The sequence below is a fragment of the Triturus cristatus genome, chromosome 12 (genome assembly GCF_964204655.1).
Source record: "Triturus cristatus chromosome 12, aTriCri1.1, whole genome shotgun sequence".
NCBI classification, from domain to species: domain Eukaryota; kingdom Metazoa; phylum Chordata; class Amphibia; order Caudata; family Salamandridae; genus Triturus; species Triturus cristatus.
The window spans coordinates 738,423,051-738,567,229 of record NC_140595.1 but is presented as its reverse complement, the minus strand read 5'-3'; the positions used below and the strand labels follow the sequence as shown (position 1 = coordinate 738,567,229).

General features: G+C 44.3%; 1 protein-coding gene across 3 annotated transcripts; it reads left to right on the top strand.

The window, feature by feature from the left end:
* Nucleotides 1–29,407: 29,407 nt before the first annotated feature.
* On the top strand, nt 29,408–111,783 carry LOC146782631 (transmembrane protein 272-like). 3 transcript variants are annotated; one of them, XM_085637513.1, is made up of 7 exons: nt 29,528–29,720; nt 43,098–43,216; nt 49,604–49,933; nt 54,963–55,082; nt 98,469–98,519; nt 102,687–102,875; nt 111,231–111,783. In XM_085637513.1, the coding sequence occupies exons 3-7, from the start codon at nt 49,759–49,761 to the stop codon at nt 111,434–111,436; spliced, it is 741 nt and encodes a 246-aa protein (XP_085493639.1). In that variant the 5' UTR covers nt 29,528–29,720; nt 43,098–43,216; nt 49,604–49,758; the 3' UTR covers nt 111,437–111,783. The 3 variants fall into 3 exon arrangements, with proteins under 3 accessions (XP_085493640.1, XP_085493639.1, XP_085493641.1); XM_085637515.1 differs by lacking the exon at nt 49,604–49,933; XM_085637514.1 differs by lacking the exons at nt 43,098–43,216; nt 49,604–49,933 and having other exon boundaries at nt 29,408–29,720.
* Nucleotides 111,784–144,179: the final 32,396 nt, after the last annotated feature.

Sequence of the window (144,179 nt, the reverse complement as noted above, 5' to 3'; positions counted from 1 at the left end):
CTGGGTCTACACCTTTGACCAATCCGATCTCTTCTCTACTAAGATCCCAAACGTCAATTGACACGGAATCTCTCAGATCGAGTGGAAGTTCTTCCACTGTCAATGCTGGATACATTTCTACGCACACACGCTGATTCGCAACCTTAAAGGTCACGTCATCATCCTTCATCTGTACTTTCACTCCCTTTGGGGTACAGTAAATGGTACAGTTCAGCTTGCATAACAGATCTCTACCTAATAGGCAAACTGGACTGGAATCGCACACCACAAACTGGTGTCGGTCTCTGAAATCTCCTATCCTCACCGGAATTGGCTCTGTCAATGGGCTAGTCAGTTTCTTATTTGCTACGCCAACAACTTGGATTGATTGTCCCGAAAGGGGTAAGTCAGGGACTACTGCAGATCGTACAGTAGACCGAGTAGCGCCAGTGTCAACCAAGAAGGTTGTAGGGTGACCATCAATGTCTGCTTCCGCAAATGGTCCCCTCTGATCTACCTCTAAGACTGCTCCAAGCGCGCAGTCCTCTTCCCCTCTCGAGCACGGTCGTGCCAACGGGTCTGAACCGTATTCCTCATTGCCTTCAAACATAGGCATCTGTAGGTAAGTTCGGGCTCCCTGTTGCATATTCTGTATTCTGGGTGGTTGAGGAACCTGCACCTGCGGAACACCCGTCCCCCCTTTGACCATCTTAGGTCGAGTCACTGTAGGGACCATGTCCGTCACAGGAACCTGAACTATCTCTCCTTCCTGCTGTATCTGATTCAATGGGTTCAAAGGACACTCGCGTTTCCAGTGTCCGACCTGGTGACAAAGATGACATGCTGTGGTCTTTTTCAATATTGCCACATCCACCCCTGTCTTGGGATCAATTGACTTTGGTCTTCCCTGACCCTGGGCATTCTGGTTCCCTCCTTGGTTATTTCCCTGTTTTCTTCTTAAGGTCCCTCCATTAGACTGTCCCTGAGCTGTTTGCATCTGAACAAGCATCAATTTGTCTTTCAACTTCCTGTGCTTCGATTCTATCTCATCACTACAGTACCTAGCATACCGTAAAATCTCATCCACCGGCTTATTCTGCCAACAAATCAAATGCTGCTGTATCATGAGACTAACCTCTGGCCTCAATCCCAACACAAACTTCGAAACAAATTATCCCATGTCTTTTGTATCCAACACGTCTAATCCGCTGTACTGTTTAAAAGCCTGCAAAAGTCTCTCATAAAATTCATGCACCGTCTCCTTTGGCTCTTGCACTGTCCTATCTATCTTCACCCAATCAATGTCCTGAGGTGAGATTTTCGACTTCAACCATGTAATCACCTGTTCAAACTTCTTCATCACTATGGGCGACGGACCATTCGAAATCGGGTCCCTGTCAGGCTCTGAGGTTGGCAACTCAACCGCAATTTTACATGCCGACCACAAGTCACTTGGAACCACAATGTCAAACAATGTGTTCAAATCAACCCACAATACTTTCGAGATTTTGACAAACCGATCAACTTGCTTGTACCATTCCACAGGCTTCTCCCTTAGCCGGGGAAAATCATTAGTGAAGGCAGCCAAGTCACCCCTACTCCAAGGCACATGCACATATCCTCCATTCTGTACCTCTCGTAGAGGGTAATTCCCTACCTCCGTCATCCCCCCACCCGGAGGAGGTGTCTCTCCCATTGTCCTCCTAGAGCTTTTCTTTTTGGACCATCTTTCTTCCCACTTATCAAGCATGATCCATGCACGCATTGCTATGATCAAATCTTTGATATGGGCTCTCAATCCCATGACCCTTTTCACTTCCAATTCCTGATCGCTATACTGCAATCTATGACTTCCTTGCAATGATTTCATTTTAGACAAATCCACATCATACTTTTTGGCCAATTCTGACAATTTCTCATGTGCAGTTCATGCTTTGCGGGTCACATCCTTCGCCACAAAGAGTAACTCATCTTGTTCGTACATATAGGTCCTCTCAAGGGGCAAATATCCACTTATTATCTCATCTACCTCTGCCTTTAGCCTCACAACATCTAGCATTTTCCCTTTCAGGGCTCCCTTCAGTACTTCTCTACAAGCTGCTCCATCTCTTTCATCGTACTCACATTCCCGTTCCTGAGATTTACTCTCTTCTGACATGCTCATAGGAAAGGAACGATTCACTATTGTGCCTCATTCACTGTCTGCTGTTCTCACACTCTGATTCTGATTCCTCACTGGCGGTGCCCACATCAGCAAATCTGATCTTGACTCCGCCAAAGACCTTTGTCTCACTGGTCTCGACTCTCCCTGTCCCCTAAAGGAGTCTGCTGTGGCTGGTAATGGCGTACTCCATTCTATAGGCTTTGGAGTTTGCTCCATTCCACTCACTGATCCATTTCCCTTGGCCACACTCCTCGCTCCTACAACTGACTGTACTGAGCTCCCAAACTTCTCTTGATCTGGGTCATAGACAGAAACAATAGGTCCCATGGTGACCGGTACCTTTAGAGCATCTGGTAACCGCACACCTCTCCCGACCTCTGTGCTGGCTACAGGCTGATTTCTAGTACCCTCAGCTCCTGTCGAGATCTTCCCTTCTACTCTCACCTCTGACTGGGTCGGTACTCCACTAGTCCCTTCTGTCTGAGCCGATTTCCCCTCGCAAAGATCAGGATTGTATGGAGGTGGTCTCTCAGATAACAACCTCTCTAGCAGGCTATTATCTGTATCACTGTCATCCTCGTCATCCACACTCTTTGTCTTCGAGCCATCAGTCTTTACCAATAAGGGATACAACCTGTCTCCTTCTATTGTCTGTACTCTCCATCTTTTCTCTTCCGCATCCCATCTCGCATTCTGAAATGCCTTGATTGACTTTTTCAACCTCTCCTGAATTCGATCTCTTTTCCTGTCATGTGCTGCTCTAATCCATGCATGCAATGCTTCAAACTGAGTTGGTCTCGGCAAAGGTCGTAAAGCCGCCATCACAGATTTCAACTGATACAACACTTCCAACCTGAATGAGCCATATCGTGGGAAAGCTAATTCTCCTTCACCCTGAGTCATCTTATGCCAATTTTCAAGCCAAATTATGGTATGCAACCCCACATTTCTTGCCATATAATGTGCCGGGGTATCCTTGGGAGGAGCCGCTTCTCCCCCCCCCCCCCCCCCCCGAGTAACTACATGTTTGTCACCTCTGCACAATTCTCGGAAAACTTTAAAACACTTCATGATGAACAAATTTCGATCGCACACAATATTTTCGTTTACTTCCTGATATCAAACCCTCCAATAGCAGCGTGACTCACACCAACCGACCTATCACAGCGCGACACCTTCTGATGTCACTTTTCCTCCGCTTGCAGCAGTTCCCCTCCTTCACAACTCACTTCTCACCCTTGCACTCGTCCCATTCATACGCTGAAATAACCATTTGTCCCAAACAAGTTACTTCTCTGACTGTCCGTCCACAGTCTCTCGAAGTTGTCGACCACGGTTGGCAACTGTCTGCCCACGTCCGACCAGACAATCACCTCTGATAGGTTACAAGTACTCAAATTCCACTTACAACAACCCACGACCAGCGTCGGTTTCTCTCGCACTCACACATTCGCACCCCCTATCTCGCTCCAGGTGATCGATGACGTCTCACGATCCCCTTTCAGTGGTCAACAAAATCTACCTCGGGTGTCTTCTACACCACAATCACTTAAGCTACTCGTCGAGCCTAAGATTTTCCCGGGCTGCGCGCGCTCACAGCCTGATCTCACAATCACTCAACACTCACTCCAAACTCCGCAAGACATCACACAACAATCAACACCGCAATCTACAAACATCTCACCCTATTCATACTCACTCCTCCTCGAACTGCTGCTTTCCGCCGCACTGCTACTCTCCGTCAATCCTCATCAGCCGCCGTCGTCCGCTGCTCACCATCTGATGAGTCACCTTCACTTGACTTCTATGGGCCTCAAGGATCTCTTATCCTAATCTAGATCTCCCCTCGCTATCGGAAATAACCATCCTACTCTGCTACCAACTGATAGGGCCGGATTCTTGTCTACATGATTATCCACAAGAACCCTGACAGGTCGCCAGGAACTTTTTATCTCCCAGATAGCGTAGAGGGGATGAATACAATTATCAAAATATACCTACCACAATTAGACTTCATTTGGAAAGGACCACTGACTCCGAATCTAAACTTTATAAGATTTTATTACAATCAAAAACATCTGAACGTACAGACACCTCAATACAAGGTGCAAAAGGTAAATGGGCACTAGCACAAATGCAAGCGTACGCAAAATTCTAATTCGGCTTAAAATAAAAAGAATTACAGATTCTAGAAGCATCAAAAAGATAATTGTTATGCTGATGTCAATTTTAGGAATCATTAGTCAAGGAAACATTTCTATCCCTACACTAACTCTAAGGTGATATCCCTACTTAGCATTCCCTCCCAGGCAAGACGATCAAGAAAAAGGTGTCAGAAGTGAAGACCTCCTAAGAAGTTCATTCACTTAGTCAGAGTTCGATCTAAGATGCTCCTTCTAGCTTCCCATCTAAACCTCATCTGCTCAACCCACGGGGCACTGTCCCTAATACAAAACCCCAAAATCGTGGAACACGCCCTTCGGCACACCTCCTCTGACAGGTCTTCCTTCGGTAATTTTCCATCAGGAGTTGTCTGTCGTCCAACGTCCGTTAGCTTGACCTTGGGTCTCAGGTACCTTTCTCGGCATATGTATCTGATTCACATTCCAATACACTCCCCTGTTGGCTTCTCACAGCATCCTAACTCCTAAAACAAAGACCTATTCACACTAACGAGCTAAATGTCCTTGCACCTGCAACAGAAACATGGGAACGAGAGAAGAAACACTTCATATCTCAAGATTTTACATTCGTCTGCAACCCAAGCCTTTACCAAGGGAATCGTTTTCGGCCTACAACATTAGCTAACATAAGAAATGAACAGGCCTTCTCTTCTAACATATATACGATCGGGCCTTTACAAAATTAAACACACTACTAAATCACATTCTAAGCATTAGTTCATTCTTCTCAATTAAGTAAATAAGCAGCCTACGCATTTAATACTAACATGGCACACGTTTAACCTAATACATTGCATTATACGAAAACTAATCATTGTGCTCTTTACTAAATACGTTCATGATAACTTGCAACGTTGATCCTCACAAAAGCGTTATTACTTTACTAATCACCTCTATGTTAAACGATTACAGCAATACATTTTTATGGCACTTCTAAACATACATTGATTAATATGTGGGTGCTGACTAACGGTGGATATGATGCACCCCTACAATTTCAGAATCTTATGACGCTCTATCAACCTCGACACAAAATCTGTGCCTCATCTTATACAATTATTTGTTTAAAATTCTACCACAAAGAAATTGGCATCAAAGAGAAATGTGGCAGTAAATACGTTCTGCCTAATTGGTTCTAAAGTATGAATTTAAAAATATCTTATGGGGTTAAGGTACCTGCTGCAGAGATCAATGTGCACCCAGTAAATCTCAGGTAATAATAATAATGGCAAGATAACTATGGAGAGATCTGTGTTTTGACTAGACCTTGTTTTAAATCAAAGTAGCATAGATGGCTAATGTGCGTCCTGCAAAGCACATTGTGTAAGATGCAGATGACAGATTATTGTATGTAGATAGGTAAATGGGTAACTGCTTTTAACACAAAGATCCTTTGTTACTTGCAGTTCTTAAATTGTAAACAAGCTAATTTAGCACAGTGTGCTATGAAGGAGGACATGCAACTCCCACACCTTGTAACTCTCACTGTCTTATGTAACACATCCAGTCCATTGATTTACACACATAAGATTTATTTTCTTTTTGATTCATTTTTCTTTATTAAGGTTTTGGTGCAAAATGGAAATAACATTGTTCATCAAGCAGTACAAAGCTGGTATATCATGCAGTACAAGGAGTGCAGCAGCCCACCGGGACCAGTGTACACAGGGGCGCAAAAGGGACATATCCAGGGTGCATTTACGCAGCTGCATCACCACCTGGGGTGGTCAGCAACAGATGGGCTAGCTGGGATAGGTCAGGAGAAAAAGGAGAAAAAGGGGGAGAGAGGTAGGGGTGCGACAAACTGCAAACCTGGGAGCGAGGGGCAACAGTGGGAGGAAGAGGTCATAGAAGAGAACAGAGGGCAGGGCTCGAAAAATCATAAACATTTTACTAGACCTGCAGGTCTAGTAACTCGAATAATCTACTCGACCTAACTGTAATGTACTAGCCCCATAACCTGATCTCAAATTGTGTGATCCTAGGCAAATATTTAGTCTTATGGAGTCGCCTTTTTCTTTATTATCACATACGAGAGCACCGTCAAATATGCAAGTTCACTATTTCTGCTGTGTAAAAATGTTTTATTAACTAGACTAAATGTTTGCTCCATGTATAACCAGAATCGAGCCCATATATAGAGTACACATGATTCCCGGCTTGCCTCTTTGGGCCAGATCTACGACCGTTTAATGCGGTCAAAAATTAGAAATTGGCCGGTTTGCGACCTCAAACCACCAAAGGGTGGTGGTATGTACAAATGCTATTTTGAGACTAGGTGACTTGCAAAATAGTGTTTGCGAGTTGCTATAAGGAAGGGGTGTGTGAAGGGTGTCCCTTCCCAATAGGGAGTCAGAATGGTATGTACAATTGTTTTGGTCGCAAAACACTCGAAGTTTGCCTCCTACTTCAAGTAGGTGGTAAGCAAATCGCAAACGGGAAGGGTTTCCAAGGGGACCCCTTACTCTTTGTGAATGGGTACAAAAATGTTTTTAAGACCAGGCAGCGATCCCAGGGACCACTGCTTGCCCTTAAAAATAAAAAGAGAAATTTTCTTTTTTTCTTTTTAAACTCATCCCGTTTTCCTTTAAGAAAACCGGGCTGCATTTGAAAAAATAAAGTTGCTTTATTGAAAAATCCTACAGAGACATGGGGGTCTGGTGTACCCGGCAGGCCACCATCCCTTTATCTGCAGGCCATTCCCAATGGGCCACAAATTGCGACCTGCCTCATGAATATTAACGAGACAGGTCCCTTGCGACCTATTTGAGAATTGCAAACAGTGTCTCAGACACTGTTGTACATTCCATTTTGCGAGTCGCAAAACGTCGCATATTGCAACTCGCAAAATGGAATGGTCGTACATCTGGCTCTATGTTCACTTATAGCACTGTCATCTAGGAAGGAGCAGTAATAATTCTCAGTTCACGTTTAAAAACTCACTTTTCATAAATATATTACTAAAGCATGATGTGGTTGTGCACTGCCATTTACAGATAGCATATTTTCCATTGAAATGGCCACAAAACTTTCCCACTAACATGTAGTTTCACTGATATTAGCGCATAAACAATGTTTGGAAATTGGGTTTCAGCAAAAATATTAAAAATGTGCACATCACCAAGTAAAGTGTTCTGATTTGTTTTGAGCCTATAAAAATAATTTTTTCGCAGCAGAATTACAAAACTGTGTCTTCATAACTAATGAAATATATTTGAACTGTTTTAACAGTTCACTTAGCTATTTCAGTGTTGTATTAGAAAAAAGCCTGACATCTTACAGCCTTTTATTTCACATGTTTTGCACAGTTCAATTGTAACACAATTCACTTTTCAAACTCCTCTAACTTCAGTCACAGAAAAATAAATGTAGAAAGATAAATTGACTTTTGACCTCTGTCTCTGAAAGCCTCCAAATGTGACAAGAAAACAAGATTTAAAGACATCTTTATTGCTCTTTCACTTTGTGAGCAATGAAGATGCCTTTAAATGTTGTTATCTTGTCACATTTGCTCCACTTTCAGAGAAGAAGGTCAAAAGTCAGTTTATCTTACACAGAAGTTAGAGGATTCTCAGCTACCCTGAAAGGGCAAGTAGTCCCTAAAAACAGCTCGCCCTGATTTAATCTTGCTGGACAATTTGAGTGGATTTTTAGAGACCTGAGGGGGATTAAAAAAGGAGAGAGAAAAGGGAGGAAGTGAACCAAAGCAGGGGGGGTAACCATCCGCCGGGGCCAGGGCAAGTCTATAGAGCCAGACCCAGCCTCAGTGAGCCAGTGAGGCTCTGTCCACCATCCCGGAGGAAGGCTGCCCAGGAGAGGAGGAAGGTCATCGCCCTGTCCTGTAGGTTATAGATGACCCATTTGTACAAGGTTGTCTGATAGATAGCCAAGAGGTTTGTATGACGTTACAACGCATGCTATTACAACGCATACCTTTACCCCGACTTGCTGTCGGAGGTGCGCTGGAAGTTGCAATAGTATTATTCCAACTCCAGTGTGTGCAACAGTAGGGAAGGTTTTGGACTTAACTTCAACACCTTCAACCCCCTGCAAGAATCCTTTTGCGTTGTAACGACATGCGTTGTAATGGCATGTGTTGTAATGCTTCAGTTGTAAAGGCTGTTTCCCGCTAAGAGCCACTCCTCAAGGGAGGTGGGGACGAGCGGCAATGACGAAGAATGCAATTTTTCACTGCCGCAAGCACCATGTAGAGTAGGCGTCCCTCAAGTTGGGAGAAGGCTGTGGAATCCGAGAGGTCACGCAGCAGGATCAGGGGTCTGGTTAAAGGCACAGAAACTGACAGAGTCTCACTCAACATGGCACTGACCGCCTCCCAGAAGGGCCAGACAGTGGGTCATATGAACAAAGTCACATCGGTCTCTGTCACAGCACCGGCAGTTGGAGTGGGGCAGCAGCCCCACCACCCGAAGTATCATCAAGGTCCAGTACCAGTCATGCAAGGACTTAAAGAGGCAAAGCTTCAGCCACGCCTCCCTGGAACCACGATTCAGCGACTTTAGAAGTTCCATCCAGTCCTTTGGTTTATATTCCATCTGTAGTCGGGCTTCCCATTTGGTGTGGAGACAATTCAGCAGGGGCACAGAAAATAAATGGTGAGTCAGGAGGCTGTAAAAGCCAACATCACCCCCCGGGAACATGTCACGCTTCAAAATAGGAAATAATGGGGGAGGACTGGAGGGTCCAGGTCTGCAAGCCTAGGTGCTGTGTGAGGCAGTGTTTGAGCTAAAGGTACCACCAGGACTGGTGGGATGGGAGACCAAACTAATCTTGAAGAGCTGCAGAGGGTTTGAGGGCTCCCTAGTCGAGATCATGATGGAGGGTGTAGATACCTGGGGCCATATTATGTATTAGGGTGCACATTCCATGTTATCATCTGGGGCACCATAAAACAGGTGCGCCGGGTGCAACAGAGACAGTGCAAGGCAATCTGCCTGCCGTCCCAGCCGCGTAAGACACTGATTTCTTAAAGACACTGCCCCCTGTAGCACTGCATGACAATCACATTGAGCTAACCTAAAGGTAAATCAAGTGCCCTCCTGACCTAAACTAAAACTATGTTCTCCTCATGAATCCCTCTGTCAGTTTTAGATACTATGACAATTGAGGTGATAAGAAGTTCAAGAGATACACCCGTTTGACGAGGGCGACTGACGTCACTACCTGACATTCGCCATTGCTGGTTCAGAAAGACTTCAATATCCGGTATGTAATGAGCACTTTCAATAAGAAGAGTAAGATACAGTGTAGCATTTAATTAGGAGAAAATATATTTAAAAAATTCAATTGTTTCTGCATTAGGAAATTTGCAGTGTCCTACATGAACTCCTTTTTGCCCTGATGAAGACCTTCAATCAAATTACCTTTTGGTCCGACTATGAAGGTTGAAATTTTCATCTTGTGGCCAAGAGAAACCACATGGAATCATCATATAAAATAATGTACAGTCTGGGCTTGATTGAATAAGTGCAGACATAGAGTTCTAGATTAGTACTCTGACCTCTTTCGGAGCTTGAAAGCACATAGTACCGAGGATTTGAATGTAATAGGTCCCGTTATCGTAAAAGCGGCAGTAGGACAGATAAGTGTTTTTGATTTGTTTATGTATTAGTTCTAACACTGTATCAACTGTTCAGTGTACTATTGATTTGTCTACGTATTAATTTCGTTTCTAAATACTGTATTAATTGTCGGTATGCTATGTAAATATTGTAATGTTCGTCTACACGGTTCGTTGTGAATACCTTGAAATGCCACAGAGGTGTATGTTTTAATTCAAAACATGGGAAAAACCCTATAAATAAGAGAAAGGATACTAATTGATGAATCCCGGAGTTAATAAAAGTAACTTCGGAGGCTGAAAGACTTATGTTTTATCCTTGGTTTGAGAGGCACTTTTTGTATTGCTGACCTGTAGTGCCAGAGGCGCTCCCATATATTGTGACTACATAATGACCTATGACTACCACTATTTTAATTGCCTTTTGGTGTTTTACTTTATCCTAGCTTGAATGTTCGACATCATTTTTCCTGCATGTGCACGTTTCTTTGAAGATTTTTTTGTGTAACTTTGTAGTTTTAGAGTGGGAGAGCTTTCACAGAGTAGAACAGCCATGCCAGGAACAGAACATGTGGGATGTTCATTTGAAGGCATGAGAGAGAGGTGTATAATGTTCCTCTTGGTCTCGGAGTGTAATGTTATAAGCAGTGGTACTCAAATGTGCATTGTGTTGTACATTGGGAGATGAAGTGTGTGATGCTATAGGCAGTGGTTCACAAATGTGCATAGTGTTGTACATTGGGAAATATTATGAAGTTCTTACTATTGGCTTTGACATGCCATCTTGAATTCAGACTCTGTCTAGCTTTAGCTTTTGCTCATACAGGCAGACCCCCAGATTACTCAAGTTGTTTAGGCTATTCACGTTGAAGGTTGTTTTTGGAGATTGTTTTCTGTACTGTTGGAGACTTTCGTAAGCTTCCTTTAGATAAGGTACTGAAACATGTGAGAGCGCAGAAGGATATGTGAGAACTCTTTTGCCTTTGGAATGCTTCATGGAGAGCGGGCAACTCCAGTAAGTTTCCTTGAAGTAGAGGACGCTCTCTCAGAAACTTCTAGTGCTCTGTGATAATAAAACTGCGGCTTATTGACTTGAAAGCAGGATTTGTTTGGAACTGGAATGAACAACGGATGTGTCTCGTTCAGTATAGCAGTTCCCAGTTTGCTGAGTCTATTGACACCGGCTGTGAATCCTCCAGTCTGAAGTGGGCCAAGATGCAGTGTTTGCAGCCAGTGATATTTTTCTTTTGATTATTGGCAGTGCGATGTGTGAGTGTGTCTGTGTGCACATTAAAGTCTCCAGTGGTTATAATTGTCTGAGGGTATGTTTTTAGTTATTGGTATTGTGATGTGTGAGTGTGCACATTCAAGTCTCATTTGATGTATTTAGTGTATATATCTTTCTGATTTCTTGCAGCGGACATCCATATTATTATCTGCTTGTATTTGTTTCAAGTATTTTATTCCATGCATTAAACAGTTGCATTTGCTTGCTTATAAGTGTGTTATTATTGCTTGCACATATATACACAAATTTATATATAAATATAGATAAATATATATGTATATATATTTGAATGTTGTTCATTTGACATCTGGGAAAGCCTTTTTGTTAGAGAGTGTTGTAAAATAAAACCCAATGCCAACAGTCTTTTGATGAGTCTCATTTTATGAGAGTGAACTCCCTTTCCTGGTGGTGTTTTTATTGCTTCGCAGTGTTTATGCCTTTGTGTGGGAGGGCGGTATTTTCTATTATTTGGGAGGGTGAAGCAATACAGCACTCTATTACATAGAATGCTCAATTTTCTAAGCTACTGTTCTCTGATGCGCCTCAGCAAACAAAATAGGTTTTCTGATGGTTCTTATTTCACAAAATAGACTCCCTCTAATAAACGATAATAATAATAGTGTGCATTCTATGATTTGCCTAGACATTCAAAGTATCATTTCCCCTACGATTACGTTTGCACCCAAAACAGATGAATGTATTGAACACTTATGTTATGTTATGATATCAGGGTATTTGTAGAGCGAGCAGCTACTCGGCAGAGTGTCCCGGCGCTAGTTAAGTGTGGCAAGCTGAAGTGAAAATGACAACGCTGAGGCTATTGCTGGAGCAACCAAGTTTTAAGAGAGAAGATCTTGCATCTGTCATAAAGTTGGCGGCATACTGTTCAACAATTTGGCGACTCGCACCTGATAAGATCGACCTCCATTTAGAGAGCGGAGGAACACGGGGGTGCGTGCCAGTGACAGTGCCGTGGATGGTGGAATTGTACTCTTTTTATGAGATAAGGGGCTCCAGTGTCATGAAGTGCCTTGAAGGCCAGAACAAGGGCTTTAAAATAGATCCTCTTTAGGATCGGGAGACAATGGAGAGATTTAAGGTGGAAAGACATCCGCGTCCTCAGGCGAAGTAAAAGTATCGCCCTGGCTGCGGCGTTTTGGACCACCTGCTGGCGGGTATGGAAATATTCCGGTAGTCCGAGATAAAGGATGTTAACATAGTCCAACCTGGATCCGCTCAGTGCCTGGACCACTGTTTTCCTGTGGGGGACCAAAAGAAGTGGTAGAAACTGTTTCAGCTACTGCTTGAATCTGAGCTTTCATATTGAGGGTGTCATCCATTTTCACCCCCAAGTTTTTAACTGACTTAACTGACTTAAAAGCACACTGTACCACATGTAAGGCAGTTCGTTTATCAGAGGGAGTTGATATTGTATATTAAGAACCAACAGAAAACCTATTTCATTTCCTGAAGCACATCAGAGAACAGTAGCTTACAAAAATGTGCATTGTTGTGTGATCATGAACAATATGGCATAACAAATGCATGAAATGTGGTTGAAATCAAAAAAAGTGAACATTTACAGCACATGCAACAGCGTATTTTCGGGAGGAATGTAGTGGTTGACGTTATTTGTAGTCCTTGTGCAGGGACAGGTGGGTGTAATGGGCAGGCGAAGTTACAGAGTAGGTTTGAATGAACGTAGGTGGGAGGGATCACATTGGTGAATATGTAATGGGAAGTGTCACATGGGAATTGATTGTGCACTTGCACGATGGAGGAAAGAAAAGCAACTGAGGCTGTTTCACTACTGAGCACAGGTTGAAGAGTTTGCAGGTACACATTGAGGCGATTGTTTGTCTGTTGTTAGGAACGAGCATAGTCTGAGTGTGTCAATGGGGAATACATTTAGTGGGATGTGGATACACAGGGTGATTTTATTTATGATTCACTGGATGGTGGATTTGGGATAGTTTTCGGGCAACAGCAGTGTTTATGAGAAAGGGTGACGAGTATGGGTGAATTAAGAGTTCATTTTGCAATACATAGAGTGAATTTTTTGCATAAGGGGATGAGAGAAATTGTGTTTGCGTTGCAAGCCTAAATGCAGTAAAATAACAAACAATAGTTTTAATTTTGTAGTTACCCCTGACAAAGGGCCAATGAGCCCAAAATGCGTTGGGTCGAGGAGAAGATGACTATTAAGAATGAACGATGTATCCCTACATGATGGAGAAAAAGGCCTGGATAGGCATGTCTTTAACAGTTGAAGCTATGGGAAAACATGAAGTCTTGCATGTGGATGGAGAAAGTTAAGAATAAACACTTGATAAGAACATGGATTAAAATTGAATAAAATGGACAATCAAATTAAAAATGGAATCTGTTGAGTACTAAAGGATGTTGCTTTGCGACTGGTAATGAGGTGTAATTGTTCTCCAGTCTTCTTGGACACATCCCTATGTGCCATGCCCACACACACTGCCTGTGGCATAGGTAAGTCACCCCTCTAGCAGGCCTAACAGCCCTAAGGCTGCATGAGCAATGTGCCCCTACAGTGTCTAAGTCCATTCTTAGACATTGTGGGTGCAGTGAAGCCATATTGAGTACATGGGCTGGGAGTTTGTCATTCCGAACTCCACAGCACCATGATGGCTTTTCTGGATTCTAAGAAGTTTGGTATAAAACTTCTCAGCACAAAAAAACCACACTGATGCCAGTGCTGGATTTATTTAAAAATGCACTCAGAGGGCACCTTAAAGATAACCCCTGAAAAATGACTAACTCTCTAGTGTACAGCTCCAGCACTGGTCTGCACCAGCCTGCCACACTCAGACATGTTTCTGGCCCCCCTGAGGTAGGAACCCTTTTGCTCTTGTGGGTCATAAACAAAGCCTGCTTGGGATGGAGGTGCTTGGATGTGAACAACATTCATGGCAGTGAGTCTCATAGGCTTCCCGTCCTATGTTATGCTGACCAGGGCATCTCCAGCTAGTGGAAATCCCCGCCCCCCTGACCAAGCCCCACTTTTGACAGCAATGTCAGCGGGAAACTTAGTAAACAGGAGACATGTGTTCCCTCTCTGCCAGAACCAACCCAAAGGTGCCCTGGACTAAGGTGACCCCCTCCTTAGAAAACCCTCCATCTTGAATGGAAGAATTTTAGTCAATTAGGTTAGGCGAGGGGGCATACAAAGTGTGTAGTCCCCCAAAAGGGAAGTAGCTCATTGGCTACCATCTGCCAATACTGGTAACGGCCTTAAATTCAGTATTTAGGGCACCTCTGAACCTTGGAAGCCTGAAGATGACGAATGCCTTAGTCCCAGCCCGACCAGCCTGTCTCCAGCTTCGAAGAGCCTGCTTCAAAAAGGCGACCTGTCTTGCAGCCAACAACCTCTGAAACCCTGGTAGAATTGCTGCCTTCGAAAAAGACTCCAATCTCCAGTGGACAGTGGACCTGCCCCAAAGAAATTAACTCCAAGGGCTCCTGGCCATCTGGAACCAAGAGTCCTGCCCACTCTGGGCCTGACCCCCACAGCCAGAGTCTGAGTGGCCACCTGTCCAGTGAAGACTCCCCAGCGATCCTGACCTCAAATCCAGCATGGGCTGTCCTGTCCTGACCTCCACAACAGTGCCTGCAGGGTGAATCCAAAGGGTCCCCACAACGGCAACCTGCCCGGTAAGAAGAAATCCGATATCTAAAGTCACCCTTGCACCAGCAGCCCCTAAGCTTCGGGGAGCTTGACCAGCAGTGCCCCTGTGACCCCTAAGTTTCCAAACTTTCCTGGGTTTGCCACTTTAGGATCTATTTTGATCACTACATAAATTTGCCTCCTTGCAGTTTGGTCCTAAATTGCATGGTCTATTTTTCACAGTCATCGAGAAGGTGTCTTCTCTGTCTGTCTGATCCAGTCACCAGAGGAGAAGTCTGGCAGCTCGCGTGTGACTCTCTCTTCCCCATGTTTGAAAAAGAAAGATAAAATGTTCATTTTTTCTGGGGTCGAGAGTTGATTAAATCAGAGGCGGTACACAAGTGCAATATCTCCCAGCACGAAGGAACTGTTCCCTTCTATGTATACGCAAATGAGAGGTGACAGTGTTCACAGCTGGAAATGTAGGGAAACATCCTTAACATCGCAGTCAGTACACCGCAATGCTGTTACATCGCGGTTGTTACAACGAATGCGATGTAACCACACTATGCCATTACAACGCAAGTCTTTACATCGACCTGCACTAGATGGCGTGCTAACATTACAAATAGTGTAGTTTACTATCCCAACACCTTCCCTACTGTTAAGTGGACTGGAGTTGGAATAGTAAATTACACTTTTCCATCTAGCGCAAGTCGATGTAAAGACTTGCGTTGTAATGCCATAGCGTGGTAACTTCGCAGTCGTTGTAACGAACGCGATGTAACGGCACGCGTTCTACTGACTCGCGTTGTTACATCATACATCTGGAAATGAAGTGTGCCCTCACTGTTCAGAGGACATGTGCTGAAAATAAAATTAAGGCCAGCAGATGCATCGTTTCCCATCATACCGTGAGCAAATTCTCACTTTGTCCAAAACAAGTTCTTCTTGTAGGGCTGCCCCGCCAGAGGAATGCACTCCCTCTGTTACTCAAAGCAGCTCTTCTGGAAAACATGGCTCCCTTTTGTTCTAGTTAAACTACAAGTTGAACCCGCTTGCCCCTAAATACCTCTGTTTAATAAGAGCGTTTTACTAACCCGACAGTATGTACGTTTTAGAACAAATGTCCTTCTTGAGTGTTCTGTTTACATTCTACAGCTGTGAATAATCAAGCAGCTAGAGTAACCTCTGTATGGCACATTACTAACAAGTGGCATTATGGGTATAAATCTCAACACCTGGACAAGCGTTTGTTCATCTATACAGAATATCTAACGTTCTAAGGTGTGGTAAGGCAGCAGCATGGTTGTGCCAAATTACAAGTAGAAGCCAGCAGAAAAACTGAGAAGTTTAGTGGACTGGAACACTCTAGCGGCAAAATACTATGGGGCATATCAACAACAGCCAGCGATAATTATCGCTAAGCGCACTTAGTGCTAGGATAATTATCGACGGCTAGCGTGGATTTTTATCGCTGCGATAGCGTGCTATTAGCAACGCTTATCTCAAAAGCGATAAAAATCCTAGCGCTAACTGCCTAACGTGAGATTATCGCTGGAAACCCAGCGATAATCTCACGTAATGTGGCGTTAGCTTGTTGATAGGGACTCACAAACTTAGCCATGATATTCACCTTCCATAGGATATCATGGCTAAGTCAGTCCTGAAGCAGGCATAAGGAAAGTAGCGATAACAGGGGTTATCGCTACTTTTCCTGCCGCTGTGCTTCATAGCGTGGGGCTTGATGATAGGAGAAATGTCGCTTAGCGACATTTCTCCTGTCATGTTAGGTCAGGAACGCCCACTTTGCATCTCATTAGAGATGCAAAGCTGGGCGTTAAGATTTTGTGCGCTATAGCAAGGTTTCACGCGTTAGCGTGACCTTGCTAATTAGGCGATAAAATTATCGCCGCTTTTCGGCCGAAAACGGCCGCAAAAGCGGCGATAATTTTCTATCACCTCGTTGTTGATATGCCCCTATTTGAGCTGGAGAGCCAAACATACTTGCACCATTCCTGTGTCTGGCAGAAGTCCCTGAGGTCACAGTCTTGATGGCTCAGTGAGCTGAACATCTCCACTGACAAATGAGTTGATTTGGAGGTCTCAAGTTTGAATTCCGGCAAAGCAGATTCATTCAGCCCTTCATTTTTCCAAAATTGGGTAATAGTAACATCTATAATTTATAGCACTGAAGTTGTTATTGTAACATATGTTTAATAAAATGTATCGATCTAAATTATTGCTTGGAGAGGCAGGTTTAAATGGCTGCCCCTCTAAAACTCAACAAATGCATGCTTCTGCAGCCCCAGAGAGAGCGCTGTTGAATTGAGATGCAGACATTGGTGTCACAGATGTTGAAAGGGAGAACAGAGAGAGCTAAATCTAGTAATTTGAGTTGTTATATAGGGCTTGCACCCCATCATCTGCTCTTTCATTCCACTGTAAATAGGCAGGTTCTGTTCATACCGTACCTCGGAAGGTTAAATGTTTGAGTCGACCCTGTTGGGTTGAGGTTGAATTCTTGAATTGTAAACATTTCTCAGTATGAACCTTTAACTCCCTAGGCTATCTTAACTACATTAAATCGACGCCACATGCTGCATTGTTTACATTTTCAATTTGCCTCGTGTTTCTTGCGAGCCAACCACATTAAGAGACAACTGAATGGTTAACATTTTCATCTCAATGACAAATCTTCAAATACATTCTCCTTGACGTAAGTGCCCAAGATAATCGGCAGGTTGCAGTTATGTGGCACGTAAGCACAATAGGCACATTAGTCCATTGGGCATCTGCTGACTAAGCGTCAGCTTTAACAGGAAAAAACTACAAGCCACAAGTAGGGATGGTTTTGCTCCCCCGTGTAATGCTAGACATTAGAAACGTTTCTGTTGGCAATTCAAGACAAGAGTGACAAAAAGGCAATTTCCCATTGTTCTCCGCAGCATAGGTAAAGCCAAAAAATCAATTCCACTAACAATGCCACGTTAGCACATCAGTACATGTTTATAGAACAGAAAATGTATACAAATAGCTTCCAGTGATTTTTAAAAAAAAACATCCTGGTGCATATGTCAGAAACAGCCTGGTTTCTCTGTTTGTATTGATTTGCAATAAACTTCCTGCTCCAAGTAGCTTGACAAAAATGAAAGGAGGAAAAAGTGTTAGTGTGATAACAGAGTGAAAGTAGAGTGACAGAAGCCACATTAGCAAAAGACATCTTTGAGGAAAATTTAAGGTGCATTAAATAGCATATATGTGATGTTTGTGAACCTCAAAAATGGGGATTCTATCCATTGTGAGAGCATTATCCCCCATTGTGAGGTGCACATGGAGTAATAGGGGGCAAATCGAGTAAACAGTGACTTGACCTATTCAGGAAGAGACCAGGCGGAAAGAAGGCCTGTGAAAATACTTCAGGCAGACACTGGGCATTGGTGATACTTGGGTTAGACTGAAGTAGGCGTGCCCCACAAACCTAGAGGACTTTTTTTATTAACAAAATGATTTAAAGTATGGAGTCTTTTCTTAGGTCGAGCACAGGCAGCGTTTGCGCCTTCTCTTCTCTCCGCCCATTGTCTTTTAATTTGTTACTTCGATTGTCATTTAAAAATGTGTTCTTGCTAGTGATTTAATCCTTCCTCTTTACCCCTTTTTGTGTTGTATTTCCTCGCATGGATCACCGCCCAATTACTGGTATCTTTACGCTTTTTAGGTCTCGCCTGACCCAGCGCATGCGCTGATCTGGCGAGACATTTTGTGAGGGCTACAGTGCTTTGTGAGAGCTACAGTGCATGTGGGCGGGCAAGCGCGCCGCGCTTGACCGAGCTTACTTTCACTTTCGCGGCCACACGGCTGCTTGGCATAGCCAATAGGTCTCGCTTTTGGGACCTTATAAGCATTTAGTTATGCAACTGTTGCATGGCTAAACACTTATAAGGTTCCAAAGGCGAGACCTATTGGCTATGCCAATGCTTGTTTGTTTATGCGTACCTTTTGGGAAACAAGTTTTTTCTCTTTCTTTCCTGCTTGCATTTGCCGTTGCCTACTGCATGTGTGTGTGCGGATTTGTAAATTATTGTATTTTTTACTTATAATCTGTAGAGCAAAGTGATTGCATGTTGGTATAGGGTAAACAAACAACTTTTTTTAAATTATGAGGGCAGTGTGTGTGAATGCATTTTGTGCCAAGTGACTGATTGTTGGTAACGTGTAAACAGACTTTCTTTTTTATTGGCAAGGTAATGTGTGTGCTGTATTACCAGCGATTGGTTCATATGCTTCTAAGTTTTGAAGAGCGATGTATCACAAGCATAAAAAATTTGTATTTAAAACTCGCACACGTGCAATATTTGATTAGAAATAGAACGTGTTTCATGTAGATTCCAGCATTTTGACAGTGGTATTTGAACCAGGCTATCTGCAAACGAAGTAAATAATGTTTACTGTTCACTTGGCGTGCCTCTCACAACCAGCTCTCCCATTCTCCTTTCAAAACTCGCTGTTCTGGGGATGCCGGGCACTCCAGGCCTCACCCCCCAGTGTTGCTTATGCCTTCCGGGTTGTCTTAGCATCCCCCTGCCCTCCTCAGTGTTGCTTCCATGTTCCCCCTCCTCCCTCTTGTTTCCTTTATAGTGAAGCACTCCATAACAGTACGTATTGATCTATCTCTCTTGTGTTCCTCTCTTCCCACCTTCTGCAACGAGTCGCTCTCTCGCACTGTGCACAGTATTGCTGTCTCGCCACCCAATATTGCTTTCTCTTGCCCATGTACTTCTGTCCCTCCACCCTCATTGCTCTCTCTTATTCGTGTGACTCTGCCTGTCTTCAGCCTTGCTCCTTTTTAGGTCTCGCCTGACCCAGCGCATGCGCTGGTCTGGCGAGACATTTAGTAGGTGGGTTTAGAAAGTGCTACCCACATTTTTGTGCTGGCGACAAGCTACAGCGCACGATGGCGTGCACGCGCACAGCTTCTCCCCGCATCCCCCCCTCCCTTCTCGCCCAGCCATCTGCTGCACCAGCCTACAGCACCATACCCCTCCCCCCGCTGCTGCGCGCGCATCCCTAGCGTGCGTCATCGCGATCACTTTACGATTTTAGAGTGATCGCGATCACGATGAGGGATTGTCAGTGTGCTAAAAAATGCTGGTTGCAATCCACTTGTCTTTTGTTGTGTTCTCGGAGAAATACCATGCTATTTGTATTCCTAGGGGCGTTTAATACACATTTGTAAGCCGTCCGATGGCAAAACTTTCCCCCACGCGTTTGTCTTCTTGATGGCAACCGTAAATTACCCCCTTCCTTTCTGGTTGGAGTACCAAGCTCCGTTGCCTTTCAAACGATCAAAGTTTAGTTTCTTTCAAAGCCCAACTAGAAACAACCTATTGTATGTCACGGGCCCTTTTAGCCGCAGTCTAAGGAGCCCATAAATAGATAAAGCAGCCCATTAAACGACAGGGCATCGACTAACCCGTTGCCTCTATTCAGTCACTGAGTGGGGAGAACTGAACTGGAAACAAAGCACCCCCTTAAAGCACAATGCAGCCCATTGTTGTGGCACCAGAGTGTTTGCGTTGTGAGACCATCTAAGGGCCAAGCCGACAAATGTTTGTTTTCTGGGGCAGCAACATCCCGTGGCATATTCCATAAAACAATGTGCACTATGGGGATATTGGAGGAGACGTATTTAAGGCGCAGGCAATGTTTGTCCAAAGAGCACCGAAGAAAGTGAGGCTTGCTGTGTGGAGACTGCAAAGGTTATGAACTTGTCAGTCATCTAAGGAGAAGTGAGCGCTTGTCTGTGCTCTCGCCAACCTCCAAAGCCCACACATGCCGCGTGTGTCAGCAAGCCTAGGATCTCGAAGGCACCATGGGCATGGCCACGGCTGCAGCCCAGCCTGTCTTCTCACATGGCAGCTTGTCACTGCTTTCCCCTCGCTCCTTGAAATCGCTTGTCTCCGCCCTCCTCCATGGTACACAGGCCTGGCTGTGTAGCCGTGGGACGGGGATGGCCCGCCCGGATTAGCCAAGTTCACAGCTTGTTGTCCACACGTGAAGACGGCCACCTCAAAACAAGCCTCTGTCGTGGAGCTCCTCTGCGTTTTCTATTTTATAAAAAAAAAAGTGTAACAGATTTACACATGCTGTTGGCCACTTCAGGCTAAAAGGTATTTTTGGGCAGAAAGAAATTTCCACTTCCCGGAATCATTCACTTTTTATTGTGCTCAAGAATGATGACGGCAGGGCCAACATTATTTTAACAAGCATTGGCACAGCCAATAGGTCTCGCCTCTGGGACCTTATAAGTGTTTAGCCATGCAACAGTTGGTGTTGTTACACCGAGGATATTGTGCTGCATAACTAAATACTTATAAGGTTCCAAAAGCGAGACCTATTGGCTATGCCAATGCTTGTTTTGCCTGAAGCTCTCTAAGAGAGTGCATGTTTCCTCGCTCTAGAGTACAGATTACAGAGGTAAATTAGCAGAAAGCATGTGGCTGCTGATGGTGCACTCCCCTCAGCCTACTCTGGAGCTTAGGGAGACACTGTCACGGATGCATAGCAGTTGGATGTCTGCTGCCGCTTCCTGCCGTCCTTCTCCTCTCAGAGCTCTGATTTCAAAGCACATTCACGGCAACTCTCCAGGGACTGTGAGGCATTTCTTGACTGGCATTCTCACACCTCATCCCAGCCTGCAAACAAAGAGCACCAGAGGTTAAGTCTTAGATGACATCACCGCACCATCCACACAGACCGTGAAGAGGTCTCTAACCATGGGCTCATCTACACCACAATTGAAGCTGAGTCTGTGTCTTACATACAACCTACTTTGGGAATCTTTGGAAGGAAAAAGTACTGCGTTGTCAATTTGGACATTGTTCTAACTTCTTCACTCCTCAGTCGTGCATTATTCCAGTTTAAAGCACTCTTAGCATCTGGTTCCTCTTGTTGCTTTTTGCTATGCGATATTAGTACATGCTCTGTTTTTTGTAACATTTATCAAGGGAATCGCTTCAAGATGGCTGCACACAGAATGTTATAGTGCTGTTGACTTGCATCGAGGCACTTGTCTTTCTATCTGTGTGTTAAAAAGCCTTGGAATGTATCCATACATGTTTCCTGAGGCAAGCAAGTATTCCTGAATCAGACTGCATGACCGAGTGTGTAGTAATATAGCTTTTCAATCCCTGGCGGGACAGCACCCAGGATAATGTGCTGCATGGCAAAACACATATAAGGTCTCAAAGGAGAGACCTATTGGCTATGCCAGTGCTTGTGCTTTTGTAGTGTCCGGCTGGGCATGTTCTAGTGTTCAGGAGTGTGATGTGATACACTTTACACCCATCACAAGCGTCACCAGTCAGGTGACCTTGCTAATAAAGGAGGCCTGGTGCACGTGGCCTGTGCCAGTTATCCAGTACCATACTACAGTGTCAGTGAGTGTTATTTCACAAGCATGTGGGCCTAGTGCCCACTACCTTACAATGGCGAAAAGGTGGGTCAATCCTCGCGTGTACAACAACAGCAGTCTTCCAGTTGGTCGTGGGGGAAATGTAGCCCGTGCCTAGGGCATCCCGGACCTACTGCCGGCGCAACAATGACCAGGACGTGGCACGCTGAGACAAGGCAGACGGAAGGCCTCCCTCTGAAGGGGCCAAACCGCGACCAGACGTAATGCCCTGAAGCCGCCTTGCGCCTCAGTGCTGCATACATGCCAACATTTCAGAAGAGCAAAGTGGGATATTTAGAAAAAAAAAAATCGGGAGAGTGTGGCCTTGAATCGGGTTACTGTCATGTATGGGCTTTGGAAGTGTGCTGCTACAGGATCGGACATTTGAAACGCAAATGCACATTTAACATTTTTTTTTTTTTAAAACCTTTCAGAAGCATGGAGCGCAATGGCAGGCAGAGAGAGGGTGATACAAGGGTTGTGCACTGGCCTGGCAGGTTGCTGGCAGTGCATACCTCCCCCCCTCGTGTGTAGCAGCCCGGGATGAAACAGCTTCCCGGCGCACACACAGCCGCCCGAGTACTTCACAGGTCTTTAAAAGACCATTTGCTTGTTAATGAGGCTTTGGTTCTCACCCCTTCTAGAGCCCCTGCATCGCCACTGACTATTGCTGGAAGAATTAGCACGTTACACAATACCAATCCCCCTCAGCTGCAACCACCGAGGAATCTGGTTTTTGTTTGCAGGAATCGGGAGGCGGGAGACTAGCCTTGAAATTGGTAGTATCCCATCTGAATCGGGAGTGTTGGCATGTCTGAGTGCTGTGCATGAAGAAGCTGTGGCGACCTGGCAAGGGGTGCCATGATCACCCCTGGCAGGAGAGAAAGCCTTGGCTACACCGTCCTCTGCACCCATCTCAACAGCTCGGCCGCCTGTTTAGGAAAGCTGACATGAGATTGCAAGGAGTTACTGCAGTGGCACCTAGTGGCCATTGCAGTTACAGCGCCTGAACACAGCCCACGGCATTCAAACAAACAGCCCTCACAAAGGCCGTTGTAAACCACCATGTGACAGAACTGCGCAAGGAAAAAAAGGAAGAACCAAGGTAATCGGACCAAAGGCAACCAAGCAAACATCATGATAGGCACAAGGAGAACGTGCACACCGCTCACATGCCCCTAGTGGCTGTCTGACGCCACCACAAGGGAGGAAATTGTGCCACACACTCCTGGTGGTGAATGGCCACTATCACAAGACAGAAAACGGGCAAGTTAAGCACCAGAAGAGGGTGCCCACAAAAAGGACTAAGTGCACGAGGTCAAGGGTGTGCAGAAGAGCCTGACAGCACTGGCAAGAGCCCGGGTGAGAGAGACCTCTCCACAGAGGAGAAGCAATGCTGAATGCAGCAGGGAAAGCATCTACATCGCCACTGCTCCAGCAAAGCCCCGCAGTAGGCCAAAGACAGCACAGAGTGTCATCCCTCACGCTGCCTCAAGACGGAGTTGCCAGTGGCCCAAGACAGCCAAGAGGCAAGTCACACACTCCAAGGTTCTAAGTCCACTCTCTCCCCGCAGCTCCTCTGTGCCGTCTCTTGCTTCCTGACCCCGAACTCCTTCTTGGGAGGTTCGAGGCTGCTGCTCGCTCCTGCCGCCCGCTCCATCTGGGATCAGACTGCCTGCAGCCACCGTAAAACTTGTCAGACGTTTTTCTTTTTCTGAATTACCTATTGTGCCACTGTTTATTGCGCCCATGTGTGTTTTGCTTTATTCCACCACTGTTTTCTCCCTCGTGCCTGCCAGTTCCCTTTCGCCGCTGCTGTCCCTATGGCCCCTCCCCCCAGACAACCCCCACTCCCGCCTCCTAGCCTCTCCTCCCTTGCACCTCCCCTACATAATGGCGGCCGCTGCGGAGGAGCGCGAGTAAGACTTCTGACCCTCGGTCTAAGTCCACTCTCTCCACGCAGCTCTGCTGTGCCGTCTCTTGCTTCTTGACCCCGACCTCCTCCATGGGAGGTTCGAGGCTGCTGCTCGCTCCTGCCGTCCGATCCATCTGGGACCAAACTGCCTGCAGCCACCGTAAAACTTGCCAGCCATTTTTATTTCTCAGAATTTTCTATTGTGCCACTGTTTAATGTGCCCATCTGTGTTTTGCTTTATTCCACCACTGTTTTCTCCCTCGTGCCTGCCTGTTGCCTTTCGCCGCGGCTGCCCCTGCGGCCCCTCCCCCGGACAAACATGCTCCTGCCTCCCAGCCTCTCCTCCCTCCCACCTCCCCTACATAATGGCGGCCACTGCGTAGTCACGCACAATGGGCACGCCGCTGGCGTGCTAAAGGCAAACCCGACTGCGCCCATCCGCGACCCGACTGCGGCCAGCGCCAGAAACCCTGGATCTCCGACCACCCATCGCTACGACACCACCACCCTCCTCACACTCAACCCCGGAAGACTTAGGGAATGCCAACAGGCCTTGCTGAACACGACCCACGGCCAGTTCTCCTGCCTCCACTGCAGCCAGACCCTCACCGCCACCCCATCTTCGCGGCAGGAAACATCGTTCAATTCAGCTACACAACACAGCCGCCATGGACCGACCACCACTGTGTACACTTCGCCATCGACAAACCCAAGGCAACCAAACCAGCCCCACGCCCACCACGAAGGAACTGGAGCAAGGCTACCGACGAGCAACTTATCTCCACACTCGCCTGAGACAACCACACCTGGGCATCCGACACAAACGACGCAGCCAGAGAACTCCACACCTGGATCTCCAACTGCGCAGACGAGCTCGCCCCACTACGTAACCCCGACACACAAAGCGACAGGAAAGCTGCCTGGTTCACCACCACTCTCCAAGAAGCCAGGCGCACCTGCAGACGCCTGGAGAAGAACTGGAGAAACACCAAGACAACCGAAAACTACACCATCTACAAGGACGCCATGACGGACTACCACAACCAGGTCAGAGCCAGCAAAAGGAACTTCATCCACAAAATCCTGGCCAACTCCAGCAACTCCAAGGAACTTTTCAGCGTCATTCAAGAAATCACCAACCCACGCAGCGGAGCCACAGACATTACCCCATCCCAAGACCTCTGCGACAAGCTTGGAACCTATTTCCACCTCAAGATCAAAAACCTCTATGACAACTTCATTGACCATCCACCCGGCGCCACTGACGGCCCCCCACCCCCCACCCCCCAGAGACGCTAGCAAGACCACCATCTCCAACTGCACACCGATCACGACCGAAGACACCGCCTCGACTATGAAAGGCATCCACTCAGGGGCCCCCACTGACCCCTGCACATCTACCACAGAGCCGCTGCCGCCATCGCACCCGAACTACAACACACCATCAACACCACCCTCAAAACAGGCACCTTCCCAGACGATTGGAAGCGGGCAGAAGTTAGACCCCTGCTCAAAAAGTCCAAAGCTGACCCCACCGACCTCAAGAACTATCGGCCTATCTCGCTTCTCCCCTTCGCAGCCAAAGTTGCAGAGAAAACAGTCAACAGGGAACTGACACGATTCATCGAAGAGAACGCCGTCCTCGACCCTTCCCAATCCGGATTCCGAAGCAACCACAGCACAGAGACTGCCCTACTCGCCGCCACAGACGATATCCGCACCCTCCTGGACCAAGGCCAATCCGCACCCCTCATCCTACTCAACCTATCAGCAGCCTTCAACACCGTCTCCCACCGCACACTAGTCGCCAGACTACACAATGCAGGCAAAGAAGGAACAGCCCTGAACTGGATCCGATCATTCCTCACTGGAAGAAACCAAAGGATCGGACTGAGACCCTTTCTCTTCGCCCCCACAAAAACAACCTGCGGAGTCCCACAGGGTTCATCATTGAGCCCCACCCTCTTCAACATCTACATGGCTCCCCTCGCAGCCATCGTCTGACACCACGGCCTCAACCTCTTATCCTACGCCGACGACACACAGCTCATCCACTCCCTCACCAAAGACCCCACCACTGCCAAACTAAACTTCCAGAAAGGAATGCAAGACGTCTCAGTCCGGATGACCAACAGTTGCCTGAAGCTCAACGCAGAGAAGACAGAAGTCCTTGTCGTCGGTACCGCCCCTTCAGCATGGGACAGCAACTGGAGGCTGACCGCCCTCGGATGCCCACTTACCCCCTCAGACCACGCCAAGAACCTCGGCATCATACTCGACTCATCTCTCACCATGAACTGACAGGTCAACGCCGTCACCTCCAGCTGCTTCAAAACCGTACGCATCCTCCGCAAGACCTTCAAGTGGATCCCCCCTGGAGAAAAGAGTCACCTTCAAAATCCTCACTCGCCTACAAATGCCTACACAAAAACAGACCCAAATACCTCAACGACAGAATCAACTTCCACGTACCCAAAAGAAACCTCCGATCTGCCAACCTCGCACTGGCCGAAACCCTGCGCATCTACAGAGCCAGAGCAGGCGGAAGATCCTTCTCTCACATCGTGGCCAAGACCTGGAATGAGCTACCGGCAGACATCAGATGCGCCGCCTCCCTGAACACCTTCAGGAAGTCCCTCAAGACCTGGCTCTTCAGCTAACAGATCTGCGCTACCCACCTCCCTCGGCGCCTTGGCCTGCTTACAATTCCCTGATTGATTGATTGATTGATTGATTGAGTGCACCGAAGATATGTGACACGTAGCCGGATGCTACATCGCACTGCAAGTAAGGAGCACATCACATGAAGTGACGGACCCTGCCAAGCATCCCTGAAAGGAAGCAGGAGCAGGCACCATGACGGCGCAAGCTCAAAGCGCAAGCACAACTCCCTCGAGTGAACAAGGTGACCTGCCATCCTGGCAGAGGAGCTTCGCGAAAATACCTGAAGAGGGAATGGGGCCTGCGAAAGATCCACGAGGAGTAGAAGCAAGTCCTACTGACCGACCTGCAGCAGGTCTGCAGCAAAGAAAGGGCACAGTCCTAAGAACCGGCCATGACCAGCGAGATGTCCATGTGGCACAAACATGAGACATGTGGCAGGACACCACATAAGAGTGAGGAATCTGGTCGGAAGTAAGAAGAGCGTAGCACAATGCCACATCGTAAAGGAAAAAAAGAGTGGCACGATGCCACAGGGCGAACAACCACCACAGGAGCGCAAGAGAAAAGGGAGAAGAGCTACAAGACTGAGGACTCGCGCCACTACTGGAGAGGGTATCCGTCAACACAAGCCAGCCACCGGGGCGCTGAGACGTCACTGGAGACAGCTTCACGGGAGGACCAACTGTAAGCTACCAGCAAGAGCGATGTGCATCCACGCCCCATGTTTCACAGTGAGACCGTCTGAATACCTGTCACCGGCTGTTTGTCATTGATGGCATCCCGGATAGCAAATACACCTACCAAAGGTAACCACAAGTAGCCACGAAGTCCCTCCAGTCCTCCTCACTCCAAGATATCGCCTCAAGCACGATATCACCACCTGTCGCCCAAACATAAGAAGGTAATCATCCTCATTACCCAGGTGCATCACCAGAAACTTCTAAGGAGCATTGCACCACCAGAGTGGATCCAAGCGACTGAAATATTCGGAGATCAACCAGACATTCCAGGCACCATGAGAGGCTAGCCACCCAGAATCCTTCTGTGAGCCCTTGTGAACCTGAGGCCTGCCAAAGAGAGCATACCCGACCATTGGACCATCCACCCTTGGGGTTGCACGAGGCTAGGCTGTGGCCACGTTGGGAGACCTCTAGCGACCCTTCAGTGCGGCCTACGAGGTATTCCGCACAGCCCACGCAGTCACATGGAAATCTAGGGGCAAGGGCCTCAAGGGAATTCCGGTGAGAGGGAAATCCAAACACAAGAGATGTGTCTGCAGTGACACCATGACAGGCACTGGGAAACATAGAGGTTGCAGACGGAGACTGGTCCCCCAGCACCATCTGATGAAGGCATGTGCACCTGAGTCCCGATGGCCACAGCACACGGATCCTGAGTCATCACCCTTTGTGACTGCAGGAGCGACTTGGCTGTGGTCCTGTCAGCAGTTCCTCGGCGACGTCTTCGAGCGGCCTACAGGAGGCCCTGCACAGTCCACGCGGTACCCCCAGCAGTCCCGCAGAAAGGGCCTCAAAGAGACTCCTGTGAGAGGGGACCCAAGGCAAGAGAGGCAAGTCTGAAGCTGCTCTACCAGCGGGCACTGGGAAGCATCGCCCCCACGCAAGGCCTAATCCACCAGGGTCATCCTCAGTCTTTGCAGGTTTGCCGTCCACCGGAGCCTGAGCGCCTTCAAAAAGATCTCTGAAGTGGACTCCACCACCGCTCCAGATGCACCGCGAATGAACTGTGTAAATAGTCTCCAGCACCGTGAGACCAGGTCGGTCCGAATGAAGTCGCTGAGGTGGACTAAAACCTCCTGGCCATGCGGTCCAGAGAACCAGCACTGCCCAGCTGATGGCCTGAAGAGACTCAATGGTGCTATGTATTTCTTGGTTGTTTCCATAGGTTGGACTTTTGTTTGGTTCTTTTCCAATAAAGTTTGGGAGGGATATAGTGTCCGGCTGGACATGTTCTAGCGTTCAGGATTGTGATGTAATACACTTTACACCCACCCATCACAGGTGCCACCGGTCAGGTGACCCTGCTCATGAAAGGAGCCGGGGGCACGTGCCCTGGGCCAGTTATCCAGGACCATACTACAATGTGTATGTGGACCTAGCGCCCACTAGTTTACACTTTTAGGGCACGGGGAGATGGGGAGATTCCGTGATTTGCCCAGAAACACAGGATGTTGACCGCACGCCGAGACTCCAGCCTGGTTTCCCAGTTCCAAAGCCGGCATCTCTGGCCATACCCACACATCTGCCCAGATGTGCGCATGGAATAAAATGCTTCAGGAACAGCTGTAAAGGGCCTGGTTCTCCTCCTCACTCCTTCCTGGGGAGGCTTTTAAAAAGCAACACGGTTATAGGAACAAAACACAGATTTCCCTTCTTTCCAGCTTTACTGACTTTGTGTGCCACTGACTTTGGCCCAATGCAAGCGGCCCTATGATGAGCACGTTCTGTAACCTCACGGTGGTGACTGAGCAGCAGACCTCACACATAGACCTGAGCAGCAGGGGCATTAACTCCCAAGACAGTTTGCGGCTCCTTTACTCGTTTGGCAGCATACCACGGGCCTGGGCGGAGTGTCAACACACCAGGGCCTCCGGCTCTGGCAGGAAGCCGCCAGGGCTCCATTACTAGACGGTGTGGAGCACGTGGTGCTCTGGAAGGGGCGCGGCTGCTCCCCGCGCGCCTGCAAAAGCAGGAGGCGGAGAGGGGCTGTGTCAGAGCGCCGGCCTCCCACCGGACATCACCAACCACAGAGGAAGCGCAGCGGCGTCCCCTGGAGACCGTGTCCTGTCGACGAGTTTCGGCGCTGTCTCTCCAGCTTTTAAGTGAGATCTCTGCTGCTACTGACGTAAGTGACTAGCGCCCACCGAGGGACAGGGAGAGAGTCAGGCGCTATAGGGGGCAAGGCCAGCATTTAAGGGACAGAGGCAGCATCGAGGAGTGCTTACTAGCAGGTAGTGGGCACAACCAGCGAGACTCTTCCGCCTGCACACGCCCACCACTCGCCCTCCCTAGCTGCTTTCACTTTTACATCTTACACGACGGTTGTGGCTGTATCACGAAACATTTAGACTGGCGCCGTTCCATGTCCTGGTGGTAAGGCGGTACTTGGTACAACCTCCCCCTACCACCGTGTGATAGTGGTGGTAATGTGTGAGAAGAATGTTTGTGCATGTTGATTACGAAGTGTTTCTGTTGTGGTGGTGAAGTGTTGTTGATTTGTGCGCTGTGTTGTTTTAGTGCTGCGTTATCTCATTGTTTTATTGAAGTTTTGGGATGCATTTTCTTTTAAGTGTGTTATGTTGTGTATTATTTATTGTGTTGTTACGTTGTGCTGTTATTGTGTTACGTTAATTATTTCATAGAGGTCAGGAAACTCATTCCCAGCAGATGCAACACTTTTTCTTTAAAGTTCCCATGGCAAGCAGCCATTCACCACAATCGGAGGTGCCTCACACGCTGCTGCTCTGCCTCTTGCGCTGTTCAAGACCCCAGTGACCCCAAAGTGTGGCCGAGACCTGTCTTGACTCAGCAGCTGCGGTGCGCAATATACGCGCCACCACCATGGGGCGTTAGGAAGTTCAGCACTCTGGTCCATCTCAAAGCATACGGCTGGGGCTCAGTCAGTCACATCTCAGTAGGTTGGTGCAGGCGCAGCTGTCAGTCTTTTAGTCTACATGTCTCTGACATGTCTGTTGTGCCTAACCATGATGGTTGGCTTCCTCTTGCGTGACACGCCGAGGGACGCTTTGCTGGAAACAGAAACGTGGTACCTGTTATGACACACATGTTTGTATCAAAATCCCAAGCAGAGCTTTCAGGGCTGGCTTTAGGGCAGTGCGTCTGGTGCGGCCGCACTGGGCGCCAGGCCCGGCTCCAGGAATTTTTATTTGGGTGGGCCAAGGGTGCATTTGGGTGGGCCACTGTGGGCTCGATTTGTCGCATATATGTCTGGACAGGCCTGCTTCAGGGCCCTCCTTTCTCTCTTCTTAGTCTTACAAGGCCCAGTAAAACTCACTCTTTTCCAAATCTCTTTCTGAATATTATCACTCTCAAAGTGTTTTTTCCATGTAATATTCCTTTGACGGGAAGAGGAGGTTTCTGAGGTGGGAGTATCAGGCAAGTGACACTACTTAGGCTCCCGCTGTGCGAGTCTTCAGGGAGCATCCCTCTTCATTACTACCTCCACCTGACTCTGGACTCTGCAACACACTCCCTTACAGGCTTGATTATTCACTACTCCTCTCCAGTGCACCTTATCTCACATCTGACCTTGGGCCCCAGCCCCATATCAGCCACCATCGGGACCCACTTTCATTTTTCCCGGTAAAAACATTAGTAAAATCACCTTCAAACTTAAAACATTGAATATAGCGGTAAATATAATTAGCACGCACTTTAAAGTATGTTCCACAGTAGCCCTTATGACCCGACTGCTAATTAAATAAACAGAAAGGCCATGACAGGGCCGGCTACAGTGCTGATGCAAAAGTCTTTTTTGGCGCCGCACCAATAACCTCTTTCTCCGTATATAACCTTTACTACCACCTTCCAACAGGGCCCCTCATCCCTCCATGCCCCTCCCATTGACCTCCTCCTCGGATTCCCTCACTGCCACCCTCCACTAGTGCCCCTCATCTCTCTGTAGCCCATCCCCCTCATGACCTCCTCCTCAGACTCCCTCACTGCCACCGTCCAGCAGTGCCCCTCATCTCTCCCTAGCTCCCCCCTCCACCTCATGACCTCTTCCTCGGATTCCCTCACTGCCATCCTCCAACAGTGCCCCTCATCGCTCCATAGCCCCTCCCCCTATTGACCTCCTCCTCGGATTCCCTCACTACCACCCTCCACCAGTGCCCCTCATCTTTATGTAGCCCATTTGTTGTACAGCGCTACTCATATCAGTGTAGTGTGTGTCAGTACTTTACACCATGCACACATTATACAGAGACAATGAATCATACAAGTATGTAAATCAGTCTACAGGGAATGTCACATAAGCCAATGAGGATTACAAGGTGTATGCATCACATGTCATCCATACTGGTGGGCAGTATATTTTAAGAGGGTTTGGTCTTGGGAAACACAACCTTAGGATTTAAAGAGTATTCCATGGGGGTCAGCTTTACTGATAACAATGTATATCTGCCCAAACATATTCATTTTAGCAACATTAGAATAATGAAAGACTGGGAAGGTTCTAACTGTATCACAAAAAAAAAAGTGTAGTTCTAAGTATACCATTCATGTTTGTATGCAGCTCTTTGATGACAGTTCATTGGTCACTGTCCTATGTTAGGATTGTAACTTCTGAACTGAAAGTAGCACAAGGACCTCTGTGACAAAGGCAGTAACCCACTGAGCTTCCAAATAAAATACAGTTCATCTGCATTTAAAAACCACTAACAGACAAATGATTGCTCTCCAGCAGGATCCTTTATCACCAGCGTTATCTGGGCATTTTGTATTGTCTTATTGTTGTCCTGCATCAGCCATGATAATGATAAAAACTGTTTAAATGAAGCACACACGAAGTATGTGTCCTGCTGGGCCTGTGCATATTTTAAAAAGAAAAACAAATAGTAACACATTCTCTTACATACTCCATTAGTCAAACTTTGTGTCACAGCCTGATGTGATAAGCAGCTGCAGGGGTCAGGAAAGGTGAACAGGAATAAACACACTTCTTTTCTCCTGCGCTGCATAGAAAAAGAAATATCCACGCAGCAGAACCTCGTCGCCTTTGCCATGTGGAGATGAAGGGGTGAAAAAATAAACAAAACCTCGTTAACATGTAAATGGTCTTTTAAAGACCTGTGAAGTACTCGGGTGCGGCTGCGATAATCTCTAAAACTGTCTGTGTGTGTGAGCTCCCGGGAAGCTGTCTCGGCCCGGGCAGACACACACGACGTGTGCTTTGCGCGCCTGCCTTCAAGCCATCACTGCGAGGGCCAAGGCTCCTGTTTGGGTGGGCCAGGCTCATGTTTGGGTGGGCCTGGCCCACCCGGCCCACTCGCTAGAACCGGGCCTGCTGGGCGCTGACCTTTGGAGGGGGTGCCGACCTTAGGGGGAGTGCTATGTTTAGCAATAGCTTATGATTGGAGAGATGAGGGACACTTTTTTACTTCAACTAACCCTGTTTACTTTTGCTATAATCGCGGCACGTTAAGCGCGGGTACCTCGATTAAAGTAAAGCAATAGAAAAAAACATCTATTTCTTTACTTTTGCTATAATCGTGGCACCCGCTGCACTTTTAATGTTAAAAGTAAAGCGCAGGTGGCGCAATTATTATAGCAAAAGTAAAGAAATAGATCTTTTGCTATAATTGCGGCATACAAGGAAGATGTGGCGTGGAGCAAAAGTGTTGTGAGGTAAGGGAGAAAAGACATGGACGGGGGCGATGGAAGGAAGACTGACTCCCACGGTCACCGGGAGGGATAGCCAGATCCACAGGAAGAGTGACATCTGAAAAGAAACGGAGACAGGGCGAGGCAAAGCCGGGCACACGTAGGAAGCACTCATGTGGTGATGCATAAGGGTAGACAGTGGATGATAAAAATGGAGATAGATGAAGAAATTGAAGACCAGCTCCTACACCAATGTAGAGTAAGTCTTTAGGCTTTTGTTGTGCCCGTTATTTTTGTTGCGGTCAAACAATGTATGTAGCAAATGTCACACAATTCTCACATAAGCTCAGAAGGAGAAGAAACATTCCTCGAATAAAATGTAAACATCTCTGCTGGTGAACAAACTCCATATTGTAGGATAACAGAAGTGGGTGCAGTTTGCATGGCGACTGCGCAATAGTATGACGTGAGCAGCCGGCCGCGTGCGCAGCAGTGCCAAAAGTGAAAGTCCGTGAGTGAGGAGACAGATGGCAGGTGGTGCGCGCGCAGCAGCGCCAAAAGTGAAAGTCCGTGACGGAGGAAGCAGATGGCGGCTGCGCGCGTGCACGCTCGTGTTAACGCAAGCGCTAGGCCAGCCAGTAGCACTTTCAAAACTCACCTACTAAATGTCTCTCCGAGCAGCGCATGCGCTGGCTCAGCAAGACCTAAAAAGGGGCCCTCCAAAATATGCTTGGCCCAGGACTCCCAAAATCCTTAAGATGTCCCTGAGGGTTTGAGTCTTTTCTTGAAGGATGCGAGAATTGGGAGACTTCTAAGATCCGGCAATCGCGTTCTCCAAAGAGAAAGCAAGTGTGAAGTTGCGTCACTAGAGGAATCTGCATGAGAGCAGCATTTTGTTTGTTGTGTTTTCGTTTCCTGGACGCACACTCTGTGCTGCCCGTTTCTAGGCGCGGCTTTCAAGAGGAGCCCAGAGGTCCGAAGGAAAGCCTGGGGAAGACCAGTGGCGGCGCCAGTGTGCCGTGGGCCCTAGTGCAAGGACGGAACTGAGCCCCCTGCTGCCCGAACTGCAAAATACAGCAATAATCGGGGTTTGGTTGGCCCTTCAGGCCTCTGTGCCTGGGTGCCACTGCTCCAATGGTAGCTACACCCCAGGGGAAGGCAGGGAAAAACAAATCATGAGTGAAGAAGAATGCGGTAGGAGGGGTACAGAGGAATAGAACTCTGAAATGTAAAGGTGTGTTGTCCTCCAGGGTTCCCCTGCCGTCGCTTTCTGCTCACTTTTCTACCAGCCCCTTACCTCAGACCTCTGCCAGCAGCCACGCAGCTCTCTGTCCACCTCGCATGGGGGTATCTCACGTGCATGCATTCACTGGGGTGAAGAGAGGACCCTTACCTTCTGCACTCCTCCTCAACTCCACCCCCCTCCTACAAACACCAGGCTGTTAAAACTGAGGAGCGTTGAGGGCGGTGAGCTTTTTGATCAGTATTTACGCTGTGGGTGGCAGGGCGCTCAGGGGAGCCTACAATATTCTGCAAGGAATCATTTTGGGGTACACGTGCTCTCTAACTTAAATAATCTGTCGACCTGTATACAGCAGTCGATGGAAGCTTAGGGGGTTGGACCAGGGCCGGCTTTAGCGCTGGTGGCGCCCTGTGCCACGATCATTTTTGACCCCCTACACCCCTCGAATTCCCTTACTACCACCGGGCAAAAGTGCCCCTCATCTCTCCAATCATAAGTTATTGGTAAACACTGCGCCTACCTGAGGTCAGCGCCCCCTCCAGGTCAGCGCCCAGTGCGGCTGCACCAGTCACACTGCCCTAAAGCCGGCCCTGGGTCGGACTCCTAAAAATCTCCTGGTTGCCTTAAAGGCAGAAGGTTCTGGGAGATTTGAAACGTCAGGGGTGCTAGGGAGGGACCCCACAACGTGCTGACGCACAGGCTCGGCCATCTGAGAGCTTGGGGGAGCACAGAGGCCTGCAGATGCTGTCTCCAGTCTCTTTAGTCGTGAGCCAGTGCCATGCCATCTGTGCCACCCATAACGTAGGCCTGAGGGGGCATAGAGGCAGGTTGTAACCCTAAACATCTTGGCAAATGCATTTGCCAAGAAGTTTAGAGTTGCAACCTGAATCGATGACTGTGAGAAGTTGGCCTGGTATATGCTGTCCACTAGTTATAGTGGGCACCTTGCACCAGTCCAAACAACCCTCATTGATGATAGGTTTGAAGACAACCTTTATTGACAGCTATCCTAGTAGTAGCTATGGAGTGCAGCCTTCAGGTTAAGTCTTGAAGGAGTGTAAAGCAGCTTGGTTTACCGGATTATAACCTCTTGAATCACTAAATGAAAGGAGAACCACACAAGGTATATATAAATTATCTGCATTTATTTATAAACACTCACTACTAATTTCTTTATGAGATTAGAGTCCAAGATACACAGTAATACCATTCTAAAACGACAGTAAATAGCACAATATACACTGGGCCCCAGGGGGGGACCAAACCATATATTAAGAAAGTGGTATAAGAACCACGACTTTACTAGACACAGTGCCTAGAGCACGTAGAATCGCTGGGACCCCAAGGAACCATCCAAGGTAGTGACACAGGAGACCCACGGGGGACGCGTGCAGTGTGATAACACAGGCGCGAGCCCTGTACTATTCTATGGGAAAGTCGCGGTTGGAATTTTAAAGGTTAAGGACACTTAGAAGAGGACTTTGAACAAACACTTTTAGACTTGGGGGGTTCTAGGGCCAACACCCACGGGAGCACCGTAGTACTCGAGTTACCTCACCCATGAAAGCCGGATGCATAAGTGTCAAATGGTGTTGGTAATCGTCATTGATTTCAAAGGCAATCTGCTGCAAAGTGCTATCCGTTTTTAAATTTGCTGTTCCCCTTTATTACCAGGTCAAGAGCTTTCGTCATTAGAAAAGAGCCTTATGTATAGCTCTGTGAACTGCCATTAACAGCAGTTTTCATAACCCAGTTATGCATTGCTTTGACATGACAGCCTTGGAAAAACAGATTATTTTTACAGATTTGATCATACACTAGTTCCAAAGTAAAATGCTCAACCCAACAATTTGTTTAAAGCAAAGGATAGACCATAAGACGTCCAAGAAAAGGCAGTTTTCCTTTCAAATACATTTTTCACTGGCCATTGACTGTGTGCTTGCTTCCAGCATCTTCCTTCACCCCTGTTGTCAGAATTGCCTCTCAGCCAGCTCCCTCAGTTGTCCATGTTGCCCCTGTTGTATGTGTTACCCCCTCTGTTGTCAGTGTTTCCACAGACATAACAAACAAGCATTGGCATAGCCAATAGGTCTCGCCTTTGGGACCTTATAAGTGTTTAGCTAAGCAACAGTTGCATAACTAAATACTTATAAGGTCCCAAAAGCGAGACCTATTGGCTATGCAAGTGAAAGTGATCGCGATCGTGATCACGATCAAACATCAATGAAAGTAATTGCGGTAAAGCGTGGTGCGCGCGCCCGCGCACATGCACTGTAGCTCTATGCTGGCCTGGTAGCACTTTTTGGAGCCCTCTCAATAAGTCTGGCCAGACCAGCGCATGCGCTGGGTCAGGCGAGACCTAAAAAGTGCTATGATGCAAAAACTGAAGTCCGCATCATAGTGTTTTTCCCCCCCCCCCATCCTTGGTTTTCCATGTTGACCCTCCATCCAACCTCAGTTGCCTCCAACCCTGCAATAAAAACAAGCATTGGCATAGCCAATAGGTCTCGCTTTTGGGACCTTATAAGTACTTAGTTTTGCAGCACAATATCCTTGGTGCAACAACCTCAGCTGTTGCATGGCTAATGCTGGTACCTTATAAGTGTTTAGCCATGCAACAGTTGATGTTGTTGCACCAAGGATATTGTGCTGCCAACTAAATACTTATAAGGTCCTAAAAGCGAGACCTATTGGCTATGCCAATGCTTGTTGGAAGAGCGTTCGATTTATAATCCAGTTACAGCTCTTTCATGCCCAGGTCACTGACAGTGCACAGGCACACTTGTCCAAATTCTTAATGTGTTTACATCTAATATTAGAGATGGTGACGTGTTTTCAATATTGTCACGCAGCAGCAGCTGCCTAATATTTCTGCAAATCTCTGCGACCCACTCCCATTTCTCATATGGGAGGTCCTGTTTTGATCTAAAAAACATTTTTAAAAACTTTTTCATGGATGTTGCATGAAACAAACACATTTGTCAGCAAAATGTCTGTAAATAGATCCTCCCACATCACCCACATTAAAAAATAAATGAAAGGCAAAGGGTATTTACCACCATCTGGTTAAGAAATATTCAAGGACATCAGGGCAAGAATCTCTGTAGGACAGAGCTGGGGCTATCAGTGGCCCCTTGAAAGGCTGGGGCCCTGGGCCAGACTCACTTTGCCTATGCCTGACAACGTCTCTGCAAACCCTGCACCTTCACTGAGGGTTTCACATCTCTCCATGAACCCACTTTGTTGATCAGGGCCGTAGCTGTTAACAGTGCAGCAGGTGCAGTAGCGCCGAGGCCCAGGGGTTTGAGGGCCCTCTTTGCAGCAACTCGTGCTCCTTTGTACTGCCAGACACAGGGATGTCTATGCCTCTGTACTGACGTTTTCAGCCCCTTGCATAGGGGTCGGCAGTAGTAAAGGGCACTGCCAAAGCCAATTAGTCTGGCTTGTTGTTGGGGGACGTGTTTGATAACAGATCAGTGACTGTGTCTTACCACCAGCTGTTGTATGGAGAAAATCTCAATAACCAAGCAACATCCTGGTCCATTTTAAAGGTGGGAGTAGGGGCCCTTAGCAGTCTTTATTATCGGGGTGAAGCTGTATCCTGAAAAAGGAGTGTTACGAAAAGGTGTCGGAAGAGCAAGTTTGCATTCTGAGTGTGAACTTAAAAGGCTTCCACGGCAAAATGTGACAAAGGGTCAGCATTTTCAATCCATCTTTAGAAAGCCTGCGTGCATGCACACTGTTACTGTGTGAGCAAAAAAAGCTGCAAATTCAACATGTTATCTATCATGCACAGGGCAATAAATGAATATCACCGTGAGATTAAAAACAAGCATTTGCATTGCAATAGGTCTCGCATTTACGAGAGTTTGAGCTATTGGCATTGTAAATGGCAATGCCTTTTATTTATGTTTTGGTTTTTAAAACATAAGTTAAAGGCATTGTCATTTACAATGCCAATAGCTCAAACTCTCGTAAATGCGAGACCTATTGTATTGCAAATACATGTTTGGTATTGTACTACTGAATCCAGATCAAGAAAAGTAATCAAATTAAAAGTGACTGCTAACTTTAATAACTGCTCCTGTTCCTGCCACACGGAGCTCTCCGCTGCTCAGGCAAAACACCTCTGAGGGGTGCACAATTTAAGCCCAACGCTGTAGTCTCTCAGATATACGGCAGAACAAATGAGTCAGATGGTTAATACAGATTTATGATGCCTATTCATTTCATCCTAACCTATCACAAAACACTACACTGCAAAAGCCTAAGCCACAACACAGCTGCGTTTCCTTTGTTCGTGATGCCTGTTTCATGTGTGCTGTTGTAGTTTGCAGTTAATGATTATTAACACTAAAGGCAGTGGGTAGTTCGCGGTAATGTTCACATCCGTTTTACCTTTAGAAAGACCATAGAGTCCTCTGACTGACGGCTCTTATTTCGCAATGGTGCCTGGAAACAAACGCCTGAGGCATATTATATGGCAACATTTAACTGTGTAGCATAACCTGGGCTGCATCAGTGAGCTGGCTAGCAATTTAAATTTTAGAACCTGAATTGTTTCGAGGGAAATTCCGAGGAATGATTGATTTTAATTAGGGCTCCCGGTTTTATGGTATTTATTTTTTTGCCATTTCCGTCTGTATTTATCCATATTTATTTTTCCCACAAGTAAAAGACTATGCTGCAGCTAGTATTTTTCCACATTTATTTAAATTGACAATGCACACATGCACTTGTTTGTTATTGGTCAACACAATACATTCATCTGAAAAGTTTGCCATTCGCAGAATGTCCCAAATACGCCTAAAAGTGCTATCAAAAGCAATTTGTCTCAGAGCCTTGCAGTTTCTGTCATCGGCACAGAGTGCCACATCCTCTCCTACACTGTACACCATACTGCCCCACTGAGAGAAACTCACTCTGCCTTCAACTACAACCCAATTGTGCCCCACTATAAACACCTGGAAGCAACTCAATTCAAATTAAGCACTAGACAAGAGTAATATGCTGCCTGAAAAAGCATGTGTTTCTGTGCCCAACACTGCTTTCTAAATTGCATGTTATCATTTTTTAATTGGGAAAAATATTGGGATTTTCCATACCCTAACTGACACAGATTGCACAGTGAGGGTGACTTGCACTTTACTGTTTCCTTGTAATTCTAAAAAAACTAAAAAAAACAAAAATCACCATATATCCTTGTGCATCAAACCCATTCTGCCGCTCATACCTCTCCCATATCTCTCCATATAACTTCAATCTCCCTCCCAAACTCTCATCTTGTCCATTTTCTTATTTTACCAATGACTCTTTCACCCCTCTACTGTACCCCACACTCCAGTCCTTTGATGGAAACCACAACTCCCACAATGCACTACCCAATGTTGTTCTGCTTTCTAGCTATCCTCGTGAATCAAACCCATCCCACCACTCGTTCCCCCCCCTCTTCTCTCTCCAAGTCACTGACATCTGAATACAAATCTCACATCTTACCCTTCTCCTGATAATCCTTAATGAGTTTGCCACCTTCTCAATCCAATCCAAACTGACACGATCGTGCCCCTCTCATCTCTCCCCGTATGCCTCCAATTTGTATGCCGAGCTCCCATCTACCCCATCTATCAGTTCTGTAAAATGAATCACCTCATTGAAATCGCTACCGGCAACATAACTTCCTCGTCTCCATTTCTTCGAGCTATTGACCATCATGCAGCATCACAACCATTCGCACCTGTTTTAAACCACATTCACATCTACATGTGCCCAATCACTCTACGTGCTCCCAACCCCGTGACTCATTACCCCGCTGCTATACCTCGGTTATCCAACCATGTGTCAGAAACCTCAACGCGCGCGATGCTCTCCCCACTAACAGTTCGTATTCTGATCAACTATAACAAAAAATTTGATAAACACGTGCTCGCGAATCCCACTTGCCCCCCTCCCCAGAAACTCACGATGCATCCAAACTACATAATTAGTAAAAACAAAATTACATGAATTATAAAACAACATGAATGCTTGTTTCATTACTCGAAAAGTGAAAACACCTAAAACAAAATATATGACTAAAAATATGACATGACAAAAACATCACAAACAGTTCAACTAGTCTTGTATCAGCCACAGTCTTTAAGATGTCATATGTACACGTGTAACTGCAGAGAGTTCAATCCAACGCTTCACTGTCTCCGTAGTGATATGTTAATCTTGACTGAAATAACACCTGTGAAATTCTTCAACGGGGTGCAACCCTCCTTCGGGACAGAGAAATTGCTAAGCATGAAACATTGTTGAAGATGCATTTCTTTCCTTAAATTAATTCAATAGTCCGGACTGAGACAGCTTCCCGGGTTTTTGTGCTGCCAGCCGCACCCGAGTACTTCACAGGTCTTTAAAAGACAAGTCACTTCTAAACGAGGCTTTGTTTTAAAAACTGATAACGCCAGAGGCGATGCTTACTCTGTGGTGAGCAATCACCATACCATCCTGTTTTGCAACTCTCTGCTGGAGCAGGGCAGCGCCGCAAAATGCGCTAGTATTTTCCCGTTTTTACATATAAATACAGACAAAGGAAAACTTGTTTTCCGTCTGTATTTATATGTAAAAATCCGTTTAAACGGAAAACCGGGAGCCCTTATTTTAATATACAATCGCAGTAGCTGCAGGGCATAATTAGAACTACATCACTATAAAATAGAGTCCATGGTAAACTGTAATAGGTAACGTAATCGGGGCACGGGGATATTCTTGAATGCTTGATGTTTAAAAAAATATTATTTTCAACAAATGCCGTTCCATTCCGTAATACAACGGTATCTATTTAACTGAGATACTCAAACGTTGAAAGTTTTTAATTTTTTTTTAAAGTCCTTCATTATATATTTCATGCCATTTGTTGCCAGATTTATATATTTTGATGGCTCTGCTCGTGCTTTAGCTATGAAAGCCAGGTTAGACCACAGGCTCTCTGTCCCCCCCCTGCCGTGCCCCCCACCCCCCTTCCACAGTGTGAGCTTAGATGGGCCATCAGCGCACGCACTACAGCTGTGGCCTCTTCATCTCATTGGGGGGGTGACGAGGACATTGACAAAAGCCCCAGCCTTGCAGTGAAAGTTGGGTTCTAAATAACTGGTACCTGCTAGTGAGAAACGTTACGGGTTTCCAATTCCCACAACACAAACATAGGCGTCCAAGGTATTTTTTATGAAAGCGGAGGAAGGGCACGACCCAACAGAGCAACGTCAAAGGGAAAACCACTACTTAAAAGAAGCAAGCTAAGACGAAACAGAACTGATAACAAGCTAACGAGAAGGGAGGGGGAGAAGGGAGGTGGGTATTGAGAGCAGACCGCAAGGGGGTGGAGGTGGCTTAATGAGCCATGATAGAAAGGCAGATGGCGGCTGAGGGCGTGCACGCTCTCATGCACTCAAGCTTTAGGCCGCCAAAAGCCTCTGGTGGCACTTTTCAAAGCCACTTACTAAATGTCTCGAAGAGACCGCATGTGCTGTCTCAGGCGAGACCTAAAAAGGTCTAAAAATAGAAATTAAACTGTCATTGTGTCAACAAAGTAAATATATAAAATATTACATGCAAAATATCTGCAGTTTAACAACAGGCACACTGGATGTCAACCCCTATGGGAACACAAATGGGACAAAGTAACTATCTTGGAAATGCCGTGGCTCGCTGGAGAGCTCCACCTAACAATGGTAAACAATGCAAAACACATGAAAACCAGTGGATGAAAGGTGCTGGCTCAAAGAATTGATGGCCTGAGATCTTCAACGCAATGGAAGCTGTCTACAGCCGGCCAGACCTAAAAACTGGCTGTGTCCAGCTAACAGCCCTACGAAGTGGCTCTCTATCTCAAGCTAGCGCTTTACGAAACAACAAAATAAAACTAAAAAAAGAAACCAACTCGGAGCAGGGCCGTGTAATCTGGTTCAGCCAGCTCAGGATGGTCTGGATGATGGTTTTGATTGCTGCATAAAGACCTAACAGCTTCAGGACCCAGATACTGTGGGAATCCATCTCGATCTCTGGTGCAGAGATCTGTACTATCACGTATTGCGAAGAACGTTGTACAACATAACGATGAATGTTGTAAATCGCCACCATGGCTTGGAGTTGTTTTGTAACTCCACATTTGAGCTGCTTCCTTCATGAGGGAGACTGGCAGAATCCGCTGGGCTCCAGAGGGATATTTTTTGACAGGAGGGCTACTACTGTTGCCTATCTAATATAAGGTGATGTACAGCAAGCAAGACAAGTTTAAGAACTGCAAGATCTGACTGCAGCACAGTATAGGTGTAGGAAGCTGGCTCTTAGTGTGATATATTAGAACTCTGAAATGCAGTGAAAAGAGTCCAGGGGTTCCCATATGAGTGGACAGGGGCTTGCTATGCAATCCTAAAGTGCTCTGTTGGGGGTAGTGTGGTCAGGCAGCCTTGGGCTTAAAACAGAGGAGTGCAACACATCTGCAAATCCACACAATGATCAATTAATGGCCCATACGACTCAAGAAGGAGATCCACACCAATTTATAAAATAGCAAGTATCTTTATATATGTTTAGACATCTGAGAAAATCATTCAGATAAGTATGTTTTTAAATATAAATTCTTTTCAGTTCAAAAAGTGGACGAGGTGCAGTTTTTGAGTTCTGCAATGTTATCCTACTGAAGGAAGAACAGGTTCTGCAAACAGATACAGCACAGCGACTTATGGGACCAATCTCCAGGAGTTAAGGTGAGTGGTGGTCAGGGTCCAAGGCAGCACCAGCAGTACACTACTAGTGGCATGGGGCAGCCTGGTGGAGGGTGCTAAAAAGCTTTGAGAGCCCAATATTGGTTTCTATGGAGATTGGTCACCGTGAAAAGAGGCTGAAGGCTCTGGCTGGAAGACCAGTCCGGTTGAACTAACAGAGGGTTGAAGTCTTGCGGGTCTCTGGGACGTAGGGACAAACTGGGTCCTCTTCTCCGCAGCTTCGGGGTGACAGATGCAGAGGTGACTTTAGGTGTCAGGTTTTCCTACCGGGAGCAGTCTCATTTGAAGGGGGGGCTGCGTGCAGAGGCTGCAGGCGGCATCGGGGAGTCCTTGAGGGGTGAAACCATGATTTACTCACGCTCTGGATGGTTGGGGGACTTTTTTGACACCGTTGGTCCACTTCAGCTCTAACCAGGGTCAACTAATGCAGTGGTTGCTTCAGGTGTCAAGTTTTTGACGGTTCCGGAGACCTCGGAGTCTTTGCTGTTGAATTCCTGCAGGGTGCATTAGAGCAGGTCCTTTGTTCACGTAGATCTTGGGTCTTTATCAAAGGCAGGCAGTCCTCCCAGGCTTCTGGAGTCAATAGCTGAAGGACTAGTCAACTTTGTTGCAGATTTTGACGAGGATGCAGACAAGCTGGCAGAGTTGCTACCAGGTCAGCTGCTTCTTCTCTCCTCTGCTTTTGCGGCTCTTCAGTGTCCTCTCTCTTCCTAGGTTGTCAGAATCGGCTTCTCGCCAGGGACTCCCCTAAATACTGAATTTAGGGGCATTAGGGGAGTATTTGGTAGTAGCCAATGGACTACTGACTTTCGGGGTCACCAAGCCCCTATATGACCACTACCTGTGGGAAGTAGGAATAACCCTGTCACAGAATTCCTAAGTATGCCTGCGCAAAGATGGCTACTTATTTACAATTGTGTCCACCTCAGGGTGTAGACAACCTATGGGGTGGTACTAGCCTGGAGGTAGCACACCTCCCTGACTAAATTTGGTGTGAATCTGTTCAGTGGTTCGGGCTGTAGCTGTGTCAAAAAATTGCAAATCCCCATAGACACTGCATGGGGAAAAATTGATTTGGGACCACCCTTTTTCTCGCCCCCGCTTCACGAAGTTAGTGGTAAACTAGTTTGAATGTTTCGTGAGGATTTGTGTAACAGTGCTTGGTCTATGGGAAAGATTGGTTTTAACTAAAACTACCAACTGGCTATCGCCATTAGGATGAAATAAATTTTATATAAATTACCTACTGGCAGTCCCTAGTAGATTGTTATGGTTAGGACCATGTTTCCCTAGGAAAAGCATTTTTGACTTGCCTATATTTTTAGCCCTGTTTGACAAATCTTCCCTAAATTTTCCAAAAATAGTGTGCCGATGATTCTAGTTCTGCATGGTAAGTTTCAGGGCAGTCCGTCAAGCTGAGGCAGAGGAAAAAGGGTAGGTCAAAAAAAGTGCGTTTCCCATGTTAATTCACATTAGGATTTTGAACATGACTACAGCCTGAACCGCTGAATGGAATTACACTATGTTTGGCAGAAAGATAGTTCTTGGTCCAGAAAGGGTTCTTTTTAGGTCTCGGCTAGCGAAGGCTGCGCTTGCGCAGTCTCGCTCGCGAGATTTAATGACTTGGAGTAGTGGGGCTTGACCCGCCCCTCTTCTCTCCTCTTCTCCATTGGCTGTCCTCTTAAATGCTGGGCAGCCATTGGAGAAGAGCTTTGTCTCTCCAAACAAGCCCCGTATTTTTCGGATTCGTGGGCGTGTTTTTTCGATTTCTTTCTCTCCTCTGGATTGTAAACATTCCAGCCAATGGCAAGAGGAGAGAAAGAAAAACACGCCCCGAATCCGAAAATGCCGCTGCTGTTGTATGGGGGTCTTCTGCAGCCATTGCGTCCCCCGGACTATGGAATAAGCACCAAGACTTCAGGCATGATACACATCAAAGGGATACCGGTAAACTTGATGTTATTTCTTTGCTGACATTTGTCTCCGACTTCATGTGTATTTTGGTGACATTCTTATATGAAGATTAGGAGGTAATGCGGCCTCTGCATCGAATATTTATGAACATATGTTTTCGAAAACCTTAGATGTCTGGGTCATCCAATTGGTGATATAGCTTTAAGACACCCTACGTCATCACGTGTGCGTCGGTTAGTTAAACGTTTTCCAGCCGCACAGGAAGTGAAAGCACGCTTCGACCCCACTCTGCGGGAGCCTGAACGACTCTTATCGAGGTGAGACCTGGGAGCGTCTCGGTGTTTATTGGCTCCTTTCCGACCCCGATATCCGTTTGTTGACTTTTTTCAGGCTTTGCGATCGTGCCTTTGTGACTATTTTTAACATAGATCATGCACACAAGGCAGCTTTCTGTCCGGTCAGCTCGTAATAGTGCACGGAGTGTATTTACTCACTTGCTTGAATATATTGGCTTGTCTGAATTTGTCTCTTCATGGGAGAAAAATAAAGAAATTGTTTCTAGTTGCCATCTTGATTTTAATTGGCCTCAGCATATGTATATATTTTCAGTAGTTGAACCGCGATCAGGCGTCTGGTTTAGATTGGAGCCAGATTGGTCTATCATATTTTAATCCTATGTCGACACTTGCCTTTCATAGGCATACGACGCTGCGTTTTTTCGTTATTTGAATTAATTATACCGTTGCATTTGCAGTATGAAAGTTGGCTCACGACCTTCATACATGAAGGGTTGACCCTGAACTTTCATTTGTTTCTCAGGATTTACGGCCTGTCTGGTTATCTGTCTAGGCATAGGCTGGCCTCTTTACTGTTGTATGGGGGTCTTCTGCAGCCATTGCGTCCCCCGGACTATGGAATAAGCACCCGGGTAGCAGCATGAAGGTCAATGTGAGTACATGGTGTAGCATGTTTTATTACCATTTACTTCTGTTGATGTTAATATATATAGCGCCCGTCGCGCTTTCCAATCGCACCCTAGCGCTACACCTTCGATTTTTATTAATATAGTGTGGAATTTAAAGTTACGTATGCTGTGCCAGCTGTTAAGTGCCAAGAAGCAGTTCATTGTTCACTGTTCCACAACAAAGTGCAAGTCAGTGTATATGTTTCTCAGTTGAGTTGCACAAAGGGGAACGCTCTTGCAGCCATCCATTGACGATGTGTGTATTTTTATTTTTAAGTATTATTATTTTATGTTTTCAGTTTAATCAGACTGAATTAGTTTTCCATTTAGGAAGATTCTTCCTACTCTGGCTGAAGCATGCAGTTTCATTCTACCTGGGTTATTTCTGCTTCGACGCAACTTCGTGCATTAATTACAATGTCACCTTTAAAATGCAGGCAAAATGTTCATGGGGAATTTGATGCAACACATTGCACTATGAAAGATTAAGTGCGTCTCGCAATACAGTGGGTTCGCAAAGTGCTAATTTCTCAGACTAACGTTATCAGCACGGACTGATTAAGAGGGATGTGAATTGAACAGGTCTGTTGGCGGCGTCTAGGAGTAGGTATGCTTGTGAAGTAAGGGACAAGCTTTGATTATATGCTATGAAAATGTGTATAGCGCTTCCTTCGCTTGGCGAGGCGCTGCAGCACTTTGCAGAAGGGGCAGTACGTTACTCTGCGTTGTCAAAGGGGCAGTACGTTACTCTGCGTTGTCAGAGCTCCTTCCTCATTTACACTCACAAATGGGGGCTTTGTTTTGTGTTGCCAAGGCTGATACTAAGTTGTGGTGTTTCCCTGCCTTGAAATACAGGATGTTACTACCTCCTGTCAGTTTCAGAATTAATGTCTTTCTTTTCTGGAGTGCTGTAAGAATTCTTAGAAAACATGCTTTTATTTGTATTTCTTTACATCAGCAAAGAGATGAAAAGACGGTACTGAATCTAACAAGACAGGAATCCGATGCAAATAAAGTGCAGTTTAGAACTTCTGTGAAGTTTATGGTGCAGGGATAGCTTAGTGAGTTTAGTGGCACTGCAGAGAGTGTACATGCTATTTGTTTATGTAATCTGCTTGAAAAAGATTCCAATATTACATTTGGGACGGTTAAGGCTCCCCATTAATCTCGTAGTGATGTGGGTGCAATATGGTACCTTGCAAAGCCATTTGAATCATGCAACAGGAAAGGAGCCAATTATGTTGCAGGATTGACTAAATTATGGGGCACTACAAGGCACATTATGCATCATAATGCGGTGCATTTTGTGATGGTATTGCTTAATTAGTTTGTCATTTTTACATATTAACTGCATGGACAAAGGTTTTACACCATTAGTACCAGTTTAACACGCAAGTACAGCCATAAGCAACAAAGAGACCAGTTAACATTTGAACAGGAGGTGAAGTGGGTGCCACTTCTGCTTTGGCTCCCAAGATCAATGTGTATGTGTCTAGATCTATGTGTGTGTGTGTGTGTGTGGCTCTGTGTGTGTGTGTGTGTGTGTGTGTGGTTCTGTATGTGGGTGTGTGGCTGTGTGTGTGGCTCTGTGTGTGTGTGTGGCTCTGTGGGTGGGAGGCTGTGTGTGTGGGTGGCTCAATGTGTGTGTAGGTGGCTCAATGTGTGGGTGTCTGTGGCTCTGTGTGTGTGGCTTTTTTTTGTAGGTGGCTCTGTGTGGTGGCTCTGTCTGTGTGTGGGTAACTGTGTGTGTAGGTGGCTCTGTGGGTGGCTCTATTTGTGTGTGGGTTGCTCTATGTGAGTGGCTCTGTGTGTGTGTGTGGCTTTGTGTGTGTGGCTCTGTGTGTGGGTGCAAATGCAATAGGTCTCGCATTTGAGAGTGATTAAGCTATTGACATTGTAAATAACAATGCAGTTTCTTTAAATGTTTTAAAAACAAAAACATAAACAAAAATAATGTCATGAGCAATGCCAATAGCTCTAACTTTAACAATGCCGAAACCATTGCATTGTAAATGCTTGTTGTTATTTGATGTAAATCCGTTCAGCAGTTCATGCATCCACTCAGAAACCCACTCGGACACTCACGCACCCACGCACAGACCCATACAGCCACTCTCAAAGGTTACAGGTTACAGTTGGGTAATAACATATGAAGAACATTGAAATTCACAAAAAAACAAAGGTTACAGGGAAATTATTGTTAGTAAATCGAATTAAAATTAAAAACGTGGAAATTCACAGAAAAAGCAAAGGTTACAGGGACGATACAGTTATGGTAACATTGCACTCGTACAAAACCATTAAAATTTAGCAGTTAGTTACCTGAGCTAACTAACTTATGCCCGCAGTGCAGTGCTATTGACCTCGCATATTACTTTACTCATGACAGTCATTGACATCACTGATGACATCATCCAATAAGTTAAAGTGTTTTGTAAATGTTTCTGACACTTAAAGATAAATATATATAGTAAGCTACTGTATAAGTAAATTACTATTGTTTCTTTTACTACTAATGAGTGATACTATTTCTAATATATGTCATCCGGATGGCTGTGAGTCTGTCTAACTGTGTGAGTGGCCATATGGGTGTGTGAGTAGGTGTGTGAGAGGGTAAATAAATGTGTGTGTGTGTGTGGGGGGGGTGAGTGAGTGGCTCTGTGTGTGGGTGAGTGAGTGGCTCTATGGGTGGGTGAGTGGGTGTTCGAGTACCTGTACGGGTGAGTGAGTGGCAGTATAAGTGGCTGTATAGGTGTGTGTTTAGCTGTTTGAGAGGGTGTTTGGTTAAGAAAGTTATTGTGTGAGTGGCTTCATTGGAGAGTCAGTGTGTGTGTGTGTGTGGTTGTATGGGTGAGTATGCTGGTATGTAGGTGGTTGTATAGATGTGTGAATAATTATGTAAGTAGTTATATGGGTGGGTATATGAGTAGCTGTAAGGGTGATTGTTCAGCTGTGTTCAGAGGCTGTAAGGGAGAGTGAATGGCAGGTCCTTGGGCCAGCTCCCCCTACAATGGTCCTCCTGTCCAGCTTGCCTGCAGTCTGTAACCTCTGCTGCCTTCTGTTTTGTGCCCACTCTGCTCATTTTTCTTACTAGTTTCTGACCTTTATTCTGCCTCTTTCTGCTAGTGTCTGACCTTTATTCTGCCTCTTGCTGCTAGTTTTGACCTGCATTTGGACTCTTTCTGCCCACCTTCCCCCTCTTCCTGCCGTTTCTTTCCTCCAAGCGCTCGCCCCTGTACCTACGTAATGGAGTGCACGCATGACCCAAATAAGTAAACCTCGGGCCAGGTCCCCCCTGCGACAGTCCTCCTGTCCAGCTTGCCTGCAGTCCACTACTCTTTGCTCCATTCATTTTTTCCTCCCCATCTCATATTTTTCCTTTGCTCCCTCCTGTCCTCTATTTTGGCTGTTTCTGATGATTCTGTCTGCAATCTTGCCTCTTTCTGCTTGTTACTGATCTTTTATTATGACGTCCAATTCACATCATCCAGATACCCATAGAGGTGACAGTGCTGCACTATACAAATGCTGACTGCCCTGATGCAGAGGTCTAGCCCGGGACCAGGGTTCAATTCCCCGCCTCGGCGGGTCTTGGGCTCAAAAATTCCACGGACCTGATAATTCTCGCCTCTGTGCCATTCCAATCATGGAGTCCCACTCTGCAACTCTGGGCAATAGCTTGCTTAATCTCCACAACGGCCCCCACAACACTAAGGATGCCTGGCCTCCACCTTGGGGGTGCCCAGGAGTGGACGCCTCACAGGGAAAGCCAGGATGGGTTCCACAGCGGAATTCGTACAAGCGCCTTGAGACCCTTGCGGGTGAGTAGTGCGCTATACAAGTATCAATTTACATTTTTTTTTATTGATTGACTAAAATGGCCTTGTGAGTGGTTGTATAGTTGAAGTGGGTGTGTGAGTAGCTGTATGGGTGTGTGAGTAGCTGTATGGGTGTGTGAGTAGCTGTATGGGTGTGTGGGTAGCTGTATGGGTGTGTGGGTAGGTGTATGGGTGAGTGGGTAGGTGTATGGGTGAGTGGGTAGGTGTATGGGTGAGTGTGTGACTGTGTGGGCTGTTGTATGGGTGAGTGAGTGGCTCTATGGTTTAGCGAGTGGCTGTGTATCAGTAGTCCTATGGGTCTGTTAATGTATGGGAGGGTGTATTGGGGTGTGAGTAGGTGTTTGAGTAGTTCTGTGGATGATGTTTATGAGTGATGTCACTAACCCTGTCATGAGTTATGTAATATGTGAGGCCCTAAGCAGTGTGGTATGAAGGCGGAAGTTACAGTTGACTCAGTCAACTACAACTGCTGAATTTCATTGGTTTTTTTAGTTAAATGTGATCCTAACTATAACGTCCATGAAACCTTTGTTTTTTCAATGAAAATATATATTTTAAATGCAGCTTGTTTTCCTTAAAGGAAATGGGGCTACATTTTAATAAAAACATTTCAAATGTTTGTTTGAGAGTAGACAGCGGTCCCCTGGATCACATCCTGTTCCACAACAAACATTTTTTAAAATACATTAACAGAGGGGAAGGAGACCAAGGGGATCTTATCACTTTTTTGAAAGGCTTACCACACCATGCTGGGAGCTGGTAAAATATCACTGTTTTGCAAACAGATTTTGGTCACAAACATTGATCCATACCATATCAAATGGCTATTTGGAAGGGAAACCCAAGGCATGCCCCTTTCAAATAGCGGTTAGTTATACCCTTGTAGAGCCATTGTGCGATTCTGTAAACTGTTGCCAAATTTCAAAATGGAGTGATACCAAACTCTGTTGTTTAATCAATCTCAGGTTTTGCGACTGCTAAATGTCCCTATTCCTCTAAACATTTTGACAGAGTAGAACATAGAACCTTAGGTTTCTAGTATGTTCCTTCTCCAAGGAGAGGTAGCGTAGTAGCCTCGTTTCCACCCATGGTTCTGTTAAGAAGTAGTGAATTAATTTTTTAGTTTAGGAGAGACCTATTTATTATGGCGGCTATTGATTTTCCCAGAGCTCCTATCCCTTCATCCTGACAGATGGCCCCTCCTGCCAACACTTATTCCCCCTTTGTCTCACTGTCTTGGAGTAATATACAAAGACCCACTGCCAGCTACACCTAGTCATGTGACCCAGGTGACAGGCTGCTGGCACCAGAAGGTTTGGACAAGAAAATGCCGACTTTCCAGAAGTCGTTTTTTCAGAATTGTGACTTAAAATCCAACTTTACAGTGAGAGGGTTTTAAATTACAATTCTTTAGAGACCAAACTCAACTTTCCGACAAGCTCCCAGTTGAAAGTTAGCATTTTGTATACGCAAATGTAAAAAGGTGATCCAATGTTATCCTATGGGGAAAGTAGGCCTCATAATAGTTAAGTACGAATTTAGGAGTTATCATTACCAGGACATGTTAAACTTTAAAAAGTACATGTACAACCTTTTAAATTCACTGAACCCTGCCCTATGGGCTGTTGAAGGATTACCTCAGGGGTGACTTGTATGTTTTAAAAAGGGAGATTTAACCCTGGCAAAAGGTTTATTTTGCCAATTTGAAATGGCAGTTTAAATCTGCACACACAGTCTGCAACAGCGGGCCACTGAGAGCTTTAAAGGGCTACTTATGTGGGTGGCACAATCCGTGCTGCAGGTCCACTAGTGGCATTTAAATTACAGGCCCTGTTTACATGTAGTTCCACCTCATTAGGGACTTGCAAGTAAATTAAATATGTTAATTGGGTGTTAGCCTATTTCACCATGTTTTAAAGGAGAGGACACAAGCACTTTGTGTATTTTACCACTGCTAACCAGTGGTAGGGTTCTTAAAACAAATTCATCAAAAATAGGAGGAGTAAGGCAAAAGGTCTGGGGGGAAAACCACCCTAATGTTGGCAGGTTTAACAGAGCAATTTGGTCTACTATAAAAGTTGGAATGCAAACAATGGGTGTAAGGCTGGTATCTCATATTCTTATTGTGGGATGCTGGCCAGTACCAGTAACTGGTTTTAACTAGTCTCCTATGATCTCATTACATTTCATGTCTCTCGTCTTGTTAAGGTTTAGTACAGGGATTGCTATGGGCTGTCACTGCTTGAGGGGGTGTGGCGAAATCCTTTCTCGGAAATGAGCCCACAAAACCTGGCCATGGGTATCCGGGTAACCCTAGCTATCAGATGGGGCCCATGGCATGTCTGGCACCATCATCTTGCCCTTTCTTTAAGCTAACAGCATGTTGCAACCTGGGATCTCTAGCTATTTCTTTTTAACTGTAAGTATGGGCTTAAAAATCTAATTAAAGTGAAGCTGCCTAAAAATCCTGGACTGTTGGACAATGTCACACAATACATGAGACTACATGCTAGTTACAGGGTTAGTTTGACATGTTACACCCTTTCCTAGTAAGGTGTGCCTGTAAATGGCATGGTCAGCATAAAGAATTACCAGTCATGCATTTAGGGAGTTGTAATCTCCATATGCTGTAACAGAACAAATGCCTGGAATAGTGTGTCATGGTGACATGGATACAACACAAGGACAACTCGTTGTTTGCCCACAAGAACAAGGGTAGATCTAATAAAGCCAAATAATTATCTAGCGGGACTCATTCATCAACACTTGTGCATCTGCTTTAGAGGTGTGGAAATTCAATAACATATATCATACTAAATATATTCAAGAAGGATACAGGGCAAAAAATTTTGTATGATAAAAATTCTTATGTTTGTGATATAGCAACAATATACCCTTCTTACATTCCAAAAATAGTGCAGACGAAGCAGTGCTCAGTCATTGAACAAATATATATATATAAAGCAAAATAGAACAAGACACTGAATAGTTGCCCGGTTTGCATATCATTTCATGACATAAATGGAGATCTTATCCGTACATATATAGTATCACTTAGCAAAACCTGAAAAGGTAGCAAGCAACTTGGGTAGAGGGTGGCGTTGTTTCGACCTGTAGTTATTATTCAGATCTCATCCGGTCATGTCATCTGACCTAGAAAACCTAAATTTTGGACTCTTCAATAAATTCTTCTTTTAGCAATGCGCAGAAAAAAACTCTCAAAATGAATCCACAATATACTTTGGGCTGTATTTTCTCTTGACCGTCCCGTCAAGGTTAGCAATTTAATCATGGTAGATACACCATTCCTACTCTGTCATGCTGTCTACATGTTTGCAAAAATCGGAGATTCAGAGCAGTCTAGAACCACACATCCCATCTGGTGTAGTGGGTCTAGCCCCTATTTAATGTACTGGATTCAGTGGGTCCAACTGACGACCAAGTTTTACTGTATCCAATAACCTCAACTCCCCACTGAGATGCACTCCAATAGCTTCTACTCCCCATTGAGATGCACTAGCTTCAACTCCCCATTGCGATACATTAGCTTCAACTCCCCATTGCGATGCATTAGCTTCAACTCCCCATTGCGATGCATTAGCTTCAACTCCCCATTGCGATGCATTAGCTTCAACTCCCCATTGCGATGCATTAGCTTCAACTCCCCATTGCGATGCATTAGCTTCAACTCCCCATTGCGATGCATTAGCTTCAACTCCCCATTGCGATGCATTAGCTTCAACTCCCCATTGCGATGCATTAGCTTCAACTCCCCATTGCGATGCATTAGCTTCAACTCCCCATTGCGATGCATTAGCTTCAACTCCCCATTGCGATGCATTAGCTTCAACTCCCCATTGCGATGCATTAGCTTCAACTCCCCATTGCGATGCATTAGCTTCAACTCCCCATTGCGATGCATTAGCTTCAACTCCCCATTGCGATGCATTAGCTTCAACTCCCCATTGCGATGCATTAGCTTCAACTCCCCATTGCGATGCATTAGCTTCAACTCATCATTGCGATGCATTAGCTTCAACTCCCCATTGCGATGCACTAGCTTCAACTCCCCATTGCGATGCACTAGCTTCAACTCCCCATTGCGATGCACTAGCTTCAACTCCCCATTGCGATGCACTAGCTTCAACTCCCCATTGCGATGCACTAGCTTCATCTTCCCAATTCACCGCTGTGTTGCACGAGATCTAATAGCTTTGACTCCCTAAGACGTTGCACTAGATCTAATAACTTTGACTCCCAAATAATTTGCACTAGATCTAATAGCTTTGACTCCCTAAGACGTTGCACTAGATCTAATAACTTTGACTCCCAAATAATTTGCACTAGATCTAATAGCTTTGACTCCCCATTGAGATGAACCAGATCCAAAACTTCAGCTCTGGATCGAAATGCTCTAAATCCAATAGCTCAGCTCCTCTTTGAGCTGCACCCATTGCCGCAGGTCCAACTCCCAACTGAAGTACTCTGGGTGTTTGTGAAAGAGAAGCATCAATAGCAAAGTATGGTCAATGGTACATCTCAACTTATGGACTGTGCATTCCAAAGGGGACAGCTTAGAGGTGCGAGTGGAGTGACTCCCAGAAAGTGAGATTTCTAAAGAATAGATCACTGCCAACACCGCAAGCCTGTCAAGAAGGAATCCATATCGAAAGTTTCTCAGCTACTGAACAAGCATGAGTGAGACTCTGGAAAGTGAGTGGTGAGTGAGGCTCAGGTGAATCGTGTGAAGCCATTGATGAGAAATGAGTGCAGCTTAGAGGAAGCTTGAGCACCTGGTAATGGGGAAAGAGCTCAAGATCCTATGAAGTGTTTGCAGCCTGTGATGGGCACTGACTGAGACTCCCATGAAGCGTCTGCAGCCAGCGGTGAGTGACTTCTTTGAATTGTATGAATCCAGGAGGATGGTCATTACTCTTGTAATGTGAGACCAGTTGTGTGTCTGGTCATGTTCAAAATGGATTTGATTTTACCTACTGACCTCTCTCCACAGCTCCATCTCTGCGTCAAGGCGGCGGACGGAGCAGAAATATGGCGGAACCATCAAATGACAGTTCCTTCCCCCCTCTCCTCAGTAACCTCAAGGAAAAGAAGGTGCCCCAAGGGATTTCAGGTAATATGAAGGAGAGGAGGGGAGGGGGACTTTGCAATGTATACAGCTACTGCGTGAGATCAGTGATACACTGGTACAGGAATTGTCATATCAGTGATGCACCAGTAACGAGCCATATAATTGTTGCATAGGTGACAGAGCTGTGAGGGAGTTAGGCAGACATCAGCGGTACTCCGGTACAGAAGGTGCAAAGGTACCTGGAGATCATATCGGACTTGCACAAGATCAAAAGATATCCGCTCCTGTTGGGGTGCATGTCATTGACAAGTACAAAAGAAGTAAAGTCCCCGGGAGTGATGTCTGCAACGTGCAGGAGCAGTGAGGGTTGTAGAGAGATATTGGTGATCGCAGGTAAAGATGTGCCGTGACAGCGGTGTATCTAAGTGGCTGGTTCTCTAACCGTGATGCACAGTTAACAATGTTGTCGCAGCCACCGCGGGCGACGTCAGTGACACACAAGTGCAAAAGGTATGATGATTGGTGATCTCCGTAATGGTATAAGAGTAAGGGCCAAATGTACCCCCTTCCACAGAAATCGCTATTTAGGAAATGCAAACTGGTATGTACAAAAGTTGTGATTTCCTAATAACGATTCTTACAAAGTAAATCACAAATAAAAAAATGCTATTGCATTCCCACCTATGGGCCAAATAGGAAATGGATTGAATTTCCTAAATTGCGATTTCCTAATTGGAAATTGCAATTTAGGACTTCCAAACCCAAGGGTGCCTCTGGGCTGAAGGCCCCCCTGGAGGCATTCCGAAATTCGTAAATTCTCATATGACGTAGGGGCATATGTGCGCTTCATGTCACAATAAAAAATTCATTTTTTAAATTTTGCACATGGTTACCATCGACTTTGAGTCGATGGTAAATGCATTTCCAAATTGCCCAATTCCCATTTAGGAAATGCTTTCTACATGTGCTTTAGGACTTACAAATGGGTAATCCTTATTTGTGTTTCCTAAACTGCAATTTGCGATTTCTACTGGGTAGAATTTGCAAATTGTGACTGTTTTTTGGCGTTTCTACATATGAAAAAGCTGTTTTACATTTCTTAATGGACAAATTGCGATTAGTCCTGTTATGAAATGCAAAAAACTTTCATTCATCTGGCCCTAAATGTACCAGAGATTGGCATCAGTGGTTCATTAAGGCTGATAATTTGAGGGCCCTTGTGGATGATATAGTGATGTGTAGGCGGTATTTGTGAGTCACTTCTACTGACAATCTGAGGGTCACTGCGAGCAATATATGAAGCAGAGGTACAGTGATTTCATGACCTGACCAAATGCAGGCTCATCACATTCCATACTCGGCCCAGCCCAGTCCGCGTGGGCTGCAGCACAAATAGAGCTGAAGCAGCTAATCTCCATTTGGCACTAACTTGTTATGCTAAATATTCTTGTTCTCCCTGGGCTCCTAGCAACTTTAGAGACAGTCAACCAACCAATTTTAAGTTCCAGACAGAAGAACATGAAAATGTAGATGTTTGTCCACTTATGAGTCCTACCATTCCTCACAACACGAGGCGCCTTTCTCCTTTGATGCGGGCAAACTCCCATGTGGAGTGGCCAAGTGTTAAACACACTCGCTCTTCTTCAGGTCACACATGAGTCTCTTGGTCTTGTAATGCAAGTGTTTGGCCTGACCTCCTCCCCATATGCAGACAACAGTCAACGCATAGTAAATGGGGGAATCGCAATGCAATATGTGCTCCCACTAGGTATCGCTCAGCCACCTATGATATTACGCCAGTGGACATTATCCTATACAGCATCCTAACAATATGTCGATGCAAGGGATAAAGTTGAAAGAGAACCAATTAGTATTTTGAACCATGATATAGGGAACCTCCAAAATTGGGCTTTTGAGAGGACATATTTCAGGGAAAAGTAGAATAAGAAACATAGAAAGAATCCCAATTTTGAGGGTGGTACTTAAAAAAACTGGCTATTGTAGTGTCTCAAGAGCAGCCTTGAATTTTTTGTGTTAATGTACTGTGATCAAAAAGAGGACCCTTAGGATCAAAAGAGGTTTCGTGCGATCCTTTAAATCATAAATCACTGAGATTCTAATGAAGATAACAATGGGATCCCTACATTAACATGAAGTTTATATTTTTGGTGCCTTCTTGTTTCTTTGCTCTATTTCTATCATCACTCCCATTATCTTCAGACCAAACCACATGCAACCCCCTGTGACCTACAGCCTAAACTGTCCGCATGTGCTCAGCTTCTTGAGAATTAGGATTCACCTGAAAATTAAACCCAGGAAAACTGCAATTGTCATGTATGGCAACTCAGCAGCCCTTATTATGGCCCTCGAGTCCAGACCCAAGCCCTCTGCAGCCATTGTTGTGTAAAATATAGGAGTCATCCATTGCACCCTCTCTCTGGAGTCACCGGGAACTGTACAGACCAAGCTTCTTTCATCCACTTCCATGCCCTTCATATATACTCCCAAGTCTTGCTTTCCTACAGTGCATACAGGCTGAGATTTCTTTAGTTCTTTTACTCCTGAATTGTGCCAAGGATTAATGCTTGGGCCTCCTAGCCTCTCTCCTCACTGCTGCCACACCTGGGGTCCAGGGAGTAAATGTTGAATGCGAAAAGCCATTGTTCCATCACTAACCCTTCAATTTTCAAAATCATAGGCTTTGCAAGCACAACGTTGTTGTTTTTATGGTTATTAAACCCATTTTACGAGTTGAAAAACTCTTTGCTATGAACGGAGGGAGTTTATCGCAATGAGTAGTTGACATGATATGTATCAATGATTTCCAACCGCATTTGGTTTTCTGTTAGCAACAACTCAAAGGAGGTAGTAAGTGGTATTCTAAGGGGAGGGGGTCCACTTCCCTTTGTGAATGAAGTCAGGAGTTTTCAGAGACAGTAGGCAGATTATTCTGTAGTGGAAACCTTCTTTTTAAAGCGCCACCGGTTCCTTCAGGGAAAACTTGCTGCTTTAGACCATGTTTCCTGTTTGGCAATGTAAGGAGGTGGGGCATGAAAACACACATCAGTGACAATAGAACAAAAACACGCAGCCATGGACAACAGAGCATAGTGGTACAAGTGCTCGGATGTGGAACCTGAATTACTGACACCCGGGCCTATTTTACAACAAGCATTTGCAATGCAATAGGTCTCGCATTTGCGAGAGTTTGAGCTATTGCCATTCTAAATGTTATTGCCTTTTATTTATGTGTTTTGAAAACCTGCAAGCAGAGTGTTATCACACTCTTTGTACTTATAGTCGTTACTTACGAGAAGCAAGGCTGGCAGTAACTGCGCCCCTTTTACTGCCAGCCTTGCTTCTCATAAGCAAGGACTATAAGTACAAAGTGTATGGTTACACACTGCTTGCAGGTTTTCAAAACACATAAATAAAAGGCATTGACATTTACAATGCCAATAGCTCAAACTCTCGCAAAAGCAAGACCTATTGCATGGCAAATGCTTGTTTATGTGTGGACTGTGTTGTGCCTTACTTTCATGGCGTTCTCTATGTCTCTGCACCGCTTTGAAGGAATCGGCCTCGCCTGCTAAAAGGTTTCTTTTCTTTATGGGGCCATGTGTTTGGCCCCATAAAGATAAGAAACCTTTTGCAGCAGAAGGAAGGCAGGCGAGGCCGTCCAAATGGGACGGCTCAAAAAGCCAAGCGAAAACGTCACCAGCACCTCTTTCCCAATGGCTGGCCGCCGTTTACCATAAACACTGACACCGGCCAATGGGAAAGAGGAGTGGGGCTTAATGCCCCTTACTGAAAATACCCTGTTAACACTAAATCTCGCCAGCGAGACTGCGCATGCGCGCAGCCTTACGCTAGCGAGACCTAAAAAGGGCTCCTTTCCCTGGCCTGCGCTGCTGTGCATCTTTACCCGGGTGCCCATGGCTCCGCTGGGCAGTCCACCCTATTACAGTAAATGTGTTGTCCCCAGTACAGCTGCAAACTAGCAGTTCCCTTGGGGGCAGTACATTAGTGGAAGCTGTTGATCCACCTTTCACTGTGGAAGTGGCAACCCGGGCCTGACTTGGAAAGGGGAGCGGCGATTCTCCTGTTGGCAGGTGCAGTGAGTGAAAACACCCCTCCACCATGAGGAGAATGGGAGTTCCTGAATGACCTACTTTCCTCCCATAAAAGGAAGACCTCCGGGAGTGCACTGACTGTGCACCACCTCTATGTGGCTAACAGTCGAGGCTTTTTCTGACCGCTCTTTTGCCTCTACACACACATCTGTAATATGGCGCTAAGGCGTGGTCCTTCTTCATTTGCTTGGGGACAACCCCCATGCAAATAGGGAACATCCCCTTGTGATGGTGCCACTGTGAACTGTAGGAAAGAAAGGGCTGTACAAGCATCTGCTGCCCCTTCTATAATACCAAAATGCTCTGGTGGTGCAAGAAGCGGGTGCTAATACCTGTTGCACCTCTGGGTCACCTAGTATAATTTGACCCCTGGTCTGGCAAATTCATTTGCTCGCAGCTGAAAAAAAGAACACTGACATGTGGGGAGGAAGCCACAAACACTGTCTGCAAGAACTCGCACATAGTTTCACCTGCAGTGAGACAGGCAATCCTAAACTATGACATAAATGCACTGTAAAGAAGAGACAAACAAAAGTACAAAGGGATCACAAAAACTCCCAGTGAGACACAGGGAAGCCAACACTGGGTCAGGGAGAGATACATACACACTTGAAGACACAGTGGCATAAACCACACCAGGGAGTCCTAGGCCTGGGAAAAGAGTACCAGGTCATTGAGATACTGGGACACATGAACAGAGGGAGGCGAACACCTGAACTGGGAGATATAAATGTTGGAACAGAGAGATTTGCAAATTAACTGTTAATACACTTTTGTCCTCCCCGGCACCTAATAGGAGAAACCCAAAAAGAGCAGCCATAACCGTGCTGAGATAGAGACGAGAATACCAGACTGTGTAGGCTGCAACCAATTCTCATATAACTGCATGCGTAAATCCTCTGTACCAATCCCAAGGTGTACACAATGGATGGGAAAGGCAGTGGAAGAAGGGAGGCAGAATGCACAGATGCTTGTGGGTACCTAGATGGGCCAGAGCAGCAGGCTCCCTGCCGCGGTTCCACCTAGCCCCTCACTTTGCAAAGTCTGCAGCAGCAGCAAATGAGGTGCTCGAGATAGCAGCCTATTGAAATATCAAAGGGAAAGACCCCAAACCTGAGGCTGAAAGAGGCATCCTGGACCCTGTCCTCCCGCCGCAACTCTGGCTGACAGAAGGCAAAACCAAGTACTTGGAGTGGGGCTCCAAACAGGAGTTTTGAATGGTATTAGGAGATCTCGGAATATGTTGTGCTGGCTGACTTGTCACGGAAAGGAGAGATCTTGAGAAGAAAATGGGTAAATCCTGCTAATTGCTGACTCATTGTGGCCCCTTGTGTAGTGCAACCACTCTTGCTGAATGCCTCCATGTCGGCCACTTCCATATCTATACGAATCGCAGTGTTCTACGGAGATACTTCTGCTGGATTCTACCATATTGTCTCTAGTTAACCCTCTCCAAATTCCAAGAAGTTCCCAGTACCCTGCAGGTATGCTAGAGTGCCTACCAGCTTGTTTTCCCATCCCTCAAGCATGAAAATAGTCCAGGAAAAGTTGCAAATATGAAAGTGTTCTTGTGGGGTCCTTCACAGCCACGCACAGCTCTACAGTCAGTCAACAAGAGCCATGCATCAAAGTTGGAGGTATATTAAACGGAAGCACCTTGTGATGCTGATAGTACTGGGTCTCACCGGAGTCATCGCCTGAGCTCCCTCAGTTCAAACCATTAAAAGTATGTCACCCTTGGAGGGAACAGGGGCTTCAAGGCAAGCCCGCTTAAGATCTGATCTGCAGCACCTGTTATGGCCACCATGAGTGGAACAGAAATGCAAGTCACCACATCCTTATCAACCCCGTCTCGAAACAAGAGTCCAGTTGAGGTCCTCCAAGCTGGTGTTCACCAAGACCTGTTCTTTCTGATGTGATGATATCACTGGCTCAGCCTCGGGAACAAGCCTCAAAGTACATTCATTAACCAAGCCCACACAAGGCCAGAAATCGGAGTTCCATTCATCTCAGCAGCTGAAAGGGATGATAGTGGTAAAGGAGAAGAAGTAAAACCCAGAGAAGCCAGTGGACAGGTGCCTCAGTCTTGGAAAGGAATGAGACTAGAACAGAGTGCGTAAGTGAAGAAGCTCAGAAGATGAGCTTCACTAGGGGAAGAGTAGTTGGCAGGACTTTCACAACTATAGCTCTTAGAATAGGGACTCACTAAAAAGGCAGCTGAGACGCTGGGGGCGGGGGAAGGAGTGTAAGTAGTGAAAATAAGGCTGTAGGAATGCAGGAAAGGTAAGTACAAAAGGAGAGGGCAGAAGAATGATGCTCTTTAGATTTCAGCTGAGTCAGATCCTGACTGAAGCACACAGAGGACCCAAACACAACTATACAGCTGAGCAGGAGTAGCCCATGAACTGAGGGTGCGCCCAGTGACTTAACGGGCTAACATCTTCCTGACATTGGCTTCATGTGGTGCCGTTCTTTCTGAACATCATGCAAACTTTCTTCCAAAGGAAAGCTACCCTTGGCGTTGATCTCCAGGGTGCAATATAGAGTCCATCCAAGGGTGAACTGGAACAGTTGGATGAAGCACCATAGTACGCTTGAACACTTCATCTGTTGAACAGGGGGCTCAACGGGAGAGCGGTCATTCTGCATCTCTGATCCTTTTTAGGTCTCGCTGAGCCCAGCGCATGCGCTGGCTCAGAGAATCATTTTGTATGTGGCTTTTTTAAGTGCTTCTGGCTGGCCCAGCACTTGCGTGCACGTGAGCATGCACGCGCGCTGCTGCCATGCGCTAGGCCAGCCAGCAGCACTCAGGAACGCCATTAGCGCGTCATCGCGATCACTTTCGCTTTCACAGCGATCGTGATCGCGATGACTTTCGTAGCATTGGCCGCACGCGCACACAACTCCCGCTTCTCCCCCTCCCCCACCACATATCGCGGCTCGCGGCCCATGCTTGTTTTTAATTACCTTCAGCTTTACGGGAAAGAGTCGCATATATTTCATACCTTCCTCAGTTAATTTCATTTCCACTACTTCTAATGATAATCTGTTTGGTTGAAATTGTACACAACGCCTGTAGCAGGGGCAGATCTCATCTGGACTGGTAAACCGTCATACTGAATTCCGTGTGAAACCCCTGTTGATGCACATACAGGAAGCTAACTGAGGCTGCAAATGCTCGTAGCATGTTCGGCTGCACATTAAGTTGTGTAACATGCTGCTGCCATTCACTGTTGGACTTGGGAATTTGCATGTTGTCTTTGAAGAAGTTTCTCGGTGGCCCAGCACCTCCTCCAGTCTCTTTATCAACCGAGAAATCAGCACCACCACCTATAGAGCTTCTTCCTCGAAAAGGAGACTCAACTTCCTTTCCCTATTGCATAGCCCATCCCCATCTCCACCCCCAAGCATTCCTCCCCCACTTCCAAGCATTCCTCCCTCACTTCCTCCGCCAGAGTCACCAGAGGGCCCTCTCCCTTTTCAGATTAACAGCCAGGCATTCGCTATGGTGCCTTTGGCCCTTATGATGAGCCACCAGGCAAAGGCCCCACTGTCCCACTGTCGGTGCACAGGATAACCACAACGTAATCCTATCTAGACCATTATCCAGTCGGGGCCTGATTCTCGGATGACACCACGACCTACTGTGAGATCGCTCAGAGGGCATCCCCCTTTAACAAGGTTTGCATGCATGCAAGTCAAACGGGAGAAGGATGATTTTCTTCTAGACCACCTCTCCAAATCGAAGTGCACAGTCCAATTTGTTCCCCCATGCTCAATGGCATTTTGAAATCAGCCCCCCAAAATGTAAATATTTAAAGGAGCCTTTCTATGCTAGAACGTGTAAAGTCTTGGGCGCTAGGCGCTCACGCTAAAGTAATGAATTACCCAGGCACATTGTGCAGGTGGATGCAACTGGTCACGTGTTGCATGTTTCCTCTACCGAGACCTTCATCGAGCTCCCCCCTCCGGGGGTGGGTGTGTGTGACTGGCCCTTTGCTTCGAGTGTTTCTCAGCTGCCTGACACTCTTCTTCTCTTGGTTGGTGTGGCGTCATGCCACGTGTCAAGTGTTCCTACTTCTGGGACCCTCTTCTGTGGGCAGTAGGAAGCCACAGTGCTGCCTTTCTCTGGGTTTCTTTCTTACTGGGGATTACCTGGTTTCACAGAGGTTTAGTTTGTGCCGGTGAAGACTGTCCTGTGCGGTGGCACCTCAATGGTCCAGCATGTATGTCGTGCAGCCCAACATCTATGTCGTGTAGCCCAACAATAGTTGTGCAGTCTTTGGTAGTTCTCTACCTGCAGCGTTGTGCATGGCTGCTCCTGGGTGTCAGACCATACCTGGGCTGGCCACTGCAGTCTCTCCTTGGCTGGGCGGCATTGCAAGCTTTGCCACTCTGTTTCGCCTGTACACCTTGGGTGAATGTCAGAGACATGTTACTGTCCTCCCTGCTTGACAGTGTCTTTGCTATGGCCTGTTCCTGCAGAGCTGTGCCTCTCTGTGCTACAAGCTTTGCGTTTGTACAGAGCCTGAGTCATTGAGTGTTAGTGGCCTGGTTGCACTCATGCCTCCCCCCCCCCCCCCCCCGCTTGCTAGTGTGTGAACTGTGTGTCTGGCAGCTGTTTGCATTTTCAGGCCCTGGTTTCAGTCCGGGCCTGTTCCTGCAGCCCTGCTTAGAGGCTGCTCGAAGGTCTTCTCTTTGTGGTCTCCCTGCGTGCATAGAATTGGGATATTGTAGACTTGAAAGTCTCTCCACCTAGGGTGGAGTCAGAGTGTTCTTTGTGGATGCTGTCTTGAATGGGACTCGTGCTCCAGGGAAGGGTTAACTTGGGCTGTCCCTGCCCTGTTTCAGCAGGGGGGTACCTCCATCTGTTGGCTCTAACTAACCGAACTGCTGATTCCTCCTGTATATGTGGGGATTGTGGTTGGACACTAAAGAGGGCGGACAGTCCTTGCTGTCTCACCTGTCTCCCGGCTCCAGTGCTGGTTCCTCACTTTCTTATGTTTTCTATTGACTTGCACTGTCCAATGACATTTCCAATGTCCTTCCACTATTCTCAAACGTGGCAGATGCCAAAGCCGCTGTGATGGGTCCGGATCAATGGCTCGTACGTCTCCAGGCCGACTTCAACGTGCGTGCTGAGTTTTATTTTGATTTTGTTCATTGTGAGACTTGGCCGCCCTCTAGAGGTACTCGGGCTGCACAACAGGCATCTGGGATTCCAATGTGCTCCAGGGTGACGGAGCTGCCGTGGCCCAGCTCCTGCTCTGTGGGATGTGTCATATGCTCAGATGCCATGTTTTCAGATTGCTTATGTGTGACATTTTCATAATTTCGGTGTAATTATGAGTGACCTTCAACGACTGAGTGACACTTTCTCGCCAGCAAAAATCAAGCAATGAAGATGAGGGAAACGTAAATAGCAGATATTACACCCATTTATCTGAGCAATGAGTAACACTAAGAAGTTCTTAAAAATGCTGCAAAGCGACAGAAATGGGAAGGCTCTAACCAACACGACACATAAAGAATCCTGGCCCCAAGCAGGCTGCTTGTTACTAGTGGTAAGGCTCATCTTCCAGCTCGCAACAATACCAGAGTGCACATTAGTGTTATTAACAATGTTAACTGAAAGTACAGAGAAACGGCACACGGCTCTGCAGTTGACCAGCACTTCACTGTAACTTACATAACACTACACAGCATTCCGAATGACATACGATTCCAGATGTAAAACAAAATAGAAAACAGACAACGTTAATTTTCTTCTAATTTTTCTACATAGAATGGTGGATGTGATGAAAGTGTTTTGTAATGGATAAGGTGGAAGCTTCGTAAGGTGAAAGAATGTATATCCTGTTGATTATTTAAATTGCACTTGGCTTTCATTTTAAAGTGTGTGCCCGCCTTTATTTTATATGCAGTTTAAAATGAACTCCGCGTGTACCTCACACCCGTACACTGCCCACACCAATACCGACCAGACAGGTCGGCCAGGACGGGCTGAGCCAGCCGATAGTTGCACTAATCTTCGAATTGAGGCCATGCTGGGGAATCACAGGGATGCAGAATGACGGACTGTTATGTAGTGTAATGGTAGGGAAGAATATAGGTAAAAGGTTAGGGACTACCTGAGCCTATATTGGGGTACCTATATGAAACATAACGGTCTCCTCTTCGACTTGGATGGACGATGTCCAGATGCATGGCTTTAATTTTGGGAAAAACATCGTGCATCCGCTGACCGGCCAAGGGCGCGACCACCTGCAGGCCACAATGACCACAAAGCGCAGGGTTGATCAGTGCCACCTTCAGGGTGCGGCATACACAGCAGTGAAAACAAGCATTGGCATAGCCAATAGTTCTCGCTTTTGGGACCTTATAAGTATTTAATCATGCAGCACAATATCCTTGGTGCAACAACATCAACCGTTGCATGGCTAAACACTTATAAGGTCCCAAAGGCGAGACCTATTGGCTATGCCAATGCTTGTTTCATGTTGGGAAGGAGCTCACTGCCCTCTTTGGCCTGGTCTTCAGCCATAATGCTTGTCCTAGTCCCCTTCAGTTATATACAAAAGGAGAAAGGTATAAAGGAATCAATACTGGTCAATTTTATGAGTAGAGCACATTTAATTACCCTCTCAAAAATATTTAATATTCATAATGAGTATATCAAAATCAATTTACAACACACACAGGCAAGGCGCCTATTCAAGGAGAAACACATGACCTATATCATGATGTATATTACATTGACAATCAAACATAAAACACATAACAATTAACAATAACCCTAAAGATGTTATTCCCACCAGGGTCCCCCTTATACTTCTAGGCGAACCACTTAGAGGTAGTCAAACGTGAAACACTAAAAGGCTTGTATACTAGTTGGCCTAGCTCTAGTGTAACACAACATAATTTCAAGAATCACTATCAGTCCAGTGACTCCTCCTTCAAAGTGTCGATGTGACCACGTTTCAGCCTTATCTTCTTAGGCCTCTTCAGGACAGGGGTTATGCAATACTAAAATAAAATACAATACCACAACATTACTCTCATCCAACAATTCAGTGGGGAGTATGACGGCTGATAAAAGGTGACTGCCCAATACAACAAATGAACCTATGTGCCACGGTGCTACCAAAAAACCATAAAGATCACACCAAAGTTTACCAAAAGTGAATGGCAAACACAGCTGCCATTTATCGCCATAATTGTGTGTCGAACAACAAAAGAAGAAATAACTAAACTGCATAAAAACCCATCAATTTGGATACAACCAGACTTTCTTGATTGGGTAAAAATTAATCAACCTTAAACCCAAATTAAGATGTCATAATTCGTGCTTACACTCAACCAGACCATACGTGGCCCCACAAGGACTACTCGCATATTCAGAATAGTAGAGGGCGCAAGGTCTCTCGCGCTGAAACAATTTACAGCGACCAAGGTGCTATACCTACAGGTGATAAATCAATAGGAAGGTGGCTATCAATCCTACTCAAAATACATCAATTACCTATGGCTAATACCATGAAATGCGCTTACCTTCCAATCAATAGGTGGGCACACCCTCTTCAAGAATTTCTTAATACAAGTCCATCAGTAAACTCCCGACTTAAACCTACAAATCCAAACACACCACTCGTAATCCAGCCCGGTGAGAGGGGAGACCCAATCCCTTCACCCGCAAAACCCCAAGCATAGGGGGCAAAAACAAAAAATACACTTACAGGTTAAATGCTTCAAAGGTCAGCTGGCAATCCCTCGCTAAACTGAAGTTCTCCGCGGCCGCCCAAGCGCGTCTGCTACTCATAGAGGCCCGCGCGTTAATGAACGCGGAAGTACTCTTCCCTGCATGGTAACATCCCGCCCACCAAAAGCCGGGACATAGAAAGAGAACTACACTTGGAGCACACTATTCAACGAAACATAGTCCGATAGCGCAAGTGCTAATGTTAGCATTACCTCTCCTAAAACTATAACAATATCATATCGACTACCCAAATTCCTTAACTCTCAGCGAAAACTGCAATCCATAATTATAATACAGCTTAGAAATGGGCAGTCCCAACAAGTAATAAGTAAAAGAGGTGACAGTCACTCTAAGATGCCAAATAGCTGATGTATAAGAGACTATCTAGATCGCCTACACAATCAAAGAAAGAGTCACTAAATAACAAAACATAAAGCCAATAAATAAAGAAACATATAAATAAAAATAATTGGACAGTCACACCAATACATACCGACTCTCTCCAACACTCAAGAGGGAAGAGCAATCTATCTCGACAAAACATACAATATTATATATACATATGTACACAATATAATCCCTATGGTGGCTAAACCTATATACATGAAGGTGATTATATACATTTTTAACAGAATAGGGATTATAGCAGCCCCTTACTCCTACAACAGTGTTGGAGTCCACGGGCTTATCTGTTCCCTCTTCACATATCTCATACAATCCTCGGGTATCAATTTTGAATTAAAGCCCAAACCTCGTCTCGATCGTTCAGTCCTACACTTAACGTCTGATATCTTTCTATCAAACGCGCTTCTAGGTTGTTCCAACTGCTTTGCAGGACTGTTTTATTGGGTGCCTTCACTACTGCCAGGATAGACCATTCCAATTCGTTCTCACCATGCCCCTTTTCCATATAATGCTGGACCATAGGAGCCCCTACAGTCTTACATCGTATTCAGGTTTTATGCTGTAATATACGCATTTTGGCAGCTTGTGTCGTCTTCCTGATATATGTTTTCTCACACGGGCAGGTCACACCATACACTACATTTTTAGTGTTACAATTTGAGAAACACAGTTGTTTATGCTGTTTCTTGTGGATCTTCACAGATTTGGAATCTTTAGTGTGAGGGCATGCAGCACAACTATTGCACCTGTAATGCCCTATTACTGCTGGTAACCCCAAGAGACCTCTCACATCTGTTGGGGTAGGTTTTCGGCGTATCGCTTCAGTGGCACGGCTAGACCTAATTCACAGGGAGTCCCCTCGGAGCGGGGAGGCTGGGATGCGCCGCTACACTCCGTGAGGCTTCTGCCCTGGCTCCCATGGAGCTCTTTGTTTTCCAACCCTCCCACCCCCCACCAAGAGAAACTGTTGCTTGTCATCCTGTGGAGTCTGTTTATTGTGAAAGCTGTCTGTTTCCTGGAGAGTGAAAGTTCGAGTCCAAGGTGAGAGCAGAGGAAGTGAGAGGGCGGCGAGGGCAGCCTCTGTGCGCAACTTTACTAAGTGAGTACAGTCCCAGCGTTCTGCTCTGGTGGCAATGGGCTTTCTTGGCTGGGGGACACCACAGTCCTGGCTTTACACTCTGCCTTACGCCCCCTGGCTATGAGACCGTAGGGCTGGCAGACACTGTCTACCGTCCTGGCTATGCGCGCTGCCTTACACTCTGTGTTCACGTGGGGCTAGCGGACACTGTCTACCGTCCTGGCTATGCACGCTGCCTTACTCCGCCTGGCTATGGGATCGTAGGGCTGGCAGACACTGTCTACCAACCTGGCTATGCACGCTGCCTTACACTCTGTGTTCACGTGGGGCTAGCGGACACTGTCTACCGTCCTGGCTATGCACGCTGCCTTACTCCGCCTGGCTATGGGATCGTAGGGCTGGCGAACACTGTCTACCAACCTGGCTATGCACGCTGCCTTACACTCTGTGTTCAAACGGGGCTGGCTGACACTGTCTACCATCCTGGCTATGCACGCTGAGATGGTGAGATGACTATATGCATTTTAGCATGTAAAGATATAATTATTTATTGTTTAACTAAAGGTACTGCTTGTTATATTATTATTTTCACTTTTGTGAGATGACTATATGTATTTTAGCATGTAAAGATAGTTATTTGTTGTTTTATTAAAGGTATGCAACATTTTTTTTAAAATAATCCCAACCAAAGACCCTGCAAAGCATTATGGGACGATATTCTAGAGTGCAGTGAACTTTGCTTGGGGTGGTCCTAGGAGGATGGGACCACCACCGAATCGTTCAGCATGATATGCTCTTTGTGTTCAAGGCATCTGCTTGCCCTCCCCCTAGGTTACGGGTGACCTCAAAATCATCACCTCTCCCATTGCCTGGTATTTTTCAAAGTTCACTTTTGTGAATTGTTTATATAATCTTTAGCATGTAAAGGTAAAGCTGATTTATCAAAGGGTTGTGGGTGCAATAGCTAACTCCGCTATATGATAGTCGGAATTAATGGATGAATTCTGTGTTTTCAATGTAGTGCGTAGTTAACAAATCTCTGCAATCTCCGCGGAGCGGATTTCATTGCCCACGGTTAATTGTAGGGCTGGCGGACACAGTCTACAGTCCTGGCCGTTCACTCTGCCAGTCTATGGACATGCGGGACGGCGGGTGCACTATTCAATGGGTTATGGCAGCTGTCCCCATCTCATCTCAAATGTCATTGGTGTTGCTGAGATTTTCCCACATCTGTCCCCAGGCTAGGGCTGCCTCTGGCTGGCACATGCCTGCTGTTGCTGTCTGTAAGGTGTTCTAGTTATTGCTATCCTTCATGTCATTGGTGGGCAATCTCTGGTTTCTTTCTCCAACGCACTAAGGATTTAATGGGTAGATATCCTCTCCATTTTGTGGTACCTGCCAATAAACGAAAAGCTTACATGGCCTGGATATTTCTTACTTCTTCCTCAAGGGTAACTTGGAGGTGCACATTTTACTCTTTGGCATTTTGTTTTAGTGCTCCAGAGGCAGCACAGTGTGGCGAGTCTGTAATTCACCCCACACTCTTGGCTTTCACGTAGTTGGACCTGAAGTTTGTTCTTTCCCAAGAAAGCTTTCGTATGGAGAGTTCAACAAGAGTAAGATGCACCGAGGGCTCTGCTACTTCAGGTTCATTAGTGCTTTCTAAGAGTAACTAGTGGTGTAGTTCACTACAACAAGAATAGTATTATTATGAAGGGAGTCGGAGCACGCAGCGTACCTAGGTCAATCTTTATCCTTTTAATGGGAAGTCCTACCACTTGGTAGAAGTACAAAGAGAGGGCTTGTCATCCATGCAGGCATGCCTGACACAACCTCTTTATATTTACACCCCTGCCAGGCCAGAATAATTATGTAACCTTTCCCTTGCTATCTTAACCCTGAGGGCCATGCTGAGGGTCCCTTTGGAGCCAACTGCGTCAGGATATTCCTCTGTACCTGAAGGATATTTGGGCTCTGGGTGACACAAGCCACAGAAATAGCAGCTGGGTACGAAGTAGCCCACATTCCCATGAAACATGGAACAGCTTCACCTTCAAGCTATGCTTTCTCTGTGCAACACAGCCCAATGAAGATGTAACACTTCTACCTGCGCCTTCCAAAACTACTTTTTCGAGGCCCCTCACTGCAGCTCATGGTCACAAAAGGCTCTGCATATTCCTCTTTTTATTTCGAGCATTAGAGATGAGCTGTTATATCTCTCTGTGTGGCTTTGGGAAACCCATCCATTGCCTGTTAGCTGCGGCATTCAGAAATGCTGGCTTCCTATTGGTGCATTTCTTTGAAAGTACCTCCTTTGTGTGTTTAGTTCTCTTTCTGGAGATTTTACTCTGAGAACATTTTAGTTGGCCATCACACAGTACAGTGTGTGATGGCCTCTTTTCCGTCCTCCCTACTGTCTTTTGCAGGTCAGGTGTTGTTTTTTTTGCAATTTTAAATAGAGCGAACTCAACTTAGTTATAAGAGTGTTTTAAAATAGCACCAGTTATGTTACAGATGGACACATTCATGAATTGACAAATGAACCCTATTCATGCGAAGAACAACTCACCTGGAGGCAACCACAAGGAATTGTCTTTGGCTGTACGATGTTAAGCACCTGTTTCGAGTCTCGAACCTGTTTCCCCGGCTCCAATGTCGGCAGCCCTGGCTGTGAGGCCACATCCTCTGGCTATCAACATCCTCTGTCTGTGGTACTTAAAAGCTCTGTATATTAGTACTCACAGGTTGAACTTAACCTGGAGAATGCGCATCTAGGTCGTCTTACGTCACGCCAGTGCCAAAAGGAAAAGAATATAGGAAATGCATTATTGTTAAAAAATAAGAACAGCTCATATTTTAAAATGCCTTGGTATGAAATTAGGTTTAAATGTGCTTTTTTTCATCAATATACTTACAATTATGATGACTTTTTTGTAAGATCCTAAATGTGTTTAAAAAAATTTCATGTACTGAGAACGTCCAATTTTCATGGTGTTGGGGTATTTCTTGCCTGTAGTGAATTCGGAACCATTTTGCAAATACTAGCGGCATCTCGCTTTCTTTATGTAGGGGTTAGGTGTTTCGGGTTTGTTCTTGTAGGCAATTGTGCTCATTCCCCACATTAGACCCAGACCCGGCAACAGTGGCAGTAAGACGGAGGGGAGCCGCACCCCAGAGGTACAGTGCGTTCCTTTCTGGGGACTTCTTCCTTAAGTATCAGTCTTGGCGATCTGGAAGAGCTGTGGACTGATGAGGGTAGGGTGGGTTTACCCACGAGGTAGCAACAGACAATGCAGCAAGCACTGCTCGGACTGTGGACCGAGGGCGCATATAGCTGCCTGCATCACATAGATACAGAGAAAATTGCTCAGTTTGCTGCTTGGAAAAAGAGCTTGCCTCTTAAAACATTAATTTGTGTGCTGTGAAAGTGGAACCTATCGGAGTGCCACGTGAAGACCATTGGCGGACGTGGGTGTGATGAGGCTTGGTTCTGGTGCTGTGCGTTAACACGGATGCAGCGCCTCGTTTACATGCATGTAGAAGTGTATAGGAAGAGTGCTGATCGTACCTCTGCCACTTGGGAGGGAGGGGGACAAGCCAAATCGAGACCAATTTTGTGTGTGTAAAAGGCCGCTTTATTGAAACAGGTGCATATCACAAAGTCCAAACTAGGCAGCTGCCTTACAAACTAAAACCTCACTATACATAAAATAACTGATCCCCTGTTTCCGCCCCAGCCCCTACGATCCCCACATCAAATCCCCCACCCTACCGATAACATAATAACATTACATAACAACCACATTACACAGTATTGCATTTACATATCATATCGTGCCCTCCAATGAAACCCAAACCCCTACCTGTCTTTCTGCAACTGTAACTACCAAACATCTAGTCTAAACTTAGCCGCCTGCCTACCCTTTCCCTGCCCATACTCACAAATGTCCAACACTTAACTAAAAACTTCTGCTAATCTTGGCCAACTTTTTACAACCCAGCCACCCAGGAAAAAGCGGGAGCGTAGGCGGGTACGCCGCCTCCCCTTTTGTCTGCCCCCCTTGACCTAATAGGAACGCCTTTGCACATTCAACACTCTAGACAGGACCTCTCTGATTTCCAGCAAATATAAGTCCATGCCCAAACTTGACGGGTGAACACCATCAGCCCTGAAAAATTACTCAGTGTCAAACCTGATCTCCTTATGCGCGATCCTCTGAAAACCACGCTCCCTGCAAAAATGGACCATTTCCGTATTAAGCTTTCTCCTGGCCCTGTCCACTTCCCCTGGGTTAACTGCACCTCTCCAAACTCTGCATGGAACAAACTCAGTTTAAATGACCGAGCACCCGGACCCCTACCGTTTTAGCAGGGCCAGGTCCTTTTTCATGCTTCTCGTAAGCACTATCCCTTTTTCCCTGACCAGGTCATTTTCACCCAGGTGAAACAACAAAATGTCGGGCACCTAAAAGCCACCAACAAACCGTTCAATGCCCGCAAAAGCTCCTTCCAGCACATGCCCCCTGCCCCCTCCAGGATACTTTATTGAAACCCAAATTCTCTCCAAAATAACTGGTACCTGACTGGACTTGGGCCCACTTCACAAATTAATACCCCACTATCCAGATGGACATTTCTCTGGCGAGGGGGCCAGCCACCGAACCTGAAACAAGAAAAACTGAATGAACAGAAGAAAAATCAGAACCACGCTACACCCCCCCTGCAGCACCGCAAACGTATCGCTGGTAGCAATCTGAAGACCATCTTCCCAACCTCATGATATCCCCCCGCCTCCACCCCCTGTTATTTTCTTCCGATGCCGCTCCAATTCTAAAAGAATGAGTCCTAAAACCCTTGCCATCAATACCCAACTCCGTCAGCTCTTTGCGCAACACTGTCAATAGCTGAAATGCCGTAACCCTACAACCGGTTTTTGTGTAAAAATACCAACCCAACCTGTCTGCCCGAAAGCTCCCTCCACCTTGCTTCCCACCTACAAGGGCAAGTCAAAGGAGGGTCTGCCGCCTGGAGGGACACCCATTCTCCCGCACCCCGCTGTACCACATCCCCCCCCCATTCAATACCTCTCTTACATTTTTGTCCCAACAGTTCGGACACCAGAAAAGCCCAGAGGAACATACATGTCATTACCGTGGAAAAAAGGCACGCCTCAAAACCGTCGGAGCAGATCGTGGGCATTGCCCGAATCACCCTGCTCAGCAAATTCCAAGACAAAGGCTGCCTCACCTGGCCCACCTGACCTTGCTCCCTAGCTCACCCTTCTAACATCCGAGAGCCAAGTTCTTCAGCGGATGGAGCAAAACCCCATAACATCCTTCCTACAAATGCAATTCCCGCTAATTTGCCCGCGATAGTCACCTTAGATAGCCCTTTGTCAATCAGATCAAGAATAAACTGTATCACATCTTCCCGCCTATGCTCTGTTGTGGACCGCCACTGGCTCCCGAGCGCTGGAATTCCTCCCAAGCTAAACTGTATGCATTCCTTGCGGAGTGTGCCAGGGACCCTACCACCAGTTGTAGTATCCTGTGTCGCCTACGTACCATAACTGCTGCGGCATGGGGGTCGGAGTCCTGTCTACATCCTTGGCTAGCCCACGGAATCTTACCCCCACTGTGAACGAGACAGAGCATCTGCTATGTCATTGTCCACACCTGGCACATGCGCCGCTTTAAAAGCTATATCAAAATGCAAACAGCCCAAGATGAAAACCCTCAACTTCAATACCTGCTCGTCCCTGGTGGACTATCGGTTGACAATCTCCACCACTGCCATGTTGTCAATTCTGAAAATCACTTACTTATGCGCCAGTTGGTCCCCCCACAAAGTCACCGCCACTACTTAGGGAAAAAACTCCAAGAATGCGATACGCCCCCCCCCCCCCCCCCCAAATCCGCTGGCCAAAACCTTTGCTGCCTGCGGCATCTGAAAACATCTGAACATCCCAAACCATGTCCTTCTCCCTTGCCAGGGGAATGCCATTGAAATCCTGAAAGAAAAACTTCCACATCCTCAAGTCTTCCCTTACTCCAGCCGACAAGCGGATGTGATGATGTGGTGGTCTCTGTCCCGTCCGTGCCCTACCTAGTCTACAAAATATCCTCCCTACTCTCATCACCCGGCAGGCAAGTTGAGGTTTCCCAGTAACACCTGAATCTCCCTCACTGTGACCTTGGCTCTGTTCAGCATTGTCTCTAGCAGCCCCAGCATTTGCTGCTTCTTATACCCCAGCAGTCGCACATCCATTGATTGAGAGTCCAGCTCGATACCCAAAAATGGGAGAGCCGTACTGGGACCCATCGTCTTTTCCAGTGCCAAAGGCACCCCGAGCTCCTTCATGGTCTCTTTGAAGCTATCCAGGGCTGCCTGGCACTCCGTGGAGCCTGAGGTGCCAACAAAGAAAGAGTCATTCAGGTAATGCCTTACCAAGTGGTGACCCGTGCGCTTGGGAAACAACCATTGGAGGAACATGCTAAAACATTCAAATAATACGCAAGACATAGAACAGCCCATCGGTAATGCATTGTCCACGTACCATTTTCCATTGAAATGGATACCCAGGAGATCCCAATCCTCCGGGTGAATTGGAAGCAATCGGAAAGCTGATTTTATGTCACATTTTGCCATTTGTGCTGTTGCGCCCGTGGTCATTACTAGTGACATGGCCACGTCAACCGACAAATAGGACACAGTAGCCTCCCTTTCATCAATGAAATTATTCACCACGTTCCCTTCTGGCCATGATAAATGTTGTATTAATAGGAACTGTTCCTGTTCCTTCTTTGGCACAACACCCACTGGCGAAACAATTAAATTCCCCAAAGGCCAATCCTCAAATGGGCCCGCCATGCGACTCTCACGCACTTATCTGTCCAATTTCTCTTGAACAATTTCAGGGTGTTCTTCTTCAGATTGTAAATTGTTCTGCCCACCGTCTAGTCCTTGGACCCCCATACCCTAACCTTCTTGTAACATTTTTGCAGCCTTCTGGTTGCCATAACCCTGGAAGGCTGCAACTAGCCTGTCCACCCTAACCGGTGTATGAGCCCTATGGCCCAGGCCCTTTAGCCCCCTGTCCTCCCACGAAGGGCTGCTGTTGCTGACCGCTCGCATGGAACCTCCCTTGCTGCCACTGCTGGCCCCCTTGCTGCTGCCCCGGCCCTCCCCCGAAGCCATAGACCAATGCATGTCTGCCTCCACATTTCGAGCAGTCATGCCTAACTCTACAGTACTCCCGGGTGCACATGCCCTTATTACAATCCCAGGAGGCCCCTCCCGATCCCGTCTGCCCTCTGCCTGTACCACCCACCCCTCCCTGGGTGGGTGGCCCCTGAAAGGGCCGATAAACGAGTGGTAGCCTACTGGCGGTGAAGGTAGTCTTCCCTGCCCGGGACGCCCCCATTGTATGCTGCCACAATTCTATATCTAACTCCCTCCATTTTGCCTCAGTGTCCCATACCATGCGTGCCCTAAATTTTTCGGCGTATTGAACCCATGCGTATCCACCCCCAGAGATCTGAGCTTTCCGAATCACATGCATATATTTAAACAGTGCCACACAACTCTCTGGGTATTTTTCACAGTACACGCTTGCGTATATTAAAAAGGCTGCTGTCCAGCTCTCAATGGTGAGAGGCACCTTGGGCTGCTTGGCCAATTCGTATTCCTCTTTTGATCCCTCCTTCACTCGCACCTCCCTGTGCAGTAGTTTGAGCATCTCTACATACTCACCCTTCCATGTCTGCTCTTTAGTGGCCAACATTAGGTGCGCGCCTAGCGGTTTGGTTACCCCCATATAAGGTAATTGATTTATTTTTAACTCTTTGCTCTCTAACTTGTTATCCTTCTCGACTGTCTTTGTTATAACTGCGTTGCTTTTTGTCTTATTGTCCTCAACTGCACTTACTGACGCGTCGAGATCCCACGCCGGTACTGGGTACGCCAAGGTGAGGCTCCATCCTCCCTTCTCCTCGTCATTTCAGAGCCGCTCCCAGCTCTGCCAAGTCTGGCTCCCGTTGCTGCTCCACTGACTGAAATAAAAATAAAAAGGACTGGTCTGGTGTGCTGGGCCTACCCTCCCCTCCAAATTCCTCTTCCTACCAACCCCGAAAGTACAAGCCGCCCATGCACGCCCCACTTTGCTAAGGTCTAAAGCCTCCTCCCTATCCCCCCTTCTTCCTCCTCATCGCTCCACTACAAACCAGAAGGGCCCCCAAGCCATCCCGCCTCCATCACAGTGGGCTGAAAATCCCACAACCCCTATTTTTTCCTTTTTCCCCTCCCTCTGATGCTTTCCCAATCATCGCAAACCCTGGGGCCCCCTTCCCGCCCCTTCCCCACAACACACTACAGCCCGGGGACCCGACAGGGGAGCCACGCGGTGACTCGCGCCTCCGGCGGGCCCCGCCCCCATCCTTTCTCGCCAGAACCTCTCCCACAACGGGAGGCTCCAGTTCATTGCTCACCAGCGGGGCCACTATCCCGGCATGGGAGCGGCCTCAGACTTTAGGAGACCCGGCCGGATAGATGCTCGACATGCTCCTCCGGCGGGCCCCACCCCCCCTGCATCTCTGCTACTGCCTCGTAGCTCACGCGACGCAGACCGGACCAAAGGGACTTCCCCTTCACTGGCCACGCGGCCCCGGACACTCACCTGAGTCTTCTTCGCCCTCTTGGGGGACGAGCAAACTGCGGCGGTGGTTGTTACCCCCACGGACACGCACCTCCCAGGGCGCATGCTCCGTGAGCCCCCCGGCAACAGGGGGTCAAGCCGGCTGGCCTCACTCAGCAAATGCACCACTTCCAGCACGCATTAATCTTCTCCTGACATATTCACAAATGCACCTAAATATCAAAGGACCCAAACCTAAATCAAAGGATTCAAGCCTGCTGTAACAAACTACCACAGAAAACACTAAGCAACCTCTAACGCTCCCAGCCACCAGGTCACCAAACCTAAAATGGTGGTTGGGAGCGCCACCGGACCCTAATTATAACAGATTGGGCTACAAAATAATTGGGCTATCACCAAAATGGCCGGTGCTGGCCAGCCCCTCCCCCTCCCAAGGGCCAGACCTCACGGGTTTGGCTGCCCCCCCAAGTCCCCCTGACTGTCTGTAGTGCAGCAGAATGAACGGGTCTGCTTGGAACTTGCGGCCAGCTCTACTCCTGGTGATCCGGTGACAGCTCCCTACAACTGTTGCATGTTCATTACATTAAAGCTTGTTTTGTTTCCATAATCGCAATTTAAATTCATTTAATGCTCTTGGTCCAAGCCCTCTCCTTTCAGGACCTTTACAAACCCGTAGGGGGGGGGTTTCTTGCCTTTCCTCGGTTGGGGAGCTTTGCATCCAATGTAATGTGGCCCGTTTACGTAGTTGATGTTTATTTTAAATCCTTGGCATTCACCAAAATACCAAGCCAAGTAAAAGCGCGCAGCTTTGAGGGGTGAATACGCTAAACCAAGCTCAGTCTTGTGATGTCATTAATTGACTGGCACTTAAATACGTCACAGGATTAGGTTTTCCATCCCGCATTTAGCTCCTGAAAAAACACTTACTTACATCCTACAGAAAGAAGTGTTAATAGGAAGGCAAAGAACATGAACTACGTGGTGATAAGTGATGCTTCCGATAGGAAGCCATGTGATAACAACATATCATGTGTTATTGCTAACTAGTGCTTTATAGCGTGTTTCCCGCACCGCCTGCATAAAGCACCTATAAATGACTTATCGTGAAACAAGATCCCATTCCCCTCATTGATACGTAACGGACATAATATTCTTTCCACACAGAGAAAATTAATAAATGAGGTTCATGTCCTGGATAACCGAAGCTGTAACTTTTACAAGCCATGTACAAGCATTTCATGTGTTTGATCGATAGGATTGATGCTTAACTGCGTCCCTTACCGTCTTCAGCCATCTGAGTGTCTTTGTAGTTATCAGTAACAGCATCCGCGCCATTGTACCCTAAATTAATACCATCACTTCATCTGCCATGCTGATCGGTGCTTAATAACTGCCCTTGCACTACCCTAATTGAATGATGTTCATTTTTCAGTAATTTCACAATGACATGGCCATTGGAAATGACTGCATCTATTGTGCCACACTTCTTACAGCAGCTCTAGTTCTGGTATCTGACCCATGATTTAGGATGTGGGGTGAGCAAGTAAATGAGTGTAATGCTTCACTTAATCCCAGCCACTGGTTTAAGCGCCTTCCAGTCTGTCAGTTTTTGCCCAATGTGCTGCTACAGGCTAGGCCTCACTACATGCAAATGAGCCTTACTGCAGGGCCCCCAATGTACTCTGCAGCACTTAACTTTACTCCACTTAACTCTAACCCACTCTACTCTACTCCACCGCACAACACTATACTAAACTCTATAATACTATACTCCATTCAAATATGCTCCACTGATACTCTAATCCATTATACACACTACACTGCACAGCACTATACTCCACTATCTGCCATTCTACAACACTAGTTCACTCTACTTCACTATACAACCCTCTACGCAAATCTATACTACTATAACTGTCTATACACTACATAGCACTTTACTCCACTAAATTCTATAACATTATACTCCACTGCACTATATACCAACCTACTCTGCGCCACTCTACTCTACAACACTACACAACACCTTCAGCACTACTCCACTGTATTCTACACCAATACGCAACACTCTGTACCACTCCACTCTATGACACTATACTCAATTCTCACACTATACTCTACTGTATGACACTCTACTCCCTCCACAACCCTTTAAGTTACTTCATAACATTACTTTTCACTCTTATCCACGCCAATAAACTCCACTATATGGCGAGACCTATTGGCATAACCAATGCTTGTTTTAAAGAGCCGACGGGCCTGAAATTGACATTCCCACTAAATGCCTCTAGGGAAGCTCAAATACCTGCTCGTTGTGGGCTTCTTTTCCCAGGAATCTGTTCCTGGATGCCCTGCATGAGACTGAGCACGTAGTGCTGTTATCTCTAGACACGTGTTTCTGGGTTTAGCCCGTCATCGGTAGAGAGAAAAAGTTAATAAGAAGCAATTATGTGTAGTCTGCGTATCATCTGAACCTTTGGCAGGCTATTATTGGGAGCTTGTCAATGACTAGAGGACACAAAGACTTACAACTAATCTTCACTATAGATTGAAATCTGACTTCTCTAGTGACGGTTAGGACTCTATCTCACTGGGTTCCATATTACAACATTCAGCCACTTCTGCAGAACCAGACTTCACACTGGCAGGAAGGAAACAAAAACTGGCATTTTAAAGCGGTGATCGGTTTAAATGTAATCCTCCTTTCCTGCCTTACAAAAAAAACTGCCTAGTGATAGAGAGGGTGATCAGTCCCCCACTTTGTTGCAAATGTGTATATTTGCAGCCTGTGTGAGACATTGCTACTCATGTGACTTCGTCTGAGCTGTTTGTTTTGTACGAGTAAGTCTTTATTGGTATAATGTGCATAGAAATTGGATAGTTGGAACAATTATATCAAGTGCAATAATACAGACATTTCGTAAGTGCACGTTTGTCATGGGCTTATGCCGAACCGTATTGACAACAAGAATTACATAAAGTATATTTCCAAAGATTGATCCAAAACTTACAACCACCCGGCACAGGGGGTTGGACATGTGGTATTTTGGCTTCTAACGAAACAGTCCCTGGAAGGGTTGTGCATCTGGGACACGCGGGGGTCACAGTCGGGAACATTCAATGAATACGTATAGGGGTAAGGTACGTGTCTTGCTGTTAAACATTTGATCTTCACAAAACTCAACCTTACAACTGGCACAATTAATCCATGCAACAATTGTTATTATGAATTATGCTAATGACCCTATCCTTACTGACCTATGCACTGTCGTCAATACTATGGAAGAAGTTACTGATCATAATATAATTGCTGTCCCAATAAATAAAATAAATAAGAGTGGCAGACAACGCCTTGTGCATTTGTAGGAGCGGTGAACACCCTCCCATTGCTATCCCATTCTCCTTTTAGTTTTCCCCAGATTCCTCTTCCATGCCCCCCCTGAAGGTTCAATATAGAGTCTGAGAAGGTCCATGGAGATATAGCTGTGATAACCAGGTGTGAAAGTTCCTCCGGAGACTTGATACACAAGGAACAAAGGTGTGAAGGTTCCTCAGGAGACATGCCATTAATACACAAGGAACGAAGGTGTGAAGGTTCCTCAGGAGACATGTCAGTGACACACAAGGAAAGTAGGTGTGAAGGTTCCTCAGTGGACATGCCAGTGATACACAAGGAAAGAAGGTGTGAAGGTTCCTCATGAGACATGCCAGTGATACACTAGAATAGGAGGTGTGAAGGTTCCTCAGGAGACATGTCAGTGATACACAAGGAAAGAAGGTGTGAAGGTGATGCAGATCAGAGCATATAAATTCTCCCTACTTCCACAGATAGAGTGATTTCACAGATACACGCACATACACTCATCATTCACTAGGGCCCATCACACCAACATACACTCTATTACTCTATCCGCACTAAACCTGAAAGGAGACTCTGCATCTACACTTAGGCCAATGCGACCAAATTGATATTACCCTGAGTCATGATTTAAACAATAATAATCACAATAAGGAATTCAATAACTGACCAAAAAATAACCACCCGACACTGTAATTCAAACATTAGGTAATTTATCTAAAATTAGTTCAAGTGAAAGTCAATCAATAGCAAAATCGTTATTCTCATATTTACCTATTCTAGCTAAATGTCATAAATGGGTCAGGACAGGTCTCTCAGTAAAGTCTCTCGAGTCGCCGTCCTCACAGCATCGATCTTCACCAGCATGGGTTCAGAAAGAAGTGGCCTCAAAATCCCGAATGCAAAGAAGGAACAGACCCTCTCTAGTCTAGTATATTTATAACAAAACTAACAAAATATTTGTAACAAACGTATTCTGAATGTCCGTTGAGCCACCGAGCAGAGCGAGCAGGAAAGGATGTAGCATCGCTACATTTGAGAAACCTCCGCTCAGAAAAAATCACAAAAATAAAAAGACGGAAGAAGGAAACTCAATCTTGAAAATGTTGCATTAATAGAAGCTCTTCCTCTGAATCTTTAGCAAAGTCATAATAGTTCATTGTGGCTTCATCCTCAACCAAGGACAACTCAGCAGATTGGCAGCATGCCTTGAATCGCTGTCATCATAGAAGTTTTTCAAATTTGTGCAGAGGCTGCGATCTGGTGACTTTCAACCATGTTCAGCAAGGTCTTCCGACACATCACATTCACTCGAACGTAGGCTGTAAATGGCAGCCATTTTCTTTTAGGCCAAGACGGACCATCTTAATTGAAAGAAACACAAACAACGTTACTACATCATCGCAATGATTAAACAGTGTTAATTCCCACTAATACCCTTATGTGTATGTAATTATCTAGCCATCTGCGACATATTTAAGCATTAGTACACGTTATTAAAAAGCATGAATATAAAACAAATAGCACTCTCGTCGTTTATTTAAACGCACATTATTATTGAGCAACATATATGCATTCCCACGTGTGGTTTCTCTTATTAGTATGTCGATTAGTCAAAATCTATCACGAAAACAATAATTAGTAATTACAGATTAATAATTTTAACTATGACACATAGACAAAACTGGAGCTTTAAACCCAATAAATTTTCAACAGAAAACCCTGCTCCAGCAATCCCCCCTTTGGTGATATTATCACCAAATAAATCAAAACCCCCAAAAAAAATGTTTGTCCCAATTTAGGAGAAATCGAAATGTCTCTTTCTTTCTTCCCAACTTACACACCAGATTCCCTTTCATCATCCCTTTTTGTCTCCAAGTAAACACTCTCTCTCAATTCTTCTAATTCTATTTCTTGTGGGTCTCTTTCCGACTTCTTTTGTCTCTTTTCAATTTTTCCTCTAATTCTTTTATTTTTCCCTCCCCTGTTTTTACAACACAAACACACCAATCTTAATATCAACAAAGCAAAAATCACACATGTCAAAGGAAACAACACCTTACCTATAATAGTACTACCTATTTTAGCAATAAAACTCTTAATAGCTATCATCTTATTAGCTAATTTAGTCCAAATACTCTCAGCTTCCAGTGGTACTAATTCCTCATGCAAATCAGTAATATTTTTGATATAGACCTTCAGGTCTCTACTTTCGTCAGGAATGTAAGTGCAACAATGTTGAACTTTCAGCATTCCACAGACTCCACCCTCCTTGGCCAATAGAATATCAAGGGCAAGTCGATTTTGCATAGACATGGCACGTAAGGCAACCATTTCCGTATTTACCAAAAGAAACCCTCCAGCGGTACTTGTTGATAAGCGATCCACCACTGTTGACAGTTTCCGAATTCCATATGCATTTAAAGAAATTCCCACTGCTGGAATTAAAGCTCCAAATATATCACCTACTATTTCTGACCAAGTCTCTCTCTTAAAACGTGTTAGGATAGAAGATGTAGAACATATTAATTTACTATCTATATGAAAAATCTTTGGGAAGACCAGACCAACATAACATGTGCCATACCAATGGTCAGGCAACCTGTAATAAGCCCTGTTCCCACAAATATAATACACTCCCGGGAAAACTGGATCTTCTCCTCCTCTGAATCCCCATCCTGTTGCAATGAAGTATGTATCATGGCACTCACTAGCCCCAACAAAATAATTATCATATTGGGATTTCCTCCTGGTAATGCATAATTTACCCTTCTGTGGTGCATCTAAAGCCAAAGTTGGACTGGCCCCATTCCTCAACTCCTTTCCCATTTCAATGTCCCAAATTGTCTCACTCATTTTATATTTCCCTGCCTTCTCATGCATGCTAATTCTTCTTTCCTCTACCATGTTCAGGAAAGCTTTCTCTTCTTCCTTCAAACTACAAGTTAAATTGTTCTTAAAAATGTAATCTAATGTTAATTCCTCTTTTTCAATACAAATTTCACCAAAAATGTTAGCTTCTTTTGCTGGATTCAGCTTTTTGTTCATAGGCAACTGCCCAAAAATATTATCTTTGTTAGACATCTCATAATCTATTTTCCCTAACAAATAAAAAACACTACTTAACACACTACATGAAATTCCATACGTAGCTGGTAAATGGTGATAAGTAACACCTTCTGAAACAGATGCAGGTAATTGCATACATACGTAGCAATCCCTAACTTCCATTGTCTTTACGTATTCATACAACAACTTTGAAAAAACATTGCTAGAAAAATCATTAATTGACCTATCTTTATGTATGTTAATGTTACTAATTCTAGTTGGAACCATTTTCTGTGAATCTTTCCCTACATTAGTCATATTCTTAGTATGCATCCCAAAAGTGTCTATTGTAACCCTAAAGGTAACTAATAAAGCTAGTACACCCCATAATAGCATTAATAATCCAGTACAGCAGCAGCACATTCTACACCATCTTTTTAAGAAGGCACATCTACTTTGATTATTCTCCGTGTTAGCCATTTTACTACTTTGGCAGTGTCTTTTGACTTAGCCTCTTCTACTCCACTACTGAGTTTAGAACTCTAATTTTATTTCAAACAGCTAATCTTCAAAGTTTCCTCTTTCACTTTTCCAAGTGACTCCTTTAGTTCACTCAATTTGGATTTTCATCACTCTTCACTTCTTCTTCAGCAACATCGAATTGTATCAGATCTTCAACAACATCCTGTGCATCCGACTCTTCTCCAATGTCAGTCAGGATAACTTTTAAGATTCCAACAGACTTCTCCTCTCCCTCAACCACTTTTCTCAAGATCCCCTCCGGATTATCTTGATTCACTGCTTCTTCTTCTTCTCCTTCAGACAGTGCCACATAAGACCATTCCGGTGATCTGTACTTTTGGTTGGGTTGTCTATTTCTTTTGATTCTTCCTTGTTCCTTCGATTCTTCTTGTTTTCCACCTTTTGTTTTATTTTGACTCGACACTTTGTTCACCTGTTCAGCTTTTGACGAATCCACTCGTGTCAATCTGTACCTCAGCCTCTTTATCTTGTTAGGCCAAATATCTCCTCGTACAACCTTTTTCGGTCTCACTTCTTTATTGTTTCTTTCTCCAATCCAAGTCCTTTTCCTCAGAACTCGACCCTCATGTTTCTCATTCTCACTTTCATCCGATTCTGTTTCATCTGCCTTTTGTCCCTCAGCAATTCTTTTATTCTCCACAGACTTCTTTTTCACCACTCGAGATTTCCCTATTCCTGTCCCTCCTCGGGTCTCCGACACGCAATCTTCTTGCTGTCTACTTGTCCCTTCACCTAGCTCATCAGAAATATTCCCTACACCTCCTCGGGGGTCTTCCGCAATCTGTCCCTCTCTATCTTCTTCTGACCCTACTTCTTCAGGTGTAATCTCAAGTGGAATTTCAGCCTCCTCATCTGATTCAGGAGTATTCCCTGTGGAATTGCTCTTTTCTCTCCTTTCTTCTCCACTGCTCGTTGGAACTTCAGGCACTCTTACAGAATCTGATCTCTCCTCTGTAACTCTCAATGTTTGCTTTGATGCCTCCTTTGGAAGGAAAGAATCACCTGACTCTCTTTCTTCCTCAGCTCTTTCAGGATTCTTTTCCCTTCTCACTGGCTCAGTTTCTTCATCATCACTCGAGTCTGATTCTTCAAAATACTCTTTACCAGTCCCTTCTCTTGGATTTGGAACTCTCAGAGTATGACTTGCATGCACCCAGTTCTTCACACCGGCACACTTTACAGCAGTTGTCGTAGTCAGAATGACTTGTCTTGGTCTTCCCCACCTTGGAACCAAGCAATTTCTTCTCCTGTGCACCTTTATCCTCACCCAATCTCCTGGACTCAGATCATGGGCTTGCTTCTTTTCAAGTGTAGTTGAGTCTTCTCCAACCTGGTGAAACACAGAATGAACTGCGTCAGCCAGGCCTTTACAGTAATCCAAAATCATGTCATCAGTTATTGTCATCAACTTGTTGACAGGCACAAATGCATGTCGCATCGCACGTCCCTATTAGGATTTCATGCGGACTCAAACCAGTAGTTCTATCTGGAGTAGACCTAATGGTCATCAACACTAGAGGCAAGACATCAGGCCATTTCATTCCAGTAGCTAAACACATCTTACCAATTCTGTTTTTGATTGTGCCATTTATCTGTTCAACAACTCCAGAAGCCTCTGGTCTGTATGCACAATGTAACTTCTGCTGTATGCTTAGTGCTTCACAAATTAAACTCATGAGCTCATTATAGAAGTGTCCACCTCTATCAGACTCAATCGTTACTGGAAACCCATACCTAGGAATCAGTTCTCTTAACAGTAACTTTGCCACTGTTATTCCATCATTTCTCCTAGTTGGATAAGCCTCCACCCATCTCGAAAACAAACAGACTACCACTAGAACATACCTCAATCTGTTCACTTGGGGCATTTCAATGAAATCTATTTGCATTCTGGTAAAAGGACCTCCTTCTCTGCCTATTGTTCCTAGGCTCACCACTGTCTTCTTCCCAGTGTTGAATTGCTGACAAATCAAACATCTTTGACAGATACTTTCTGCAATCAACCTGAACTTTGCATTGTACCAGGTCTGTTTAAAAGACCTAATCATGGCATCCCTCCCCAGGTGTCCCTGGCCATGATACATTCTTGCCATTGTCGACAGCATGCTGTTTGGCATGACTGGTCTTCCATCTTTACAGACCCAAACATGATCTGATTCTCTTGGAGCACAACCTGCCTTAATCCAATCTTTCTTCTCTTCCTTTCCTGCCTCATCCTGCAACAGTTTCACTTCATCCCACGTTTCTAGGACATTAGTAAACATCACAGAACAAAGAGACATTTCCTTTTCTCGTTCCCGATTAATCGATTGGTTATTCTTAGCACAATACTGTGCTATGTCATTCACATATCTGTTACCAAGGGTAACAAAATCATCTCCTTGTCCATGTGCAGCACATTTTACAACTGCTAATTCTTTAGGCAGCTGTATCGCCTCAAGCAATTTCCCAATCACTTCAGCATTCTTTATTGGAGTTCCACTCGACGTCAAGAAACCTCTCTGTAGCCACAATTGGCCAAAATCATGCACAACTCCAAAACCATACTGACTATCAGTCATCACAGTCACTCTCAGATTCTTTCCAATCTTGCAAGCTCTCGTCAACGCCACCAATTCAGCAACTTGAGCAGATCTTACTCCTTTCAAAGAAGATGCTTCCATCACTTCTGAAACTTTGCACACTGCATATGCTGCACTCAGCACACCATCGTCAGTCCTCAGACAAGATCCATCCACAAACAACACATGATCACTCACATGTAAAGGAAGATCTCTAATATCTGGTCTTGGTTTCGTACAGTAGTCAAGTACATCTAAACAATCATGATCAATTTCATCCTTCACACCCACATTTTCAGCATCAGGCAACAATGTCGCTGGATTCACATTCACACATCTTTCCAGAGTCACATTTGATGCTCCCAGAATGATTTTCTCATATTTAGTCAGCCGACTATGTGACATATATTGAGTTCTGCTTCTTGTCAAAAGAATCGCCACATTATGAGGTACGAATACCCTTACAGGATATCCCATGATAATTCCCTCACTTTGTTCCAGACTTCTGCACGTAGCAGCTACTGATTTCAAGCAACCAGATAAACTCACAGCTACAGGGTCAAGTGTCGATGAGAAGTACGCAATAGGCCTTCTCAGTTGTCCATGCTTTTGTATTAACACTGAAAGTGCACATCCATTTCTCTCACTGCAATACAACTCAAACTCTTTTTCATAATCAGGCATTCCCAAAGCAGGGGCTTCACACATTCTGCTCTTTAACTCTTCAAATGCTGCCATTTGTTCTCCATCCAGTTCCAATGGGTCTCTCACCTCACTTTTAGTCAGCTTAATCAATGGTCTTGCTATCAGGGAAAAGTTACTTATCCACTGACGACAATAACCCACCATCCCCAGGAACATCCTCACTTCTCTTTGGGTCCTCGGTGCTCTCATTCCTCTGATGATTCTGATTCTATCATCAGTCACTTTTCTCAAACCTTTTTCAATATTGTGTCCAAGATAATGCACCTCTTTCTTGCAAAATTGTAATTTGGCTGGAGATACCTTTAACCCTCCATCTGCCAGATGATTCAGTAAAGCTATGGTATCTACCTCACAAGCTTCACGTGTCTTCGATGCCACAAGTAAGTCATCAATGTATTGCACTAGCACTGAGCTCTCAGGCATGATTAAACTCTCCAATGACTTTTTCAATAACTGATTGAATATCGAAGGACTCTCTGTATACCCCTGTGGGATACGACACCATGCTAAAATACGCTGGCCAAACCTAAATGCAAAAATAGGCTGGCTGTCCTGATGCAATGGAATTGAAAAGAAAGCATGACACAAATCAATCACTGTGTACCACTCAGCATCATGTGGAATCTGATACAAAATCACTGACGGATTTGGCACAATGGGACAACATGCCACCACAATTTTGTTAACCTTTCTCAAATCCTGTACAAGCCTGAACTTCCCATTAGGCTTCTTTAGCCCCATTATCGGTGAATTACATGGGCTACTCAGTAATTCTCACAATACTCCTTGCTGGATCATTTTCTCAATTATAGGCGTTATTCCCTCAATTATTTCTGGTGTCATTTTGTACTGAGGAATATTAGGATAAGTAATTCCCTCTTTCACTGAAATTTTCACTGGATCTACATTATTCATCAATCCCACATCTTCTCCAGTAAAATCCCAAACTGCTGTTTTCACTGTGTCTTTTAATTCTCTAGGTAAGTCATCTGGATTAAAGACAGCATATGTACTCACAATTTCACTTTCTCTATTATCTAGAGTCATCCTGTACAAGACATCCTCATCCGGTGTCTCAAAAGCTATTCCATCCGGAGTACAGAAAATTGTACAATTCATCTTACACAATAAATCCCTACCTAACAAGTTCACTGGACTGGTGTCACAGACCACAAATCTGTGCATGTCCGAAAATTTCCCTATCTTTACCCTTACTGGTTCAGTAAGACGAGTCTTAATCTGTGTATTTGCTACACCCACTACTTGGATTGCTTCGTCCGAGAGAGGAAGATTTCTCACATCTGCTGACCTGACAGTTGATCTCGTTGCACCTGTGTCTACTAAAAAAGTAACACTTTCCTCATTTATTTTCCCATCCACAAATGGTCCTGCCTGGTCTATTTCTAGAGTTGCACCAAGTATGCACTCTTCCTCCTCTCCTCGGCGCCGTCAATCATCACTCTCAGACTCACTCCCTTCCTTCTTTAACCAGTACTGCTGTACCGGGTTCGAACGTCTCTGTTTGTTTACCTGCTCATCATTGTAGAATCCCGAATCCTGGCTGTACTTTTGGGACCCTCTATTCTGCGGCAAGGGCGGTTTTGGCTCTTGACTCTGCTGCTTAACACCCTTCTGCTGTTGCTGCTGATGATTACACCCCTCGTTCTGCACCTGTTGGTTCAAAGTTTTATTCTCATTACTTACTAATGGTGGATTTGTACATTCGGATCTCCAATGTCCCAGTTGACCACAATTGTGGCAAGGGAACTTCTTCTTGGCCTCCTCCAAGCTTCCCTTTCCTTTTCCTGCAAATCTGGGCCTATTTCCTGAATTATTTGCCTGTTCCACCAATTGTGCTTCTTGTCTCTCTGCAACTTTTACCTGTGCCCACATTGCCTTCTCTTTCAGCTTCCTCTGTTTTGCTTCAATTTCATCACTGAAGTACTTATCATGTCTCAGGATTTCATCAATTTTCTTACTCTGCCAATCAACTGTATGCTCTCGAATTCTTTCACTAATCTCAGGTCTCATGCCATATACAAATCTGTATACAAAATGACTCAAATCTTTGTCACCCAGGTGTTCATCTCCACTGAACTGTTTAAAAGCTAGTATCAGCCTTTCATAGAAAGCATGAACTGATTCTTTTGCTTCCTGATGTGTTCGATCTATTTTAACCCAGTCTGTCTCTTTTGGAGGTACCTTGTTTTTCAGAAACACAATAACCTGATCGTATTTCCTCATAACTTCTGGATCTGGAGCTCATGTCTTCTGATCTCTTGGGTATTCCTTATCTGGCCAACCTATGGTTATTTTACACTCAGCCCACAAGTCTGCCGGAACAATTATATCAAAAAGACTATTCAGGTCAACCCACAGCACTTTTGACAATTTCACAAACCTGTCTACCTGCCTATACCACTCAACAGGCTTTTCTCTCAGTCGAGGGAAATCATTTGTAAATGACAAAATATCCTGTCTAGTCCATGGAACATGTACATATCCTCCTCCAGGTATTTCTCTCATAGGATAAGCATCCACTGTTTTCTCCTTTTCCCTCACTGGAAATGCTGAATAAGTTTTGTCCACCGATTCTTGCCTTTCTTTGTACCACCTGTCCTTCCATCTCTCTACATCACCCCATTTCCGCAACAAGGAAATCATCTCCTTTATTTGCCCTGTTCTGCCTACATTATTCAAATTTTCTATATCCTTTTCAGAAAAATCCACTCGATAAGGTTTCTGCAAAGCCTTCACTTTATCCATGTCTACTCCCAATTCACTCGCTATTCCTCTTAACCTATCATGTGTACTTTTAGCCCTCCAGGTGATACTCTTGCACATATATAACAATTCACCATCATGATGATCTCTCAGAATTTCCATAGAAACCGTTCCTGCAATAAGCTCTTCCAATTCTATGCGCAACCTGGCCACATCAATTGCTTGAGATTTTTTCTCTTTCTTTTGAAGAACTTTCAACCAATCATTCAAATCCTCAGCTGTTATTTCAGTAGACCTTTTCACTGTGCTCACTGATTCTGCCATCCTCTGTGGTTCCAATATCGGCATTCCTTCACAACTGGTATTCAATCCTGAATTAAACTGTACGTTTAACTCATCATCGCCTATAGTATGCCTCAACTGATTTTCTCTCATCCTTCTTCCTGACTCTTCCGAAGAACTAGCCAATCCATTCCCTATATATGGAACCGTTAAACCACTTTCACCCGTCCTCTGCTTATCAAACACAGGCATAACCGGACCTATGGTTACAGGTACCGTAACAGCTTCTAGATTCTTTGTCAGTTCTCTGATCCTTTCAGTCAGCTCAGATGTTGTTCTGGCTAATTCTCTTGTTTTCTCATCACTAATTCGATCCTCTTTCTCTCGCTCTTTCTCTCTTTCCCTTTCCGCGAAAGAGCTACCACCTTTCAAATCAGGAGACACAACTTCTGTCTCAATAATGCGCAAAGTATTTCTTATTGGCGTAGCCACTGGTGTGTTCTCTTCTGGTTCTGGTCTATATGGAGGTGGTCTCTTGTAAATCATGTCATCTAGAACCTCATCCTCATAATCATTAGCTCCAAACCTTTTCACTTCTGCATCAGGTAACCTCCCTGCTTCTTTCCTGTCCTCCTTTTCTTCAACTGTTCTCATAGGATATAGTCCCTCTGTCATACTCGCATCTCGCCATCTCCTCATTCGATCATGATGAGTTTCACGATCATATTTCCTCCCAAACATATACCTATACTGGCTCCCACTTCTCTGTTTCTCTCGTTCATGCACCTCATCTTCCCATTCCACCAATGCCTCGAACTGTGTCGGCCTTGGTCTCGGCTCAAGACATAACATCTTCTCCCGTAAATTTCTCAACACAGCCAAATTAAATGAACCATGTTCCGGGAAAGCTAAAACACCATCTTCTCTTGTATACCTAACCCAGTTGTCCAACCATACACAAGTATGATACCCATATTTCGCAACCATGAAGGATGCAGGTGTTTTCGTCGGAGGTAGCAATTCACCCTCTCTTGTTTTAATGTCCTTATCCTTGTCAAACCATTTCTTTATTTTACCGAACAATGATTTCTTCTTTTTCCCCTCTTGGTAATACATTTCAGCGTTTACCAAAACTCTCTAGTCCCTTCTGTACAGTTACGAATCTTTTGTCCAATAACAGCGCGACTCACACCAACGCACCAATCCTGGAGCGTCTACGTCACTCTGTACTTCTTCCAATCCCTGCGCGGCTCACACTAACGCACCAATCCTAGCGCGAGCACTGTTCTGATTCACTATCCAATCAGAGCGCGGTCTTTCTGACGTCAGTAGTCGCTGCAGCCGCTTTGACTCCTGTCTCCTGTTACTCGACTACCCCTCCTTTACAAAACCGTTTCCGTTGAGCTTGTCTCACAATTCTACAAAATCTATTAGTTACAACATATAAACCTCTCCATTGTCTGCTTCGCTAACCACGGAATAGTAAAGAAATCTTTCTCACAAGAATCCCGCTTTACCCTGAAACAGTGCTTACTTCTGCTCCACCACGGAATTTATACTCTCGTTGACACAGTAGCACATCCCTCTACTCTGCCCTTCTAACACACATCCAGTAACTGCTTCCTCCTGGACTGTTCCTAGGAGCTTTCACAATTAACTAAATGCTCATACATTCACGCACTTTCACACTAGAAAATGTAGCACATGCACACAGAATCCTGCCTTTCCCGAGAACAGCGAACAGTCTGTCCCGCTACAGAATTATAACACACGTTAACCAAGCAGCATTTACTTCTGCCCAGTCCTTCAAGCAAGCTCAGAGTATACCTATTACTTCTCCAGCGGTAAGCTTTAGCGGCAAACCTTATGGATCCCTGGGACTTAAGACCAGAGTTTCACAGATAACCTTTGCTACCATACACACTCCTCTTATACACAGAAATATCTCTAGTAGTAACACACAACGATGTCACTTATTCCGAACCCAGACAATGTGACGCGCAACTTCAATTGTCACACGTTTTTCCTGCATACGTACAGGTAATTCCAACAATCCAGTCTTTCCCGAGAGCAGCACACACTTCCCTCTGCCCTACTACGGAACCGTCACCAGCTCCCAAGTTCCAGAAGCACTACATAAAACTCAACATGACAATCTCAACATATAGTATTAGTACATATACCAACATCAATAAATCAAAAGCCAATATACAAGCAATCTAATCAGATCAAGATAATAATCAAAACCATTACTCTGCTACCAGGAAATTGATGCAGATCAGAGCATATAAATTCTCCCTACTTCCACAGATAGAGTGATTTCACAGATACACGCACATACACTCATCATTCACTAGGGCCCATCACACCAACATACACTCTATTACTCTATCCGCACTAAACCTGAAAGGAGACTCTGCATCTACACTTAGGCCAATGCGACCAAATTGATATTACCCTGAGTCATGATTTAAACAATAATAATCACAATAAGGAATTCAATAACTGACAAAAATATAACCACCCGACACTGTAATTCAAACATTAGGTAATTTATCTAAAATTAGTTCTAGTGAAAGTCAATCAATAGCAAAATCGTTATTCTCATATTTACCTATTCTAGCTAAATGTCATAAATGGGTCAGGACAGGTCTCTCAGTAAAGTCTCTCGAATCGCCGTCCTCACAGCATCGATCTTCACCAGCATGGGTTCAGAAAGAAGTGGCCTCAAAATCCCGAATGCAAAGAAGGAACAGACCCTCTCTAGTCTAGTATATTTATAACAAAACTAACAAAATATTTGTAACAAACGTATTCTGAATGTCCGTTGAGCCACCGAGCAGAGCGAGCAGGAAAGGATGTAGCATCGCTACATTTGAGAAACCTCCGCTCAGAAAAAATCACAAAAATAAAAAGACGGAAGAAGGAAACTCAATCTTGAAAATGTTGCATTAATAGAAGCTCTTCCTCTGAATCTTTAGCAAAGTCATAATAGTTCATTATGGCTTCATCCTCAACCAAGGACAACTCGGCAGATTGGCAGCACGCCTTGAATCGCTGTCATCATAGAAGTTTTTCAAATTTGTGCAGAGGCTGCGATCTGGTGACTTTCAACCATGTTCAGCAAGGCCTTCCGACACATCACATTCACTCGCACGTAGGCTGTAAATGGCAGCCATTTTCTTTTAGGCCAAAACGGACCATCTTAATTGAAAGAAACACAAACAACGTTACTACATCATCGCAATGATTAAACAGTGTTAATTCCCACTAATACCCTTATGTGTATGTAATTATCTAGCCATCTGCGACATATTTAAGCATTAGTACACGTTATTAAAAAGCATGAATATAAAACAAATAGCACTCTCGTCGTTTATTTAAACGCACATTATTATTGAGCAACATATATGCATTCCCACGTGTGGTTTCTCTTATTAGTATGTCGATTAGTCAAAATCTATCACGAAAAACAATAATTAGTAATTACAGATTAATAATTTTAACTATGACACATAGACAAAACTGGAGCTTTAAACCCAATAAATTTTCAACAGAAAACCCTGCTCCAGCAAAGGTTCCTCAGGAGACATGTCAGTGATACACAAGGAAAGTAGGTGTGAAGGTTCCTCAGTGGACATGCCAGTGATACACAAGGAAAGTAGGTATGAAGGTTCCTCAGTGGACACGCCAGTGATACACAAGGAAAGAAGGTGTGAAGGTTCCTCATGAGACATGCCAGTGATACACTAGAGTAGGAGGTGTGAAGGTTCCTCAGGAGACACGCCAGTGATACACAAGGAAAGAAGGTGTGAAGGTTGTTGAGGGAAATCCCAGTGGTGCTTTGGGACAAAGTGTGCAGGTCCTGGGAAGGGATATCTGTTCTTGGGCCTTAGTGCAGAAATGGGCGATGGCCTGCCTTGTGGTCTTTCCTTTCTTGAATCATTGTGTCTCCAGTCTGCGTTCTGGGCTTCTGTTATAACACTGTTCCCAAATGGCGTTCATTTCTCAGCCAGGCATGGAGGGTGTCATTTCTGAATGCCCAGGGGGCGATGCCGCTGGTCTTGGAGACATTTCAGGCTTATAGGAGGGAGCAGTTTAGTTCCTTCGGTGTTGGGGTGATGAAGTCCCCTTTTTTCAGGCTGTTGGGATGTCATGCACCTTTTAGGCCCAAGACTTGCTCTGTTGATCTGAAGTTTGTTTCCGGTAGATTGTTTCCGGTAGAAATAAATGTATCTGTTTTTCGCGGGGGGAGGGGGGGTGGAGTAAATCGCATGCACACTTGGTTTGGTTGGTGATGTGCTCATTAAATGAGTGGTCTGAGTCAAGGAAGCGTCTGTGTAATTCCCCTCAATTGACTGTCAGTCAATCCATCTAGGCTCATGGCAAAAAGTTGGGGTTGCACATGTGAGTGTTCGGTGCTATTAGTAACGAATGAAACACTTTCATTCCTCCTATAGTAATGGTGGCCAACACAATTCATGCAGTGGGATTGCTCATCTGATGTGTGACCCCATGGTGCCAGCTTGGGCAGAGAAGTCTGGCAGTCCGATAAGCTTTACGCGCCCCTGGATGTTGGAGCTAGTTTGAGAGCTTCAAGGCCGAATTCCAGGAATTGAATCTGTTTACCTCTGATGTCCTGGGGCTGACTTACTATGTGATCGAAAAATAGAGTACCAAGTCACCCCTTCAGCATTTGACTCTCAAGGTAGTGTGGTGAGCAATCCAGGGCTTACTCAGGGGGAGTTGGTGTATTCAGTAAATTACAAACTACATTTTAATAAATCTATTTTTTATGCCAGTACTAAATCTCTAATAAGAGAGTGCTTTATTCTACTTTTAGCACTACAGTATCGGGATATGCAAACAATTTCAGGAAATAGACCTACGCTTCAGGGGCTTGAGTGATTCAGATTATGGATATGGTCCTAGGGTTTAGTCCTTTAGTTCTCTTATACCAGCTGTGCCTTTATCGTTATTGAGGAGGCCAAAGGGCAGGACCGTATGTGCAAACTGAGAGACCCTCTGCGCTGTCGGCTTCGGTGGGACCATTGACCTCGATTTCTGTGCAAAGGACTCAGTTCGAGGAGCAGGTGCACAGCTGCTGGGGCTGCCTGGTCGCATCTTCTTAAGGTGCCCTATTGCTTGGATTACATACCGGTAATCTTCATTACTCCGATTTCCTCTTCCTTGCCCCAGTCATTACATCTTGAGGTTTACCTCCTGAATTCCCTTCAGGCACAAGCTACCAAGCTGTTTTCCCTCTTTATTAAAACAAAACTAAACCCCTCCCATAAATTCCTCCCTGTCCTATCATATTTCCTGGACGCCGAAGGAGGAACTAAAGGTAGAACATGGCCAGAGACCCTGCACATGCAAGAGAGTTTCCTGTCCTCTCACACAATATAATCTGTCTTTATCACAAAAACTTCAGGAATGCATTGAAGGAGCCAAGAAACATACATTGCTCGTCTGGCAGACTTCATTCATGCACCATTTTCAACATCAGCACAAAATAGGAAATACAAAATTTCACAGTCCACCATAAACTGCTTACGTGTTCTACTACACACCTAGCATGCACACAAGTTTTCGATATATGTGACACACAACCGGATGCTGCGAAGGAACCAAGTACTGGGGACTGGCGGAACAACAAAAAGGTGTAGGCCAGTAGAGAACACTGCTTGTGCAGGTTACAGGTAAAAATACATGTCTTACCATATTAACCCAACTGTCTGCCCAGTGAGAGGCACTGCCGGGTGATCGACAGCCCAGTGAGCTGCCTGTAGTCCTACTCTATTAATGAGGGTGTGCATGACCCCGCTACATCATGAAGCGGGCCATCCGTGTCCACGCTTCACGTTGTGGACACAGAGGAAAAAGAAAATGTATGAACAACTCCAGAGGCTTGGTCGTTGCACATAGTCCCATTATTGGCAACACACCCCACCCACACCACAACGGAGTATGCATGCATAAATAAATACACAACACAACTTTTTGTTTGGGAAAATTATTGCTGCAGGTTTATTCCATACAAAAGTATGCAATATGGTGGGTTATCTTACGGGCGATCCAAGGGCAGGCAGCTGTACCAACCTGTGGTGCCCTGCCCGCCTGATGAGCCAAGAACTGTGGAGAATCCCATCAGCGCTACCCTTATGGGGGTGATCCTCTTACTGGATCACGTGACACATTGGTCCCTTATTACTCACGCCCCTTTCAGGGTGAAGCGGAGCAAGGCAAGCCCCCGGTTGTTCAGGCCCACAACTGCCCGGAGGACTAACGGGGAGCCGACGTAATTGTTCCAGGACCCTCCCATGAGGCTCCTGTGATTTGGCTCTGGCACCCCTATCGTGCCCAGGCAGAGGTTCCCTTCTGTACCCATCTGCTTTCAGATTGCCCTGTAACTCCGCCTGCAACGACAAAAAAAAACATTACAACGTTATATGTACTTCGCCTGCCAACCCCACGCCAGGTAAGGGTGGGGTGGGAGATGGCGTGTCCGGCGCAAAGAGGACACCAAGATGGCCGGGGGAGGTATAAATACCTCCCCACCGTGCCAGAAGTGGCGCGCATCGCGCGCCTGGTAAGGGGAGTCCTCCTAGAGTCCCGCATTAGTAGTGAGGGTGGCACTAAAGGGGCCGCGGGCAGCCGCACTCATAGAGCCATGGAGGGACACTCTCGTCCCAACACTAGCCTTTCACCTCAAGGTACCCAACTGGCCTTCAGCCTGACACCTGAAGTGTTACTCTGTCAGCACCTTTATCTTCCACGTTAGCCTACAAATTCCTTTCAAGAGTCCAAGTAGCCTTTTATACCTTTTTATTTAAGAGTTTGCTTCCTAGCTATAACCAATAGCACAAGAGCAGTGAATCCGCTGGGGTATTCAAAGACAACCAGCAGCAGCGTTTGCTGGTAGATGTTGAGATGAAAAAGACTCGAGACCCCATCAAAAATAAAGAGATTAGTAAAGTTTCTCAGTTTGGTAAATTCTCAGCTGTTACCTTTTAAACAGAGTGTCTCTTTCTGACTTGTGAAGATATAAACAAGTGTTCCCTTGCATTCAATTTTAAACGAATAACAGAAAAATGTAAAGCTAACAGCTGTCCAGAAATGTACTGAGAACTTCCAGAGGAAAAAGTGGGTCCATGTGTGTTTATGAAGGAAAAAAAAAATGTTATGTAACTGAAATGAAAATCTACAATTGAGTTGTAGATCCAATAGCAGACACTGTAGGTGTGTGGGCTGATTTAGTGATGTAGCAGAAAGTGTATGGTGCATTAATGTGTTGCAGAAATCCCCCCAAACCACCAGAGCACAGGAGCGAACGGGTCTCCTGGCTGATCAGTGGTTTCCGGGGTTAGCTGCCTCCGAAGGAAAGGGTACATAGATCTATTCAGTCCCAGCAGTGGGGATCTCGCTGACTGTAAATACATTGTATCGCCATTTTGTCTGCTCAGAGTGACTCCAGCCCACTGGTTCCTGCAACAAGACTAAAGGTAACAAAAACATCACCTCTGGATGAGCAATGATGCAGCTCGTAAGTGAACCAAAGGTTCTTCCTCCAGTTGACTTGCTTCATAGACTACAACATGCGCACTGTTCATTGCACGGTAAACCAGGGCGTGAATTTGAGGAAGGGTGTCTGCAGCCTGGGTAATGACAACTTTATAACCCCCTCTGTCTAAGCAGGAGGAGGATTCTGCTCATGAATATGAATAAGGGGGTAGCCGCTGCTACCCGTGTCACCGTATCCTGCCCTTTGGTCCCCTTTGCGCCACCTTAGCAATCCCTGGTCTCTGGAACAAAATGTCGGATCAAAAGTAAATGGAGCTGCAAAGAGCCCTGACTTATTTTCCAACTTTCCCTCCTTACCTTCCCCTACCCCTTAGTAGCTAATCGAGGGTATTGTGGGGGTAAGGGCTACTGGAGAGGGCAAGCACTGCGATGCCATTGGGTTCGACGTGACGTCACTCCTGCTACCACTGGTATTTTGGTGAATCTACATCATGGCGGGGCACGGGTTGGTGTTCAGGAAAAGGGGAAAGGGCTTGGTTTCCTTGGGTGGGATTGTAGTACAGAGTAGGCCTTGAATACTGGGGGTTTCTCATTGCATGGCTTTTGTCCTCAAACCTACCTTTCTTTTAACCTGATTTTCTCTTCTCCTTTGCAGTGACTGGGATAGTCATCACAATAACGATGTCCGTTGCAAGCATCAGTGTCGGTGAGTGGTCCCTGCCCTGTGCTGCCCGGATACTGCCATGTAAACCTGCTGCCTGCTAGGGTGGTTTGGGATGCTATAGCAGGGTAGCCATGATTGGTCTTTCTTCTCCTAGAGGAATCCAACTTAAGTCTGGGCTGCCTGGTTCCCTGATGTACTTGCTCCTGGATTTGTCGTTTTATTTTGCCAACAGTCCAATCATAAAGCTGGGAGCTCCTCCCACCAGTTGTATCTGGCCATTATTCCACCAGTACAGCCACTAGTTTAATGTTGAGAGTGGTAAAAACAAATTGTAAAAATAAGCAGAGGTTTGTATTTGTTTTCCCTTTGAACCTTCAACCTAGCACATCAAATACATGAAGCAAACACTTCAAAGGTATTTTAGCACTGTCTATACCATTCCTAAATGAGTTTTAAAGCAGATGGAGGCAGAATTACCATGCTATAAAATAATAGGGGATTTTTACAAATATCCTCCTGAGGTATGAGCACCTGGCTTTTTCCAAATCTGGAGACGCAAAAATGGGCTTTTATTATTCTCTGAAAAAGATGTCAATCGTAGCAGGACCTGTACTATTGGCTCCAGCCCCCTCTTGCCCCCAGGAGATAATACCCTAATAAACCCTGCTCAGATTTAGGGGACTTTGCAAATTGTAAGCATGCTGGGGAAAGAAACGTGGTCCAAGGAAGCAAGACTCGGGCCCATTTTTGGTGCACTCGTCTTCAGTCATGAAACCATGGAACTCCCAGCTCAATGAGCCATCTACACAGCTATCAATCGCACCATCACATCACACCATCACAAACATAATAACCATCACTGTTTCAAGGTACCAGTGACCATACATTCAGCCTTGCTGCTCCACTTCTTTCATTTCAAACCTCCATCACTTCAAAGTCCCAAATTTGAACAGAGTTGCATTTATTGTTAAAGTGAGGTTTTTTGTAAATACTATACCACACCCAGAAAACCACAGAATAAAGTGAGTAAAATAATGCATGAACCGATAAGAAACAAACTGCCTGCCGCAGGCGCGTCGATACACAGTGCTGTTTGTACACAGTTCTAAACCAGGATCTTGGTTGTCCAAGTATAAGAAGCCATCACTAAACAATGTTGCTCTGTTCTTACATTTTGTGCCTCTATCCCATATAATTCGCTCCTGAACAATAGGAAACGGAATTAAATGCAAATGCAGCAGGTCACATAGTCTCCAGGCAGTGAGAAGTGAAGAACCGCAGAGAATACCAAGATATGGGTATATTCCATGCCCATTTCCTGCTCTCCTGTCTCTGTCATCTGTTGATTGCCCAGCATATGAAAAATAATGTGTATCTGTTTTCTAAATTCATGTGTTGGAAGTATTGAAATGAAGCAAATGACGTAAGCAGGTCTTGCCTGTTTACATTCATCATTTCAAGCATTAAGTGCCTGTCTGTATTTGGGCACTGTTTACATCAGCACCATCACTGGCCAGCAGAGGAGGGAAGGATGAAAAGGAGGTGTGAAGGATGAGGAATGAACAACCAGGGATGAGGGTGTCCCAAGGGGGAGAGATCAGGGTACATTTTAAGTCACTATCATTTATTTCCTCATTTCACTCCTCACTATTTACGTGAGTGAGGGACGGTGGGACAGGGGAGATGGATGGTGAGTGCCAGATGAGGAGGGAATATTCAGGGGTAAGGGGGAAAGGATGAGAAATGAGGAGTGGGCGAGGAATGATGGGTTATGAGAGAGGGGCAATGTGGGAGGGATGAAGGATGATGATAATGAGCGCGGTGTAAATGGAGGTCGAAGAGGGCTGATGAGCAAAGGATGATGCTTTCACAAACCTAGATGTACACTGGTCCATGACACAGCAGAACATGTTATCCTTCTCAATCATCTCTGAGCTGGACAGGAGCAGCGGTCCAGGATCTTCACTGAACTGGGCAGCATCACTTCTTTAAAACCATTACCAATGGTTAGGGCTTAGCAGAAACTGAACCATCCCTATAGCTTGCAGATGACACCAAGTTCTGTCTCCAATGAGAGCTCAGATGCAGAAATTAGGGCAAAATCTCATAGTGTTCAAGGCACAGAATGGCAGCAAGGTTCAAAAACACTGCACTACCCAGTCTAGTCACTTATGTATCATAGCACATGTATTGCCCACCCCAAACGACCAGCTGCCAATGACCACACATAAGATACAGTTTAGACATAAAGATGAGAGGCAATACAATTTATACATTTAAACTTCAACATTCAATAACAGTTCTTTCACAGATTTTTTTTGTGTACATAGAAGATTCTTTATTTCTAGGATTCTTTCGACAAGTACGTACAGACAACGTGTTTTGCCCTAGAGAGGGCTTCTTCAGGGCAAAATAATCTTAGTGAGCACTGTCCAAGAATTCTTGGTGGGAAACACCAGCATCAAATTATGTCAGTACCGTCCCCTGGTCAATCATAATGTTCTTATAATACATCAAGTACTGTACTCTGGTACCCTTAATAAAATCGGTATGCTATAGATCAGCGGTGTCTCGCTTAGCGCCCCAGGCGTTTCCGAGTGTGTGTGTTATTTCGATTAAGTAACAGTATAGTCCCGTGTTCGGAGAATCGTCAACTGACTATTCTATTAAGGGTGCCCTCTCTAGGGCAAAACGCATTGGCTGTACCTACTTGTCAAAAGAATCTAAGAAATAAAGAATCTGCTGCCTACACAAAAATCCAGTGAAAGAATTGTTATTGAACATTGAAGCATCAACGTATAAATTGTATTGCCTCTCATCTTTCATTCTAAACAAAATCCCATAGTGCTTAGATCGCAGGAAGCATCAGAGGAAATCTTCCTCTGCCTCAGTGCATCAAAGATGGAAATTTATGGGGAAAACAGCACCTCAGCGGCCCTTCGCCGCGTTATTTGGTGGTAGCCTCAGCAGCGGCCCAGAGTGTGGTATGTGATTCCAAGCTTTCCTTCACCTAGAAGGGAACATGTTGCCAACTAGACTTGCTCCTGCAGGGTCAACCCTTCCTCCAGGCCCCACTCACACTGGAGCTGAACAGACCCTTAACTGTGCAACGATACAACATACGTTCAGGCACGTCTGGCCAAAAAGACATTCAGAAACAACTGCATGCAATACTGCCCCTAAATTGCTGCACTGCTTACCAGTGGAACAAAGAACAACATTTAAGACAAAATGCACCATCACTAAATGCTTTAACCTGGCTAGAGTCTACAGTCAGCCAGGCAGAGTCAGTAGGTGTGGTGTCCAAGACTGTATGGCACAAAATAACATTATGTTCACCAAGTGACTTACATATTTCTCCTCCACCAGGGTACAACAGGGAGACATAAATGCAACCAGATTGGTTGCCATCAGCTTGAACCTTCCCGGCGTAATACTTGTGTACTACAAAGCCATGCGAATTTCGGGTAAAACCTCATAAAAATGGGTGTTTGAAAATCTAAAAAACAAGACAAATGGTTTCATTTAGACATGAGCAAAAAACTGAAGATTTGTACAAATGATATTTGTTCCTGTTTGACACTCTGAGGTGAAGTGCAAAAAGTCGCGAGTAGAATGAACACTCATCTCCTAATTGGCAAATTCTACCCAAACCATGCTTGGGTCGCAAAATGAGTCTTAAACACATAATGTATGGCCGCACATCAGGCAGAACATTGTTCTAGAGCAGAATCCTATCTGGCTTCTTTGCTTGTTGTTACTGTGCAGTATTTCACTACTAGTAGATGCAGGTCATGGCTGTGTATGAGGAAGCATCTCTGAAGCACCTTTCTGAGTAGGAATAAACTGAACTTCCTGGCTCCAAAAACAAACCAGAAGGAGACAGGTGGGCACTAAGATAAAAATGAAGGGAATCTAGCAACAACAAATTACCATTTTGTGCTCAACACCTCAAACTACCCCTCTGTTTAACAACATGTACGCTATAGGGAAGCATTGCTGCCACTTTGCTGTTTACACTGCTTTGCCTGTACATAGTGGCTTTAAAACCCACACATTGAATGACAACCCAACTTGGCCACTTAACTACATTTTAGTACACAGATGCTCGCCTCCTCCCTCCCACTGAAAGAAGCCGGCCTTAAAGGAGGCGTGGGATGGAAGGTGCCCTAATGCTTGCCTGATGAGTCTCTCTTCTTGCTCCCACAGGGTCGGTGTTCTTCTACAAATGCCCCGCGCAGTACCTCATCCCCTACTACCTGATCATTTCGGGGGTCACCAGCCTCCTGCTTCTTATTCCAAGCATCTTTCCCTGCGGAAACCGAGAAGAGCCCTCCGTTCTGATCAACGTCTTCCAGTCGATCTTCGGCCTCTTCCAGCTGGCGTTCTTCATTGCAGGTCAGCATTCATCACTGGGTGGGCCACAGGTTGCAGCTCCATAGAGGTTCACCTGTGGAATATCATCACATCCAGCCGCGGCGAGTGCATGTAAGAGCAGTGGGGCAGGGTTGGGGTGGGGATTTCGACGGACACCCTCAGGTAATTGTTCTCGTTTACAAATACTGGATTTCATTTCATTTCATCCTGGTGATTTGATTGACCCAGTGGGCAGGTTTGTGGTGGTGACTGGCCGCATGGATGGCGAGGGAATAGCAAAAGTCAATGTCTATGCCCCAAATGTAGATCATGAAGTGTTTTTTGTGGAGCTATCTAGAGTATTGCCCCCCCCCCACCTGATAGGCTTGATCATTATTTGGTGGGGGGGAGGTTAGAATTGAGTAGAGGACCCCCCTACTTGACTGCTCCCATCCACCACTAAGAGACTCTCCAACTAAAAGAATAGCCTGCTTGTTTTCTGACTGACAGACCGAATGGGGAATCATTGATTCCTGACACCTATAACACCCCCAGAAGCGAGATTACTCATTTTTTTTTTTTGTCGCCTCTCCATGTGCTCCTGGATGTGTTTCTCTGCACTACAGACGCACATGGATCGATGTGAGCCATTGAATATCTATCTAGCAGCATATCCGATCATAATCCGGTCCTATTCACTTTGAGTTGGGGTAGGACGCTACCCTGCATCAGAGCATGGAAACTGAAAACAGAGTCCTTGGAGGACCCGATTTTCTGAGATAATGTGGGTATTAGCATTCCGCAGTACTTCAAGGAAAACGGCATGGCGTTGTCCCCTCAGGTGGATTGGGGTGCCTTTAAAATCGTGCAACGAGGGACTTGTATTGAGATGTCAGTGGGATTGAGACTCACTTTGCAGGCCGAGGTCTTAGCCTCTGAGGAGGCATTGAGAATAGTTAAGCAGCGTAGACGTGGTCCTCCGGAGTTCCAACCTGAACTATTAGAGGCTAAAAAAAATAAAGGTTGCTGTGCAGATAGAAAGGCTGAGATGCTTTGACTACAAGGCCCATATGTCCAGAATGCATGCAGAGCAAGATCACACAGGATTGCTGTTGCTTAGGCCCGCGAACCGTTCAAAACAGGGCTCAGTTATACTGAAGCTTGAAACGGACCAAGGATCCAGAGTCTGCCGACAAGCAGATATTATTGTGAATTCTATACTTGCTACACTAACTTATACAATACCGGTGCTCCACTGACCGGTCCGATGAAGACACTGAAGCTTTTTTTTAGCACCTATGACTTTTTCAGCAGTGTCACTTGAGGAGGCTGAACAGTTGGGAGGGGAAAGCACCCTGTCAGAAATCCAGATGGCTATAAGAAGTATGGCAAGGGGCAAAATGCCGGGAACGGATGAGCTCTCGGTTGAGTTTTATACTGCCTATGTAGATGTGCTGGCTTCCATACCAGTAGACCACTATAAGATGGCTAAGGATACAGATCTCATGCCGTCCTCCACCGCGAGACCCCAATAGTACCCATACTAACACCGGGGAAACCGGCCTATGATAGGAGGGCCTACCGGCTGTTATCGATGTTCAACATCGATTACAAGATCCTCAGCTGGATCCTTGCAACTAGACTTCTTCCGCACATACCCACATTCATACACTGATCAAGCGGGATTCATCCCTGGCCATAACATGGCACTTGCACCAAAAAGGGTACAGAGTTCCTCGTGTGCAGTAGCGAAGAGAAGACGAAGGTGGTGGAGAAGGGTCTCGACCAACCAGTGGTTATCAGAAAGTAACCAAGGGAAGACACAGGGGAATTCCCTTGGTGGAACTAGAACTCTCACACACCCAGCAAGCTAGGTGTCATGCTTCATCATATGAGCCCTGCCCCTCGTCAAGTCGGCGCTGCAATCCTTGACGGGCTCCCGAAATCGGGGCTCTTTGTCGGGGCTCTTTTGTTCCTGCCGATAGGTGCATGGGGGTGAGGGGCCTAGTGTGAGAGGATGTAGCAGAAAGTGAAGTAAAAAGGGGTCAGTTAGTCCTAATTATCCTTTTATTCAGAAGGTAAACTACCCTATTAAAATGGTGTAGAGTGGCTAGGTGCTAGGAATTAAGTGTCTAGACATGTAGCTCTACTCTGTTGGATCAACATGTTTCATGCCGTTTGTGTCAGAAGGATCTTGACAATTCATCAGGATCAAGAAAAACTGTCTACATTTAGGGGTAAAGTGACATCTACATACCACGTCCTAAGGTCTGTTACCTGTTGAAGATGAAAAAATTATGATAACGCTTCTAAAAATATATAATCTCTTCATACTGTACATGATTTATAAAACAGTTGTGTCGCAACGATCACCGTGCTGGAGGCGTGCAAAAACAATCTAATTGTGGTGGGGTACCTCGACAGGCCAAATGGGAGTGGAGGGGGGGGGGGAGAGATAAAAACCGCTAGTAGGTTAGCAAAGGATTCGTTGGAAGAACACACGGACACACTCACCTAATAAGGTTGCTAGAGTTGCTAGCAACGGTACTGGCGGCTAAAAAGGACACCGATTGGGTCCTGTAGAAACAAAAAAGGGGGGAGGGGTTTGGGTTCCAGGAGTAAAGTCAATGGAATGGACCAACAGTCATGTAAAAATTATGTAAAAATTAGGAAGGAGCCTTAATTAAAAGTGGCGATCAGCGTGGCAACAAAATTCTGGGAAGGCGGGACAGCCATCGCGAACCACAACCCAAGCAGATTAACGTATACCGGAACCCCGGCCCGGGCAGGAATGTCTTAGCCTCGGAGCGTGTTAACCGATACGTTCAATCAGGGGGAGAGAGATGCACGAGAGGCTCCGATCGCCAGCAGGCAGGTGCTGTTCAACAGACGGAGAGAAATAAAATAGATTAAGTACTCACCAACGTGGCTTCACGTTAAGTCAAACGACCTACCCAGACCGCCAGGAACCGGGGTGGTGAGAAATGACAGGAGACTCGGGAAGATATACTCTCGATCAGAGTGAATCCCGGAGTGTGTCATGAGACGTCATGACGTATCTCGCTGGGTATGGTCACGTGATAGGTCGTGGGAAAATGACGTCTCTTGTTGTTAGGCAACGGGTTGTAAACGAAGGGGCAGAGTAGCAAAATACCTCATCGGCTAGCGACGTATGTTGTTGCTGAGCGACAGGAGGTAAATACGGGCTTGATAACAAAAGGAATAAGTATTCCAGGAGGTCTGCAATCAGTGGTGAAAGTTGGGTAATAATCCCAATAATACGCCACATGGTTGATCGTGTAGAAATGATGCAGGGTGTTAAAAATGCGTGATGAAACCAGTCACGGGTGACGCGTGGTGACCAAATGCAGTCTTAAACGCATATTGTTCCCATAGCACTTTATGTGTCCACATTGATGAATAAGTGGAGATGAATATATTAGCTCTCTCAGTTAAATGATAAAATGGGGTTGCGCTGCAGATGTCGCGTGGTGTTCACCATAGAGGCGTCTGGGTAAAGTAGAGGGGAATGGTCCTTTCATAAAACTACCTCTCTAAGGTCAATGTATCATATATAAGGTGGTTATAACCTCTCAGTTTCTATGTGCTAGTGGTAACTACTACATCTGAGTACAATGTGAAAAATTCATACTAAAAGTACTAGTGCTCAAGGGTTGACACAAGGAGGATGTAATGAAGATCATACCCTACTAGAGCCAATGTATAAGGCAATTGGCCAGAGTAGGTTCAGACGTCAACTAGACATAGATCCGAGGGTTAGAATCAAATTCCCAGTTTAAGACAGAGTACTCCAGGGGATGTCGTCATTAAGACCTTCAATATGACACGACAATCTATGTACCCATCTCTGTTCAAGCCTGAATAGAGAAGATTTGGATATCTGGACATGGGATTCTAGTATGACCCAGTGTAGTGAATCTGGGGAGTGTTGTGCCTCCATGAAATGTCTGTAAAGCCTAGTCGTAGTGCGTTGGCAGCGTATGTTGCTCCTGTGTTCAGTTATGCGGATTTTAACTGGGCGCATGGTCATGCCTATGTATTGTAAATCACAAGGGCAAGTAATCAAGTAGATGCACTGTTTGGTGTTGCAGTTAGTATGCTTTTGAATATTCCACTTGAAATTAGATCGTAACGTGACTTCTTTAGTGGCTGTGGTGAATTTACAGACAGTACACATGCCGCAAGGGAAATGTCCCTTGACTGGTGGTAAACCCCAAAGAGTGGTTTGTGAAGGGTTGGTACATTTTTTGGGTCTTGTATGGATCAAAATATCTCTCAGGCTACAGGTTCTCGTATAGGCAAACCTAGGTTTAGGTATCCGTAGATCGCCTGTATTGAGAATACCCCAGTGTTTCAGAATGATCTTCTTGGTAGGGGCAGAGTTGGGTGTAAAAGAGGTGACACATGTGATAACGTCCTCGGGTTGTTTGTGATGTACTTCTAATAGGGACTCTCTGGGATTGTTTAAGGCTGTCTTCATTGAGTCTTTAATCACCTTAGATGGGTAGCCCCTGGTCTTAAGGTTGTTGGCTTAGGCAGAAGCTTCTGATTTGTAGTCATTAGTGGATGTACAGTTGCGTCTGATACGTAGGAATTGTCCCACAGGAAGGTTGTCTTTAAGAGCTTTAGGGTGATGGCTCTGGTATAAAAGAAGGCTATTACGGTCTGTGGGTTTTTTGTACAAGCATGTCGAGAGCTGTCCCCCGATAACTTGATGTTTAAGTCAAGGAATGCAACCGTCGTGTCTGAAATGGTGTGAGAACATTTCAAGAAAGGATTCTGCTGATTGACCCATTGAACAAAATTGTTACAGGTATCGATAGGGCCATGCCAAAAAATTAAAATATCGTCAATAAACCGTTTCCAAAGAATTAGATGTTGTTGAAACGGGTTATGACCAGTGTTGATGATTTCCTTCTCAAAGGTCGCCATATATAAACAGGCCAGGCTCGGGGCGAAGGTACTCCCCATCGATGTACCCTGGCACTGGTGGTATAGTTGTCCTTTGTATTCGAAGAAGTTCTCGGTTAATGCTATGGATGCACAATCCATTATGAATGTGACTGGGGTAGGAGAAACCCAATCCAATGACTTCAAAGCCGCTTTTACTACTGTCAGGGTGTCTCCTTGGGGAATATTAGTGTAGAGGGCCTCTACGTCAAGGGTGATGAGAAGGTCAATGAGGGAAGGGTCCTCTATAGAATCAATTATTCTGAGGACATCAGTTGTATCTCTAATAAAAGATGGTAAATCCCTCACCAAAGGTTGCAGGAAGTGATCCACAAATTTGGACAGAGGCTCAAGGGCTGAGCCGATGCCCGAAACTATTGGGCGTCCAGGGACCGGGGTAATACCTTTTGTGTATCTTGGGCAAGGTATAAAAGTAGGGGGTCCTGGGCTCTGTAGCGATGGTGGCTAAGAAGTATGGCAAGGGGCAAAATGCCGGGAACGGATGAGCTCTCGGTTGAGTTTTATACTGCCTATGTAGATGTGCTGGCTTCCATGCCAGTAGACCACTATAAGATGGCTAAGGATACAGATCTTATGCCGTCCTCCACCGGCGAGACCCCAATAGTACCCATACTAACACCGGGGAAACCGGCCTACGATAGGAGGGCCTACCGGCTGTTATCGATGTTCAACATCGATTACAAGATCCTCAGCTGGATCCTTGCAACTAGACTTCTTCCGCACATACCCACATTCATACACTGATCAAGCGGGATTCATCCCTGGCCATAACATGGCACTTAACATGTAGCGTCTACACACAATATTTGAGGCCGACACCTATGATCACGCAGAAGTGACGATCTTTGCGGTTAATATAGAAAAGGCTTTTGACAGCCTGGAACGGGCCTTACTCTACGCCGTCGTGGAGAACATTCAACTTGGACAGTGGTTTGTGCCCTGGCCCAGGTTGCTATGTCTGGAACCCACTGCCAGGAATGCTTATCGGGGCATAGAGATAGGTGCTTCAGATAATATTATGAGACTACACGCTCCTCTCAAATACAATATTATGAGATAATGACCTCAGCATACTTAGATCAAACAACTATGGCCTGGCTGGAAATAGGTAGAAAGGAAGATATGTGTACCTTACACATGTGGTTTGGCTCATGCCTGGGGGAGCACCACGGGCAGATGGGCTTACAACTGAATTGTGCATTTCTGCCACATAAAGCTAGTTTATTTCAAGGGTGAACTCCCCCAGCATTTCAGTGGCAGTGATAATAACTTTGTTGAAACCGAGAAATCCAGAAGCATCCTGTACATTCTACAGAAATGTATTATGAATCAACATTGATAATATGATGCTTGCTAAAAAGATTATGACTTGCCCTGGTCACTCAGCAGCATGCAATCTGCAAGTTTTCTTAATGTCTTTAGAACTGCTGCATCAAGAGGTGAGGTTGCTGCAGTCTTTTTTCAACATAGAAGGCTTTTGACTCCCTGAAAAGGGGCTACATGTGTGTGATGCTGAATAGGATTAGGATGGGTGTCCGGTTGGTGTCATGGGTCACTGCTCTTTACATGCCCCACCTCTAGAGTTAGGTTTATTGAGCTACACCTATACCATTGGATATCACACAAGGTACTCGACAGGGATGCCCCTTATCCCCACTGGTGTTCCCTTGGTATGCACACACATCATTAAGAGAGGCATACAGTTTGCAGGCTGGTGCATTTTGCTGTTGTTCCATACAGAGGATATTCTGCCGTATGTGTGTGATGCAAAACTAGCTGGCGAAAAGATAGGGTAAAATAGTCTCTCTTCTTCTCGGGGCAGACTGCTCTTGGGAAGAGACCTAGAAACTTTGCAGGCAGATGAACAGCGGGCCTTTGTTTGTGCCCAGATACACGGTATGTTGTTGAATAGTAGACAGACTCCTCCAGGTCTGATATCTTGGTTGGTAAAATTACTTCCCAGCAGGGTTTAAGCTATTGGAATCATCAAGAATGCAACAAGTCTCAGACGTTCACATATTGAAGCTGATTTCATACACTTGGCCTAGCAGTGCCAAAGGTGACCGCTTTTTGGAAAGCACTATTCAGTGAATTACACGTGATGACACAGCTGAAGACGGACCCTCGCTCCTGATAGTGCTACTAGGATATGCCTGAGAGATCCTGCTCCCCAATAGATACACAGCCTTGTGTTGATGCTTGGCAAGCGTGGTAATGTGCTGGGGTACAGGCCCACTGCCTGATGTTCCATGTGGGATTAAAGACCTGAATTTCTGCAATGGCTCATCACACACGTATACACTTCTCCTCCCAATCTTGTGATGCCGAAGGGACATCTGGACCCTAGGAGACCAGGCCTACACCAAAGAGGGGGAGTCTCCTAGGCCCCGAACAATGATTGATGAAGACATGACCTATTCTATACACTGAGCACCCATGTTACAACATGCCTGCACATAAATACCATTGTCTAGCCTATCAGTAATAGTTGTGTATATCTTGTAATATTGAAATGTGTGTTAGATGTTGATATTAAAAAAGACTACTAAAAAGTCCCCTTTTATCATAAAGGCGGTTTGTTACCGCTACGTAAACTCTGGTGTAATGGTATCTTTGTTGTGATGCAAACACTAGGAGGTGATGGATAGCGTGCTGAAACTTTTCAGACACTTACCCCCCCAGTCACTATTATATCTGGGTTGAATCCATCATCGTTCTTTAGCTCACTTCGCCACCCCAGTTCAGACCCAGACATATGCACATCAGTCTTGACCCTGTTCCTCGTGCCACCAGCCCAGCACGAACTGCCTGGCCAGACCTCAATGTCTGTCAGCAACAGGTTGACTTGTAGTCTATAGTAATGTTTTGTAAAGTAAATAAAGTTGGAAAAAATATCCAGTTGGCAAGGGATGGAACAGTAGCAGAAAGTGAAGGTGAAAAGAGAAAAAATTCATGCAGAAGTCTCATTCAACAACTAACGCTGGAGGGAAAAGCCCACTTGTGTGTTAAAGCCTCTTGGTGCTCTGGGTGTTTCTGATAAACTGTGGCAGTCTCTTTGATGCAGCCATCCTGGTGTCATATCCTTCCTCGCTTCTCCTCATTTAGTCCCCAGTCCTTCCTGTGTTTTACGCTTTCCTGTCCCCTATTCTCTCACCCTTCCTCCCTCTGACCCTCTTCTTTTGTGCCTCCACTCTGCCTCACTGTCATCTTGTTTCCTGCCAGACAGTTTTTCTCTTTTCCTTCTGATCTCTCCCTGTTTGGTTCCGTACAAGCTCCCCTGTTGTTGCTAAGATAGAGTTTATGTAAAAGGAGTATAAAATTATGTCGGTCTTGAACATATACCAAATACAATCTGTTTTATTCATCACTTGTAATTAGATGTTTATCTCTCTTTCTATCTCCCAGGAAACGTTTGGATTTATTCCATTTATGCCCCAAATTATACAGACCCCAATGCTGCAAACTACTGCCACAAGAGGCTCTACCTCTACGCCTTCTGGATTACGACTTTGGTGTACATTTTCCTGGGACTATTCCTCGTCATTGGCTGCTGTATGCTTCTCTGCGTCTGTTGCATGTCCTCCAGATCCTCCTCGGAAGTCCCTGAGTAAAAAGATAGTGCTGTGCCCAACTCCTGATCGATATTTCAATAGACTTGGTATTGTTGAGGGTCAGACCAGCTGACATCATCTAAAAATGTTTATTTACTGGTCTACTCCTTTTTCTTTTGTTCCTTCAGCAGCTTTTCTGGTTCCTGTTGCAACAGCTTGTATTGTTGTACTGGGCAAAGGAGAACCCTTTGGACCCAATAAACAAAGACCAAAAGGAGGCAATTAAAACCAAAAGAAGCCAAATGTACCAGTATGAGGTTGACAAACTAAAGGTCACAAAGACCTGATCACTGGTTGTGTCATTGAAAGTGTGTCATTTGAAGCCATTAAACACCAATATTTCTCAGTAACAAGCCTAATGTAATCGACAGAGGTCAGTTTTTAGATCCATCTGGAATTATCTTTATTGCAGCCTCAAGGCCTCTTCCTGAAGAAGTCAAGAGCAACCACCTGGGTCTGACACCCAAGAGGAAGTGGCCAACTTAGCTCAACTTTGACCTCCACACTCCTTTCAGCTTCCTGACAAAGACAGCCAAAAGAACTCCGGAAAGGTTGTGTCCATACAGCTCTTTCAGTAGAGCATCATCCCGTTCTTGCACCCCGGACCTTTCTCTGCTACTCCAGTAAGAAAAGCCCCTCCCTCAAATTACTCCCCAGCAGGGTTGAAAGCCATAGAGTTTGCAGTCCAAATCCAAATTCATACTCCATTGTAAGACCGTGCACTTATGGCTTTCTGCATAAAATATTCAATGGGGCTTGAACTGTAACATGGGGCTTCAAGTGAATTTTTGTGTGAAAATATGCCTGACAGTCAACTGTAATTTAAGCAAGCCTTGCAAATGTCAACAGGTCTGGCTTATAAATGAAAGTGCCTCTTATTTTTGCACTCACACATCCTTTCATTCACCCACTGACTCATTCTTATATTTTTCCAATTGCGATCAAACACGCAGCCCCACAAACTTAAACAACATATGCAATGCAGGCATATGCTTGCAATAACAAATAAAATTAAACATAGCAGCAGATAGCCATATCGCAACTGTATTGTACGTAGTGTATCATTTTTGAAGAGTTAAGGCATTGCCACGGTGTTTAGAACCAACACGCTGACCATCTTGAAATGGTAAAACAAAAATACACCGTGGACAATACCATTCCATTATAGTCACCTGAATTAGGGGCAGCGGCACCACCGGATACGGCGCAGTGCAGATTAAATGAGCGGTAAGCAGGCAGCCTGTCTAGGGTACTCTAAACAACAAGTGAGGGTGACATATTATGGCAGTGCATTCATTTTATCAGAACTCTGATAATAGCCTCTGTAATTATTCCAGGGCAAATATTGTACATGGATTTAGATTCTAGCAAGGCTCTGATTTTACCACCTTTCCACAGTGTACGTAGGAAAGAGGCGTAAGAGGTAGTTCAAGGGATGGAGTACCATGTGAGTCAGTGTACTTCAAAAAACGTACATGTTTAGTGGTATTCTACAACTCATCTACAATCTCTTCCCACTCTAAAAAAGACTGGAAATGTACTCCTGACAAGGTCAGGAGTAAAACCTTTTCCAGGGATGAAAACGTAGGGTGTTGGGAAAGTGAATTTGCAATCACTGAGCAGATTTATGGATGAGCAAATGTACAATTGTGTATTGGCTCAAGCAAAAGTGGACTTCATAAAATGTTGCTAATGTCGTGTAGTTCCCCACTTCCCAGTAGGAACTGCGTATTTGTTGGGCAACATAAACGTAGGGATGGTGCCAGACTGATTACACGCACCCCTGCAAGATATGTCATCCTTGATAACAGCTAGCACACAATGCCACCAGATGCACCCCTAAACCTAGTCAGTTAGCTAAGAACATGACATCCCTGAACCCCTCTCAAGGCTCTAGGTAACAGATCTAGAAACGTTTTGATCAGTCACATGTGCTCTCTTTCTCTCAGGGAAATATACAAAGAATACACAGTGGAGTGTTGTCAATATTTATTGAACCATTGTGATTTCTGTATAAAATATATGTGCTGCTATGATCAATAGATAGAAGCAGATAAGTGATTAGCAATATAAGCACAGTAAACAAATGAAAAGCTCCACCATCTTGCTAAGACAATGTATGCATGCAGGCATACAAAAACGATGTGTGTGTGTGTGTATATATATATATATATATATATATATATATATATATATATATATATATATATTCACTGAAAAAACCAAAGGTTTCACACACGTTATAGTTAGGAATTAGCATTTAAAAAACCTTGCAAATTCACTGAAAAAACCATAGGTTTCACACATGTTATAGTTAGCTGGACATTTCTCTCATACAAAACCAATGAAATTCCCCCGTTATAGTTAGTTCAGCTAACTATAACTCGCGCCCCCGCAATGCACTGCTGATGACGTCACATATTACATCACTCATGACATGGTCAGTGACATCACTCATGACATCACTGATGACATCTCAAATGACATCATTGATGACATCACTGATGACATCATCCAGTGAATGTGTGTTTTACTGAAAATTACATATGTTTTATATATGTATATCTCAAGGTCGATGGAAGAATAAATGGGCATATAAGTGACTAAATGGATGATTTGTTTTTGAAAAATTGATTGTATAACTGACTAAGTGTATCTTAGTGAATACATGCTTAGTGAGTAATGTTTAAATATGTAAATATCTGTATCAGTCTCTCACTTTGTGTATAAGTGGCTGCATGGGTTGGTGAGTAAGCTACATGGGTGTCTATATAGGTTATTAGTTGTTTTTTTCAGCATCAGTCTGAGTGTCTGCATGGTTCGGTGGGGGGTATTACGTAGTGCATAGGTGCATGAATGATTGACTCACTGTTTGTGTTGAAGACAGCATGTCTGCAGGACTGTATGGGTGGATGAGTGTGTGTATGGGTGTGTTAGTGAGTGAATGACTGTCTCAATAGTGTCTCTATGAGTAACTACATATGTTTTAAACTAGTATATGTGATTATTGGTGTATATATGTGAGGATATGTGAGAGTGAGAGATTGAAAGAGTTCCTGTATGAATAAGTATGTGTTTCTATAAGTGATTGTTTAAAAGACTAAGTATGTGTAAGTTCCCGTAGAAGTAAGTGTGGTGGTGTGTGTATAACTGTATATGCAAGTAAATGTATGTTTGATTCTTTATTAGCATGAGTGACTATGTGTGTCAGTAACTCTATGGATGAGAGGCATTGTGTAACAGGATGTATAGGTGTATGAGTACATATGATGAGTGAGTACATGTATGAGTGACTGTACAGGACTGTTGGTGAATGAGTGGATGTGTATGTGGACCTTAGAATTACTGAAGAGGTTGTTGTAACTGGTATTGGTATGTCGATTGTTTTGAAAATTTTAGTCTCTATTTTTGAATGTGTGTATCAAAGGTTATATTAGGGGGAGAGGAGGTCTGCCACTCTACCACAATGATGATGTCATCAGTGATGTCATTTGAGATGTCATCAGTGATGTCATGAGTGATGTCACTGACCATGTCATGAGTGATGTCATGAGTGATGTCACTGACCATGTCATGAGTGATGTAATATGTGACGTCATCAGCAGTGCATTGCGGGGGCGCGAGTTATAGTTAGCTGAACTAACTATAACGGGGGAATTTCATTGGTTTTGTATGAGAGAAATGTCCAGCTAACTATAACATGTGTGAAACCTATGTTTTTTTCAGTGAATTTGCAAGGTTTTTTAAATGCTAATTCCTAACTATAACGTGTGTGAAACCTTTGGTTTTTTCAGTGAATTTGTACGGTTTTTTAAATGCTAATTTTTGAATTATTTAATTAAATAATTTTTTTTTATAATAAAAATAAAATTCCTATGTATTCATTTATATATTATCTGTATCCTTTTATTTATTTTTTTTTTTTTTAAATTTCATTTAGGATAAAGTTGAACAGTTTTTTTAATTTTTGCAATTAATTTTTCTCCACTTTTTTTTTTTTTGTATAAATTCTTGGGGTGCGCGCTCTGAGCGCGCTCCTAGTACAATTTCGTAAGTTTTTTATGAATACCGTCGTACGTTATTTACGTACGCATATATACGTCATAGTGCGCGCTGGGAGCGCGCACCCAGTACGTATGCGTATGTACGTACGCATGCGTGCGTGCGTCCTACACGCTCCACGCGGTTCACTTCCGCATACACTTAAATTACGCGCAATAACGTTCGCGTATACGCGTGTTCAACGTATGCGCGCTACGTACGCGCATATGACGTATGCACATGCGCTCCTACGCGTTCGCGCATGCGTAATCACAAGGTGCACGCTCGGAGCTTGCGCAGTGCGCGCACCTCAGGTTATATGCTTAATAAAACAACACTTCTTATTGGTTATCATTACTTTCAGTTTCTGATTGTTTCAACACCACACCCAATCCCCTCATGGCAAGTCATGTGATCAAGAATCATCACTTTTGATTGGTTTGAAGTACTTTCAGTTCCAGATTCTTCCCAAACCACACCGACTCCCCTCATTATTAGTTCTGATTCCTTTGGAGAAGGAGCTATTCTGTTGTTGAGAGACAATGGCTGAACAGCAACTATCTTCAGACAGTGACCAGGACACTCTTGAGAGGCAGAGGAACAGGAAGCAGAAAGACAGCTTTATATGGCAGTTTTTCACTTTTCCAGAGGGACAAAAAAAGGTAAATGCACCTAAAGTTACTTGTGTACTTTGTCAAAAAGTCTTGTCACGTGGGAATCCTAACAAGAAGTATTCTTTTAGCATTCACACTATGTTGAGGCATGTTGACAAAATGCATCCAGTGACTTTTCGTCGAGCTTCTGGAGCAAACCCTCCACCTGCTCAACCGACGACATCTGCAGCAGCTCAGCCGAGCACATCATCGGCAGCTCAGGCGAGCACTTCTTCTGCAGTGGTGCCTTTGCCTTCTTCCACACCTCGTTTTGGACCACCTTGTTTTGCGAGGTTGTCCACACGCTGCACTGATTGCGGTAAACTTATTTCTGTGTGTGAGACCAGTCTTGATCTCATTCAGAGAAAATTTGATGCGCATGAGTGCAGTAGGCCATAGATGTTTTTTCTTTTTTTTCGTTTTTCTCTTCCTGTTTCCTTCCATTAACTCAAGGGCTCTTTTAAGAGCCACTTAAAAACTAAACCCCAAACATTTTTGGGGGGGATTTATTTTTTTTAATTTTTTTTGGGTGCGCGCACCCTGCGCGCACCCTAGGATGTTTTAAAATTTTTTTTTATTTTTTTAAATTTAATGTACAAAAAGAGGTGAAGAAATGGAAGCATGAAAAGGGAGGATTGAGAAATACAAATATTTCTCACTTATTTTTTAAAAAAAATAAATTATTTTGAAAAAAATGTTTTTAAGTATTTTGCAAGGGAACAGAATTTTTTTTTTTTTTTTTTTCTTTCCAGTTCTGCAAAAAAAGAAAAAAAGTATTAATATTCAATCATACATTACAAAAAGCATTACATGTTTTTACAAAGCAATTTTTTGCCCTTTTTTTGCTGTTTTCAGAATTTTTTTATTTTTCACTTAAAATAGTGAAAACAATTGTATTCATCATTTAACAGCGGGCAAAAAAAAAACAATCTGAAAGATTGTTTAAAAAAAGCCCTAAAACTTTCCTCACTAAAATATACCTTGTTAGAAATATTAAATATATATTACAAGTACTTTTCTAGATGAATAAAAATTTTCTAGACAAACCGTCTTTAAACCTTGTCGCAAAAGCACACATGCCAAAATAATTTCTGTCAAAGGAGTCCACAATTGTTTTTATTACTTTTCCTTTAGGCCAAATAGTAATTTCAAAATCCTTTTTAAGTTATATCTTCAATTATAATCCTTTAAAATTACAAAAAATGCTTTGTTCAGATGCAGTTTTTAGTTTTCAAAATTTAGGTTTCAGAAAAATTAAAAAAGAATTGGGTAAATCATAAGGCAAACGTTGCTTGAAAATCAATTGGCAATCATTACACAGTGTCCAGCCTTTTTCACATTTAAGATAAACTGTGTATTGTCCAGAAGTTACAGTAGGTCCTTCGTGAAAAATTATTGCAACTGTAACAAAAGTTTTTCCAGAAATTGATAATTGTTGTCCTGTAAACTTCTTTATTAAAGTATCCAATTTTGAACCATCACCTCTACAACGTTGCATCATTAAAATTACATACTGACCATATTTCTGTTAAAATAACGTGGAAAACATGTCAGATTTACATTCAGAACATTCCATGTTGTGATTGGCATCTTTAACTAATTTACTAAAAGTCACTGATTTACTTTGTGGAAATGGTAAAAATATGAACCTTTCTGAATCAACATTACTACTACATGTGTTCATACAGTTTTCACAGCAATGTTCCCATTTGTAAGGGACACCAAATAAGTTTTCTACTTCTACTCCTTCAACTTCAAGTACACTCAAAATATATATTAAGAATTCCTGTGCATCTTGCTGGACATTTTCTTTAAACTGTGTAGAACCACAACATACATCTAAAAGATCAGTAGCACTTTCTATTTCAGTTTTATCATTACTCAGCTTCTCATAAAGGAGACTCAGCAGAGAACACAATCTTTTTCCATGATTTACTACTATCTGTTCTAGCAACTTTTCAAGATAAAATACAACATTCAGCACTACATTTGCATAGCAGTTGACACCAGAGCTATTTTCAAAATGGCAACCAACAACCTCTTCAACACTGTCCTTTTTCTTTTTCCTTGCTATCACATCACTGTCCTTTTTTTTTTTGTTCTGTTCATCCACATTACAGATATTTTCAAATCTCCTTTTCCGAGAAACATGTTTTTCAATCACAGGATACTGACCTAAATGAGGAGCATAGGTTCTTCTTAATCTATTATACTCCTTTACACAGTTTGTATCAGCACTAACTTTTGAGTCATCAAAGTCTATCATAAATAAACCAGATAATGTTTTCACTCGTGACAAAGCAACATATGCCATACCTTCTTTGAACACAGTAGAACCAATGTTTACAAAAGCACTATCTACAGTCAATCCTTGAGACTTGTGAATAGTTACAGCATATGCTAGAGAAAATGGAAACTGCTTCCTACGTACATATAAGTCTTTCACAAGCATGAAACGAACTGAACAACGACAAATGTCTTTAACTTCTTCTATCTGATCACATTTTATTTTTAAACATTCAATTCCTTCTTTTTTCTGATAATTAATAAAACCCACAACTCTTCCCATAGCTCCATTCACTAAACCTTTTTCTACATCCAAATTTCTCCTTAAAATCACTCGACAATTCATGCAAACATATAGATTTTTTTCTAATCCAGCTATTTTGGAAATGTTCTTCTCTAGTGAATCCAATTTATTTTTCAGTTTGCCTGTTAATGTAAAAGTAATTCTTTCATGCTGAATTTTGTCCTCTGCTTCCATTTTCTTAATCTCTTCCTTTTCCAATTTCAAAAGTTCCTCATTGAATATTGAGCACTCACGTAGTGTTGGCATTAAGCAGATTACAGTATTTTTTTCTGCAATGTTCTGGTATATTTTCTCTGCAACTATTTCTTCATTTGGAAATAAATTATGTAGCAACCGACTCTGTAATGCTTTTTTGCCAACTTCTGTGAGTAGTCCAATTCTGATATCTTTCAGAATACTTGCATAATCTTCGTCGTTTGCTTGTCTCATATTGGTAGTGAGTTCTTTGTACTCAAAGAACGACCAAATATTCGCATTACCAATGCTTCCTAATGACTTCTTCGTGTCTTCATGTGTCACAGTATTAAACACTGGTTGTCCTTTAACTGGAGTGAGCTGTAAAAGATCTCCAAAAACTATGACGTGTTTACCTCCAAATAACACGTCATAGTCTCTCTTAAGAATTTGTTGCATTCTTAAATGCACAAAGGCAAGCATTAAATTTGAAACCATGCTCACCTCATCAATAATGAGAACTTGCATCTTCTTCAACACTCTTGAAACTTCGAAGCATGCTTCTCCAGTTAGCTTGTGGTATTCTATTTTGTTCTCATGCTCCACTGGTAACATTAGCAAGCGATGTAAGGTAATTCCTTTTATGTTATAGGCTGCTAACCCAGTTGGAGCAGTTACCACACAAGACAAATTTGAAGCTGTTTTTTGCTGTAGGTAGCTTCTGATGACTTTTATTAAGAAACTTTTACCAGTTCCAGCTTGTCCACTCACATACATCCTGATTGGTTCAAATGATGTGCATGAGCACTCTTTCTTTTCATGTAGTAATCCATGATCAATTTTTTTGGTGACTTCTTCATAAATTTGTTTTTGTTCTTCATTCAGTTGTTGTTCCAGATTTAGTAAGTCGATTGAATCTTCCTGTGCTTGATTCATAGCCGTTTCTACTTCAGTCATGGCTACTGCAGCTTCATTTTCTATGATTGGTTGTCCTAGGGGATCTTGACTAAGTGTTCCTGAACTTTGGCTGTCTTGAGAACTGTCTCTAGTTACTTCAGCTGCAATTTTTGCTTCCTGTTCATTTTCTTCATTTAACATTTGGACATAAGTTGTGAAAGTACTGCATTCTATGCTATCTTTGCTAGCATTAAAAGAATCTTCATAGCTTTGAAATTCTCCCAGTAGTTCGTCCTCTGAACGCCATGGTTTAAACAGCTGTAAAAGAGCCAAGTAGTAAAATTCCTTTTTGTCAGTAGTGTCGCAACTCAGCTTCCTGTGATTTATCAAACTTCCTTTTGTTTGCTTCACCAAACATCCTTCCTCACCAATGACTTTATATTTTCCATTGTTGATGTCTTCTGTGGCTTTCCGTGAAAAAATGTAGTTCTGCAGCACTTCATAGAGACACATGTTCTCAAGATGATGACTTCTTTTTGGGTAATATGTGTCCAACATGTTTGTTTTCAAAATATCTGTACTTTCTGGGTCATTCTCGGCCAAATATTCAATTTCTCCAAAAGATTTCAGTACCCGATTTCTCATTCCTGCAAGGCCTAAGCTTACCCAAATTATTCTTCTGGATTTCGAGTAAAGACTTGCAGATGATAACCTATCTGAGCATTCGTAGGATCCAATTTCTCGATGCGAAAACATCTTTAAACTGAAACTGTACAGCTTCTTACTGACAGTCTTCTCGTGAGAAATCTCTTCCCACATTTCCTTCAATTCTGTTTTCTCAGATTTAGTGATGTAAGATGTGACATACCGAGCAACAGCAATAGAATTGTCTGCCACATACTGAATATCCATGTTAGCATTCCACATGGATAAAATGACTGGGTTGAAGTCATTTATAAATTTTGACTCTTCTTTTCTTCTTAGGTTGTATGTATTTTTGGGAGATTTTCTGGTTATAGTATGTCGCACAGCTGACATAAAACTGTTGACTCTTCCTTTTGAAAGAACAGGTCTAGGAAATCCAAATCGACACTTTGTGTAGAATTTATCTTTGGTCTTGTACTTCCCACACCAATGATTTTGGAAACGTAAAACTTGTTCTTTTAACTTTTTCTCTTCTGTGCTTTTAGGTATAGCACATGTTGCATATTCTTCAATGAAAGATAACACTGCTTCATCAGCATCTGTTCCAAACTTTGGGGCATCCTTGATCCACAACAGCATATGAATATGAGGAGCACCTCTTGCCTGGTACTCTTTTCTCCAAAAGAAATCCACTACTTCTCCAAGAGGTGGATTTTTTTTATTGCAGGTGAAGGACATCATAGCCTCAAATCTATGATTGAAATATCTGCAAACATTAACCGGATCCAATGAGCACAGTTCTCCTGCTGTCTTGTATTCAATGTTTTTAATGTTTGAATTTGCCTCTCGTAGAAAATCCAGTAAATCATCCCAAGCGTACTCGGCACAGCTTAGGGTTAGAAACCATGTAGGAGTTCCTAAATTCCGTAACATGCATTTTAATTCACCATGGCGTCGGTACCAATATTCATTTGTCCCACGCTGACAAGCCATCAGATTGATCAGTTGTGTTTCCAAATGATCATCTCGGTGCTGCACTTTCTCCATAAAATCCTTAGCAGACACATTATGTAGATGTACTCCACTTTTTAAAATGTGATTTACTGCATAAGATAATGCAGACAAGTCGCTTTCAAATAAAAGATGAAACAAATAAGGAATACTTTGACGAAATCTTGAATCTTCAGCATATAGTCTTGTAGTCCGATACTCAGAAGCTGGAATCTGTTCTGGGCGTTCATCGTATCGTCCACCTTTTCCTGTAGGAAACAGCTGAGGAAAACATTGAGCTTCCAAGCTCTTCTCCCATACACTCACGGGAGTTCCTTTTGCTTTCTTCATCTGAAACAGATCAATAGTGTCTCCCATAACTTCTTTTGAATGAAGAGGATGTATGCTAAAATGTTCATAAATTTCTTCTTCCTTTGACTTGTCCACTTTTTCAATTTGACCAGTTGGTGTTTCTGTGTCTTCTTGTAAATCTTCTTCTTCTTCATCTATATAAATTGATTCATACCATTTATTATTCCTTTTCAAATATAAATTTGCTCTTTGTACTTTCCGTACATCTACCAGCTCCTGCCAAATCTTCTTATTCTTTGTAGGTACACCATTAACCAGAATAACTAATGGTTCAGTTTCCAAAGTATCTGCATCAATAGTTTCCATATTTTTTTTCAAATCCAAGGGCAAATACACCACTCTTCCTTTTAAACCTCTCAGTAAATCTGAAGGAGGTAATTTACCAGTTTTGGGCTCCATACGTACTATGGTCTGGAACGGATGAACACATTGAATGAGTATAGACTCATATGTATTTAAATCAGAAAGTTCGGCAGGAATAGCATCCAATTCTAAATTATTATGTACAGCTCTGGTCGGCATTCTATTTTCTTCTAACTTGTTATAACAGTATTTACAAATACGCTGATCTTCACCCAATTCAAAACAATTTTCAAGAAATATATATGTTGCAAAATCTTTCCACTTATAATTATCTTCATTTTCACTTTTTTTATACAGATCAACATTCCTTGTTTGAATTTTATAATGGCTTCTGCGGCAACAAATACAAGTAATATTTGGTCTTTCATTAGAGATGATAGTAAATTTTGTCATTTCATCCTCAAAATTTTTAGTAATAATGAGTTCTACATTCTGTTCATCATTTTCCTCATTAACTGTGTCCTTTTCTGCACTTTCTTGTTCTGGACCAAAGTAACAAAACTGAATCTCATCAGTAACCTTCACTACATCTGATACAGATCCACGGAACAGAGCATTATTCAACTCATTTAACTTTACTGCTGGACTTTTAGCAAAATACAATGTTCTCACAAACTTTCTCATTTCAGTATGATGAACAGCCAGCATCCTAAAATGATGAAAAACACTTTTACACACTTTTCTAGATAGACAAGCCAGAGAATGTCCCAGCAAACCAGTATTCTCTCTCACTCTGCATGGATCTAGTGTTTGAAGCACCTTCATCTTCTGTTTTACACTCTTTTTACTATATTCTCTTAGAAAGTCACGTAATTTATCAATAGATTCCTGACGCACAGTACAAATACTACTACAGTTCCAAGTGTACACTGGGGCTTTTGGACGTCTCCCCATAGCCTCAGCAGCCATTACTTCTTCCTCATTTCTTGGGACCATTTTCTCTTTTTCCATCACACAACCATCCTCAACTTCATATGCTCTACGATTGGTGTCAACTGCATGCAACAAACTATTACTTTGAAGATAACTCTCTGCATTAAAAAATGGTTCAGTACTTGAACTATGTTTCCATTCTCCCAAGAACACTTTACAAAAGTTACTTTTTTTCACTTCTCTTTTCCTTTTGCTTTGTGACTTCATTGCATTCACTAATTTATCTAATCTACGCATCCTATTCAAAATTAGAATAAAAAGTTTTCTTTTTATTTCCAAAGCCTTACTTACAATATTTTCTATAAAAAAAAATTTCTTAATAAATTTTGATTTTTTCTTATATTTTTTCACATCCTTTAGCAAATTTAACATCACTCTTCTCTGAAACATTTTTCGACGAATGTTTTTAAAATCTAATTTTCGTGTTAAATCTGTTTTACGTACTTCTGATTGTACATTAGCTTTTGTTTTTTGCTGTTGACTCTGTTGTTGCTTTGTACATAAAACACTGTTTGTTTTACATTTATTTTTGCCATTTTTTTGTTTTTTGAAGATCTTTTTTAAGAAATCTCTACTCTGCTTACCAGTAGACTTTTTCTTTTTGCCATCACCAGCTTTCCTCCTATTTTTTTTTCCCCCAGTTTTGTCCAGATATACTTGTTGTTGCTTTTCTTTCCTCTTTCTTGTCCTTAAAGGCATTTTTTTTATTTTTTCACTGTTGCTCAGCAATACCTGCAAGAAACTTAAAAAAAAAATCTTTTTTGTAATTATAATTCATTAAAATATTTTTTAAGCTTTTCATTAATTTCAAATGTTTTTCCATTTGCCTCTCATTTGTGATTTACTAATTTGTGCACAGTGCTAACCACCACAGTTGAAAAAAACAAGCTGCCCCTTTCCTGCAAGTGCATGTTTTACAGAACAACTGCAACACAAATTATATCTGTGGCCACAATTTCTGTGCGCACACAGCCTCATGGTGTGCTTCTAAGCAGAAAACAGAATTTGATTTGCAAATTCAAAGCACATTTACTACTGTGGTAGATCAAGTGATAATTGCTGTTACAGCCTGACACATTTTCCTTATAGTTTACAGAGACAGAAAAGAGCACATTTCCTAACAGCTACTTCATACCATAAGCATCTGCAACCTGGGTGAGTGTTTAGAGTAGAGCAAAGAAAATGAGGCCTTGATGATGTTTTTATGTGTTTGCGTTATATACTGCTTTCTGAAACATCACACAGAGCTAAGTACTACGCATGGGAGTGTTGGAGAAGCTGCTGCATGTGTGCCAAGAGTGTGTTTCTGCAGACTATGTATTGTCAGCTGCAAGAGAGATGAGCAAGGAGACTTCCAGAACTGCATGAAGACTGCAGGGATGTATGTAACAGTGCATGTGTGCTAAGGGATAATTTGTGTAAAGACAACAGGCTGCCCCTTTCCTGGGACTGCAATTCTTACTGAACAACAACTTCACAAATTAAATCTCTGCCCACAATTCCTGTGCGCACACAGACTCATGCTGCCCCTTTCCTGGGACTGCAATTCTTACTGAACAACAACTTCACAAATTAAATCTCTGCCCACAATTCCTGTGCGCACACAGACTCATGCCATCATTTTAGGCACATAACACAGGCTGCCCCTTTCCTGGGACTGCAATTCTTACTGAACAACAACTTCACAAATTAAATCTCTGCCCACAATTCCTGTGCGCACACAGACTCATGCCATCATTTTAGGCACATAACACAGGCTGCCCCTTTCCTGGGACTGCAATTCTTACTGAACAACAACTTCATAAATTAAATCTCTGCCCACAATTCCTGTGTGCACACAGACTCATATCGTCATTTTAGGCACATAACACAGGCTGCCCCTTTCCTGGGACTGCATTTCTTTCAGAACAACAACTTCACAAATTAAATCTCTGCCCACAATTTCTGTATACACACAGACTCATGCTATGTTTTTTGGAACAAAACAGTGTTCCTGAATAGTACCAAATTACTGTTACAGCCTGACACATTTCCCTTATCATTTACAGAAGCAGAAAACAGCACATGTCCTAACAGCTCCTTGAGACCATGACCATGTGTTACAGGGTGAGTGATTAGACTAGATCAAAGAAAATGAGGCCTTGGTGACGTTGAATGTGTTTGCATTACACAATGCTATCTGAAACATCACAGAGACCTGAGTACTACGCATGGGAGTGTTGGAGAAGCTGCTGCGTGTGTGCCAAGAGTGTGTTTCTGCAGACTATGTATTGTCAGCTGCAAGAGAGATGAGCAAGGAGACTTCCAGAACTGCATGAAGACTGCAGGGATGTATGTAACAGTGCATGTGTGCTAAGGGATAATTTGTGTAAAGACAACAGGCTGCCCCTTTCCTGGGACTGCATTTCTTTCAGAACAACAACTTCACAAATTAAATCTCTGCCCACAATTTCTGTATACACACAGACTCATGCTATGTTTTTTGGAACAAAACCGTGTTCCTGAATAGTACCAAATTACTGTTACAGCCTGACACATTTCCCTTATCATTTACAGAAGCAGAAAACAGCACATGTCCTAACAGCTCCTTGAGACCATGACCATGTGTTACAGGGTGAGTGATTAGACTAGATCAAAGAAAATGAGGCCTTGGTGACGTTGAATGTGTTTGCATTACACAATGCTATCTGAAACATCACAGAGACCTGAGTACTACGCATGGGAGTGTTGGAGAAGCTGCTGCGTGTGTGCCAAGAGTGTATTTCTGCAGACTATGTATTGTCAGCTGCAAGAGAGATGAGCAAGGAGACTTCCAGAACTGCATGAAGACTGCAGGGATGTATGTAACAGTGCATGTGTGCTAAGGAATAATTTGTGTAAAGACAACAGGCTGCCCCTTTCCTGGGACTGCAATTCTTACTGAACAACAACTTCACAAATTAAATCTCTGCCCACAATTCCTGTGCGCACACAGACTCATGCCATCATTTTAGGCACATAACACAGGCTGCCCCTTTCCTGGGACTGCAATTCTTACTGAACAACAACTTCATAAATTAAATCTCTGCCCACAATTCCTGTGTGCACACAGACTCATATCATCATTTTAGGCACATAACACAGGCTGCCCCTTTCCTGGGACTGCATTTCTTTCAGAACAACAACTTCACAAATTAAATCTCTGCCCACAATTCCTGTATACACACAGACTCATGCTATGTTTTTTGGAACAAAACAGTGTTCCTGAATAGTACCAAATTACTGTTACAGCCTGACACATTTTCCTTATCATTTACAGAGGCAGAAAACAGCACATGTCCTAACAGCTCCTTGAGACCATAACCATGTGTTACAGGGTGAGTGATTAGACTAGATCAAAGAAAATGAGCCTTGGTGACGTTGAATGTGTTTGCGTTACACAGTGCTATCTGAAACACCACACAGACCTGAGTACTACACATGGGAGTGTTGGAGAAGCTGCTGCGTGTGTGCCAAGAGTGTGTTTCTGGACACTGTGTATTGTCTGGTGCAAGACAGATGAGCAAAGAGACTTCCAAAACTGCATGAAGACTGCTGGGATGTATATAACAGTGCATGTGTGCTAAGGGTTATTTTCAGTTTTGAACATATGGCAACTACCTGTGCCTTTGCTATTTTGAAAGGGAAATCTACCCTGTTGGTTTCAAATGTTTTAGCTTTTGCCTCCCATTTGTGATTAAGTGATTTCTGCTGAGTGCTAACCACCACATTTGAAGAAAACTAGCTGTCCCTTTCCTGCAAGTGCATGTTTAAAAGAACAACTGCAACACAAATTACATCTCTGGCCACAATTCCTGTGCGCACACAACCTCATAGTGTGCGTCTAAGCAGAAAACAGAATTTGATTTGCAATTTCAAAGCACATTTACTACTGTGGTAGAACAAGTGATAATTACTGTTACAGCCTGACACATTTTCCTTCTAGATCACAGAGGCAGAAAAGACCACATGTCCTAACAGCTACATCATACCATGAGCATGTGCAATCTGAGTGAGTGACTGCACTAGAGCAAACGAAATGTGCCTTGATGACGTTGAATGTGTTTGCGTTACACAGTGCTATCTGAAACACCACACAGACCTGAGTACTACACATGGGAGTATGAGAGAAGCTGCTGCGTGTGTGCCAAGAGTTTGTTTCTTGAGACTGCGTATTGTCTGGTACAAGACAGATGAGCAAAGAGACTTCCAAAACTGCATGAAGACTGCTGGGATGTATGTAACAGTGCATGTGTGCTAAGAGTTATTTTCAGTTTTGAACATATGGCAACTACCTGTGCCTTTGCTATTTTGAATTGAAAATCTACCCTATTGGTTTCAAATGTTTTAGCTTTTGCCTCTCATTTCAGATTAAGTGATTTCTGTTGACTGCTAACCACCACATTTGAAGAAAACAAGCTGTCCCTTTCCTGCAAGTGCATTTTTTACAGAACAACTGCAACACAAAATACATCTCTGGCCACAATTCCTATATGCACACAGACTCATGCTCTGTTGGTAGGCACAACACACAGGCTGCCCCTTTCCTGGGTCTGCAATCCTTACAGAACAACAACTTCACAAATTAAATCTCAGACAACAATTCCTATATGCACACAGACTCATGCTGTGTTGGTAGGCACAAAACACAGGCTGCCCCTTTCCTGGGTCTGCAATTCTTACAGAACTAATGCTAATTTCAAATGTGCTACCATTTTCCTCTCTTTTCTTTCAAAGTGATTTCTGCTAAATCCTAACCATCACAATTAAAAACAAGCTGTCCTTTCCTTTCAACTGCAAGTCTTACTTTTCAACAGCAACGCAAATTAAATCTCTGTCAACAATTCTTCTCTGCACACAGACTCATGGTTTGATGGTAGGCACAAAACAGTATTCCTCATTCTTACCAGTACACATTAACTTATTGTGAAAACATACTCCATAATATCTTACAAGTTCAAAACAGTTAAATATCTCGCAAACCTCAAAATGTAAAACATGTGAAAGAAATGTGCCACTCAAACAGCAGACTATCAGAGTCAGAATATCAGAGCTCTACACCTCTCTCCTCTCTCCAGAACCAGTAAATGGCAATGTTTCCCTCTCTTTTTTCACACATATACATGTTAATTTCAAATCTCAGTGCTTCCCACTTTTTTTCAAATGAAATCACACATTTCTATTGGTTGAAAACTTCAACCCCTTTCCAAATGTACCCTTCCCCCAACTTGACTTCTGCCTGCTACCATAGCAACAGGTCATGGAACACTGCTGTGAAGAGAGAGGTCAGAAGTTCAGCAGACAACGTTTCATATCCAAAGAGCAAGAGTGGTTGACTTTTCAAACCTAACAGCCAATCCATAGTAATGTTCTTTGGTAACACATTTTTCTGTACCAATACAAAACATGCTTTTTAAAATTTAAACATACAGCCTAGTTTTTAGTGTAGAATGGTTTGAAACAGCCAATGAGGTATTTTTATAAAAAAAACTATGTGTGCCCCCATTTTTCAACTTTCTTTCATTTCATATTGCCTTTCTACTGAAAGACACCTCCTGAGTGCATCCAGATCTCCTTGGAAGATGTTCACAGTGTGGATTGTAGGTCACAGCTATGTCTTCTGGAGTGAAAAATTTGTAGAAAAAAGAGGTATGGTGAGAGACCTTGCTTTGCCAAATGTAGACATTAAATGGATTGATCAGAGAGGGTTAAAGTGGCACCAATTAATGCCTTTGGTGAAAACCTTTCTACATCTCCCACAGCCTAACCTTATTATTGTGCACTGTGGTGGTAATGACCTAGGCACTTTAACTGGGGTAGGTCTGGAAATGCTTATTAAGGACACCTTTGTGCAATTGATGTCGCTTTTTCCACAAACTGCCTTTGTATATTCTAACATATGCCAAAGGCAAAAGTGGAACGGGTCCAACCAATTTTGTCCGCAGATTGACAAAGCAAGGAAGCACGTCAACAAATCTGTTTCTGCTTTCCTCAGAGACTATTGTATGGGTTCTATATACCACAACAACTTGCGTTACAACATGCAAGACATTTATAGAGGAGATGGTGTACACTTCACTGATGAAGGCAACAGAGTCTTCCTCTTGAACTTTAGACTCTGCATCGGTACTTACTTGTAGGTATCACAAAACACACAATAAACACAAGGGCTCTTTTTAGAGCCACCTTATATCTTTTTACTTAATTGCAAATTTTTTTGTATTTTTTTGTTTTTAAAAAATTTTCGGGTGCGCGCTGGGTGCGCGCACTCGGCGATATTTTTTTCAAAATATAAATCTTTTTTTTTTGCCCTACAAGGTCCTACTGTGACCCCCTTACAATGCCTAGTGGGTCAATATCTCCCCACTCTGCCCCCTTTTCAAGTTCTCCCCCTTTGTTTATCACCCCCTCTTTATGCGAGAGACAAAATGGCGGCCGCCGCTTCCTGATTTCCACCGATTCGAATGTTTACTGACATCTAACAACCAATCAGAAGTGCGCTCGCGCACGGCAAGGTGCGCGCACAGGACTTGCTCAGTGCGCGCGCGCTGCGCGCGTACAGATATATATATTGATTTAAATGCTAATTTCTCAGGAAATACTGAACAGATTTACACCAAACCTGCAAAAGGCACTTCATGGACCTTATGGCTACCTCTCTGCCAAATTTCACATAATTCTGTTCAGCCGTTCGGGCTGTAGCTGTGACTAAAGTCCCTATGGAAAAATGCATGGGGAAAACGCGTTTTGGGACCCCCCTTTTTTCTCGGCCCCCGCTTGACGAATCACCCCGAAACTTTTTAGGGTAGGAGCTGAGCGGAGCGCCCCATTAGTTTTTAAAATTTCGCGAAGATTCGTCAACTGGCGTAAAAGTTATTCAAAATAGAATTTTGAGATTTCCTATGGAAACACGGTCCTAACTATAACTACCTATTATATATATATATATATATATATATATATATATATTGATATATGTGTAGCATACTTCAACTATGTGTTCCTTAACCTGGATGCCTAGGGTGTATGCATGTTTTCTGGCAAGAACCCACTATCTGGATGATCCAACCCCATTACCTGAAGGGAAAATATTTAAGTCATGGTTATGAATTGGACATCCCTTCGCAGAAGGATAAGCAAGCAGCTGTGCTGAAGTATCAGCATCTGTTGGCCTCACAATGACAGCAAAGAGATCCTCTGGTGAAACCTGGAAATGCTTGTTTATTTATAACAAACAGAAATCTTGCTCTCGAGCTGAGACATTAGCTAGGTCAACATCGTTATGATCTATTGCTAGCTTAGTCTCCTTATGGATGAAAACAAATAAAGAGATTTGCACAATGTGTGTCGATTCCTTGTACGTGGTGTTCAAGGTGTCGTGATAGTGTTCCTTCTAAGTGGAATTCGTGAGCAGTGTAGTTTCAGAGAAACTGACCCTGCATTGTTACGCTCGCAAATGTGTGTCAAATGTCATCTTGTACAAGAGAAGGCAACTTAGAAAACATGTAAATGGTAAAGATGGCAGCGTTCTCCCTGAGCCTAACCAAGAAACATGACACACACTCCTCAAAAATAAGTCAGGAAATAAGCTATCTAATAAAAAGAAAACGATGGTAAATGTTTATACTGTATGCATATAAAGTTGATTATAAAATCTATCTAAAAATCCATTTTAAAAAGGCGATCATACAGTTTGAAAGCCAAAGCACATAGAAAGCCATTTAAAAAACCTAAAAATTGATAAAACCCAAATTTAAAATCAATTTGAGGCGTTAAAACCAGGCCAAATTAAAAGTTTTGACCAAATAGAATAGCCAATTGTTTATGTTCCGAGTGGTAGATGAAACATTTCTGCTCCAAGCAACCGCAGACGATGTTCCCACAGGCGCACCTCGAAGCAGGTTTATGGAGCAAATGGGTTCCCATCCAATCCCCACAGCAGCTTCTGAGGGAGTGACCACATGCAGTGGCAGATCTGCAGAACCAGAGACACAATTCTATTCACTAGGAGCTGAAGCGTCCCTGGATGGCTCATAAAATACACTCAGAAGCAATGAAATATGCTGAGGACAGCTATACAAATGGGCATTAAAGGGGTCCGCTAGTACATGTATGGACGACGGCTCAACAAATTCCAATCCAAGGTACACTCAAAAGTGCACAGCAGACAGCAGAACACGGGCTGTACGCAGTGTAACCAAACAGGCCGGAATGATAAGAACCAATGCTGCTTCAGTTCCTGGAGCCGAGATGTGCGAAAGCATTTTACCATGCGTTCACGGCGCAGCTGCACATGTAGTAGTGCCAGCTCCACATGTTCTTTGAATGGGACATTCATTGTGGAGCAGAAAAATTACGATCACAGTCCCGTCCATCAGGAGCAGAACAAGCGTAACAACCCCAAAAACGCTTTTGAGCACAGAGTGCATAAAGGATGGAAAAACTCTGAAAACGGGCTGGCAGGTACTAACCAATCCAGAGCCTATACATTTAAAATAGTGCGCTATTCCCGGTGTATCAGACATATTAAAAATATGGGACACTAGCTTTCCAAAATGTAGTAGGGAATTAGTACGGAGTAGCGACTGTATATCTGAAGAAGACCTTGCAACCTGGAGACCACACGTCTCTTTTGCAGATGTTGAGGCCACATCTTTTTGAAACAACAAGCTTTCAGTTTGCGCTGGGTGTCAAAATGCTCGTTTGAAAGATGTATTGAAGGCCAGCGCATTGCCTCCCTAACTGTACAGGCATGTAGAAACAGTACATGGGTACAACAAGTAACTATGGATGAAACCGTCACCAGATAGGCGATGTCTGGTTTCATTCCGCAGCAACCTTCATCGTTAAGCATCAAATAACTCCCTTTAGAGAGCAGTCGGAAAACCAGACACATCACGGCCTCTGGGGAGCATTTCAAGTAACAGAGATTTGCCACGGGAGCGGTACAGGTCTAGTGAAGTGAAATGTCCTTGAAAACTAAGGATCCACTTGGTGTTCTCACAGTCTGAACCACTGAGAGTCTTCAGTTCCCTACTTCTACAACAAACTTTGAAAGGTAATTCCCAATACTTATGTGCAAACACTTCCTCTAACGCCTTGTATCTGCTCACTTGGCGATATTGCAGACAGAATTTAAAATGGAATGTTGAAATTGGCAAAGAGATATTCCTGTGGACTATCTTATCCGCGGGCTTCGTTTACGCTATTGTGAAAGCTAATTACTTTAGTTTTTCTATGTGTAACATAGTGCGACTTTCCTCTCTTTGTGCCATCAGTATTTGCTGTTTTGTGAGGTGGCCGGAATGTAGTGTTTGAAGTGTCCAGGTCAATAACATAATAGACCCAAGTTGAGACTGCCCATGTTGGTAATGCAGACATATCTTGTTGTATAATGTCTATTGCTAATTACACTGTGTCTTGGAAAGAGTATATTGGTGTCATACTATTCTCAACCACTGCCAGAGCCCTTTCTAAATTGGCCCTGTCAATTTCACGCTATCTTTCAGCAGCTTGCTGCTGAGAAACTTTCCATATCTCATTGCATATTGCTTAGAAGAAGCATTTTTGATGTTGTTTCCGAAGACCTAATAAAAAGTCCCAAGGTTACAGGTCATCAAATAGAAGGGACAAGTGTTGTTTCACCTGAGACAGCGTTGAGGTTTTCAGCCAATCAAGGCACAACTTCCCAACAGTGTAAGATGTCACCACCCGAGTGTTCAGATTGCACATAACACAGGTCAGGCCTACTGATCTGGAAACCCTTGCTGTTACCTAAGTATTGTGCCTGATATCCATTAGTGTCCAATGGCTGAACTAACCATCCCTTAGAATCGGGGTCTGATGAATTGTGTGAACCATTGTGTAGCATGGCGTCTAATGTGTCCTCCTTGTATTTTCTAAACCATTGCCAGTTTTCAAAACGTGCAAATGTGGGAATGCGTTTGTGTCCAAATCTTTTATTTTGGCTGTTCCAAGACATGATGTCTGTTGCACAGTGTTATTCGGGAAAATCACCTGTTGTGGTACTAGGCATGCTCTAAACAAAGCTCCAGTTTCCTGAACCTCTCAGTTCTTTGTCCTACTAGTAGATTTTACCTCTATAGTGTCCCCCTAAAAGTTGAAACCTTGTTCGCACAGCTGGGAAAGAAAAGAAGCAGAATATATCGGCTCGGTATTTGTTAGCATATTTATCCCTGCAGGTGATGGTGCAAGCCTATAATAAGTTGTTTAGTCAGTTCTGTCTTAACCAGAAAAGTAAGCAAACTTCTGTCCAAATGTTTTTGAACTTCCCCCTGGTGATGTAGGGCAATGTCCCATTGTGTGCAACTAAATATAGCAAGTGGAGTACTTGCTTTATGCAGAAAATCATGACTGTAATGTTGAAAACGAAAAATTTCATCTTAATTAGATATACCATCATACAATTTAACGGATAAAACACAGTAGAATGCTCTAGATTTTCTAGCATTTTAATGCACTGTATCCATATCCCAATCATCGGAAACAGTATTAGGGGTAATGATATCGTTCAATTATAATTTAAACAGCTAAGGAATTTGTAAAGGGCTGTCACCAAGCCAATCCAGAGGACGGGGAAAAGTAACACAATGGTAATCCAAAGGTGTCACCATGGATGAACAAAGTATGCCCTTTTCAGCTAAAGAGGGAAAACACTCACTCTCAGCCTGAATGGTAAAGGCGGCAGTGGTGGTGGATCCGATGCATTGGAAGAGAAATCATCAAAATCGATGAAGTAGGTAGAGGCTGTTTGATCAATTTTTGTTAGCTCAGCAGGTTATGTAGAACTGGGAGATGACTTGATCTGTGGTACATTGACATAGACTGTATTCTTCTCAGGATTCCGAATGAAAATCGGTGTTTCTGTACTAGTTTACTGTACAGTTGTAGCAACCGGCAGAAGGCATACTTCATTGTTGATAATTGTGGTTTCTCATTGGAGAGAGGTCACTTTGTTTGATATTAAAGCTTTCATCTGAACTTCCTGTATGGTAGATAGAGGAGGCAGGTAGCCACCCTGGAGCCCACGCAACTTAATGTTGAGAATAGGCCACATAGTGAGGTTTTATCAGATCAATGGAGACAAATCATCTGTCTTTGCAACCCTCAAGGGGCAGGAAAAGTACGCTTCTGGTACCTTCAACAGTTAGGACAGGAACAGGTGCTCTGTAGGATTGCCCGAATTCTTTCTTCTCCACAATATTTTCCCTGACCACATCCCTCAATCTTTGGAATCTAACCAGGCCTTGTTGGTACTTGCTCCACTTCCCCAGTGGTCGTGCATTTTATTTGGACATTGCTTTGGTCATCCCGGAAGTCATTCAGTTCCTCTAAAACACCCAAATGTTCAGTGATGTCAAATGGTGATTCTGCCGCCACTGTGCTGGGATTGTCGAGGTCTAGGACGCACATCTTTACCCCAAACAGGATCTCATAGGGAGTTCGACCACCTAGGCATTTTCTAGGCAGGTTGTTCATTGTCCTCTGGACCACATATAGATGATGAACCCAAATGCGGCCTGAGGCTAGCACCCTTGCTGTTAAAGACTGCTTAATGTCATGGTTTTTCCTCTCCACAACGGAATTTCCTTCCGGTTGGTATGAGAAAGAGAAACGCAGGTCACACCCAAACTTCCCATAGCCTCTTTGTAGGCCCTAGAGCTAAACGCCGGACCCTGTCTGAATGGAATGTGTCTACTGTGCATGTCCTGATGAATTCTTGCAGATCCTTTTTAACAGTCCGGGCATCAGCCAACCACTGTGGCCGTACTCAAATGAATTGAGAGCAGGAATCCACTGCTACCAAGAGGTACTTGTAAGCCCCATCCGATGACAGAGGACCACAGGGGTCCAGGTAAATGCAAGCCAGATACTTGTTTGAGATCAGTAGAGTTGTCGGTGGTGGGCAAGCCACGGTGGACCCCTTCGTCTGCTGGCAGATGTTGCATTTAAGGACAAAGTCCTTGGCCTGTTTATAAAGACTGGGCCGTCAGTAATGCTGCTGAAATAAAGAAATTGTAGCAGCCACCCCTGCCTGTGCAGATGCCAGCCTCTTGTATGCAGCTAGTATCAAACCCACTCTGCAATCAGTGCTTTGTATTACTCTATCCCCCCCACTCCAGGAATGTGAGTAGATATGTTTTGTGCATCGAACTTGTAGGCGTACTTGAGTGGAAAGCCTTTCAGCAGGTGGGTGTCATTGTGTTCAGAGTTGACAGCCACCATGATGCCGCAGCAGTGCGAACTGTTGCTTTTGTGGCTTCATCAGCCGTGTAATTCTCTGCAATGTGCATGACAGCGCGTTGATGTCTCAATGTGTGGATCACATTGGTCTGTGGAAAGCAATATGATCTTTGCCACCTGTTCCAAAAGCATCTTGTGCTTTATTGTGCAACCCATTGAATCTCTGAATCCATTCTGGCTCCAATAATGTAGATATTCATTATAAGACTGGACACAGTAATACGAATGGCACACGATAAGTGTGGGGAATCCAGGATCGGTATTTTCCGGTGCCAGTATTGGAGCACTAAGTACAGCCAACTGCACAGTGAAGTCACCAAGTGACAGCGTGTAGGTTTTCTCAGGGTGGAATTCTCCTCCGTGCATGCGCCCTTTTACAAGATGCTGAGTATTGATGCTTTGTCCCTATGGCAGTCTGGGCAGAACCATCAGTGTGTATATAATGTAATCATAGCGTTCTAGATGCATTATTTCATTAGGCAGAGGATATACTTGTTTGTACTCCAAAAAGTCTTGTGTTTGCATGCAGTGTAGAGTCAAACTTGTAGTCTACATCTGTTGCAGTGAGCGAGTTAGCCCACTGTCTCCATCGTGGATGTAATGCTTAGGCATTTGGAATGCTTGCTCTGGTGACGGCCTCTATGGTCTACACTGGGGTAAGGACAGTGATTTTTTTTTCTCTGAGCCATGGCTCTCTCTCTTACTGCAGAAGTTTGTACTGCAGTCAGTATTTTTTCTTTAGGTGCAAAATACATTTATGCATTGGTGTAAAGATGCGATTTATATGCAATTGGTACTGTGTCACCTTCATTGAATGTGACGTATGTGTACCTGAATGTTGCAGCGTTAATGCTGATCACCAGGTTTGTTGTGCTTACATGTGTGTGTAAATGTTTTTAAGCTAATATGTCAGCTTGTATGAAACAAGATCTTTGTGTGTTTCTGAGTCCAAAGTGTGCTGAAAAAGTCTGGACGTATCAAGTCGTAAAATGGCTTACCCATTCCGCTTAATCTGGATTGTATATTCTGCCAAAATAAAAAATCTCAATATGGATTGTAATCTCTTCAACGTAGTTTAGGGTTAAAGCAGCGCACACGTGTCCAGAAAGTGTGCTGCAAACCTTTTGCCTTCATTTGACAGCTTGTATCCAAGAAAAAGGACATTGCGATGGGCATTTTTAAAAAATTTTAAAATAAATTTGTAGCCCATGTGAGCACACCCCAAAACTATGCGGTTGACCCTTGTCAAGTGTTCTGAAAGGTCATCATCCATTAAGTAGGTGTCATCGACATAGTACAATGCCTGGTCATCAAACTTTTGTAGTAGCTCTGTTACTCTGGCTGAGAACAGCTTGGGGCTATTCTTATACCCTTGGGGTAATCAACAGAATTACCCTTAAGAGCCGAGTGTGCTGAATGCAGTCTTATATCTGCTTCCAGACGCTATATTCTGGCAGAAAAATCCATTTGCGATATCAAGTGGTTTGTATTTCTTCCAAACTATGTTGTTTATTAGTGCTGCACTGTGTGTATTTTGTACTGCAAATGTGTGAGTAGCTGTGTTTAAATGTCTGTAGTCTAAAACTAGATGGTAGGAATGATTGGCTTTCATTATGGGAAACAAAGGATTATTCATTGATAAAGTGCAACTTTCTATTACACCTTGGTATTCAAGTTGGAGTATTTCCCTAACTTGTTTTTTAGCTTCATGCTTAATTGGATATTGTCTCTGAGGTTGTGGGGTTGTTCTCAATGGAATTTCATGATAAGGGGAACCGTTAACCCACCCCACATGGTTGCAGTATAAAACAGGAGCTAGCGCTAGTGCCCACTTCTTGGCGTATGAGTGTTTTACTGATTCTGGAACGAGGTCGGCGTAAACCGGTACAATTTGCCATTTACCAGTTTTGGGTACTCCATTATGAAATCAGGTGGCCAATCCTTTTCTGCTAAGAGAATTTCGTAACCTTGGGTTAACTCCTCCCGAAGAGAACATTGATGTATTTGGGTATGTCCCCCTCCAGTTGAATTTGTATTTAGTATAAACGATATGAGACGCTTGTCCTGGCATCAGGTGTTTCCACCGTGATCTACTCAGCGCTACTCCCACCAGACAATCCATCAGGATTTGGGGAACTATCTTGACCTCTGCCATGCTATACACAATGGTCACTGCCCATTCCCCACTCGGAAGCAGAGTCCTCCATATCTGAGGCATGCAGGACCTTAAGTCCGGCTACCTTCGTTTTTGAATTGAGGCTTAGAAGGCTTTGGTTTTTCTTCCTGTTTAATTATTTAATCAGACGAGTGTTGTGACTCCCTCTTCTGTGCTCTGACCATCCATCTCTCTCTGAATGTTTATCGGATGGATCCAAAAAGGCACAAGATGATACTGGGCATCTGTCAGGCCGTTTAATATTATCAGGGCCGCCTTTGATCTTGTTCCGCGCAAATTGCTGTGGACTACACTAAAGAACATGGCGGTCCCAGGGGAATTACTTAAAGAACTTATCAGGCTCCACACAGGGAACTATGCCAAAATCAGATGGGGAAAGGACGGTGAAATTTCAAGGGCCATACCCGTAGATCGTGGTGTGCGCCAAGGTTGTGTGCTAGCCCCAACACTTTTTTCCTTATATGTTAACGACATTCCAAGTTATTTAAGGAACTGTGTGCATGACTCCCCGAAGTTAAGTGGTGAAGCGGTCATGGCATTATTATTTGCCGATGATACCATCCTTATTTCTCAGACTCCGAGAGGCTTACAAAATTTGGTTGATACTTTTCAGAAATACTGTGTGGGGAAGGGGCTAGAGATAAATCCTAGCAAAGCTAAGTACATGTCCATAAACCCCAAGAAATCCCTTAGGAGCAACCTGTTCTTAGAGAATAAAAAATTGGAACAGGTAGGGAGCTTTAATTATCTGGGGATAATGCTGGACAGTAACTTGTCCTGGAAAGGGCAGATGGACAAAAGCTCTTTAGCCCTTAAACAAAATTCAATGCCCATTCTAAAAGTGCACGGAGCTAGCTATTCTAAAGCTATCTCACCGGCACTTGAAGTATACAAAGCAAAGGCACAATCGGCTGCCCTTTATGGTGCTGAGGTTTGGGGTTACTACTGTAACAATACCTTTGGAAAAGTAGAAAACCACTTTGTGCGTAGATTACTTAAAATACCAATCAGAACTCCCCTGGTCCCCGTATTCCTCGACATCAATCTCAAAAAAACAGATTATCAAGCATTATTAAGACCATTGCTGTATTGGGTCAGGTTATGGGTAACCCCGGAATTGAGTGTTTATAAAAATGGATTGGCTGAAATAACCCAGATTGAGGGCCATTTGAATACTCCATGGCTAAAGTATGTATCAAAGTGGTATGAGAAATTAGGGCTAACACATCTTTGGGAAACTCCTCAGAATATGACTTTATCTTCCAGGAAACTTGTAAAGGACACATTTTGGTCGTATGTCAATGGAGAGCTATTGTATAGTTCAACGACTGGCATACTGACTTTGGATTTTCTGAATTTCAAAGATACACCTAGTCTAGAGCAATTTATGGATGAGATCGGCCCCCCATTAGCAAAAACATTATATTTGCTGTTTAGGTATGGGGTTTTACAGATTAATGCATATACGTGCAGTTGGGGAGGGGCAAAAGGCCCTGATTTGTGCACCCTCTGCTCTTTAGGGGCTAAAGAAGATGTTGCCCACTTACTCTTCTTCTGCCCGATATACAAGAAACCAAGGGCTGGTTGGATCAAACCCGTCTGCAATTATGTGGGGGTAAGATCCTATAAAGAAGCAGAGCGTATATTCAAGTCAAACACCTCACAATTAGTGGTGTTCGGCACGAGTAGATTTTTATATAGTGTGTACTTTATCAGGAAACGATTTGGTTACAAACTGTAAATATTCTTAATGTATACCCCGCCCTCCCCTCCTTGTTTAGGTATATGACACATTGTTCCCCTCAGTCCATGTAATTAACTTCCTTCTGGCTTTTTAATTAATTTAAAATTGTTATTTCTGCTTTTATATGCGGTATTGCTTATTCATGGAGATTACCACAAATCTCTCGCCAATTGTATGTAAAAACCTTTTATTAATAATTGTATATATGTATTTATCTCTTGTTGACTTTTATGGCTTATTGCCGAAATAAAGTTTAAATGATGATGATGATATTATCACGGATACCCAGGTTATAGCATTTTTCTGTGGCTTCCTGTTGAGGAGACCCACCCCGTGCCTTAGCCTTGTCTTTTTTCTTATTCTCCCACTTATTAGTAGAAAACTCGGTGATTATTTAGAGATATTCTTTTCAGAATTACTCTTTAATTGTGGTTTACCAGGTCTGGCTCTCAAATTGTTTCTATCCAGCGTAACATAGGTTTCTTTGATACTTTTAAGTAATTCACACTTCTGCTGTGCAAGAGCCAAATCTTGTATGTGCTGACATATAGCCAATGTTGATGCTTCCCTTTTAATGTTACTTAACATTGTAGCTGATACTGCTGCAAAATTGCCTATTGGTGTCATCCCCAAGTCCAGGGCAGGTTCTGCCTCGTACTCATTCTGGATTTGTTTTAGCGCTTCTGGTAAAACAGCCAGTGAAGGGGGGGACGGACAGTGTGTTCTTGTATATACTGCAGCAGAGACTGTAGCCTAAGTTCTGCAGTCTTCCATGGGGAGCCATCCCCACAGGAAAGCAAATGGTTAATATTCTGTGTTTCTCCTGCTGGCCCGTATGGGGGAAAGACCGCGTCACGCTGGCTTCTTTTTTGTGCCATGCAGAACGGAATCTCTTCCCATTTGACAAGAACTTTACCCATGACTTCATTTAGCATTTGTGGACTCATGTCTGGGGTAGCTGATTGAGTTTGTACAATCCACACCGGGTTCAATTCTAGTGTTTGCATAGCAACATTAGGGTGAGCGTGTATCTGGCTAAGACTGGCCATGTTGCTCCCTCATTGCAGAGAGGACCAAGTCTAACATTTGCTGTTGTGTGTGGTAGGGTGCAATTAAACCAATTGTTGTGTTCTTAGTAAGTCAGGTATTTCTTTCTCTTCATATGGTGGGTAATTGTCTGGTACATCACCCTGTTTGTAGGTGTGAAATAATTATGTGTTGCCATTTGCAGCCAGTAATGTAACCCAGGAATAGACTACCTCTGTCCTAAATGCTTTGTGAGCCTCAACCACGAAGACAACGTCTCTGCCTGTAGCTGAGAGACCATGTTGTAATACTTTCTGAGTAACCGCATGTCTGCAGTTCTCAGCGATGTTAAGAGCTGCTTCATCTTCATCATCCATTATTCAAAATGAATTCTAGAGAGGGTAACACAAAGAGCATAGATCCTTTGAAAGGTCCAAGGTTGACCAACCTACATTCAATACTTGGGGGGGGTGTGGGGGGGGGGTCAGCTACTCCGCTGAGGAGGATAGTCCCTACCACCATGGACGTCTCCAGATAAGAGGTAAGTAGGGGTCTCTGTGGAAGCACAATAAAACTACTCAAGGAATCCATTAAATAAGAACCATTACTACCAACCTTAGCGGCACCATGTAGTGTAGTTCCCCACTTTCAAGTAGAAACTGTGCATTTGTTGTGCAACATAAACGAAGGGATGGTGCCAGACTGATTCCATGCACCCACGCAGGGTATGTGGTCCTAAAGACCAGCTAGCCCACAGTGCCACCAGATGCACCCCTAAAGAAAATCTAGACCGGTTGCAAATGGTTTTGGGAACCACAGAACATGACAACTGTGAACCTCTATCAGGGTTCGTGGTGGCAGACATAGAACCTTTTCATTCACCAATGGGATTCTTGTATAAAATGTATCTGCTGCTGCCATGATCAAAAGACCGAAGCAGATATAAGTGATTAGCACTAGAAGGACAGTCAACAGAATGAAAAGCTCCACCATCTTGCTAGGAAAATGTATATATGTAGGCCTATAAAAAGAATATATGTATAGTGTACTCCTTCTGCATTCCTTAACCTAGATGCATAGGGTGTATGCATGTGTTCTGCCAAGAACCCCCTATCTGGATGATCCAACCCCATTGCCTGATGGGAAAACATGTAAGTTCCCATCTTGGTTAAGAATTGAACATCCCTAGCAGAGGGATCAGCAAGCAGCTGGGATGAAGGATTAATGAGTAGTGACCTCCCAATGACAGGAAAGTGCTCCTCTGGTGAAACCTGGAAATGCTTGTTTATTTATAACAAACGGAAACCTTGATCTCGAGCAGAGACCTCAGTCCTCAGTCAGGCCGACATTGTTATGATCTACTGATAGCTTTGTCACCTTATGGATGAAAACCAATAAAGACATTTGCACAATGTGTGTTGAGGCCTTGAACGTGGTGTTCAAGGTGTTGTGATAATGCTCTCACTAAGTGGTATTTTTAAGCAATGTAGTTTCAGATAAACCAACCCTACATTGTCGCATACCCAAATGTGTGTTAAAAGACATTGTGTGGAAGAGAAGGCAACTTAGGAAACATGTATGTGGTAAAGATGGCAGGGTTTCTCTCTGCGCCTAACCAAGACATGAAACTAGCTGGGTGCCTATCAAAAGTGAGGAGCTGTCCCCATTGCTCGTGCCTGTCAGGTTGGGTTCCCCACTTGACCCAGTATCACCCTCCATTAAGGATCAAAGTGTGGAAGCTCTCTTGCTCATGCTCCATGGCCTACTTAACCGCTCCCTGGTAGCGGGCCAGGTTTCTCAGCACTGGAAGCATGCAATGGTAGTTTCACTCCTTAAAAGGCTGTTAGTGGGAGGAGCGTGGCTTGAGGCATCAAGACGGCGGTCGCACTCTGGACGCCTCCATCATCCGCCACCATCCATGCTGCTGCCCTCTCAACTCTGAGCCCATAGCTTACTTATTAAGGTCCCTGCACCCAGCAAGATGTGTAAAGAACCCTTGAACTCAAATGGCGTCGTAACTACGAGATGGCCGAACTAAACAAATTCAAAGTAGCCCTCAAAAACTATCATACTTAAATCAAATTAGCCAAAAAAGCATACTATACAAAAGTAATCAAAACAACCAGAAAGCCATCTTTAAGATTGTTAACACTTTTATCAACCCTAAAGCTGTACAACAAGAAATCCCATCTTCACAGTACTTGTGTAACAACATAGCTAATTTGAACAAAAAGTTCTAACATTACAAAAGGATTTTTCCCCTCATATCTCTGTTCCCACCAATAATGACGCTGCTGCAGGTATAGAGAGGGTGACTCTACAACTTTTTAAACCAATCACCACGTCAGGCGATCCTCACTACTAAATCAGGATCTCCTTTTGATCCCTGCCCCTCCCTGGTTCTACATTCCATAATTGATACTGTAAATCCCATAATAAATAAAATAATAAACACGTCCCTATCAACTGCCAAGATCCCTGCAGAATGGAAGATTGCAGCAGTAAAACTGCTACAAAAGAAACAACTTGCGGACCTTACGACTCTCCAATTTACGTCTAATCTCACTTTTACACTGCCTCAGCAAGATTACTGAAAACTTGTGAATCGTCAACTAACTACGTTCCTGGAAGAAGCGGACCTACTTCACCCCAATCAATCGGGTTTTAGACCACAACACTCTACTGAGTCAGCCCTACTGTTTATGGCAGAATCCCTTAGAGCAGCTCTGGACCAAGGGAAAATCACTGTCTTGGTCCTATTGGACCTGTCGGCAGCATTTGACACGGTCTCACATGTCATTCTCCTAGACCGTCTCGCTTGGCATTTCCCACACAGTTCTGGCTTGGCTAAAGAATTTCTTGCAGAACCGAAGACAAGTTATCACACTGGGTCAATATAAATCAGAAGAAAAACCACTGCTCTCCGGTGTCCCTCAGGGATCCAGTCTTAGCCCTGCACTTTTAAATGCCTACGTGGCACCTTTAATTAGGTTGATATCGTCATTTAACATAGAGACCATCTCATATGCTGACGACGCGCAGTTAATTCTAGTTCTGGAGAAAAACTCTACAAAGGCGTAAGAAAATCTATGCCTGTGTCTTACTGCGACCTTCAATTGGATGAAAAACAACTATCTGAAGTGTAATACTGAAAAAACAGAAATACTACCAGTAGGGAAAGGGCATACTTTCTCTCCTAAGATCTGGTGGCCAGTTGATTCCACCCCCGCCCAACACGGTAAATGTTGTTAGGAACCTAGGAATCAAATTTGATGCTACCCTTTCCTTTAAACAACAATCACTGGCAGTTGCTGGTACAGGTCTCCACATCATAAAAACACTCAGAAAATTCTTTAACCTGTTTCCCATCTCCGCCAGACAGACTGTTGCAGTGGCCCTAGTCACGTCCAGACTGGACTACTGCAACAGCCTTTATGCAGGCACAAATAAGTCAGTTCTTCACTAGCTACAGATGGTTCAACATGCAGCAGCACGTTTAGTGCTGAAATGGCCTAGGAAGTTGTCTGCATCGGCAGCTTTGGAAGCACTCCACTGGCTGCCAATTCACAAAAGAGTCCTGTTGAAGATCCTGATAATTACTTTCAGGATGGTCCACTCCACAGGCACCCATTATCTACAAACCATATTCATGCGCTATATACCCTTGCGAAGTCTTAGGTCGTCGAACGCCAACTTGCTGAGGGTCCCTGCTTTTAGACTTGTTTCAAAGGGAGGGAAATTGCTTGCAGTAATCGGTGCTAAGGCTCGGAACAACCTTCCCAATAAGCTCCGCCAGATTCAATCTGAGACCCTCTTTAGAAAGGCCTCAAAAACTTGGATTTTCACAACATCGGATG

Bases quoted from the DNA above. Each gene is read 5' to 3' on its own strand.
- LOC146782631 (XM_085637513.1), top strand. From the start codon at position 49,759: ATGGAGTCCCACTCTGCAACTCTGGGCAATAGCTTGCTTAATCTCCAC. The intron at 55,083-98,468 runs GTAATATGAAGG...TCTCCTTTGCAG, and splicing joins GGTGCCCCAAGGGATTTCAG to TGACTGGGATAGTCATCACA. The intron at 102,876-111,230 runs GTCAGCATTCAT...TCTATCTCCCAG, and splicing joins GCTGGCGTTCTTCATTGCAG to GAAACGTTTGGATTTATTCC.